Below are 121,896 nucleotides of genomic sequence, written 5' to 3' on the forward strand. Positions count from 1 at the left end.
CTGTACATATTATCAGTAATTGAAAAATATCAAATATTTATCGTGTTATTGTGTTATTGTAATTGCTTGGAAAGCTGGACTACAGCAAAAAATTTTATTGAATTAGTCTAATTTTACTTTGCGGCTTCTTCAATTTTCAAATAATTAGCAGATACCTATCAGATTTTCTAAATCATGGGTTCTAAACTTAGAAAACAAATATAATCAATGTACTCTGATCAAATTTGTACAATTAACTTTTACATATCTACATTTAAAATACTTACCCTGTTGTGGTTAACCTGCCTATGGGTTATTTTAAATAAATAGTTTTGTTAGGTGGGTTGTAGCCTCCAGGGCTCCAGAATTTTAACCTTAGTAGCGCCTATGCTTCCATGTCTTAATGAATCTATTGATATAACTTTTATTCAAATCGGTCCAGTTGTTTTTGAGATTAGGGAGTTCAAACACACAAACTCTTTAGCTTTATAAATAAATTATGATATCAGTAGGTATTACATTCAAATTTGTAAAAAAAAATATTTTATTTAAACATACCGTAAATAATGACAGTAATAATTTAACGTTATACTAGTTAGGTAGGTACTAATATAACAAATTATTTTTTACTAATGTAGGTAGGTACTAGGTATATTAACATTAATTAACAATAATAATATTAATTATTTTTGCATTTTAAAGAGGGACTCATACAGGGATTTGTTGGCTCGCGGAAAAGAAAATTTTTTTCTCTGTATATAGGGTTGCCATTATACGGTACGTACTTACTATAGGAACAGACATACTTATAGCCTAAAGGGTAAGTAATAAAACATACCTGTTACATTAATGTTAATTGATATATTGTGAAATAATATCAAGACTTATTTTTTAACAAAAAAAAAGCTATGCATAGGCTGATTTTAATTTTATGTGTGTGTGGATAAAATGCCTGTGATGCAATGGGTAGATAACTCGCACAGTCGTACCTATATTAACATCCGACTATATCGGAGTCCTACGTTAATTATACACAAGAATAGCTAATCAAAGTGGCGTATGTATATTGTATATATATTGTATATCTATATAACTATATAAGAACTTCATTAATTTAAAATGGGCTGCCTAAAATACGTATAGGTTATCATATATAAGTATATAACTTACAGCAAAATCCTATGTGAGCCCATCTTAAAATTTTAAAAATCCCTTCTTATTGCACATTTAGAGCATTAGAGGAACCACTATTCCAAATTTCAAGTTCATACGATATATATTTTGTCGTTGTTGAGAAATAGCGATGAGCGTGAGTATAGCGATGAGCATGGCGTATAGCCGTATATAATAGTTACTGATATTTATCTATGATTAGTGCTTCAGTGGATAGTACTAAATACCATAGGGCATAGTAATTATTAGTAGGTTGTAGTTATTAGCAGGTATAATACCTATAATGTAAGAACTAGTAGTAAAGAAAATGTCTAATATTATGGGGACCATTTTTTTTATACCTACTTAATGTTTATCATTCAAATATTTACTTTATACAATATATAATAATATAGGTTTAAACAAAAATTAATATTATTCATTTTTATCAAATTCTCATTATTTATATGTAGGTATAGGAGATAAATTAAAATATTTTGATGACTAATTTATTATTCTGATCATTGTATAATAGTGTGTAAAATATATAGTGTGACAACAAACTAATATTTATTATGTCACACTGTCACCACAATAACACCATACCACCATTACTACTAATTAATGCTTTCATTAAAAATGTACGTCAATATAGCAGGAAAAATCCCGTTGTTAAATGATATTATTTTAATTACAAAATGATTCACAAAAACAAAATAATGATTAATAACTATACCGATCAAACTGGTGTAGTTTTGTCTCAATTTATCTTAACAATAATATTTTTGTGACCAGTCGATTGACCGTGACATTTTGAATTGTCTGACATATTATTCTACGCTTAAAACTTAAAAGTAAATCAACATTTTTATATTTTCTGTAATTATTTTATTTTTACTTAAAATGCATGTATCTATATTACTATATGTACTTATACTTATTTATTAATATATTATTACCTATATTATAATATAATTAAATATTTAAATGTATAATGTACAAGGCTGGGCATTAACGAGTTAAAGCGTTAAAGTTAAGTTAAAAAGTTAATTTTATTTTAACTTTTTAACTTAACTAGTTACTTTTGGCTTTTAACTTAACTGTTAAATTACTAAATTTCTTTCTTAATTAACGTGAAATTAACGAGTTAATTTTTCATTTTAAGAAGTAAGTTAAGTTAATTTATTTTGTTTTTAATTTTATAATATTTCACTATTTCAGTCTATTTCGTTTTCATGTCAACAAATATGTATCGTAAATTGTTTAAAGTTAAAAATTTATATCATTCGAATCTAACTTATATGGAAATACTGTATGAAGTATTAACATTATATCCTAAAATTTAGTTTTGGGTTGGAAAAAAATTAAGTACGCTAGCGTTGTATAAACAATTAACTTTTTTTTAACTTAATAAAAAGCTAATAAAAAGTGTGGATTAACTTTTAACTTAACTGAGTTAACCTATAGTTAAATTAACTTTTACCTTTTAACTTTTTGTTATTGATGCATATTAACTTAACTTAACCAAGTTAAAAAAAATCATTAACTTGCCCAGCCTTGATAATGTATAGCGGTATAGGGCTAAGGCATAGGTGTAAGGTGCTGGTAATTAGACTTTACAGTATAGACCGAATAGTTTATAGTACCAACAACCTACTAATATTATAAATTATAATATATCTACGTCCTATTACTTTTCTTGAATTTCTAGTTGATAATTTGTTTCTGCCAAATAATGTATTATATTATTATTATAGGAAGGTAGAAAAATACTATAAGGTAGGTAGATGGGTGCCCAGTGCCCGTACAAGTATATTGTACCACGAACATTTAATACAAATTAAAATATTAAATGCCCGTAAATGTAAATTTAAATTTTTATATGAATGACCTTCTTTAAAAAAATGTTTAACAAGAAATTGAATATAGTTAGGTATATTTAAAAGTTTTTATTTTTATTTCAAAGAATCGAGGACATGAAATTATACAAATTTGTGCCTATATATTTTGCCTTTAAAAATATTTGGAGATGGTCTTATGGGTACAACAGCGAGAGTAAAGGGGGGTTCACACTTACACCGTGTCGTGTCGAGTCGTGTGAAAAATTTTCTCTAATTGGCTGAACCGCGTGGTTCTATTGAGGTTTACCATATGGTGTATCATAATTGTATCACACGATACCACAGTAACCAAACGATACCACATAGTTGAATATATTCAACTTTTGGCCGTGTGGTTACAGATTAAGTACAGAAAAATAATAACTAAAAAAATAATAACATTTACTGGAATTGATAATAATGTTTGTATCGTTGGTATTGTATTTTGGTATAAAACCCACGAAACGATGATTATCGTGATAAATATGATCACACGATCATAAAAACTAGATACAACACGACATGACACGACACGGTGTAAGTGTGAACCCCCCTTAATGGTCTAGTGCACAGGTGTGGTAAGTGACATTTATCAAATTGTTCAGGACAAGCATTTGAAAGTTTACACATCAATAAGAATCTGAAATTCCCAATTTTTGGTTGAATTCAATAGAGTTTTATAGTAGTTATATAGTCTTTACTATAATTATGTCTTATTACAATTTATAACATGAGTACCTACTATGAGTACCAATGTACCATAAGTACTATTATATTCACAGATCAAATTTTTTCGTAGAAAACTTCATTTTTTTTTAAACTTACGCGTGGTTACGATTTTAACAAGTCAAGAATGTTGGTGAAATATTCAGAATTTGTAGCTCAGACTTGTCAAACTACAACTACTAGTTAAGTCACCATTTCGCTTAGCTATTAATCATTATGTTATAGCTTATAAGTCTACACTCATCCTTTTTTCTATGCATAATGCATCCAGCTCTCCTTAATACATTCCTCCGTCCTCGCACGTTATTCTTACAGCAATAATTTTTTAAAGGATATCTATGAATTTAAAATATTGACGAAATCCCTTAACATTGTGTTTATTTGGTTGAAATATTATAATAGACTAACGAGTGACGACCGTTCCACTAAGAATCGTTTTCATCGTGGGTACCTATACCTAGCACTATATAGGTACAACGATTTATTATTGAATTCAAATTTAACACCTTTGTTTATCACGTCTTAATATGTTATTTATGGGAATAGCCGAATAGGAGTATAGGACGTGCTACGTGCAGTTATGATTTAAAAAGGTGGGTGAGTGGATGTCGCTCTGCTGTACAGTAGGTTACAAGTGAGTCACTGTAATGGATGGTATTAAATTTGAATTCAATGATATAATATCATTGTATAAGAAAAACGATTCTGAGCGAATACGGTCAGTCAGCCTATGATATTATTGTGAATAAAGTAATTTATATATAACCTATTTACGTGGAGCCTTGTTTTCAATTTTCAATCCTTAGCTATAAAAGTTGAACATTTTATACATTTTTAACTACAAAATAATTATTAAATTATAAATTTGATACATTTTGTCATAATTTGAACTTTAAATGCTTATAAAAAAAAATTGTACCCATGTATTTTTAATATTTTTCAACTGCTTTTGTAACAATATATCAGGAGCCTTGCTTTTAATTTTCACGCTTTTATACCCAACAAATAAAATTTTATTCATATTTATAGAAAAAAAAACTAAAAAAATTGAAAACTGACAATGTCCGTGAACAGCTCAAAAAGAGTCGGATTATTTTCAAAATTTTACGTGTATAGAAAATACTAGTACAAACATTCAGTGAAATTTTCAAGTATCTACAGTCATACGTTTTTTAATTACAACAAAATAAGAAAATCGTTACATGAGAAATCGAGTGAATATCAAATGTTGTAAAAATATGAATTTCAAACGCTCATAAAAATTTAATTTGAATTTCTTGTAGATATTTTTTTTTTGATAAAGGTAGACAAACTTATGAGTAATCTTATATTACATTTTCAAATCTTAGATTTAAAAAGAAAAATTGTTATGAATTCTCAACTCAAAATGATTTGCTAATTTTCATGATTTTTCCGTATTTTGTCAAAATTTGAACTTTAAATGCTTATAAATAAAAACTGTGACTAAGGATTTTTAATTTTTTTCATCTGCCTTTGAAACAATAACCTAGGAGCCTTCTATTAAATTTTCAAGCTTTTTTACTCAACAGATAAATTTATAGAAAAAAAAACTAAAAAAAATTGAAACTGAAAATGTCCCTAAACAGCTCAAAATAAGTCAAAATATCTGGAAAATGTTATGGTGTATAGAAAATGCTAATATAAACATTCAGTCAACATTTCATGTACCTCTGCTCATTTGTTTTATAGTTGCACCAAAAACCAAAATCGATTTTCTCGAAAACAGATTTTGCGTAAAAATTCCAGTTTTCCATTAATTTTTCTTTTGTTTTTCACGTCGCGTTTGAAAACTACTGAGAAAATTTTACTTTTGACTCCCCAAAGTACCAACTAGATTCACTTTTCTATCAGAAAAGTTACTGTTGAAGAAAATCCAAGCACTTTTACTGTCCTAAAAGGTGATGACTGACACAAAAAAAAAAAAAAAACACACATCATTGTAAAATCAATACATTCATCACTTCGCTCAGAATCTACAATTAAAATTTATAGGTACCTATTAAACATAGATCATGGACTTATTATAATTTGATTTAAGTTCCAAGAATATAACTATAAAATCTAGGAATACCTACATAATGAATTTATTTATTTCGAAAACAGTAAATTAATACATAATATCAACAGCTGCTTTTTTAATATCACATTGAATGTTTATTGATAATAGTCAAACGCATGCTTTAATAGTGATAACACTTTTTAAGCTAAGGCTGACTGAGTTTTGAACTTTCCTTGGGAATTTTTTTTTAATGCTACTTATTTAATTATAATTATAGTATCATATAAGAAACATAAAATAAATAGGTATTAAATATATTAGTTAGTACTTATTTAAATCACTGACGTCAAATTTTAAATTTTATAAACTCAAATCTATCTGGACACCTGGTAAAAATCTATTGGTCAAGAAATGTTTTATTACGATGACAACGATTTAATATTCACAACATCATGGAAATCATTGTCTGTTAATTCAAAATTTGATGAATCTTTAAAAAGTCTATGGAGAGAAAAGGAAGATGAAGGGCTATTTAGGTACAAATATAAAGAAGAAAATGTAATCATGTTGCCTGGAAAGTATGGGTTTCTCGCAGTTGTAAGTTTATTAGATTATCTATATTATCTATCCTGGGATTGGCAAGTATTTTTTTTATTGGAGTCTGAATGAATAAATAATAAAATAAATAAGGTCTAGAAAAATGCATTTTGTTATAATAGGTAGTAGGTAACTAATGCTTTTTTTTTGTATCCAAATCATAAAAATGAACTATTAAATTTGTTCCATATATGTATCAACAAGGTTTACTGTGAATAACGTCAATTGGCGTCATGTAGATACCTTGTTATTAAATGCATTAAAATTTGGCCAACGTTACAATAATTAATCTATTTGCTTATGTAAGCATCTTCTATAAGTATTATTTCATGAGTACATGAAAGTTGTACATTTATATTTTAATTTTTCAATTTTTAAGAATTTTTTTCAAATCTTTATTTTTCCAGTATTGACAAGTATATCTACTTAAATATGATTTGTAAGCTACAGCAAACTTGTTGATAAAGTTACTATAGGTATTGAATTGTCAACGGTGTTGACTGTTGCAGGCATGTTATTTCAAATGAATAATAACTACCAGAGTACCATAAATTAATTAAAATATACAATTATTTTTCACTATTAATTTATATGAAAATAATTTTAAATTAAAATATAGAAATTGACTGTCCAGTTTTCTACCTTTCTCACTCCAGTTTTGGACTGTAGTCCATTTGCCACCCTTTGCTCTATACTATAAATATAAATTGTAATTTCACCTACTTATTAATAACTAAGTTCTAATAAATTATTATTTCATTAAATATTGTTATTATAGTTGAACGTCGATAGAGGTACCAAACGTCGTAAACCAAATATATTTGCTAGTGTGTTAGAACCGTTTAACGATGATTTGTTCAATTTTACAAAAGTTAATGCTGGAGAATATTTATTCAAATTTAGTTATGGATCAAGTATTTCTTCTAGTAAGTTTAACCGCTTATTTTAAATATATCATCAATCAGTTTACTAATAGCGAATAATTATTTCAATCATTAGAAAATAAATTTAAAAAAAGTACCTAGATTACTAGATTAATAAAAGGCTTTAGCTAAAAAATGTTTTATACTTTTAACATTTTTTAACATTTTCCTATAACTATTCAAGACTTTGAAATGTGATAGGTCATTGATTAAATATACAATTGTATATTTAATAAATGGTTAGGTACTATTATTGTTATTACCTATTTTATAAATATCATATAGAATCATCAATGCATTTTAAATCATGGGATACTTATTTCAAGTAAAGATATAGAATTTTATATAAAAGATCCTTTTTTTTTTTAACTAAATAGGTAAATAATAATAAAAAAAAAAATATTATGAATGCAAAAGTACTTTAAGAATGGTTAATTAATAATTATAAATATTGTATGATTTATTTAGATACAGATGATGCCTTGGCAATCAATACAAGTCCTTTAGGAGACTTTCATTCTTTAATTTTACCAAAAATCAATAGTAAACTACCGCAAGTTATAGATGAATACAGTTTGATTATTGCAATTCAATTGTTACTCCTAAGTGAATCTCCGTAAGTTGCCATTATTATCTTATAACAATTGTATTAAACTATAATATACCTTTAACATTTATAGGGCAATACGCGTTGGTTTCAATAGTTTATGTGCTTTTGCTTCAGTGAACCATCTTCATTTGCACTTGTATTATTTACAATATAAAATGTACCTTGAGTATTGTGTAAGTTAAAAAAAATCTTATATAAATATTAAATATGTACCTAAATAATAATATTATGTAATTGCTTAATATTTTTCAGGATATAGAACAATTTAGTGGTCCTTGTCATAAGATTATAGATTATCCTTCCAAAGGATTTGTATTTGTACTGAAAAGCAGTGACTTGTTGTCCAATTTTGTCAAGTAAATTCAATATTTGAAGTGTAGTGCTTGTATTAAAATTAATTAATAAATTATAATTTGTAATAAATAATAACATTATTTATGTATTTTAGGACAGTTTATATCATGATTAATTACCTCCAACAAAAAAATATTCCTCATAATATTTTTATTACTCGAGGACTAGTTAAAGATTTAAATGTCAACGATTTTAATAATTCAAGGAATTGTGTAAGAGTTTTTATTTGGGCAAGAATTTCATCAGGTAAATTGTATATACATAAGGCACTCATTTGTATGTTTTACTTATTATCTACAAGTTTAAATAATAATTATCTTGAACTGATAAATTATAATACTTGTCATACAATTTATTAAATATTTTTAATTATTTTTAATCCTTGAGTTAGGATTCAATGATTAAGAAAACACTTTTTTTAAATTTTAACTAAGGTATGTTTCTCATACTTCTATCAGTTCTATCCTTCTAAATATATATATATATAAATTTATAAATAATATTGTTATATTAGTATGTGCCATATTTAATACTTAATAGAAATATAAGCAACTTGTTTAATTGTTAAAGAATTATCATTTATTTTTTAGTTATTTTTTTTTTTAAATGTTTCAACATGATTTTAAATGTTATTACAAGTTTGGAAATTGGTATACATACAATGCCATAAATTAAATTTTGACACCCCTAAAATAGTTTAGCTCATAATAAATATAGGTCACTTTTTTTCGCCCTTAGTAAAGTGCTGCTCCAGGTCGGTGCCTAGTTTGCCTATACCTTAAGCTGCCCCTGTGTACATATTTATAATATTAAATAATTAACAATTTGAAAATTTAAATTTTTTTAAACCTAGTATTTTCATATGAATACTTTTTGAGTTATTTTATTTATTTAAAATAGTAAAATGTAAATATATATTTTCTAGGAGATAAACGTATGGATAAGTTTTCTCCGGCGACTTGTGAATTGTTCGGCCACTTAGTATTTAAAGGTAATATAAAACATATTAATTATAAGTTTAGTACTTGTTTATTTACTGTTATATCTAAACTGTTAAAATATATTTGACTCTTATATCATAACTATAGCCCATAGAGTTAGATACAACTTAATCATAGAACTAAAAAGTTATGTTATAAGAAATCATTTATATTTTTAACATTTTTTATGGAGACTCCTGTTATAATCAACATTAATAAATGTTATGGAACTAGTTAATAATGGTATTACTACTATTATTACTCCGTATCAAAATTAACCTATTGATCATTGATAAATGGTTTCAGCTGAAAACCTCTTCCGGAAAACATTTACTATAATATTATTAGAATTACAAGAATCTAAAGGTTGATCTAATGCTATCAGTCATAATATAAGTTATATTTTGTTTCAGATAAATCTGAGTTTTCAGAAGTCACAGAAAGCAGTGTGGCCAAAATTCTTACAGATGTTACAGAATCTTCATTTTTATTAATTGAAAATGACATAAAAAATTTGTACTTAACAATATGAAGTAAGTTAAAAATTTAAAAATAAATGTTTTGTTGAAGTACCAATTTGTTTTACATTTTTGTTAAAATCATGTTTATTATAATTTATAATACTTGTACAACGGTTGTTCACAGTAAAATAAGGGATACATTTTCCCTTCTTACCATGTATGTTTACAATTTTATACCCATGGCAACCACTTAATGTAGTCATAACTTACATTATCATTTATCAGTAAACTAATCTTCTAAAAATGTTTTCAAAGTATAATGCTATAATATTATAATACATCAAACATGGAGCTTTATAGAGTAGATTACACATTGTTAGGCATGGTTTCTTCTAATTGCATGAAGGTTTTGCCGATTTCTCAAAGTGATGAAGCTGAAAAGAAGACACAAAAAGTAACATGCTATCAAAACAAAATATAATTTATTTTTACCATTCATTTTTACATTAAACATAGATTATTGTTGGCGATCAAGAAGGAATTGTACAAATGTTTCAAATTCGAAAAGGGAAAATTAACATGTTATTCAAAACACTACCTTTAGAAAAAATAACTGAAGTTTGTTTAGGAGGAGCTCTTGGTATCTAATCAATTTATTAGTCTTATTGATTTTCATGTTTATTAATCAAGGTATTAATACCTTAAAAGGTACTGTTCAAGATAAAATATTTTTGTCGATGGGTACATCTGTTCGTGGCTATACTAAAAAGGGTCGAATGTTTCTTAGTTTTGATACTGGATTATTGGAATCGATTAAATGCATGTGAGTGGATTTAAAAAAAAATTGTTGTATAATTTGTTTACTGTGATCAAATTAATTGTAAGTAAATGGTTATAATATTAATTGTGTTATGAATTATACTCCATAAAATATATTTGTTGGTACTTTTCAAATTAATCATCACCAGCATTAATAACTGTAATGAATTTAATATTTGTAAAAATATTTTTGTCAGGTATGTGACTGGAAATGAACTTTTGGTATCGGGAAAACATATATTTAGTCACTTTAATGATTGCAAAGACATTAGCACTTATTTATGCCCAGAATTAATTAATAGCATTATAACATTAGATGTAATAAAGGTATATAAAACTAAAACTATCATTATTACTTTTTTAAATTGATTGTTGTCTAAGTAGGTGTATACATATTTATTTAGATGCAAGGTATAATGCCTATTCTAGCATGTGCAGATTTATGTATTAGAATACTTGAAGGTTCAACTGTAAAAGAAACATTTTATTTATCATCAGAGCCAATTAGTTTGCATTTAATGAAAAACAATGGAGGTTCATATGGAAATGAAGTATTAGTGGGACTGCAAAGTGGTCATATTGTACTTCTTAAAATAGAAAAGTATATTTTAATTTTAAATACTGTAATATTATTATATTATAATAGTTCTAAAACTTGAATTAATTTATAATTTACATATTAGAAATGCTTCTACTAGTATTCTTTGGGAACTGGTAACTCAATCAAAACAAGGAGCCATAACATGTATTGACTGTTACGAATTTAATGGAGAGGATCATCTTTTAATCGGTCGCCAAAGTGGTTCAGTTGAGGTTTATTCATTAGAATCACATTCTGTGCCTATTGAAAAATATAAATATGTAATTTTAATAGATTTTATAACTTTAGGCCACTGACAATGTGTTATTTATAAATGTTAATATTATTTTAGAGTTGTTCAGAGAGTATAACTTCAATACAAGGTGGAGCTATAAGAAGTTTTGGTATTCCAGAAATTGTTGTTACAACTTTTACAGGTTAAGTTAAATTAACTACCCAATATATTATTTTACTCAAATAATGATTATTGTATACATTTTGTAGGTTGGCTTTTTGGATTAACTTTTGTTGATCAGCATATTGATAAAGAAATTGTATTGGATTCATCAAATATAATTTTGAATGATGAAAAACAAAAAATATTAGATATAAGGTAAACATATTATGTTCTAGTATCTTACAACATTGTACTTTAGTATTAAATACACATCATTTATAGTTAAGTTATAAGTACTATTCAGTGTCGTCCTGGCACACCTAAGGTCCATGGATCAGTTTTTTAAGGGGCTCAATAATAAAATAAATAAATAATTTACATGCCATTTTGTTGAAAAAACGCATTTTAATAAAATACTTTCATAAATATACTTTAAATTTTTACCAATATGGATTATAATATGAAATGTATATTTTAAACATCAATCAACTGTTGTATAATTCCAACCAAACAATAATCGACAACACCCAACTACAGCAGTCTGATGTTAAATCATAGCTGAGTATTAGCTGTTGGAAATATCTTTATAAACAACTATGGCCGATGGGTTGCGAGAAAAACATTATTTATAAATAATAACTTTATGTCATAATATACAGGATGATCTTATAAACATTCTCACCCCCATTTTGTCCTTTAATAATACATTTATTCAATTTCTGATTTTTAGTATTTTTAAGTATACCTAAAGACCATACTTCAAATTCCTGATAATATGTTTTGTACTACTTAAGGAATGTGCCGTGGCGATATAGACTTCTATTTTTCAAATGAAAACCTCCCTTATTTAGCGGGTGATGTTGTTACATTTTTTATGTATCTAAATCAAAATTCTAATAAGTAGTTTCTAAGGATAATAATCCTTAAATATGGTTTTACAAAAATATAATTTTTATGTATTAGGTATATGTAGTATTCAGTATACTTGGATCATGTTTACAAATTATTTGTATTGATAAATCAATAGTAATCACTAATTACTAACATTATGTCATTATTTAAACCCCAAATCTACTTAACTCATTTATCATTACCATTGACTTATTATCCTTAGTACACAAAGTTAGATAACTCAAAAATAACTCGAATGAATTTTGATTTAGATACAATCTAAATTCTCAAAAAAAAAAAAAAATATCTGCTGAATAATTAAAAGTGAAAAAGGGGGTTCCTATTGGAAAAACAGAAGTTGTCCTATTGTTACAGAATCATCCTTAAGTGGCACAAAAAATCTTAAAGTGTATTTAAAAATTCCAAAAATCAAAATTTGAATATAATATGTATAATTTAACCATAAAAATAGAATTAGCATTGAGCATGCTTATAAAATCAACTTGTATAATATTAATGCAAAGCCTAACTCAGGGAATCATTTGTTTAATAATAAACTATGAAACTATTGAAACATTTTGAAATTTTAAATAATAAATAATACTTATTAATTACATAGAAACAAAATTATAATTCTATTATATTATTATAACTTTGAAGACAAATCCATAAGCTATAAGCATAATATTATTTAAATAAACTTTCAAAAGTAAATATCATATATCTATATTTTATATATATAAAGGTTAACACTTATAGTGTTGTACATCATAAATATTTTTGTATGCAATGTTTGCATAATCACTGAATTTAACAGTGGGGGCCTCATCCAAACCTATTGTTTTTAATAATAGAGATAAACCTAACTTAACCTGCAATACCTCAATTATGTTTTAATATAAAAATTAACATAACATTGGGGCCTCGGCTGGATTCGCAACATAGAGTAATAGTGACTCTATGGTTCGCAGCCCGCCAAAATTGGTACTATTATTAATGCTTGTACATTTATTAGAATTTAGTATTTTAATTTGTTATTCTTATAATGTTGACCATTTAAACTGGAATTAATATTTAGTTATTATTTAATTTGAATCTAATTAAGAATGTTTTGTAGAACTGAAGTAAGTGATCTGGAAAGACAAGTTGCTATAGAAAGAAACAAATATTTGGAGTTCACCCAAAAAAGTTCAAGACCTTCTGTTTTACCTTATTTAGCTATTAAGAATTCTGTGAGAATAATATATCATTTTTAAAAATAAGTTAAGTTAATATAGTAGTTATATAAATGAAAAATGTTTCACTTTTTTTTCACAGATGTTTTTGGATTCAGAAAACTTAATTTATCATTTAATCATTGAACTTGAAGCCACTATTGATAATGTTTTATTGCAATGCAATTGTTTAATTAATTTGATTAATGTTGAAAACAATAATAATGCTGTAGTAAGCAAGAGTAAATGTAAAGAAGAGGTATAGTAGCTTATATTATTTATTTAATGATGTTACCCCACATAAAAACATTTTCTTCAACCAACCTTAACTCCCACGATAATCTAATGGCCATAATTTCCAAAGCTCAAAGAACAAAAAAAGTTTTCATACTGATAGATCAATGTATATGTTTATTGTTTATCAAATATTCAAATGTCCAAATATTTTGATTTTGACTTGCAATAAACTATGTATTCAATTACAATTGAGTGATTTTTAATTTTTTTATACGTACTAAATAAAAAAAAAAACCGTTTCATTTTGCTATTGCCTTCATTGGCTTCATTACCTATTTAATTAAAAAAATGTGTAATTATAGATTTTCAACAAATTTAATAAGTTTTTAATAATAATTTTAATGTGACCTTGAAGTTGATTGCCTACTATCTATCAGGGCCAGGTTGACACTGTATAGAGTTGAGGCTAAGCCTCACATTTTATTAATGAAACACCTCATTAGTAAATTGTAATATGTTACCATGGATATTTATTTTTTCCATGATAAAATATTATGTGCAAAATATCATATATGTAATTTATACGTGTACACTGTATTTTCCAATCAAAATTAAAAACTAAATTAAACATTAAAAAATGTTAACTAAATATAATATGATAAAATGATAATTAATGAATACTAAAATGTTAAACATTTTTATTTAACCTGACTAGTTTATTTTGTCAAAAATAAATATAGTTATTACTTATTATTATATTTTATATTCATATAAAATTTATTTTTTCAGGATAATAATAAATTATTGATTACGTACAGATGTCAGTTAAACACTACAAAATTAGAATTAAAAATGTGGTCACATGAGGGTGATCATGGAATTTTAACTCTTTATATTACACCTTTACTACAACCTAAATGTTGTCAAGTTTGTAAATTTCCTATTAAGCCACTTTTATATCATCAAAGAACTAAAAAAAATATAGTGTAAGTTGTACTATAAGTATTAGTCATTAGGTACCCATATTTTTAATAAGAACATTTTGAATTTTAAACACTTCTTTTGTAAGGTGGTACGCTTTTAAGATTATAATTATTAATGTTGTTAAGTTAAATGTTAAAAAAAAGTGATAAAATACGATTGGTATAATACTGATCCCATTCAAATTTTAAATACTTACATAAAAAAATTCTTTTTAGCTATCAGCCTCAGAGTTTTATGACATTGTCTGGTGGGTTTAGTCTTTCTGAAGCTCATTTGTGGATTTCAAACTGCTTGCCAGGGTTCCCCGAGAAACCAGCTTCTCAAGAAAACTTGGAGTATTCTTTTGAATCGATAATATTAGATACAGTTTTATTATGTGCTTATAGGTAGTTTATTTAATCATGTTTCGGTGCCATTAACCTAGATTAAAATATAATCTTACTCTTATGTCATTATTTTAGTCGGGGATCAATAAACATAAAGACTGACAATATTACTGCGATTTCAATCCTCAAGGACAACTTCAGTAGAGATGCTACTAGGAAAAATATTAAATTGGACATGACTTATGGTTTGTATATTGGATTGCCTGACATAATTTATAGTTCATTGAAAACATATGTTTATTGTATACAGAAATATCAGAAGGTAGTTTAATATTGATGATTGATGCAATTGTTTCTAAATTGAAAACTGACATAAAAAATGTCAAAACATTGAAGCTTATTAATGCTATAAAACAACTATCAGTCAATCCTAATACAAATGGAGAATCACTTACAAAAGAGTATTTATTGATGATTTCAAATGAAGATAAATTGAAACAAGAAGTATTTCAGAGACCATCACGCATGCAGCGTTTACAAGGTGTGATAATTAAATTAGTTTTTAAATTAAAATTTTTTGGGTATCTATTATTTATTTTAATTTTTACTGAATTAGCTATTATGTTGGCATTATTTGATGATTGGCACAAATTGAAAGGGTTAAATGTGAAGCCTAACTCACGAGAGGATTTACAAGAAGCTCTACAGACAAGCAATACACTGGACTCATTAATCAGCATGTTTGAACTTTAAATGTTACCTAAGTAATTTAATAAAGTACCTATTGCATAAATTCTATATTATACATACATTTCTGTATATATAAAAGAAGATATCTGATTTTGTTGACAATTTGTTTATGTATCTACCTAAAGATATACGATAGACATATCTCATATCTGTATTCTTACATAGTAAGTATAGGTAGATTGTAAAAAATGCATGTTAGTAGACTACATGTGCTACAGCCTACAGTTTTATTGTTCAGAAATATAGGCAAATGCTGATTATTAGGACATAAGTCTACCTACTTTAGAGATTGGAAGGTATGATTTTCTGACTTTGTCCAACACACGTGGAACATAGGAATTTAGACTAGTTTTCATTCCAACGTACCAATTGATCTTGTAAACCAATAAGAATTCTAAAAACCAATTTAAATTGGACATCAAGTCTACTTGAGATCGACTTTAAAGATGTTTAATGTTTTGATTATAACTTCTCCAAAAATTTTAATACTCCATTTCCTTTATTAGAAAGAATTGTTTAGGATTTCGTTGGATATAAAATTAGAGTAAATTAGAGTTCCAAACCGGGGAGGTGCTCAAATAGGGATTTTTAGATTTTCGAGGAAATGTTTGTTTGTAAATGGTTGCTATTGGTTTTAATAATTATTATTTTTTATTTATCAACGCATAATATGACGTTTTCAGCTTATCAGTAATACAGGTAAAAATAATAATTACAAAATAGAATAGTGAGTAAATGAATAAATAAAACACTTAACATCCATACAATAGTCATAATAATTAAAAAATAAATCAGTAAAAGTAGTGATAATAATAATAACAACATTAACAGCGGTAATTATGGTAAGTGGATATCAACTATCAAGTAAGGGATTATCACAGACGTATATACCTAGTGAGTCAGTGTTCGTCGCACCATTTAGCGGCTGCAGGGCTGCCCTCGTGCAACTTGACCAACCCTCCTTCAAAGTTCATGTTAGGACATGACTGGACTATGTGGTGGATAGACTGTATGTCTCCGCATTCGCATAGTGGAGAGTGGAGAATAATTAATACCTATATATAATATTATTAAATTATACACTTGAGTACGTACAAACCACACGGGATCCGAGATCTACTCATATAGTTAGATGGATACCTACTCTATGGATTTACTGCAGGTAGATCGCCCACCTATAAATATACTGCTGCCAATCTCGCTGACAACGCCAGTCGGGATGGATATAAATTAAAATACAATATCATTTACACTTAAAAAGATATTGCTTCCACAGCGTGTTACACCCAAAAGAGTTGAACAATCAGAATTTTTTTCCGCGTAATAATTCAGACCAAATGAAAATCAAGTAACGAACACAATATTTGATGATGCTAATTTACCTACCTCATAAAGTAATAATACAATTATTATGAAATCAATATATTAATTATTAATTATTAGATTTAGTCGGTGGGCTGCGATTCAAGATCGTATATAATAGGGTGCTATAATAATATTATGTACTATTTAGTATTTGTGTATGCACCTACTTACCTATTACAATACATTAATACCTAGTTCTACTGTTCTAGTATTAAACGGTTATAACACTTATAACCTATTGGTACCGAAGACCTAATAAGTGAATTTATACTTATTCAAATGTTGTTTTTAATAACACCATACCTAATTATACTTTGCGTTTATAGTATTCGCATAATCCGTTAAGTACCTACTATAGGTTGTAACTTGTGAAGACAGGTATAGGTAGTTCATTATTACAGAGGTTAGGTTAGGTTGTTATCATACTCTAGTTTTGAAAAGCACCATAGGTGGAAATCCTTAAACATTTCAGTGGGGGCCTACATTATTAACATAAATGTGAGTGGAGGGGATTTGATCCCACACAGCTAAAAAGTAGGGGTATTGACGGACTTTTGGAGGGGCTAAGCCCCCCCCCCCCAAGATCTCCGACTATTAAAATCACATTCAGTATTCTTGAGAGGTTGAAAGCAGCATATTTATTTCATGATTTAGACCTAAATGCCTAAAAAAATTACACTTACTTATAGTACAGGTACTAGAATTTTAATTCAGTAAATAGGTTTGACTTGATTGACATAATTTCTATAGATTATTTTGGTATGTTCGTTGTTCATTAGGCCAATGGCGATTGGGTTCAAATTAAGTTTTACTAGGTGTCTAGGTATACCTACCGATAATATCTTCCAGGAAGATGAGAACGTTAGCACATTCCGCCCATTTCCGTATCTAATAGGTGGTAGGTTGGTACCATACTTTTTTTATCTTTTTCTGTGGATACATTTGCAATTGCTTGAAACATTAAAGTATTAGATGATATATCAACAAGTGCAGTTTTAATCGGATTCCACTTTGACTTATGATTTATTAATGCGACAAATTTGATATGGAATAATATATAGCTATAATGCCTAATAGCATTGGTTAGTATTTATAATCAATTCTAATATAGTGAGATGATTGTCCAATAACTCGAATTTGTATCAGAGTAGGTATTTTTTAATCTGATATCCATAATTTTTAGCCAATTAGTCGTTCTGATAATTTAGGTAGAAATAGGTTTTTTTTTGTTATAGTTATTATAAAAGTATCCATAAATAACTGTTTTTGGACCATGCGTGTGTTTACTGCAATGTAAACTTTTAACCAGATACATGTTGTAGTCTACAAATACGCATTTTTATTTTTTAATCCATTGAGCGAACTCGTGAGTGTATACATAGTATATATTTACTACTTGTCTATACTTACATATAATTATATGTAAATAAGTCGGGAGCGAGTCGTGTGTCTTATTAAATATAATATTATACATTACGTACCTACATATATAGATTATAGGCATTGGGCATGATTTGATTTAGGCTAGTTATTCTGGTTCCTGTTTCTGTGGACTACTGGTCCTTAAGAAAATAAAATAATCCATAATTCAAATTGAACATTGACAATTGTGCGCCTAGTCCTCACTCCCACTGACTTGAAATTTGAAACTAGAACTGCCCGTCGTAGGCTTACATATATATATATTATATGTATCATATTATACGACTGTACCCATATACGTCTTATATAATACCTAAACTTATAATCTGACACGTCACGCGTGTGATAAAGCCGCGAGCCGCAGTGTGTAAGCACAAAAATACAGGTAGGTACCTACCTAATCTTGTTAGACTACTAATATGTTCTAATATGTTTATATATTATACACTATACAGCATCTTGATTTATGCCGAAAACATTTAAGTAGATGCCTACACACAATAGCCAATACCTAGCTGTGTATCAACATAATATTATATATTACACAATATATTTATATAGGTATCTGGGTACTTTTAAACGATTATCTTAATATCAATATATCATATCATTGTGGGAGTACATACATATATAGGTATATAAAGTGTATTGATACCTATTTTTTTATTTATCATATGGTAATTCTAACCTATTTAATATACATATTATTATAAGCGGATAAACAAATCCTTGATATGGTGCTATGCATTGTTTTCTGACAATCATTTTTATACTGGTGTAAATATAGTTGCCTATATCGTGATAAAACGATAGCATTTGTTTTTCCATTGCTGTAATAATTTGATTTCACACCAATTAGTTTAACATTTAACAATATTTTAGCCTACAGATAAACACGAAGTTGTACTACCAATACTAATACTGCTGATTTTAGAAATTAAAACTAATAATAGAAACATTAGGTATAATATATTATATAGAATGAGACCGAATATGTAAATTTGAAGAATTTAATGTATTACCTACCTACTAAAGAGGATATATTGCCTAAAGAAATTATTGGTAGTTAAAACAGAAATGATAGATATGCAGGATAATATAGAGTACTTATACAGTTATACTTATTCTAAATCCTAATATTGCATAAATAATAAGAATATCATTAAGCAAAAATAATTTTGCCATTGAGCGCGCTCATACACATACGCCGCCGATGGTTAAACTTTTTTAACGATTGGTTAAAGATTTTGCCTCTGAGCATTTATTATTACTACCTACTACTATCTCCAATCTCAGAATAAAAAGTTTAAGATAAAGTGCAACTGCGCTGCTCGGTAACCATCACCGTCTTAAAATAAAAAAAGATGACATTTATTAACATAATAATATTGCTTTAAACTCATATTTGAGTGTACACAATACACATGATACACACTGATTGATGTAAACAGTCAATTAGGTATTTTTAGAAATATTTCTGCTGTATATAACGAATAGCTTGCCCCCTCTTTTCAGATATGTTTAGAGTTTTACCTGTTCTGTAGCGAATAACAATATCTCTTTTTGGATTCTTAAATTTAGAAAAAAAGCTCCAAGGGGGCTATTCACATAGGTACCCATCGTTTCGATAACGGCCACCACATATTATAATACATTATTATTCAGCAGTTATTAAGATGGGCGACGAGAGAAAGAAGAGAGAGAGAGAGAGAGAGAAGGAAAGATAAAAAGAGATAGAAAATATTAAAAATAATCAACAACAATTCATCACGTGCATAGACCTAGTCACTTCAATCATGATTAACCTCGCTGAATATTAATGTATTTTTTTTTGTTCGACAGCAACACAGGGTTGGACCTTAACAATGGATCGTTATTCTGAATACCATAGTATTATAATGTGTATACTAAATAATATAAATGTATATAAAGTATATACAAGTATATAATATGTACATATATAAAATAATATCTTGCGGCTCAAAGGATTCACCTAATACGCGTTTTTAATCAGATGAATTATTATTATATAATACTTTTACACGAAATTAAACGTTAGTATTGTCCACCGGGAAGAAGATTGATGGTGCGATGTTATTATTTAATATTTTGTATCGTTTCATAATAACAATGCAATATTCTTGTTGAAAAAAATTAGTATCATGCGATAGCGAGCGTGTGACGTTGACTCAAACTTGGCAGGACTCTAATAAAAACAAGACCAATTCGGCTGGAAATATATATACGCATGTTTATATAATATATATATTACAGATAAAATTGTAAATTTCTAAGACGCGTTTTAATGTGATATGTTGTGGTACACTCGAACCAATACGTACCTATACGTAGGCACTGCGAGTTTTTTTTAACAGCATATGCAGGATGCAATTGTTAGATACTTTATTTTACCTTTTGTCAAAAACTTTTATCACTCAATGCCAATATATTAATATTATATTATATATAATCATACAAAGGTAGTTACGCGTTTCGGGTTCGATGAACACTGAACAGCCGACATTCTACTTAAAATGTTGCAAATTTCTATTGTTGATTTTGCTGAACGATGTGACGGATAAATATTCTGATCGGAATCGTCAATAACGATATTTTAGATTGAATACATTATATATATATAACATGTTGATTAAAAAATTACGAAAATGCATAATATGATTTTTAGGTAATAATAATAATCAGTATTTTACGATATTTTTGGCCTTCTTTATCGTTATCCATAATGTCGGACGTCAGTAGATATGAAATAAATAGGCCCTTCGGAATGCTGCTGACTACGGAATAGTATATAGGACCAAAAGGCCATAATATACAAAGATGAATTTATTTTGCAAAATGGGTTGTAAACTTGTAAAAGTAGGTAAACGATGTGTTTAGAAAAAAATAATGCCCTATAAAGTGGCAATATAACACATCCAGTTGTACCACTAAATAAAATAAATTTGATTTGTGTGCTTACCTATAGCCAAAGTTGTTTATATTATAAATATATTTGATTTACATTAGATACATTATTTGCTTAAGCCTAGTTTAGCCATTGACGTTATTGTATATCGATGTTATTGTCTTGGCACTTACGTTATTACCAAAATTACATCATTGACGTTAAGTGGTAACATATTAACACATACGCACACGCACACAATTACAATATATTATTATTTATTATATACTTTAAAATACATTTTATTTTGTTAATATATATTGCAACCAGATTCGACTCGGTAAAATGTTTGGACTTTTTGTCGTACACATAACATCTATTCATTGCATTATATTGATTCGTTTTTAAATTATTTACACATTATAGGTAGGTGGTTATAGGCAGGTACAAATAATATATAATACAGGCCATCGTCGTACAATATGCGTTCGCACTTGGGTTATTATTTCGGAGTATACGATATATTATTATTATTGTAATCATCGATTATTTTTTTAAACCACCCTATCCCGTCATAACTATGAATTAATTATTAATTGACTAGTTAATAAATATTAGGCTAATATTGATTTACATTAAATTTGTGTTTAGTTTGTTTGGATTAGATTGTAAATAAGACAAGCGTATGGTTGAAGAAGTCCAGTAGATTTTTGGTGGATGTGATGGGGTCCGGGAAAAGTGATTTTGTGAGGGTTGGAGGAATTTTGAATATGCAGTTCTGGCTTCTATAGATACATATTTTCAGTCAGTCGTAAATTAATTACAATAATAAATTTCTCATTTATTTCATATTATTCGTAAAATCTCACTGGTAGGTGTAATTGTGTTAATAATATAATAATGGCCACGGCTAGTCTTTTAGATTTTTATCCCAATTAATAGGGAATTATGATGGATATAATCGACCAGTAAATAATATAACTCGAGATGTATATTATACAATTAAACATTTAAAACAAGTACAACAGTAAAGCTTATAATATTCATAATAATCCATAATAATATATTTTTGGTGTCGTATGTGAACACTGAACACAGAGCATAGTTTTGTGGCTTACGATTATTTATATTTATATATTATAGAGCAGTGTATATATTATAGATACCTTAAGTTTCTTAAAAAAAATCCGTATAACGGGACACCTGATCCAACAAGAATTATCTTCATATTTACGGTTTTTATGAAGTATTATAATCATAAATTATAATTAATTTCATCTTCATTTGATTTAATTTTTTTCTTTACCAATATGGGAAATTGTATTAATATTAAACATGAAAAACATTAATAATTTATTTTTAATATTGTTGATTTATTTGTAATATAAATTATAATGTATTAATGTGTATTATGTATAATAATTAATAGGTAATATAAATTATGTATAGGTACGATATAAAAAACAAATTTCTATAATTATCAAAGACTATGTTTAAACTTTAAACCTTTAATTTTTGCAAACCACCCAACAAATGGGTCCAGGGACGCTTCTGCAGGGGCGCAGGGTTGTGTGTGATGTTCATATTGTCTTTACATAGTCTGACGGTTAAGTGCTGAGTATATCGCTTTTTAAAAAATCCTATGTGCACCTGCACAAAATTCGATTTGGCTGTGACATGATCAAAGGCCGCGTAAAAAGTGCTATGTAAAAACACCAGTGCAGCGCAGCAAGTTATAGCTAATATATAGGTAGGTGCTATACTTGGTGCTCAGCTCTCTTGTATAGTCTCGTCTCTTAGGCGGAATTCCACAATTACGCTGTGAAAACACGGGTTTCCGTTACCTACTTTAACAGTTTAATTAAAATCACACCGTCGAAAACTCACACACACACACGCACGCGCGCGCGTCTATGAACATGCCTTAATTATTTTGCTTACCCGTTGTGCGTATATGATGCTCGACTTGATCGTATTGTTTAACTTGTCAGTTTAATATTTCATCACGCGACGTGTGTTACATATATAATATATATATATATATATATATATATATATATATATAATACATACATACATCATGGATATAACGCACAGTATATCGGTATAGGTAGGTTAGTACCGTATACCATATTATGTCTATATGCTGTACAAGGTGTTACGTACCTACCGCATATTTTCCTATACTTATCGCGTGCACGCCAGCCCACCATATAAAATAGTATGCATTTAATGCATCACCTGCCTCCAGCCTAAACCCTAAATTACTTGGAATGTAACATGTTTCAAATTTAAAATATTTAAATTTGATTAGTTATTTATACTTTATTAGTTTTAAGCAATATCCTACCTTTTATTTTTTGACATTTATTTAAATATATACAATCTGTAATAATTTACAATGAACATATGGGATAGAAATATGGAATACAATTGGCTTTGACGATGTGAGGGGAGTAGCTACCCAGCAGTAACGCTCGACGGAATTTATTAGGTTATTTTACATATATACATTATACATACTTATGTTAATGATTTTTTTTTTTAAATTTTTTATCATTATATAATTATTTAAGTAACAAATTTAGCTAGCTAAATAGCGACACCAGTGCCTCTTTAATCTTCTCGGTGGATTGCCAGGAATGTTTGCGGAATTGAGGGCGAGAATAAGTGGATTGGGGTGGTTTGTAAGGCGAGAGCGGTACCGCTTGTAGGAGGATGTAGCCACATCGGCTACAGTTGGTAGTCCAAGATCTGAGTGTAGACTATGGTTTGTAACATAGAAGGAAGCGTTGATAATTATACGAAGTAATATTGATTGGAACGTTTGCATTTTGTAAATGTTCGACTTTTTAGCAGTTCCCCATAATTGAATACCTCCTAATACTTAAGAATATTTTAAGAGACACGATACACAACTTTCATTATTTTTATTTTGTGTGGTAAGCCAACTATAATACATTTTATGATACAATATAATATTATAGGTACCTATTTATTATAGCCACAGTAATCTTTTCCGAAACTTCATTTCAAAAATATTTAGTAGGTAAAAGAAATGTTATTGACGCCTTGACGGTGAAGCACCCAGGCACCCAGCATATACCCGCACACTTCGAGATCCTTCAACGTGCATTAATAATAATATAGTCTGTAATTTTTCATTTTATATCTATAATATATTGTTCCGATTGCTCTCCTGCAGCTATGGTTAGTTTTATTTTATTTTACAGCAACAACATTTTTTTTAAAAAGCCTTTTAAATATATTTTAACGTTGGAGAAATTATTAAAACTTGAAAAAATCATTTTTTTTCTCATATATAGACGACATTGAAAAAAAATATATAAAACAAAATCATTATAATTGCTGTACTTTATTAAAAAACGTTCGTAAAAATATAAATATATAATACATTTGAATGAGTTGTACCTTCACTTTTTCTGATAAGTGCTTAACGAGAGTGGATAAAACTATTATCCGTATAAAAGGAATAAAATATACATTTTGCATATGCTTTATATGAATATACTTATATAAGTACGTGATATGTTCATCCACGTGATAACTAAAATACATATTTAATATCCTATTTTAGGTACATTCTAACGTATATAATATTATTTTTTATTAATCTCTTATATAATATTCGTCTACAATTTATATTTATTAAAACATTTAGAGTCTTCAACTTTTATCAATTTCGTATGCAACTTCTGTTGTTTTGTTCATTTAAAATAAAATAGGCTTAATGTTTTGTCATCACTTAGAATAGTATTTTTTTGATTATAAAGTTCATTCAAGTTCAATTGTACGGAAAGTATACATACATATTTTAATTGCTTGAAGATTATACATAATCATAATTCATAAGTAAATAAAATAGATTTATTAATTATAATAAAATTAAAACACATTTGTATAGCCGTATAGGCACTATAATATTTACTATATTAATTGTCGATTACTAAGGAATATAAACAGTATAGTCTAATGTGCCAATATTTCAAGAGACTTATATTGAAATCAAACTAATTTTATTTGTCAGCAGAGTTTACCCTTTTGCTAAATTATTTGGACAAATCATAAAAATGAGTATCAAATATAAAACGTAAAGGTTGGAAAAAATAATCTCAATATACTGCTGAAATGAATAATCTATTGATTTCAGAATTATTTTGTTTTAAATTTTAATACCTGTCAATTAATAATTTTTCTGGTAAAAAAGAGCACAAATTAAAACCTCCTAAAACAAAAACATTTCGGATAGTAAGTATGCTTCGATTTTTGAGATCAGCATCTTTTCTTATAGACAAGTGAAGCTAGTTGGTACTTTTGGGAGGTCAAAATTGAAAACTCCAAGTAGTTTTAGAAAGCGTCGAGAAAAACTACCGACCAATTACGAAAAATAAAAATGGGATTTTAATTTCTAATGATTTGATTATCATAATAGCAACGAATAAAAAATAATAATATTATAAGGACTACGCTAACCGCTCAGTATCGTTTTTCGTTTACAATGATTTAAATTTATATAATATATTTATATTTATCATTGTATTCAAATATAACACATCCATTATAACTACTGTACAGTAGAGTGGTACCCACGTATCCACTTTTTTTAAATTAAAAACGATTTGGTATATATTAAACCAAAAACTATGATAACCAAACATAAATAATAGAATCAATTTTAATTTAAAAAAAAAATGTAGATTTGTACATTTACACTTCAAGACGTAAATAATTGTGGTCTACCTAACAAACAAAAAGAGTTATGTATCAATACAAATATTATTACAAGCTTATCTAACAAATTAAGTAATATTATAACTTCAGTTAGTGTAACTTAACCTTCAAACCTGTTCATTTAAACGTACGACACCATAGGTACTTATTCACAAAATACCATTTTCGAATTTATTTATACTCAAATTTTATATGATATATTATAACTATGTGGTAAATTATTGACGTGTACTTAATTGATACAGTGATTAATTGACAGGGATGAATTTTGACGTAGGTACGATAAATTTACCATACGATTTACAACTTATATACACATTAATAATTTGAAATACATAAAATATTCGTTAGTTCAAGCTTGAAAAATACAATACTTAAAACTAATGGTAGATCTGTTAGACACTGAAGTCACATAAACAAAGATGACAATTTAAACTAATTTGTTTTGGACACATTTTTGTAGTACCTACCTACGTAGGTGTTATTTTAAAAACAATACATTTCATTTTTTTTTTAGTCATCTTTTTTTAAAAACAAATTATTTAAAGCTGATGTTTTTAGAAGGACGTACCTATTTATAAATGAAATGCAATTGAGGCGGATATATTATTGAACGTTTATTATTAATAATGTATTGCATTTATTTAGGACACTATTTTGTGCTAAATAGTGTACCTATAGGTCGGTACTGACTACAGGTATCTATCGACTATACCAAGAGTCAACTTGTCCAACTTAACTTATGCTCCAGTAAAATAATCTCTATACACTATATTTGACAAGTCATAACGAACATGGATTTAATGCAATCGAATTAAGAATTTCAATTAATGGAACAAATTTTTGAAGTTTTGTGCAAGGACAGCAACATGATACTTTCACAAGATTTATCTCCTAGTAGGTATATGGTCACAGACCTAAAATACGCTCCTATAACGTCTGTACTCTGTAAATGTAGAGCGATAAGCATATATGAGACAATACCATCGAATAAACTTCATTTCAGACATTTTGGAAAAGTGTAGTATTGTAAATTCTTCAATACCTAACATTTTGTACCCATATCTCATTATTTTTTGGTGTTATTTAGAAATTATAACCTTTACAGCATGATATATTAATTTTGTTTAATTTAATAAAATATTTTAAATATTAATTTTTTTTTTGATATTGATGTATCTATATTTTATTGCATGTGTCATTAATTTTGAATACATTTAATAAAAATTAGAGGTTATATTATAGTGATTATATTATTATTAGTATTTATTACTTTATATTTGATTGTTAGTTACTAATAAATATTAATGATTGAGATTTTTAAAAATTGTTTTTTAAATTAAAATAATTTATCTTTGTGAGAATATTTTGGGAATAGTTCATACATTTTTGTTGCATATAAACGTAATATTTTAATATTTTAACAGAATATAAATCTGGACACTAATTTATTATTATACAATAGTTTATGAATTATTAAAATCCCGACGGTAAAAAGCATAATATTCTAAATATTACGCTTAATTCACATTTCCAATTTACTCAGTGTAGTCATAACGTTTTTATTTAATACTTATTAACAACTGCTGAAGTCTTGAAAAATACTTCTATTTTTATTGTATTCTATTTTGTACTTAGTATAGTAACCTATATAAACCGAGTAACACGCGTGTACAATGTATTAAAAATATATAAACTTATTTTAGTTATACGAATAGATTGATGGCTTAAGCCTTAAGATAAAACTAAAAGTATATAACAATAGTTTTCCAGTACTTACACGAATCTTTAATTACCGATTACGTCGTTTACGGTATGACAAAAGTATAAAACCATAAGTTTTTTTCTACAGTTATATAATAATATCTGTGTTACTAATATATTTTTCATTTAACATAATTGATATTATTAATTTAAAAAAAAAACTGCTGTAAGAGTTAAGGAGTAGAGTTGATAATTAAAAAAAAACAAAAACAATAATTGAACCACATTTAATTTTGTAAAATGTTATTATTAGATTGGACGTAATAACAACTTGAAACCATACTTAACAACATTTAAAATTTAAATGAAATACTTTTTTTGTAATTAGAATTTTTTTCATATTTATCATTTATCACCATAGAAACGAATAAAAAATAATAATATTATAATATTAATTCAACTTGCAGGCTATAATAATTATAATAGCAATATAAAATGTCAAGACTGACAAACCGTCTCCGCTCAGAATCGTTTTTCTTAATATGCAATGGATATTATATCATTGAATTCAAGTTTAATATAATCCATTATACATTGACGATTGACCCACTGGTAACCTACTGTACAGCAGAGCGACATCCACCTTCCCGCTTTTTATTACCTAATATTTCTATGCTTGTAGTTGGTATTATAAATATTTTTCTTTTATATTTTACACATTTCTCTGTAAAAAAGCAATGTCTTGTAAGCAAAAAAAGTAATTTTTAGATAAGTAGATATTAATCACTACCTACTAAAATACATGAACATTTTCAAAAAAAAATCTGAAATATTTAAATAATATCAAGGGATACGTAGGTACGTACACCCAATTGTTTCCAAAAGAGATACAAACTTTAAAGTGATTTAATGTAAATAAACATTTTATACGGGAATATCACCTATAGTTATAACATCAAGTAAATTGTAAATATTGTGTAAATCGGTTATCAAAGCTTTGACAGAAATATCACATGTTCCCATATAGTGATATTTTCGACTTGTATTATTATAATACTATTTTACATATTTTTACAATACCTACATTCATGTGTCTCCTGAAAAATGTATACGCGTTTTTAGTAATTTATTTGAATAGGTAGCGTTTTTTTTTTAAAATAACAACCAATTTACTTTGAAATCAATTCAACGCATTTTTCGAATCCCATCCACGCTTTTTTGTTGTTATTAGATTAAAAGAAATTTTAATGAAGCATACATTGTGTTTATAATATATATATACTATTTATACCCACGTACGATCATGTGTATGTACGTTCATGGGTACCTCAGTACTTGTGTTATTCACAGACGAAATTGTTTCTGCGCTTCTTTGTACGCGATTAAAGGTCTAGTTCCATCGAAAGTCTACACACGCATGTCCTCATCACCATAACACACGTCTACAATATATTATATTATACTGCACCGTTCGTATTTAATATTATTATCTCGGAGTAGATATTATATAGATCCGATTCGACGATATTATTGTATTCTGTGCGATTCGGCGGCATTACTAAGTACTTATAAAACCAAACTCCTACTTCCTATAGATAGGCTAGATAATATAATATGTAGGTAATAGCGAGTGTAAATGCTTAGGTGTACACAAAATGAAAAATCTTTGTAAACATTAAGTTATAACTTATAACACAATTATTATATCTAGTTTGTTTAATTTTCTTAGTTCGACTAAAAATTGATTAATTGTTTGTTAAATTAAATAATATATGTGTTGGAATTACTAATTAACTTCCTGTTCTATAAAAATCGGTTCCGCTCAAACTTCAAATAGCCACCAGATTTATTTTGTGTTAGTATTATTTTTTGTGTTATTTGTATTATTATTTGTCTTATTGTTTTACCTATATTACTTTATTATAGGTACTACAGATTATCAAGATTTTTAATCATATATTTTATTTTTATATAATTCCAATACATTTAATATATTACCCAGGGGTGATCTATTTGTGTATTTTTTTAGTTTGTAAAACATATAGTTTTTTTTTTATTGAACAAAGTCCGGCGACTATAGCCATCATCTAAAATTAGAATTAAATATAAATATATATATAAATAAATATAATAAATTAAATATACGAATATAATATCTATTATACATTTATACCTATATCTTCTAATATATAAAATTGTTTAGTTGTTCGTCCTCTATAGACTCAACAACTATTGGACTGTTTTCAATCAGCTATGTTAGTCAATTTCTCGAAATTGAAGGTGGGTTTGTAGCTTCGATTTTCAACACATGTATGTCGCTAATTAGGTGGCTCACACGTGCATTTTGCTTCAGCTTTAGCAAATCGATTGTTTTATCTATTCAAATGGTTTCCATTGGTTACAGATAATAAAATAGTTATCATTATAGTTTTTACTTTTTGGTCATCGCTCATAGTCGACCGTGAGATTTTGCCTCACTATAAATCGTTTCAGTCGATCAATAAATCAATCGCCCAAAAATGACGTAATTTAATTTTGTATTTTTTTTTTGTAAGTCTATTTTTTTCATTTTTATACCGCCAGAATTGGTAGATCTAACTTTGGAGCATGAAACAAAAAGCGATTTCGAGTTTCTCAAATAAGTGAGAAACAATAGCACGCAACGAAGCAGATTGTTTACAAGTCGATAAATTGCGTGAATTTGAGTCGGAAGACCAACGATCAGTAAGAACCAAAGTAGAACGAATAAGAACTACACTATCCCGACGAATTGTGTATTTTGACCTGTAGCTTGGCGCATTTTGGTACAATGTTAATAAATTACGACTACAGTCTGCATACAAGTGTATACATCAGCAAAATGGATAAGATATGGGCTTTACGGCGCACGGAAGTTGAACAATGAAACACCAAGAAAGTGATGAGCAAATGGCAAAATTAAACTTCCGACTATTTCTTTATACAAAAATATGAAAATACAATTTGTCGTTTCAAATGATACATTCTTTGGAACCAATAATGTATTCTATGAACAATATATGCCAACTTTCAAAGCAGATGACTTCTGACAGACAAAAACCACGAAATCCACGAATAACTTCCAGGCGAGTCTGTCACATATAAATCGGTTGATAGTGTCATGAATGCGGAAGAGATTTTAAATTATAAAATTGAACTTTTAAATTTTTTGGACCTATCTTGTGTAGTTGTGTGCCACCGCACAAATTGTCACTCAAAATCGGTACACCCGTACACCAATAATTATTTTGCGAAACATTAGATTCCCATCATTCCAAACGATCGCGACATGCCGTTCGATTTCAAATGACCGAAGTTCACCGTTCGCATTGCATTCTCAATGACCATCAACAAGGCACAAGGTCAATCGCTTCAAGTGTGTGGATTAAATCTAGAATATCCGTCACACATGGTCAATTATAATATTTCCTGTGCTCATGAATTGGACAGACAAAAAATGTATTTGTTTATGCAAAAGACGGAAAGATAAAAAAAATTGTATATCCAAAAGCACTTGAATACAATTTTTCAAATTTAAGCTAATGCACAAAAAAATTATTGTCTTACATTTGTTTTGTGTAAATATTAAATAAATCTAATACAAAAATCTATTATAATACTTAAAATATTTTCCATTTAATACTGTGACGACAAAGCATTATACAGGGTGTTTCAAAAGTCTTCATCCTAATCGAACTGACATGGTTCGGCAACGGTTAATCACACGTTAGCAACCCATGTATTAATGCTTGACTGATTAATAAAACTTACCTATTTTACTTTATTTCACCCTTATATCTTCATTTTTAAAATAAATATAAATTTTTGAAATCGGATGAAGACTTTTGATACACTCTGTATACTTATAGTAATTATATTACATTATACATTTACACAGTATATATTATACTGAAATCTATCAACAGCGAAGCGTTGCTTGGTAAACGCTATAGTCTTATTATATATAAAAATGAATACTCATTTGTTTGTTTGTTCGTTCGTCCTTCGTCCTCTATAAATTCAAAAACTACTGAACCGTTTTCAATAAAAGTTATATCAATAGATTCCTTGAGACTTGGGGAAGATTTGTAGGTTCGCTTTTTAACCCATATAGGTCGCTATATGATGGCTCACACATGTATTTTGTTTCGGCTCTAAAAGATCGAATATTTTTTTGTTTATTTATTATAATAAATTATAGGGTTACAATAATTGGTTACAGATAATAAAATAGTTGGAAAAATTACTTATTAGTTATTAATATCCGCCGCAGGTGGATTGCCAACTACAGATTCATTTATCCCGGACAACGCCTAGTATTATTTATATTCATGTACGCTGAGCTGTAGCTGGCCATGGGTAGTTAGAAATTGTAAAATTTTAAAATTCTTAGGGACTGAGCTCACTCTTGGGCGCCGGTGGTCTCCTCATAGCTTAGGGTTTCAACTTGGAAACTACCTACTCGTACCGATTTCCGTCTATGTCGTCTCATATTATTTTTCGCGGAGTACTGCTGCAGTGTACAGCCAGACAAGTTGCACTGTACAGACACTATAGCATGACGTGCACTACGTATACTCCACCACATATTATGCGCCATAGCCCATAATATTATTATTAATTATTATACGATGCAAATACGCGCGTGTCGGAGCTGTGCAATAATAATATCGCTTATAACGTCGTACACGACGCGAGCCCAAGTGCACAATATTATAATTATAATATTATGAGTACTACGACCGGATGTTGGTCGCCGTGAATCGTATTACCACCGTTCCGGAAGAAATGAGAATATCGAAGAATAACGACGCCATCATCGATGGAAATAAAATTGGAAACGGTCGGCGGCGGCGGCGGCATCGAAGGCGAAGTAATTGCGACAGGATGGTTGGCGGGGGGTGGGTGCGGGGGTGGAGGTGACAGGGAAAATATAAAATAGAAATGATAGCAACATTATATATCTGCCCGTCTGCCTGCCGCTTTCGTTGCGTTTGTATGCACGTATATATACAATTGCGGCTCGTCGTCGTCCGTAAGCTCGCGTATTATTACATTGTTGTGCCGGCTGTTATCGATCGCGAGAAAAGCTCGAGAGCGCGTGCGGCGCGGGCCGACGGTATTGCGCGCGCGGACGATATTCTACTCCGCCGCCGCCGCCGCCGCCGCCGTGCCACCTCGTGCGCCGGTCTCGCTGCGATAGCATAACACTAGCTGGCGTACGCACACTACTACAACCATTACAACTAATACCACCACCATCAGCACCACCACCAACACCACCGCCTACGGTACTATACTTACGCTACACTACCACTACTGCTACCACCACCGCCGCCACCACTGCTACACTGTCGCACGGTCGCGTAGTGTGTCGCGAGGGTTGCGCCGGACTCTGTGCGGGTATGTCTGGAGGCTCTCATGGAGGCTACGAGCTCGTCGTCGTCTTCGTCGTCGTCGGTGCCGCTTAGCCCTCCGTCGGTCAGCACCATCAGGTAAGTCCGCGAGACTGCACGCTCACATTTTATATGTTATACAGATGGTCCTTCGTATAATATTGTGTAGGCGCCCCTAAGGCCCCACTTGATAGTAATAATAGTATAGAATGTAAACGCGCACGTATTTCAGTACCCACTAATAATATTATGATTTTATGTCATGTGCGATGTGTCTGAAACGTGAGGTGTGCAGTGGTGTAATTTGTGGGTCGCAGTGGACAGTGGACGTACGTTTGAATTCCATACAAAATAATTATTTTTTTATAATAAACTGATATTTAAAATGTATATACACACAATACAATTCGTAATTTCGATAGCAAACAGTGATCGGTTTCCATTCATTTATCTAGTTTTTAGGCTTATTCACGTCTTATGTGAGTATGTATGTGATATGACACGTGATACGCCAAAGATAATTTATATGAAGAGGGGGTTATAAAGTGTTAACACTAATATTGGTGGTCATTAATACTATAGAAGTTAAAAATATAAATAAATTTCGAATGTAAAATATAAGATACTCGTGAGCCTAATCTGAAGGGAGAGGGGGTGCTGACTTAGGTACCCTATACATCACTTGGTGTGAGTGTATTTTATAGTGTAATGGTTGTGAAATAAAAACATTTTTTGTTCAACCAATGGTTAAACTTTCAACCCTTCACGCACATATGTATAATGCGTATTATAGGTACCTATTAGCTATTGCCAATATTATCTATTATCTTTAGTATAATATCATCATTGCAATGTGTTATGTTATAAATTATAATACGATAATATTATTATATATAGGTACCTACTCCAGCTAGATGTAATATATGTATCGCGTGGCAGGAGAGCTCGCGATATGATTTGATTTGTGTATATTGTACCAAATAGATAGATGTTTTCCGCTCTCTGTCGATATCGCAATGCACACGATTTTAATTTGGCTATTCTATATTTGTTATTATTACAGCATCAAGAAAGAACCCACGTCCTTACCATCGAGTCCTACGGGCAAGCTGATCGATTCGGTGATCATAAGGAACCCAGGTAAACCTTGTTGATAATAATGATGATGATGATGATGATAATACCTAATAATAATAGTACTAGTATATTATAATATGTATAGGTAGTAATAAGTAACAACTAATAATAAGACTGCTAGATATACTAGCTGAGCTAGGTGAGTCCGTGGTGATTCTATACATAATAATTATTATATGGAACATGATTATCGACTTTTTCTTCAGTCTTCACCGTCAAAACCGCGTGTGTACTTATATATATATGTATACCTTTTCCTATATAACTAATGTGCAAAACAGCGAAACGCAATATTATTCGCGCAAACACCGTAAATACCATATACACGTATATACCTGTATACTATATACGTATATACCAGTATACTATATACGTATATACAAGTATACTATATATTATATATGTATAAATAAAATGTATATGATTTGATTACACGTTAACGCGCGCGAGTTAGATTGATGATCGGCCGCGTATTATAGACGGTACGTATCGCGCGATAATACTCGCAATATACTAACAATATTATATTATAATCATTTCTGGTTTTTTCTTCCGCGGCTTTTTTCTCTTCTCTTTAGCAGTGTGTAATTTTTTACCCCCCCCCCCCCCCCCCCACACTTTACAATCTATAGGCCACTCTGCACCTATTTTGGCGTTTGTTCATCTCGTGCGTGGCCGGTAATCACCGAGCTGCGGCGGCAGATCATCAAGTACGCATTATCCGCGCAGCCACGGGCGGATCGTATAATAATTTTTGGCAAGGTGAACGCACTTTGCCGCAGCAGCGTCTGTCATCGTCGTCGTATTATAGTCATCAACATCGTCGCCATCACAATTCGTCGTAATAATAATAACATATACAACCTATACGCCTCCCTCGTGCATTACAAACTCGCGGCCGATAATAATATACGTCTTACATACATTACAATGCAATAATAAATTGTTACTCGCGCCCGGTGGACGATATTATTCTATAAACGTGTATGTATAATTGTATGCACGTAAGGCGTATCTGGAAAAATTATGAAAATCTTAAATGCAATAATTACACTATTTCAGTGCTAAATTTATTGTGCGAATCCTTTACAGATACACTCCTATTTATTATACTGCACAGACAGTCGTGCCGATTGTCTGTCGATTGTCGTCCGTTAGGCGTATTAATATACGTATAGAGATTTTAGTTTGCGTGAGTCGTCGGCAAATTTACGCGGCACAAACATCGGCAAACATCATTTGCGTAATCAGTGGCATAAAGTTTTCGCTCGTCCACCCGCCGCCACCGATAGGCCTATTCAGACGCACGAACACGCGCGAAAACGTCGTCTTCCTGGTCCCTGGCATTTGTTCTGCCGCCGTACCGTTCCCGCGATAATATGAACATGTTTGGTACCCCTGCGGGTATTTCCAATACAAACGCCATAAAGTGCAGCACACTGCATAAGTATGCCTAGGTGTAATATGCCCCTTGTGACGCCAGACGTGTTTTTTTTCGAATTTGAATTCGCCATTCTGTGTGATTGACCGCTGAAACAGCAATTCGCACCCCACACATATTTTATGATGTACCTATATAACATGACGATGACGCGTCCTTGTAACAATATGAATATGCGTTATATATATATATATATATTATGCAGCATCACTGTGATCAACATGATACTCATCCGCACTCGACTATAATGAATAATTATATGAACAGTCATTTAAATGTTTGTGGGATGCACTATATTAGATGTTTCCGAAAGATTTGATGTAAATATCAAGAAATGAAAAACTTTTGAAAATATTTTACTTAAAAGACAGTGGAAGATAGTGCTTACATATATACTTCTACAACTGGAACGGATAGTATTGATGCGCGCGTACCTAAGTGTATAGTATAAAGTGATCTATAAAACTCTAATGTATCAAAAAATTCAAAAAATTGGTCAACTGAAACCGTGGTTCAAACTTGATACATTCTGTATTGAAATACATAGGCTTATCGCATTAGTAATAATAATTATTCTTATTAAAACCAATAGCAACCATTTATAAGCAAAAATAATAATAATAATAATAATAATCTCAAAATCCTTGTTTGAGAACATCCCTGGGCTGGACCTCTTATTTATCTTTTTTTGCTACAAAATGTAGGTAACCTAACTCCTTCCTCAGAGTCTAATCTATCTCTGTACCACATTTCATTGCATTTGGATTGGATAAACGGTTTACGAATGCATAAAGGACACAGTCAGTCAGTCACAAATATTTTTTGTCTCTTATATAATATATAGATAGAAAAATTATCAAACATTGCTTAATATTAGCTCCAAATTATTAAAAGCAAAAATTATGGTAGCAAAAATTGTTTATTATAAGAAACATGGAACATAATGAACTATTGAACTAATAAAAGTTTGAAATGAATCAGTATTACTAAATTTAAGAAAAATAAAAAAGAAGCGTTTATATTCACCGTTATTACAGTTACTTGTGATTTGTGAACGATCTTCCTGGATATGATCGTCTATGGAGCAAAATCTTTTTGGTAACTTGAATTTATCAAACATTAAACAATACATTCTAAAAGATTTAAATAAAGAAATAATACTTGATACATTTTCTAACAAAACCTAGAAAATTAAGGTTATGAAAAAAATTGTATTATTATTATTTTTATAAATTTAACATAATATTATATTTAGCACCTATTTAATGAATCGATTGTATTTTAGTATTTAAATGACAAATAATAATTAACAAAATATATTGTTATTTATTAAAAATTAATTATTTTTATATTATCATCCTATTCTGTAAATTTAAGGTATGCAATATTTCTTGGGCTATAGGCAATAGTCTCCTGTGTATTAAACCTTTAAATACGCCCCTGATAATGCTGCAGACCGATTGAAACTGTTTTTAAATGTCAAAAGTTACAAGTCTGAAGTTCAATATATATATTATACATATATTGCACCGTAAAATCAATACGTTTACGTGTGGTACTGAGGTGCAAGTACCTACATAATAATATATACGAGTATAAACCGATTATAAGATGTGTTGCAGTATTAATATCATAATGTTAACCCGTTGCTAAGTAGTTCGCACGTCAAAATAGGTCGCTTATTCGGTTTCCAAACGCGCTGAACAACAGCTAGGTAATGATTAAGATTCACTTTATAATTTAACAAATACTTTACAATTTTAAAATGTTTATAACTTGCTTCAATATAGTCCTAATAGGATACTATTCTAGCGTTTAAATTTGATAATAGATCAAACCACTCTCATATTAAAATTAACAAAGTTTAATTGATTATTATGTTTATCTATCGTCTCTCAATTTCTTAAGTACCTACCTATCTGCAGAGAAGTTGACATATTTTGCCATATTATGAGAAATTATCTCATAGGACAATAATTTTAGATTTTTATATTTTTGTTTTTATTATGTTCATGGTACTTCAAGTGTCTACTAGTCGTTTTCAAGCGTAATTTTATAAATTATCAAAATCATATTATTTTTTTTTTCAAGTTGATGAATATGTTATATAATATGTTTATTGTATACATTCTTAAAGTATGTACCTATTATATAATTATGGTAATTTTAAAATAATTTTAAACTCGTTTCAATAAAAGCATTTTAACATAATTACTTTACAATTTACATTAGTTTTGAGAAAGTTCACTTTATATTTTCAAAAATATATAATTATAATTTTTCAGATATCTTAATAATTACAAATAGTACATTAACTATAAAGTAAAATAATATAATAACTTTTGTTGATTAAATTTTTTTAAATTAGAATCTTGTTTTCATTGCTGAGTACCTAACTGTTTAAAATATTAATTCATATAAAAATAAATAAATTAGTTTATTGACGGAGAAATATAATACATTTTCAATAATTGCGACAATAAAATTGTATGGCAAACGTCATATTATGAATAAAACATTTTGTATTCAATTTGATCAATAATTCACATTTCATAATATACGACTTTTGTGAACGAATGCGTGTAATATTATAGAAAATTCAATTCCCCGGATTCTTTTGTTAGTTCTACATAATAATATAACAAGTAGATACCTAATTTAAATTGTATAAAAAATAAAAATTTGCGCATAAAAGCAATTCTTCTTTTAACTTTAAAAAAAAAAACTGAAATCATTAAATTTGTTACCGACGGTTAAAAATAATAAATTATTTTTGAGTAATTAAGATAGTTTATGTGGCTTTTGCTTGTCTAAGTGAATATATAATATTATTCCGGGTACGAATACGTCGCTGTAAAATATTGGTTATTTAATATTCTAATTAAATGATAATTTATACAAGAAAATGTAGGTACCTAGTGAAAACAAATTACTAAGTATTTTATGAAAACAACATTTTGAGTTTCCGGACGGGTGACTAGAGTTTCGCATTGTAAAACATAATATAATAGGGCCGCAAACAGTTTCGCGGTTGTTAAAATATAATACTAAAATTCGGGAATGAATTAGTTTGTACATATAGGTGCATTACATATGCATATACCCGCTGATGCTTACATAGTACCAGTACCACACACACACACTGTATGATTAGACAATTTTTATTCTTCGTTGATTATGAAGTTGTAGCAACGTGGGAGAGATTCTGTTGAAAGCCAAGTTATTGTAGTTACACGACTTTAAATAATAATGGTCTTGGAGGTGTGGTGAATCAAATGCATTGTTTCGGAAATTGTATATATTATATACCTGGCATGGATCATAATGATTATATATTTTAAAACGTCTGTTTTATTCGAAATACTTTCATGCTTATAAATGATTACAGTTTTAAAATAAAAATATATAAACCTAAAGTCATGATTGAAAATTGTGTGCGTTTTTTTGTATGTTTATCTATTATACGTAATAAAAATAGTACCAAAGTCGTGTGATATTATGTAACTAGCAACTCGTTTATGTTTAACATTGATACAAATATACGATTACCGTATTTAAATATTTTAAATGCAATCATACAATTTAGTTTGTTTAAAAAATCACGCAAAAATACTAAATATAAATAGTGTACCTACCTATAGGTATAGTTATAACTATATGGGATTCTTTGTATTTTTGTAATTTAAATAACGGGATGAGACACTAACATACAAATGAAAAGCAATTTTTAAGTAATATATTTTTCATGCTCGATCGCGTGAACGTTTCGCTTTATCATATTAAAATAAAATAATGGAAACATTCAACTCAAAAATTAAAATTCCCATTCTCGAAATAATAATTTACGATTGCACGATTTAATATTTATTAAATCGAATTTTCAGAATTCAATGGTTTCATTGAGCAAACTAACAATGTCAATTTTACGTAATATAATTTAATATGCTAGTTGATTTAATATTAATAATATTATTTGAGTAGTATTCACAATTCACTTGTTAGTTTGATACAATTCAATATATTGTTCATTTTATAAAACAATTATTCAAACGTAAATAAGCAGTATCTATTTAACTATATTTATTTAAGTAATTATAATTCAAAAATACTATATTTGGATATATTTATTTAATTATTTAATGATTAAAATTTAATCTATTATAATATACCTATTGGCTATACCTACTATATGAGCTCCTCTGAAACCCCGCATGGACTTCGTACATATATTTTTTTTAAACATATTCTTAGTAAAACTAGATGTGTAGAATTACATTAATATTAGGGACTATTTAATATTTATAATCATCAATACATGTCACGATGGTTTAAAATTCTAAAAGCACTATCATACAATACATATCAGTTTAGATTTATGCGGACTTTGTGCCTCAAATCATTCGAAGAACACCCAGAAATCAAAATCTATTCAAACTTATTGGTTCTTACTTATCATATTATACTAACGTACTTATGTGTGAAATTATTTAAATATGCTTTATTTTAAAGCCATATTTTTTTAACCTCAAATTTTATAATTTTATATTTTTTAAATAACGTTCAAAATTTAATACTTTTTAATGTACACAAAATTACATAAATATTTTATACAAGATCAATATTCAATATTATAATAATACGCCGATAATATTATAGATTACTAATATGGTTTATACCTAATCAGAATTATAACAACGTCAAACGTCAATATCATTTTTGCATTACCTACCTATACCATTTCCTTTAATATTCATGCATCACTGAATTCACGTAATCATTTCAAGCAGGCTTATCTCATTATTAGCACTTACTTGGGTTCCTACTATTAACTTTTCTCTTAACACATAATCTATTGTGTAAAATATATACACATAAATTATACATATTATCTTAAAATTATTATAAATTAAAACTAAAAGCAATATACCTTTGTAGCTACTACCTACGTTGTATAATTTGAGGACGAAACATCTAAAGTCATAAAACATTTAATAGGTAGGTACCTACAGTTAATTAATTTTAATAATCCCATAATTGATTAATTTGATTATATTAGTTAACTGACTTGAAGTCTTCGTGCACACATTTAAGTACCGTTTGTATACATGACTGCTGACAAAAATGTTTTAGAATTTCATTTAGAAAACATCGAACTTTGAAAAGTAGTATATATCTGTGTGACTGTGTGTATTTTTATCGCTGTTGGATTACTTGCATTTGGGAATTTGGAAATCCATTCATGGCATATTTTATGTCGTGTAATAATTGGTTAAAAAGTGTACTAGATATTAAACTTATACCAACATTTTAGTTATTTTATCTTACTAAATATATCGTATTTTAAAGAGAAATAAGATGATTTCAAAATAAAATATCGTTATTCAAAAAAACAACCACAAAGGAGAAGAGTTTTGAAAATGTTGTATGTTTTCATACATTTAAAACTTTTATGATTATTTATAATCCTCAGATTATTTTGTAAGTATATAATTAAAAATAATTGATAAAGTATATTTAGGAAGCAGTTTGTTGTAAACATTTACTAAACACGATAAATAAATAAAGTATATACTTTCACTGACAGTATATAATATAAAAAAAAATATATAATAATTATATTTAAATAGTATTTTGTATTGGTGAAAAATAAAATGAAAGTTTATTATTAAAATCACATATTAATTATAATTTATTTTATAATTGCAATTCGTACCATATATTAACAGCCGAAGTTATTTTGTAAATTGAATGCGAGTAATTATGTGCTGGCAGAGTTGAGGGGTTGAATAATATTGACGAGCTACAAAGTATGTCAATATTAAACGTTATTCCGAATGAGATTCAAAAATTACCGAGAAACTAATAAAATGGGTTGTAATGAAAATCATATTAATTTGATTTCTATGTAAAATATATAGTGTTTAATATTTATAATGTACTACCTGTATACACGACTCAAGAAAAAATGAACAAACATAAAACATGGTGCTATTTTGGTGCAGTATCTTGGTTTTAGTGTACCTACCTACCACATTTCATGGGAAATCGGCATCATTGTACCTCGGTATGTGAACTAATTCGTCCGAAATGGGCAATTCACCTGTAGTGGGATTGGATATAGCACTTAGTATATTTTCAAACATGGTTTAAATTACTCTAAACTTTTCTGATATCTTCAAGAACAATCTCTGAAACTTTCGTCAAAATCGGTAGAGTAGTTGTTGTGTACATAAGTAACAAATATAAAGATATTACCTTTTGTTGCACATTTGAATAAAAAACAATACATTTAATATTATTTATTATTTTATTAAATTATTAAATTTTCGTGATCAAAAATGAAATTAATGTAGAGATAGCAGCCTGTAGAGGTTGAAAAAAGAAGCTAAAAACACCCTTCAAGTCTCAAGGAATACCTACTGAAATAACTTTAATTGAAATCGGTCCTTTACTTTGTAGGTTCCGAGATAATCTGTTAATAAAAAACTAATTTCACATTTATGTGTACAGAAAAATATATTATGTATTATCTATTCAATTTTGAAACAATCGTTTGCATAATTGCATATATATAAATTGTATTACGAATAAGATTAAAACTGTAATTCTAACTAATCTTAAACATATTTTATGTGGGTACTTGAAACGTAGTATTTTGAATAATTTGGTTTCATGTATTATAGAATTTAAAATATATTCAAGATATTGATATTGGTGAATTGAAAATATTAGTATTTCATGAATTTATAAGTCTGTTCAAACTTTTCAGAGATAGATAAAAGGTCTTGCTGACCATTTCCGCTGTTTTACGGCTGGTGTATTGGAGGTGTTAATGGTTAAAGCTTAGGTTCACCATATGATGTGATTAGCGCTATTAACTATAATACATTTCTAGTTGGTAGGTGTTATGGGGGGGAGTAATTTCCTCTGAAATATGGGCGTATTTTAACATTTAATATTGTAATTTATTAATCTCTCGGTGTTAAATACATTTTTCCTCCCTTTAAAATGTTAGTACCTAGATTTTTGTCCATTGATTTTCACAATATATTTATTATTATTTTAATAGTGATGTTCGACTTTTATAGTAATATGGGGCATGTGTCTATGTTATATGTAATTTCTTGTCAATCATTTTTTTTCATTTGAGTTTTGTATTTAAGTTTGTTGTTATGACAGGAGTAGTAAAAAATATGAGAGTTGGACGTAGTGTTGTGATATTTAGTACACATGCAAGTTTTGCAACATTTTCTGTATTTAATTTCGTTTAATTTGGCAATGGTTCGAAATTCATATATAATTTAAGTTATTTAAGGTCATTTGTTTTCATTTTTACTTAAAATAACGGTTGGATAATATTGTGTATATAATTTTATGACGTATATCGGTGGTGAAAATACAGTAAAATTGATTTAATTATTATGAAATTGTATTTAAAGAAATATTCTTTATAAAATAATTTTATCAATAAATAATATTATGCTAAAGTTTTATACAAATATATATTTTGTATGTATGATTTACATTGTTTTAAAAAGAAAGAAAAATACAAAAATATTAATCATATAGTAGGAACTAAAAAAAAAGTTATTTTATCTTCTTTTTTAAATTATTAAACAAACCTAAACTTCCTATGTTTTTAAAATGTATGAAAAGAAATCCCGTTACTATATTGTTCATAATTTTCATTTTTCCAAAGCTGTACATTTTGCATTATTATTTTTAAGTTTTTGTAAACTTTGTTAATAGAATGCCTGATATACGCGTAGTATTATAGTATCTGCAGTCGCTGCTTTCATTTCCATAGTTACCAATATCATTGTCAATTTTATATGAATATTATTCAACAATAATACATTTATTTTTTCAGGCTTTAACACGAGTTTAAAGCCATAAAGGTATTATTTTGGTTCAATATTTTGGATAATAAATAAATTAAATCTTCATGGTAGGTACATTATGTTATATCGCAGTCAACTATATTCAACTATTTATAATATTGTTATTCAATATGTATACAGGATACCAGCCGTTCAGTATAGTATTATTACAGGCACAAATCCATTACAATTTTGGGGGGCTAACATTATTAACATCAATGTGAGTGAGGGAGGGGGGTTGATCCTACAACTAAAAAATGAGGGGGCTTGACATTAAAATAGTATTTAAAATATTATTTTTTAATTTAATAACAATGATATCAATGAAATATGGTGAAAAACTGATAAAACAAAAAATAAATTATACGTCGTCAATGTTGTTAGGCACTACAGGCCATGCATATACATTAGATAACAGTTAAAATAATTAGATTTTTTCTAGTTTGGACAAATCTTGAGAAAAATAACTAAGTATAAAATATATTGGTAGGTAGTGCAAGAAAAAAATTTTTTAGAAAATATTAAATATACAATATAAAAACATAAAAATTAAGAAATATTGACTCTTTTCTGAAATTGACAAAATATTCAAAAATACATTTTTCAATTTTATTTTTTTTCCCGTTATTATTAAATATTCATAATAGATATCTAGCTTGGTTTTCAATAAATCGAAAGCATATAGAATAATGTGCCCCTTCTACAACAGACTCCTGAGTCGTAAGTGATAACGATCACGATGTTATTAATGTGATACTACAGATGTTATTGATAATATAGCTTTTGGCGTCAATACAAAATAATACTTATCAAGTTTCCATTATTATTAAAATTATTTTTTTATAAACCATCTCCATTTTTTTTGAGGATTTCTATAATACTATAATTTTATTCAAACAACCATAATATTATTATTGTTACACTACCTATAGGAATATAGTGAAATTTGTATAATATTTCCGTAGGTTCAGAGTTTTGATGATTCTGTGCAATACTTACAAATCTGAATCATGGTAAAAACGTAATGCATAGATGGATGCTACCGCGGGTACTTCCACAGTTCCACCGATGCAGCCTAGCAGACTGTAGCCATTCGAAATAAGTAGACAATGTGCAAATAACATGCAGACTCCCCACAATAGACTTTTTTTAAAATACTTAGTACGTTGTACGTAATTAATATCGATGCACCATGGACTGCACGTTCGTCGCTCTGTTACGGCCACTGTAAGTATGAGAAAAATACATTCGTGTGGCATAACATGATATTATAATTTTTAACCACCCTAAGATGCTAAATTAAACGCCCTGCTATTACAAGTCGTATTAAAAATCGACTGTGGGAGCAGTGGACACGCGTACGTCGTCGGCGGTTGTTGGCTCGTTGTTCGACTTTCAGACTGTTACCGTTCCGCCGTAATTCAATGCCACTGCATCGAGCTGGACTAGATCGTCCGCCGACTGATATTTGACACACAACACGATATAGCCTATTACAATGTATTTGTCCACAGCCAAAATCTATAAAGATTCACGGCGGTCATTGACCCAGACCGAAGGGATCCTTTTTTATTTGGACGTGGCACAGCTGGGCCCTGCAGTTTTGCAGCTACCCACGTGAGACGACGTCGTGCACGTTTCCGGTTTCTCGAACTTTTCTTTGGTTCGACGACCGCCGTTTTGAAGCAGAGGTGATGCAGTCACTGCAGTAAGGCCTAATGTCCGGTTTCGCGAACGGCTGTCTGCATCGTCGGTGTCACGGCGGTCGGCGGTACCCGAGGTACAGGACTTCTCGGTCTTGTGATTTTCAATCACTTTATATATCCACGCGCTTACTTTATCGATTAAACACGCAGCAGTTCCTTGTACTATGGAAATTTGTCATCACATCTGGCCTGTCTAAAACGACGGGTGAAAGCCTTTCACTCGCTTCAACGATTTTACACTCTGCAGTAGTGTAGATCCGTTGTGGTTCTGCGTTTACATACCATTAAGCGTTTACCAATTGCAGGTTGCATATTAATTATTAGTGATTGGCATAATAGTTGAATATTTTATATTATTTTTAAATTTGGCTGTTGAAATGATTTGTTTAATTATACAGTCATACAGATTAATATTTACACTGTTATGTAACATGTAACGAAAAAGTATTTCAAAATTTTATGGAAGTTTGTTTTTAATATAACTATGTTTAACTTTATATAATATGTCATGATATAAATTAAAAAAGCATTTTTCCTATAGTATCTAATTTCGGTTTTTTTCTGGTTTTGTACAGTTTTGTTGTTGAAATTATTATTTATAAATGATTAATTTTGTATCATAAGACCAGTATAAGACGTTAAATAAACACTAGGTAGGTACTACCTATTCTATAATATTATATAAAAAACATTTGAATATTGTTTAATGATAGTTGAAATATTAAATGATAAAGAAGAGCAAACATTATGGACATATTATTACGTGTATTATATATTATAAAGTATATTTATACACTCATACAATTATATATTATAATATAAAATTAGTATCCTGAATTTATTACATAATCGAGCTTTTCAGAATGTTATATTGAATAGTTATAAAAATACGTTCGTAATTTTATTGAGTTTATATAGTTCTACCGTTATGAGTTCTATTATACTACTATAATAGTATATGATATACAGTACTACAGTAGGCATAGCTAATGCAATTCAGTAATAATTGGATAACATTAAAATTTTAAAAATTAATTAATAACAAATAATTCAAAACATAAGATTTTTTGAATATTTGTCACTCTTAATTTGTACAAAATACCAAGTTTATTGAAAAAGTCACTGAATACCTAACTCGTTTCAGCTATAATTACATTATTTAACACATCTGTTTTAAATAGTTATGTAAATTTTTATAATACATAATATAAACACTGCACTTTTTACTTGGATATTCGTGTGTACTTGCTAGGAGAAATGAGTGGAAGGTACCAAAAATATTTTCTTTCGGAACCAAAACTGGTTTATTATTTAAGTTTAAAAAATATCATACCAGTATACGAGTTTGTTTTCCAGACACAACCGGTTTACGGAATAACCATTAATAAAAAAAACATAATTTATTTCATTTTCATTATTTTAATTCGTCTTGAACTCTTTTGACCTTTTTTCATTGGTCGTTTTTCGGAGTTGCTTATTTCGTGACGGTCCATACGGCATTATTATTTCGCTGCACATACCACGTATACCTCGATGACTATTGTACAGTACCTACCTGGTACCTAATAATATCGATACCGCTGTTTAACTAATATGGCTTGTAAAGTGCAGCGGGTGCGCACACAGAAGGTTAGGAAAAAGATGACCGAACATAAGCGCACAAAATAATATTTTCGTGATTTCTACAGTCAGTATGTGTCATGTGTGTCTAAGAGTTGAAAAATTTAGAGATATGGCAGATTTCGTCGGAACATTTTTTTCATAATTATTATGATTATTACAAATATGAGAACAATCAACGATGAACTACAATATAATGTGTTAGGATAGAAAATTGCAAAACTAGATGAAAAATAAAAATACAATCATTACACTTTTGAAATTTACAGGGAGCATATAAATTTCAATTTTTTGTTTATATTAAGCAGTTAGTTACTTACTTATTTGGTATCGAAAAATTGACATTAAACACTGTAAAATGTGTTTCAAGGTGCGCATGGCTTACACGGTAATTAGCTCATTGAAAATACAATTTAAATTATTATACCCCTGCAGTACGCCTGTACGCCACTACGGTCGATACTCCATATTATACCTACTGGTATTTCGCATTGAAAGGTTCCTATAGCCTTGCCGACTTAGCATCTCGTTCGTTGGGCACACGCGAGGCTTGTTATATACTTATATGCATATACTTAATAATATATTATAATACATTATAATATCAACTATGCGTATAACGAAGCGGTTTACACCATGACTATAGTTTAATATATTATTTATAGATACTATTTATAGCTGAGAGGTGAAAAGACCAATAACTACGCGCGACTAGTCGTTAGATAATCATAATTCGTATATATTAGAACATTCTTCAGAGTACCACCGCGGGGAGAGATGACCGGTGTGGCGGTGTGTATAATATTTCGTTACATCGTTGCTGCATCGCATCACTGAAAGCATCAGCTATAGTCGTACACACTACAACCAAAAGCGTATCATAAATTAATCGGATACCTATGAACTTGTTATATTTTTCTTTTAATACCAAAAACGCTCGACACCGTATGATGTTTAGTGGGAGGAAAAATATGCCAAAATGGCCTCAGTGGTACCTATGATACCTATATACGAACGTTTTTATAAATGGTAAGACGCCAAGACATGCACTTTTGTACCTACTGCATGACGCCGTGCCGTGCTGTATTTTTTTCGTTCGACGCTATTGTTTTTGATCTGCATTCTAAACAAAAGATCCATTGATTTGGTAGACTTAAATAATTGACGTTTGTGTTGAATAGGTTTTTTTTTTACAAATTAGTCGAACTTGTTCGTGTCGGATATAATTTTATGTCAACAGCTGTGGCGCTGAGGCTAATTTCGGATAACCTGTGTATAGTGTGTAGGTATAGTGTATCCCTCTAGACAAAACTGCAATATAATATACAATATACATGACTGCAGTCACGCGTAAGAGTGCCTATAATTTGTATTATTTTCATGGTGAAGTCATATTATAAGGCAAACCGTTTTGTGGAATTTACCACAAGTACAATACAATAATAATAATTTATAACTCAGCTGTAGTCTACTCGTGCAGTGAGTACATCAATATTTTACAGTATATATATAATATATATATGCATAGCCATAATATAACCATATAGGTTGGTATCTATTATAGACAGTACTAAATAGTAAATACATTAATTTTCATTGCAATGGATGTATTATATATGTATGTACCCATCCTTTTCAATTATTTAAATTTCTTATGTACCTACTATTCGTTTCGTTTTAAGTGTAAATGTACTGCTGTATTTTGAAAAGTATTAAAACCTACAGCTTCATATCTTTTTATAATAACAATATGCCATATACATATTATGTTAGACAAAAAAAATTACCCACTAATTATACATAACATATAAGCCACGTTTAAAAGCCCGTGTTTAAATTTATGCTTATCCTAATTTAACTTTGATGTACTTTACGAATTAAACATTATAAATTATATTATGAAGGATTTTGATGAGCCACTGTGGTTACATTAACTTTTAATTAAACATAAAACACGTTATTATCGCATATATACTGCATGCCAAAAGTACTTTACAGGAAATATACGTATTCTTAATTATAAACAAATAGGTACCGCCAAGTCGCTTGAAAAGTTCTTTCGAGTGATACCCGTCCATTCCATCCGACGCAGTGTATATTGTATAATATTATGTAGGTATATAATGTTTTTATTTTATGTCATCAAACGCAGCTACCATAGAAATAAACATAAAATACCAAAACGATAAATGTTTAAATGAACAACTAGATTTTTTTTATTCAATAATAAACTTAGCAAAGTGTGTTTCGACGTAATATATATTGGAAAATTGATTATGTTACCGATATTTTCGAATATATTAAAAATTTAAATTCAAAAATGTAGTTTTTATTTTACGACATTTGGTTGTCAGAAATTCTCGTTTTAAATATTTTAATAAAAATATCTTCTTACATGTATATAATATTATAGGCATATTGTATAAATTATTATGGAACCTATTAGGAATTTATAAACAATATTTTAATTCGTTAAAGTTTTACCTGCATTTCAAACACGTAGACTATTTCTATAAAACTGTTTTTTTCATTAATTATTATGATTATCAAGTTCTACATTTTATACATCACTCTCATCATAGCCTCTGCAGTCTGCAGTACCTACACGTTTTGTCATATTTATAATATAATTTATGGACTTGGTGTGCTCTGCATGTAATTATTTGTAAGGAGCCAATAAACTGCGAAGAAAAACTGGTTTTCCGGTATAGACAGTATTATCGGTGGCATTTGCGCGTAACATTTGCAAGTTTGGCATAACTGTATAAGATAACGCGAAGAATTGCGGCTAATTTAACTCTTTATCTCTCATAGATAAGAAAACATATCATATAAAATAAATTATTACACTACTATTAATCAACAATCAATACAATTAACATGATTCCCCAAAAGATTTAAGATCTATTGTATTGTTTACGTTTTGTAAATGGAAATAGTAAACGTGTCGCAATATTGTATTTTAAATTTGTAATGTGAATCAATGAAACTTAACCAAAATTTACGAATTTTTCAATACCTATACATTATTGACAATCACTGAGTTAATTAAATCGTGTTCAAGAACATAAAAATGTATCCACATATATATATACTAGTCATGTATGCTAATATGCTATATTATATTACGCAGAGATATTTGAAACGATTATGAGATGGTGATAATGAAACTATATAATTTATCTGTATTTACACAAACAATAATCATACTTATGATCTTTTAAAATCTTATTAGGATAATAGGTAATGATATTAAAGTGTGGTCATTAAGTTTTCGTTGAAAGATTTTGAAACCGGTTTTGTATAATTAGTAATTTTGTGTAAATTAAAAATATAATATAATATGCTTCTTCAAAACGTAATGATTTAAATATCTTATTTGTCAGCATTCAATGCTCAAAAGTGATGGTATAAGAATATTATATAGACTGGCATTGTACATTGCTCTATTTGACAATAGAACAAAAAAATGCCTTTAAGATAAAACAAATGAAAAATACAAATCTTTTAAATAAATCACTAACGTAAATATGACTGAAACAGTAAACAAAAATTAATATATTTTATTTACACGATATTTTATCTGGACAATTGTATCGAAAAATTGAGTTTTAAAATACATATTTTATTCAGATTTGATGTACAATATATTTAAAAAAAAAAAAAAAACAATAATGTTAGACATGCAATATTATCTTTTGGACGTAAATATGACTGATTGAAACATTTTTCAATATGCAAGGTAAAAAAAAAACAATGTAACCATAAAATAAACTTGTTTTAAAAAGAAAAACTGAATTGTCTTTATTATGTTTGATTTCCCACAAAAATAAGAATATAAAAAAAGACTGATGCTTATCAACTGATCAGTATTTTTGTATTTATCATAAAAAAGTGTACTGCAACTGTTATGAATTTATCTTTGCAGATACTGCATTTTTGATAGTAAATATGCTCTACAGCAGTCCGCATTTTAAGATTAAGTAAACATTAAGACGATTGTAAGGCTAAAATTTATCAGCATAGCGCTGGCTCGGTGTTTCACTAAAAAGAAAGGTCCCCCGCAAACTATAAATTAACGTCGTTTAATATTGTTCTTCGCAACTCGTATTTTTCGTTGGAAACAATCCGAAAAAGAATTTTTCGAAACTACGGTCCATAAGTCGTGTTGTCACAATTTCCTTTTTTTTTTTTTTAACAATTGCAGCTTTCTACATTATACTTTAGCAAACACTCGTGCTGTGCACAATTTATATACCCTAATTGATTTATACGAAAGTCTCGAGAGCCAAAAATACCGAATTTCTAAAAGTGTTTTTTTCATCAACGATTAATGATTATACATTTGAACATTTCTACTTTACGGTGACGATGGAGGAGAATCTGTAACGATAAGTAATAATACATGCGTTACTACGTCGTTTCGCCGAATGGAACAATTAAAATAATAACATCGGTGAAATATGGATAAGCGCATCGAATAAATCATACATGAATGGTGAAAAATCGGTTGTTTAATATTTTTATTAGGTACGAGACAAAAACCGAGAAGTCAACTCCAAATAAATTCTAAAGTGGGGTTTCGGTATAAACTTTTCGGCAGCGCGCGTGTAGGTGACTTCACATGTAACCATGATAACGAGATCCACGGTTACTGGCAAAAACTCTTTTGTTTGATTTATGGTAATTTTTATAATGTGATCTGAATGGTAAGTGGTAACTAGTTTAACATATAGGTGGGTTTCCATTAGATACGTGTACGAGTAGGTGCATAAAAATACTTTTCTGTGATTGGTTGATACATGGTAAGCTTTTGGTATACCAGAGTGTTATACGTTCTTACCACAGGCTTGACCATGATACCATGAAGTTGGATCCAGTTCAACTTTTCACGTGTACACGGCTCTATATTGATAACAATATTGATAACATAAGAATATATGAGGTAACTAATATGTTACCAATCCTAACCTATCTAACCCATATTGACCGATGGGAAACGTTTGTGAGACCGTTCATAGCGAACGTATCCGGTTAATATATGCACGTAAACGTACACGTATTTGGTGGAAATCCACCTTATGACTAGAGTAGGATTGGTTCTATTTTCAGGTGTATGGTATTTACTTATAAACATTAGGTATACCGGCATACCACACATACTAACTCCAAGATTAAAGCCGGGTATACACCACACCGTAAAGGGGGGTTCACACTTACACCGTGTCGTGTCGATTCGTGTGAAAAATTTTCTCTGATTGGCTGAATCGTGTGGTTCTATTGAGGTTTACCATATGGTATATCATAATTTTATCACACGATACCACAGTAACCAAACGATACCGCATAGTTGAATATATTCAACTTTTGGCCGTGTGGTTCCAGATTAAGTGCAGAAAAATGATAACTAAAAAAATAATAACTTTTAATCACTGGAATTGATAACAATTTTGGTATCGTTGGTATTGTATTTTGGTATAAAACCCACGAAACGATGATGATCTTGATAAATGTGATCACACGTTCATAAAAACTAGATACAACACGACACGACATGACACGGTGTAAGTGTGAACCCCCCTTCGAGTAAAATAATCACAGATACCATAGTTACCAAACGATAGGTACCGCATAGTTGAATACCTATATTTATTATTCAACTTTTTACCGTGTGGTTAATGTAGTGATAACTAAAATAAAATAATATTATGTTATCACCAGGTCCAATATTCATATCATTGATATTGCGTTTTGGTATAAACATAAAAATACGAAATCACACGACACGGTGTAGTGTGAACCCGGCTTAAGCCAATCATAGTGTCAATATTTTTTTTTTGGGAAATCGCCGTTTAACTTTTCTTGGATATTAAAACTATTGCTTACTAGGTTATGACTTATCACAGTATAGTGTAACGTTTCCTTGAATCTACATTGAGTGCAAAACTCTACAAGGGTCTAAATTCATGGAACGCAAACGACCGTGGTTTAAGGCTTACCCAATTATACGCAACTATACGCGATTATCGTTCCCCGTATACCGCGTAATGGAATACCGCGAGACACCCTCCAGCGCACAACCTCGATATTGTCTGTCCCTCAGACAATCGTAAAAAAAATTCAGACGTGAACATTTTAGTCGCTGACCGTTTTCTTCGTGTATCCTCAAGCCGTTCGATTATTGATATCAAGCCATTCTCGCGTCACTCTCCGTGAGTGCTAATAAGTCATAGTAGTTGTGTGCAACCATGGATGAACATTCCAGTAAAGCGAGCCCCTGCACCATCACCTTCGACAGTTTCCGAATAAGACTACAGGTCAAGCATCTCATCAAGATTCAAGGGGTAAGGTGCGCATAATTTCATCGTTCACCGATATTAATCACAGGTGACCGTTTTTGAAAATTAATTGTAGATACGTTTAATTTGTGTGTGTACCTACACATGTTTATATAGGCAGTATATAGCCGTGTAGGGTTTTAAAATCCAAGTAACACTCCTTGGTAAAATACAGACTACAGACGCCGACGACTAACAAATAAGACGATTTTTAGTACCTATATAATATAACGTATACGGTATACAATATAATAAGAACTATAAACTATTATTGTGATTTATTATTTTTGTTTCGTATAATATGCTAGATTTGCATTTTGCAGCGGTATAGGTATTATAGTCGGTATAACCATGTTATTTGGTAGGGTGCGAAAGACATAAGTGTCGCGTTACATTCATCATAAAAACGAAGCGTTTAAAATTTTAATATTTATTATTTATTACTCTATGGATTACACGCTTAACGTCAAAAGTTCGACTCTCTTTAAATGTGGTAACTTTAACCGCAGTTTCTATACAGAAACTAAAATTTTACTAAAAAAGCGTAAAAGATATTTTAATAATAATTGACTTAAAAAAGTGCATACTTAAATAGTTTAATATATTTAAACTAGAGAAGTACCTATATTGACTGTTGGTATAAGCAAACAATAAGGTACACTTCGGAACTTATTACTTATACTCAAAATAAGAAACACAGTCGGTGGCGACCAGTTTTCGTCGGCTGAGGTCAGGTAACATCCATTTGTCACCCCCCCCCCCCCCACCTATACCCTGCCGTGTAGTTTTGCCACGCTCCTGCGCACAAGTTGGCCGCAGACTGTGTTTCTTATTTTGAACAGAGTATAGTAAATAGTAAATAATGAATGTATCAAACTTATTTAAACAGTCATATAATATATTAAGAATCCAAAGAAAGAAATATGAAGAAATATGTAGGAAGCTATTTCACCGGCCTCCCACAAGCCCTCGGTAGTATATTCTTTTCGAAAAATAATAAGAGATACCGACGGAAGTGCGCTCCCTACCAATCCTCGCCACCCTGCACCGACATTTGGTCTAGGCGTTCCAAGTGGATCGGCGAACTTGAAAACCGGAAAACCGGAAGAAAACTCTGAGACCGAGCGAAATACCCTTTCGGTCACACGCTTGCCGTAGCATATTTTATTATTCGGATATGTACGACGACGACCAGAGAGCGCACTTAGAGCGAATCATGCGGCGGTGGAGGATCCGCGGGGCACTCCCACTAAACCCCGAGCGCCGCTTATGTGTACGTGCACCGCCGCCGTATACTACCGTCGTCGCCGCCGCCACCTGCATAGCTGCCGCCACCACTTCATCTGACAACCTGCGACGGCGGCGGCGGCAGCGTCGTCGTCGTCGGTCACTGAACTATCAACAGCACTCGCACGCACGAACGCACGCACGCACACGCTTACACGGCGGCCGGATCGTAGTCGTATTATATAGTGTTTGTTGTAGTAGTATCTCTGTATCTAGTAGTATTAGTATTATTATTATTATTATTATTATTAGTAGTAGTAGTAGTAGTAGTAGTAGTAGTAGTAGTAGTAGTAGTAGTAGTAGTAGTAGTAGTCGTCGTCGTCGTCGTCGTAGTAGCTTACCTGCCGCGGTCGTCGTCGTCGTCTTCTGCGTGCGTACCATCGCCGGCCGGCCGACGTGTCCGTGTGAGACATCTGTGGTGCTCCAGTGCAGTCATCGTGTGTACGCGCACGTGCACAGAACGCATACATAATAAATATATTAATTATAATATATATTATTATTACAACGATAGTAATTTATGTATATATTATATTTATAAAGAGTCGAGTCGGGCGCGCGTTCGATCGGTCTACATTATTCTATACTGTATGTACGCGCGTTTTTTCAAAATAGTATTTTCCTATCGTCGGGGAGTTAGAGAGATAAGTTTTAAAAATCGCACGTGAATTATCGTCGTGCTTTCCATCTGAAAATGCGTCTCGTCAATTTGCGCCCTGAAAATCCCACCGCGGTATAACGGTGGCGGTGGCTATGCACCACCACCTACCGGAGCAGCATCACCACCGACATGTTCCACCGTCGCAGTGCCGTCACTTGACGACCGCCGACCCTCGTCGGACACCGGCCGCACTTGAACCACCACCGCCGCCACCTCCGTCGTCGTTACAAACATCTATAATTGGAGTCATCTGTTTTCGTGAACGCTCTACGACATAATATCATACGACATACGACGACACATAAACATATATAATCGTCAAAACATGGACGTGTTCAAGCTCGATCAATCGTTAGCGGTGGGGCTGGGCGGCGCACCGTCCGCCGACAAGCTAACGGCTGACGTGTCGTTTGGCGCCGGCACCACGGAAGAGTTCAACTTGAGCTTTTTTGATGACACGACCACAGATACGGCCGGCTCGGAGAGCCACGACCCGCCGACCCAGGGATTTGGCGACGAGCCCTGCACCACTGTGCCCATGGACACGTCCACGCCTGCGGCCGCTTTCCGCGACGTCCGCGTCCAATCTCCGTGCACCAGTTCCACGTACCGGCAGCCCACCGCGTACGCTGGCCGCGTGGCTGCCTCTCAACCACCTCCCCCGCCGCCGACGGCTGCCGTCACCAACTCTACGCCATCCTCGTCCACCACCGCACCAGGTCAGTGTTCGAACCGAGCGCGATTTGCTATTTTCCCGGTCGACTCCTATACCACACGCCATGACTGCTATGTTATTATTCGTCCCAATACAGTTATACTATACCTAGGTAGTAGATAGATTACGTATAGCCACTGTGCATGAGTTATTTATTTTTACATTTTTATATAGAGCCATGCATATAACACAAACGCGTTTAATAACCGCGGTTATTTTACGAACTTTCTGATACCAGATGAATGGCAACATGTATCATGCCATTTCAGTATATATAACAACTTTTATCGAGTTAATTTATATTTACGGATAGCCGTTTAGACTTTACTTGAATCTCCATGATTTATATTATACTCCTAATAATATGGGGATTATCAAAATATTATCATACCCATCAGCCGCGCGTCGTCGTACTTAAATTAGCCAATTTTTATACGACATTATTTCCATTTGCAACTTTTTATATGCAGTATCGGGTATAGCACGAGATATTACATTCAAACGTAAACGTGAATTTATGAATGCCAAGTCCTTGGCAGGTTGAATAACCTGTAGCCACTATAGACAAAATATCTAGTGAACAAGTGTTGAGTCAATAATCAAGTATTTCAGTGGTAATGATTTCATTGTTAGTATCAATTTTTGTCGTGCCATTCAGCCATTCATATACCTACTGCATTATTAGTAGTATTTAGTTGTATGAAACAAAATATTTTATACCTATTACACGCATTTTATCCTGTACGAACGTGGGTGAACGATTTCACGGGACCGGAGTTTAAATACAAATGTTTTTCACCAAAACTAATATATTTTCTAAACGACGTTGAAGTCAACTGTAGAGTTACAAACTTTTGGGTAAATGATTGAATCCATTTTTTTTTGAATTCGGGATCTGCTTATCTATCAACGGGCCCGGATGTATTTCAGTTTTATAGTGGTGTCCTCGGGGCCCGGGTTCTCACGCCCCTCGCTCTACGTTTAATTTTGACCCTGCAATATACCTATATGAATGGACTACGTGCGCTTACTTCCGATGACCGTGTGCGATACGTTTAGAAATACCTACGTGCGATATAGGTATAATAAATAATAATAATGTGCTTAAAATATATCGTTTATACGATTTACGAGGAAATATTATTTAGGTATAATAGATCATTCGGTATTTATAATATATTATTATGTAATATATATAAGTATGTAACTTTCATGTACAGTGAAAGTATACGAAAATAATCAATCTTTTACAACTAGTATATTACCTACATATAGCCCGTAGGATGTGATTTTATTTTAATATATTATAGGTGCATATATTCTAGTAGGTACATATATAATAATATGTGCGTGTGTGTGTCTATATAATATAATATTACTTGCATAGTCGCATTACGTTAAAATATTTATATTTCTTTTATTAAACCTGTACCTACGCTTTTGATTTGCATCTGACACAAGCGTTATTTTGTTTGGATACTAATATTTGTTTTATTGCTTATGTATTATATTATTTTTTTTTTTTATTTAGTTTATCAATCCGATGATTGGTTTTTAAGAAATTTTCACAGTTATAATAATGTCTTCTCCATCTTTCTCTATCATTCGCTATATTTTTGAACTCCTTGTAGGGAGTGACTCCTTGTAGGAAGTGACTCCTGCATCCTGCATTATTTGGCTTATGTATCTCGTCCTAGGTCTTCCTCTTGATATTGTGCCTTCTATCATTCCTTCAATTATTAAACTATGTAATAATTCATCTCCATGTCTCAACTTGTGTCCTATCATCTGCCATCTTCTTTTCTTTATAGTGTCTATCAACGTTCGTTTTTCATATATTCTCCTCAAGATGTCTTCATTTGATCTTCTCTATCAGTCCAGCTTATTCTCTCCGTCTTTCTCCAACACCACATATCCACATCTCCAGAGCTTCTAACATATCTTTCTCTTTTTTATTAATTGTCCGGGTCTCACTTCCGTATAATGCCACACTTCAGATGTATGTTTTTATGAGCTGTTTTTTCGTTACTATGTTCATATTTTTTTCTTTTCTTGTGTATTATAAATAATAATTATTGTATCCTATGGTAGGTATAGGTATCTATACCAGACTTTACTATTAGTTATTACTAAATACAAGTAGTTTATTAATATTATTTACGCGTCTTTTGACATCAAAACTATGTTTTACATTTTTTGTCTGTAAGTTATAGTTTATTCTCTATTCTGTAATTGTATATTATATTCAATTTTTGAGTTCAATGATGATACAACGCAAGTCCCTGTTATTTATTGATTTATAATAAATGGATGATAAATATGTACAATTAACTAGGTATAATAATAATACAGGTGTATTCACCTATACTCTCAACGAATATGAAATAAAAATGTATGCAAATATAAATTTATGATTCAAAAAACCTCCCGCTTATCTCAGGGATATTCATCGGGCTTATATATTTTATACGAGCACCGAAGTTCGAGGAGTAAATGTTCAAGCCGATTTGTTCATCAGACCTTGCTAAAGATGCGTCTGTCGAAACTTTTCATCAAGCACTTTCCGGAATTCATCGTAATTAGTTCGTATATATAGTTATATACAAAGAGGATTAAAAGTTTTCACTAAAAAGACTCTGCAAGAAGTTGCACAAAACGTCGTTGGAACTTTTGTAAGACTTCATCGACCGCATAAAATGCAACGTACGCGATTATAACGAAAATCGATTTTTTTTCCCACCCTAAAAACAACTTTCCAGCTAGAAATCATCGTCGGTGATAGAAGAAAAAATAATTTATTGCGATCGAAATCTACCGCGGAAAATAAGTACGAAACACACAAGGTCACGTATATAGCATGTAAACTATGCGTGTATGTAATATATATACAAGACATACGTATAGGAAAATCGGATATTATATATATATATATATATAATATATATATGTAGGTACACCGTTCGTATATGATTATCTCGTGCCTGCGCATATACATGCACGTATCGATTATGCGGTTATTTTTTACCATGCACATTCAGCCATCCTCTATACCTATTATATTCTGTTGATCGATCATCGACTTGCGATTGGTCAATGTTGTTGATGTTGAAGATCATTCACTTTGCTCGTGTACCGTTACCATGACTAACGCTTATGAATATACGTACATTCATATACACACACACACACACGCACACACACACACACACACACAAACACACACACACACACACACACATTATATATATATTAGTTATTCGCCATGAGAGCACTATCCGCACCTATGCCATTGGTTACCAAAACCGTTCACCGTTGGTCTCGTGCCAAAAAATTTTAAGCTTACGTAATTTAATAACATACCTACCTACCTACCTAGTTTATTTATTCATTTTTTTTCCCAGCCTTCCGGGTAAATTTCTTTCAGATATAACATTAAATATAGAGATATTCAGATATACTATAGGTAATAGGTACCTATACATATTATATTCCCTACAATTTTTTTCAATTAGAATATGTACATATTTCGTATCTATATTTTATATTATTTTTTTATTTCTATTAAATAAAACCTCGGCGACTATGGCCATTGGCTGGTATCTCTATTGTATGCAATATGCATATTATGTACATAAATAAACCAATTTCAATGTTAGGATACTATCAAGATAATTTCGCTAAATAATTAAATAAATATTGTGTATGCAATCGTACGAAAGCATATATTACAACATAATATTATTAGGTACGTACTATGTAGACATTTAGTAGGAATAGTATTCCAATGCCTACATAACGGTTTAAAATTCATCCGAATTCAATTCGTCTAATAATATTATTACACATGCTATATATACGAAAATAATATAATAATTTGACATTCGAAACACGCTCACGCCTAGGTACGTACGTGTCTACGTACGTGACTACTGTATTAATGTATATAATATATAAATATATATATATTATAAGCGCTGCATTATTAAATTGAGGATAATAAAAATTAATTTAAATGAAAATCGCAATTTTTTATATTAAAATGATGCATAGGATATTATTATAAATATTGCTCGATTTTTATTTTTAGGTAGGTAATTCTCTTATAGGTACCGTATGAATGATAATAATAATAAATATTATTCATGGGATTTTGGAATCAAAAAAAATCAAATCATATGCACATCGCTGGAGTTATATTTATACCCACGCATTGTATTTACTATTTATTAATATAAATTTGTATATTATTGTTTGACGTATATTATGTTTTTTGTATGATGTTCAATACATTTTGTTGTACTACACGCGAATAATATTTTTTTAAACGGGAACAATAATAATAATAATAATAATATTATACCATCGGCGCAAGTCCAGACAAAAGTATTTAATTTTTCAACAGAACGAAATAATATGTAGCTATACCTATACATTTCAACCGTGCGCCGCGCCGGTCGCCGGCTCACCGCTTACAAATCAATATCAAATATAATATAATAACGCCATCCATGAATCGTGATACTAATAAATAATAATAATATTATATTCTATACACTACAGCAGTGATAATAATATCGTATATGTATATGCGCAGTATTTGAACTTATATAATATTATTTTTTTCAAATTTTATGATATTACATTAATGATCGTATGCAATAATATAAAATTTATATTGAGCGTTTCTGACAATATTGTTGTCGTAGATCGGCTGTGAAATTGCAGTATATACTGTTTAGTTAGGTATATGAAATAAATAAATATTTATACAGAGTGGTTCACCAAGAATGTTCTTCCCCCTTATATCTTTTGATAACGTATTCATTAAAATTCGGTTTATGGAGTTTTGAAGTAAGTGCCTATACTTAAAGACCATGATTTTTATGTTTGAATTTTGTATTTAATTTAATGGGTGTCCGCCATAGTTTAGTACAGATTAATTTTTCCTGAACAAAACCACAATGTTTACCGTAAATTTTTTTATAAACAATTTTAATGTATCTAAATCAAAATTCAAACGAGTAATTTCTGAGACTCTAAGCGCAATTAAACTATAATATGTTTTAATTATTGTGATTTTACATATAATTCAGATAAATAAATAATAGAAGTAATATTTAGACTAGTGCTTATTGTACTAGGATAATTTGTACAAATTACAAAATGTTAATAGATTAATATTAATTACAGTAATTATTTTTGAATTATCAAACCTCTCGTATATTTTAAACCTTGGTAGACTATTATCAATAATAACTAAAACTTAATAACGTATATAGACTATAGATGCTGCTCATTTGAATAGCGATTTATATATATTATGTAAGTACATCAACATTTAAAAAAAAACCACCTAGCTACACAGTTCACAGCAAAAAATGTAGGTTTTAAAGGTTTTGAATAAAACATTTGTACCGCCATAGGACTCCTTATATATAAACAAAATTAAACAATTAATAATTATGTACAGGTGCCCTTACGCATTTGTATTACAAATTTAGCAAGGTCCTAGTCTAACGAAGTCTTTTTCGGAAGTTTTGCATTTTTAGTATTTTACATTTTATTTCGGGGTAAGGAAAGCAATAAAAAAGTTCAAAAAGTCTCTCGCGGCACCTATATTGGAAACAGATGATATTTTGCGGCATATACTTCAAAAAGGTTACCTATTTTTCAATTTTACCCGTTTTTTTTTTTGCCTCATGGAAACTAATATAAAATAAGCAGTATGAAGAATATACTTTCTACGAAGTCTTGAACGTTTTTTCATACATAATATGATAATGTAATATATCCTAACTCCCGACAAAAATATTTTTTTAGATGCAATAACTGACAAATGGTTTTCATTAATTTTGTTTTCGTCAATAATAATTAATAAGTAAATATAAAATATATATATGAACAAGTTCTGCAGGTGTTATCTGTAATGACATTACTACAGGTAATTTTGATTCAATTAATCGAACAGTTCTATATACAATTTTTTAAGCATACGTCATAATATATAAAAAAAAATATGATTTGGTTCATGTTTTACAAAAATTATTTAAATAAATGGTTGATTATTATTGTTTTAACCAGTGATTAAATTACTAGCTGTAATGACTATATATTATTATTATTGCATGTACTATGTGTGGTTGAAAAATATACTTTTCCGTTTAAAGTTTTTAAAATTAAATATTTAATTGCAGTTATCACGTAATATTCGTTTATCTGTATACAGTAATATTATTCCTGATTATGAACAAGTTGTACATAGGGTTTTAAATATTTATGCTCCGAAAAGTTAGAGCAAAGTAAAACTAACAATCATAATTAACCATAGTTTTGCAAGTGGTAGAATTCTCTGAAACGACCGAAGAAAGCTCACGTAATTTGGGCGGTGTTAATTTATCAAGTATTAGCTTTGCGGGCAAGACAGCGAATTACTATTAGGGATCTATACAAAGAGCTAGTATTATTCAACCATTTATTACGTTTTAACAATGAACGTTCATTAATTCAAAAAGTTTTTTTTGACCTTTTTACTCTGGAGAATTTAAGATACTTTCATTCTTACATTTTATATCACTTTTATTTCGTTCACCTACCCTTATTTTATATAGTTTTGAAAGTTCAAAACCTATATCAATTTTAAATTATCAAAATGGAAATATAAAATATAAATTCGAAAATCTGAAGCACAATTTTTTATGAACATTTCTAAATATCAAATATTGAAGTCGAGTTTTATTCATAAGGGTTTAAATTTTAGATTAAAAGGAATAAAGTTGTAATGCATATCTATATTATATAATGCTCGTCTTCGCATCAAAGTTTTAAATAATGATAATCTTTTAGACCAACGTTCAAACAACAATTAATTTATAAAAGTATTCAAATAAAAATATTTTTAATTAAGAAAAGTAATTTTTAAAATTATTAGTAGTTTTACCGGCAATACTTTTAAAAATAATAATTAAAATAATAATCAATAATATTTTCACATAACAAGTTAATAAATTATGGTTTATAATATATCTGCCCACATAACATAATTTGAATCCTTATAATGATATAATAACTAATAGGGCTACTATTGCAAATGTAGAATAATTGCTTGTCGTTACTTAAAAAGCAACACCGCTTATCTCAGTTTTTGTAACTTTACAGAAGATCCAAAAAATCTATTTCTATCTTCTGAGTGGTTGATAATGTCTCTTATAAAGTTATAAAAAACATACAGTTTTTCTTAACTGTGAGATAAGTAGTGTTGTCTCTTAATTTGACGATAATTTAGTGTTTCGGAGAGTTATTTTGTATCTAAATGTGCACGTAGAAAATATTACAATATAGTGGTTGAAAGTCATGAATCATGATGTAGTGCGCTACCACAACATAATAAAATGAAAGTTTGCTACAATCATCGCTACTGTTATGCAAATGTAAGGTACTTCATTACATGCTACTTTTTTTAGTCGAAGAAATAATACCTAGGGATATAATAATAACAGGGCGATTTATAAGCATGCTCATCCTCATTTTTCCATTAAATAGTACATTTATTCGAATTCTGATTTTTAGAATTTTTAAGTTTGCTTAAAGACCATATTTTTTGTACCACTTAAAAAGTGTCTTGTGGTGGTACAAACTTCTATTTTTGAAATAAGAACCCAGTGGGGTTTTACTGAAAATTATTTTGCGGACGATTTTATTGGACATTTTGATGTGTCTAAATCAATATTCTAATAAGTAACTTCTCAGTTGTTAAAACGTTTATACTAAGGATAATAATCCTAAATAATGGTTTTACAAAAATATAAACTTTATGTAATATTAGATGTCATTTTTATTATACTGGAATGGAATTTTTTTATATTGATAATTCAATAGTCTCTATGGTATCATCTAAGCACCCATTTATATTTAACCCATCGCCATAGACAAATTATCTTTAGGACCGTTCTTACAATGTCTGGTTAAAGTTAACCGACACTTAACCGGCCAGATTCTGCCAATAATAAAAATCTGTTTTCAGTAGGTTAGCATTAACCGACACTTTAGTACTTTACCGGCCCTAAGTGTACAAAGTTATATAACTCAAAAACTACTCGTTTGAATTTAAATTTAGATATATCAAAATTCTTAAAAAAAAATTCCTTCTGAATAATTGGCAGAGATTTAGGTGAGTTCCTATTTTAAAAACAGAAGTTGTGTCACAGTGTCATTCTTAAGTGGTATTAAAAATTCCAAAAATCAGAATTTGAAACCTATATGCATAATTTAAGCATTCAAATAGGACGAGCATGATTAAAATATCACTTTTTGAATGGACCCTGCAGGTTGGAAACTTGGAAATGAAAAATTCAAGTAAATCTGTTGAATCTCCCAGTTTCCACGAAAACTTAATTTTCACGAGTTGCACTTTTTTTAAAGTATTTAGTGATGTAATTTCAGTATTTTGTTAGGACGTGTGTAATCAGTTTTTTAATTTAGAATGATTTTATTATTTATTTTAATTTGTGTTATAATAATTATATTTAATGAAAAAGGAAATGAGCTTATAGCTAGCAAAGAGTTCAGATTAACGATATTTGGGTTATTTACAGTGGAAAATCATAGTGTCACTATTTATAAACGTTATACTTTATTATACCCAAACAAGACAGTAATACGCTGCCTTGTTCAATAATAAGTAGTTTGCTCGGTACTGTATAGCGTCACTTCAAAAAACGTTCTGCTAATCCAACCACTGATATATTATTATACATAATATATTTTTTATTATCGGTGTGTATACATTTTTAGTAGACGAGTCGATAATAATAATATGTACCTAGTCCTTCGCCATAATGTCGTAACGCCTACACTCATATTATGTTGGATAATATTTTAAAACCATATACAATTATTAATCGTTTCATCGTTTTTATATTATACCGATACGTCATAGTATAAACGTCGGACGAAAATTAAATTCGTATTTTTTGTCAAATACAATGCATGTAAACGCGATGATATTATTTGATAATTACTATAATACATATCTGTCCTATCTATACAATATGCAAAATCGATCAAAACTAATATAATTTTTAGAAACCTGTAAAGCCACCGTCAATAACTTTTATAATTTATACAAAAAAATACAAGGATTCGTTTATGAAGACATTACTTTGTCATGGATTTCAAACATAAACACGACAAGAAAACTCTATCAATATTGAACTTGTCCCTGCAGTACAGTGCCTATATATATATATATTATACACACAATATGTCAGGGCTAACGGTTATATAGATAGTACGCACGCGACAAAAACAATAAAGTCCATATTTTGTACACGGAACAATATTATAATACTCATATTATGCCCAATATTCACTGGTAGTACAAATTATAAATCCTGTACATATACAGTTACATTACACAATTTAAAATAAACTTAAGAATAATAAATAATAATCAATGATTATTGTATTTTTGAAATAGTACATTATAATATAAGGTATAATACGTGAACAACACAACTAGGCATTGAATTTTAACAAATAATATTTACTGTATTTAAGCGTTCATTAGTAGATATATACAAATGATAATATTACAATTTATAATCAAGGTATAAATAACATGTTATCAGCAAGCATCATTCACAGTTCACAGATTAAGATTATTTTGACATTTTATAATGGGACTTGTTTATAAATTAAGTACTTACGCCTATAGTGGAAATATACTGAGACAATTCTATAAGAATGTCAGCACTTGCTAGTCGCTAATACGTGTTTAGGGTTCCATCGAAATTGGATATCTCTACAAGTATGTACGTTTAATATTTTTTAGTCAAACACTCGTATTTTCACGAAACAAAACAGAACAAAATACCAACCGTAGAGTAATATGTATTATAAGACGAGTTAAATAAATAATTATCATCGAGTTGAGTTTTTCAAACTGGATTATATGCAATTGTATGTAAAAACTTAAATATAATAGAAAAAAACATAATACTATATTAGTACTTAGTAGCTTTGGCGTTAAGTTACTAAAATTAATGAAATTTTAACTGTGAACAGTTTATAAGTAAATAACTAACATAATATTGTGATATGATTTTAGTGGATAAATCAACGCGTTTTCAATGTCGTTTAAATCCCAATCATTAAAATAGTGAAAACTCTATTAGAAGAGATTTAACACTTACACGATTAATAAAAACACTTTTCGTTTTTCGGGTCGTCTGCAGTCGACATAATAATAGCTAAAAGAGTGTCTTTTTTACTACTTTTACCACTTATATTAAATATGTACATGATACGTATAGTGTACACACTATATAGAGTACTATAAAGTATAATTCAAGAGCGTATGTAGTCTGCGCATAGTATTCTAGTTACTTTCTTTCCGAGAAAGGGAAACGCGCCGGTTGTGTATTTTTTCTACTTAACTTCCTCCACGCCGTCAGCCATCTGAGCTTTAGGTATTTCATTCCGAATGTGCATTAGGTGAATATTTTACCTTAACATTTTTCTCGCATCTCAAAAATAATATAGCTTATAGTATTATGTTTGGGCCGCACAAGTTGAGTGGGGCACATTATTTTCTTGAAGAATAAGTAATAATAAAAAAATATTTAAATAATTTTGCATTGTAACTTATACTAACTGTATCAGTTCGACTTTTACAAACACAATTTAATTGAAATCAGACATCAGTATAAAATAATAATATGCAGGTATATATGATATAATAATACATATAGATTGTTGTCTCGCAGGTCGTAGACGCTGGTGTATAAAATAATAATTATTTCATAATTACAAATATAAGTGTATAATACGTATTGGTAATTTTATAATTTTATAATAAACGTTTCATTTTACGAAAAATTACTATATCATAACTACCAAAGATTTCAAATAGAAATATCGTAAATCACGGCGGACCACACAATTTACCGTACGGGTCACAGAAACATTTTTTAACTGTAACCTTATTACTCGAAGGAAATAAACGGGCTGCGCGATATCACGGAAAACTTATAGCCAATATATTACTTTAACATAATATTGTGACCCACCGAACTGCTGCAGTCCCGTTTTTAGGCCAATCGGACGAATAACGAAACCCAGCGGGATTTAAACAATTTTACCAGTTTTTATCGATCGGACGCGACTCCGATTTATTTTGTTTCGTGTATATTAAACTACCGGATGATCACAAGATTTTTTTAAATACCTATGTATATCTTTCAAAATATAATAATTCTGAACGTCTTTAAGATTTTTTAAAAGTGAAGTACTGCTTAATGACTGCAATAATGTGCAAAAATAATAATTCGCTTCAAATCCATAATACCATTATCTACCAACTGCAGTTTCAGGTCACCTTTGAATACTGTAGTAACCGTAAATTTACCCATTGCGTGTATTTCCACGGCGGTCGTGTTATATAATGCATGTGCCACGTAGTATATAATATATACTAAGGGTTTAACCTAACTACGCCCGGGGAAAAAATGGAGAAACACAGAATACACCTCTATATATCGATGTATCTCGTTTGTGGTGTACCTCATTTCTCGGAAAAATCGGCATCAGTGTACCTATCGCTATGTGAACTAATTCGACCGAGTTGTGCAATCCACCTTTGGGGCATTGGATATAGCACTTGGTAGTTAGAATATTTTTAACTTGGTTTAAACTACTTTCTAAACTTTTCCGATATCTCTTAGAACAATCTCTGAAACTTTCGTCAACATTGGTTGAGTAGTTTTTGAGTCTATAAACTCCGCAAATATAAAGGCATTGCCTTTTGCTGTACATTTGAGTAACAAACAATAAGTTAAATATAATTTTTTTCAATATGAAAAATAATACCGCAGGAGTGCTTGGCGAATCGGCTAGTCTAAAAATAAAAATAATATTTTTTGTCTGTAATCAATGCTAACTCTATATCCAAAACTAAATTAATGTGTAAACCTGATAGCAACCTATAGGGGTTGACAAAAGAAACTAAAAACACTAAACGAATCTCAAGGAATCTATTGATATAACTTTTATTGAAATCGGCCCATAGTTCCTGAGATTAGCACGTTAAAACATAATATACCTACTAACTCTTCTTCAGCTTTATAACATTATTGTATAAAATATAATATATATATATATTATATAGATTTGTGACAATAAAATTATTTTACATCTTGCAGGATCTCCGGAATGTGATCCACAAAACATCTAGTTGTCGAAGTTTAGAGTTATCGGGTGTTGGTTGGTGTAAAATCATGCATTATTTTACTTTGTTTCCTTAGTTAACTTATTATAAATTCAAAAATGTAATACGTAATACATAATACACACAGTATATTTTATAATGACGTTTGAATAGCGGATGTTCGTTAACTTTTTTTACGAACTTTAAAACTTGTATTTTATGTTTCAAAATTTCAAAATTTATTCAAGCCCCACCCTGAAATGGTCATATTAGTATGTTACTTGATAGGAGTGATGTGAGATAATAAAACCACACATCCATATTATGAGTATCGCAGAGAAATAATATAACAATTTAATAGTTAACATTTTTGTTGGTATACCTTTATAAATAATACATATTATTTACGTATAACATATTATTATGAATTGTAATTAAGGTCATATCTGTAAAGAGGGAGTGGAGATAAATTTCCCTCAAAATGTTACAAATTATTAGAAAAAAATTTGACGCCATTCCGCCAACATAAATATTTCGTCATAAATGGTCGTAATGATTAATGAATGTTGTTATTTTCATATTTTTAACCAAATTTCAAAACTTAAATTTAGTGCTGACTAAAATTACAATATAGTTTACAGTGAAACCTCTGAATACCGAAATTGGGAGGTGCCCGCTATTAAAAGGGTTCAGATTATAGAAGGTTGATAGTTTGGTTCTCAAGAAAACATCCGCTATTTGGAGGTTCCGTTAAGGGAGGGTATACATATTTTTGAAATCCCCTCTGAAAAAATGGTTTGATACACGGTATAGGTTATGATAATAAAGACAATTCTAGTGACGCTATGTGGCCATACTATTAATGTGTAATATAAATATCTGCAGGTTATCACGGAGTTTTCGAACATTATGAAAATTCGAGATGGCGCAACTCGGCCGACATTTCGTCGTATCGTTGCAGAATGCGAGTTGCTCATCACATTATAGTATCATATACAATAATAATATTATTGTAACAGCTCTGCTCGATGGGTGGACGGCCGTGACTCCGGAGTAAAATACAGTGCCGCGAATATACAAAATCGCGCGGACTTTATATATGCGGCGGCGGCGGACGTTCGGCCGCAATGATAATACTTTTATATTATAATAATAATAATATCGGTACACAGGTACGCGTACGTCGGTCCAGTCGCGCGCGCGTCTTGCATACTCGCCGCATGTACGCATATTATATTGCAGCAGTGCGCGCGGTGCGTGCGTTTAACTTCCTATACATAATATGTGTACCTCTATATACGTACCATAAGCCGTGTACGTGCATGTGTATACGGTGTACTGAGCGTACAATAATATATAATACCACCGAGCGCGCGCGCGCGCGTGTGTGTGTGTGTGTGTGTACGCACAGGAAGGACGGAAAAACGCGTGGCGAGACGGAGACGGGACGAGAGAGAGAGGCGATTAATAATTATTTATCGTCGTCGGAACTGGTTTTGTGTTTTAAGTTTTGGTACGGACGAGCCCCGGCAGCGCGCGTGTGCGGGAGAAGTGAGGCTGCGGGTAGAGAAAAAAAAAATTATAAAAAAGAGTTGGCAAACTGGTTATGCCGCGCGCGCGCACACACCACCGTACCATAGCCCGAATGCACACGCACGCCGTCTTTCGCGTTCGTATAGATGTTTATAGTACATGGGTGTGTGTGTGTGTGTGTTTCTGAAAGCACTCAAGGTTATTGAACTGTCCGGCGACGGAATCCTTTGCTGCTATCGTATGTTGCCTCCACACTCTCCGTCGCTGTACGTATAATAATATAATATGTGCGAGTGTGCGTAAATGTAATATAATAATATACATTTATACATTTTATATATTGTTGTGTCTCGCTGTTTCTTTTTGATTTTTTCGTTCTGTTGTGTTTCGTTTTTTTTTTTTATTTTTTAACTTTTTTACTTTTTTTTGTCATCCGTGTATTTTAAGAGAAAAAAATAACACAAATTCCAATTATTATGTTTCGTGTGTCTCCGAGATTTTCCGTTTTACGGAGACGCTGTATTTTATTAAATTATTATACATTACATTATGACATTTCCTATACGTATATATAGGTATATTATATTATGATACCTATATACATATTTATTGTTTATTATTTTTTTAACTTATATTTTATTATTTTCGCTTTACGAACAGTCGGTTACGCAACGTATCTCGGTCGCGTAACTCGGTGTGCTAAAATGACGTACCTACATATGATATCGGTTCAGACATCTGGATCGTGCGTAGTTTATTGTTATATAGAATTCCTTCCGACTTCCAACTCAAATGTTTGGGACAGTACGATTTCGTTAAAAAAATATTTTGATTTTCGAGTCTAGTTCATTAAACGCAGTATGAATATTATATTAGGCACCTATACCTTTTTCAATTCATTCGTTTTTAGATGAAACTTCTTAGATTGATCAATATTATTGTGTCCGACCAAAATTATTACCTAAAAATATTAATATTCGACTTTCAACTTAAAAATAATAATTATTGCGCTTCGCATAATAATAATTGCACCATGATTTTTATATAATTTCCAGCCTTTTAATGTATTTACTTAAATATATTATAATATGTAAAAATGGAACAGGAATAACTAAAAATATAATTAACTTTATGTAATTATTAAAGAGCGTAGAATTTCAATAACCATTTTAAATGTATTATGTTTAAGAATTTGATAACATATACTTAATTTTATATTTCAGACTTATGTCCAAGATATTTCGTGATCTTTTAATTATTTCAAAATATACTATAAAGTATTTAGGAATATTATGAAAACTCCACAATTTCTATGGGTACACTTCAAAAATAAACTCAGAAATCATCAACCACTCTGTGTATATACTATATATATTATATATATTATTCATATTTATCGAATCTTTTCAACGAACAATGCGGTCGTACAAATAAAGTAAATATATATACGCTGAGGGGAGACACAATAATAAAATAGCTGAATCCTCGGGCTGGGCATCTATATAAACAAAAAAAAATAACGACTCTATGAAAACAAATATCGTATATATATATATACACCGTCCAAATACAAGGAGTAAACTTAGACATATATATTTTATGTCATATAATGTGTATACGACCATTAGTGATGAATATATACTTGGATTTTATGCGATGTTTTTTCCATTCTTCTTCTTCTTCTACTTCTTCTTTGACAACGAAAGCAATGTCATATATGAAATTCGACGTTGGCATCGCGTCGTTAAAACGCCATGCCACCGCCGACCGCGTGTCCACACGGAGTCAAAATATCTACACGGAGTAAGGCGTGGTATTATTGTGTATATAATATTATAATAATATGTATAAGCGCGTGCATAGAGAATATTTGTCTTGTCGCATAATGATCGATGGCGGTGTCTGTCAATGATCAACGTCGGACATGGGTGTTTAAATAAGATTTCTATTGTCTTCTGGATTGAAATGATTCCCGACTTTTTCGGAGATGTTTAGAGTTTAGATAATGGTTTTTTTCTGAAGTAAAAAATGATTTTCCTATACAATTTGATAGGTACCTCACATACCTATTACAAATTGATATCGATAGAATATTTTTAAACCCCTTTCATGTATAAATATATAGAAACTGAAATTTGCATTCAAATTAAGTACCAGGAAATTTGGCCACCATCTTACGCATTAAAACTATTCAATTCGAAAAAATAATAATTCAAAAAATTGTATCAATCGTTTCCGTCACAATTACAAAATTTTTTTTATTCATCGACCTGGCTGAATATTTGTCATAATATAAAATTATATGAGTGCTGCATTTTCCGTTCGAAATCTGTGTGATCGGTAGCAAATACAATCTTTTAATCGTGGAAGGGTTCTTATTTATCGAAGACTGGTCAGTGGTCACATGTAAAGACCAAATTCGATAGGGTTTTAAGCTAAAGAGCCAATAAACAGGGCGCTTGAAATTACGTTCAGGTGAGTGGTTGTACTCTGCGATACGCCACTGGATACAATAGCATATAGGTATCTGAGTTTATTATAATATAAAACATATTAATATGTATTATATTCTCATATGAATGACTCGGCGATGGGATCACATATAGAAGCGCGTGCGTGTAAACGAAAATTAATAAGACGTGGGGTCGTATAGTCGATTACCAATAATATTATATTTATAAGGTATGTATACAGCATGGATATAGTATGCGTGTAATACAAGGCGACGACGGTACAGCCGTACAGGTGATAATATAATATTATTCGAGTATACGACCGGAGTACCGGTTATGCTCGCGTACCTATATATATAATATAATATATACATATTGTAGAGCCTAGCCCACCTATAATATAATACCTATAGCTGTCGAGTATTAAACATATATACTGGAGACTGTAAAAAACAGCCGTCAACTCGGCCGCAGAGTACCTAAGTATATTATACTGCCGCAGTGATTTTTTTGGAAAACATTATTTTTTTTGTTTATAGAAGTATACTTGACTTTTTTTTTTGGTACGGACCGCGAACACTATCTAGTATTTAGGTATATACCGATCGCGTGAGTCCTAAACATTACACTATGTTATACCTACCCGCTGCGGCATCATAATATTATATTATATAAACGACGTTTTATTTTGACGTCTAAACGCGCGCGCGACCGTACCTATAAAGTAATTCGTTTCGTTCTCTGGTCGTTTTAATTTTATCATAGTACGAACAAAATCGTTTATGCGCGATATCGCTCGGAAAAAGTTTTTTTATTTTTGTTGTTTTATTGTTTGTATACAATTATTATCATATATTAACGACTTGTTTGGAAATTGAGCCCGTAATGATTATCCCGCTTTTATAATATTATCGTGCCCGTATACAAATTTCTCTCCATAATCCAAGCTGCAAGTTTTCCTATACCACCCCATTTGCTCATAAAAGATTATTTTTTGTTTCAAATCGCAGATTATATTTTCTACTTTTCTATTTATAAATATACTGTTAACATTGAACTATCATAGCATCATAATATTATTTATAATTTTTGCTGTAGTGTTACATATTTGCAAAAAAAACTACAGTATATACGTATTATAGTAGTGTATATACCAGTATAATAGTAGGTATAGATGAATATTTTTACAATACATTTATGCATGCTTATAAATTAAAATGCACACCAAAATAGACTTGCAGGTCGCTACTTTATTTACTATACGTCTCTATACTTACATATAATTATGGATTAATGGTTATGAATTTGAAAGAAAAATTACTTTCCGGCAGGTGTTTGATGGTGAGGTAAGGTTAATTAAGTTAGGTTTATAAATAAAATTTTTAAATTGCAAATTAAATTGTTCACTTTTAATTTATATATACTATAGCAGCTGTAAAACACGACTTTGCCCGGGAAAAATGAGCAAATTTAAAATACAGCGCTATATAGGTGTATTTCGGTTTAAGTGTACCTCAGCTCACGGGCAAATTGGTGTCAGTGTACCTAGCTTTATGAAATAATTCGACCTAGATGGGCAACCGCAAGTCGCGAATTGGATTTGGTACTTCGTATATTTTTTTAATGTAGGTAGTTTAAAGTTTAAACTACCTACCTTCATTACATTTAAACATTTTAAACTTTAAACTATTCTCCAAGCTTTTCTGATATTTCTAGACAAAAACTTAGATATTTTCATCAACATCAATCGAGTAGTTTTTGAATATATAAGCTACAAACATACATTTTGTTTTAATATATATAGTTTCATTAATTGAGGCCATGTAAACACGAAAATTTGATGTACCTATGATTTTACCTCATCTGCCCTTGTAACCATTTATGTACAAAAAAATACTATTTTCTTGTATTACTATTATAATCTACAACAAACGTCAACTTTAATAAAAAATAGTTTCATTTCCATTGTGAATCTCTAGATCCGTGCTCTTTAAATGCAAATTTCGGAAAACCCTTTCTTAGTGGGTCTTTACATCATAAAACAAAACTACTGACCAAATTTCATACTCATCACTTCGGCGATTCTGGTCAGGCGATGATGAATCGGTCAAGAAAAGTACTTGTATATACATATATATATATAATAACTGTTGGAAAATAATTTAGGCTCGTATTAAATATTTAAATATACTTTATTCATAAGTTCATAACTAATAAGAAGTCAAAGTTAAATAACAATATATTCTCACTTATCTATCCAATAAACGTACACGATGTTACTACATTATATGTTAAAATTGCTATATACAAACTATAAGACTAACTACATACTACGTAGAATTCATAAAAACCTCACAAACATTTAGGGGGATAGATCAACTCCCTTCGTTATACCTATAATTATTGAGAATACTATAGCGGTTTTTTTTCATTTTATCATGAATTCATATTATAATATTAAAATAGACAGAACAACTAAATTGAATGTTAAATTGTAAAAATTGAAATTGTTTTTTTTTTGTGCATATGTCAAAATTAAAATATATATATAAGTACCAATACGCTTTTGGTTTAAATTTGTTACACAGCGATTGCGTGTCCTGCACTCGCTATTCTCTGCTGTATATTATATATATTATACGAAAGAGAAGATAATAATCGTTTTTCATCGTAATGTATAATATAACGTGTAATCGTGATGTTCTCTATATAGACACAGCAGTAGACCGCGCAGATACACACGACTGTCGACTGCTATTATACTAATATTATATATATATAGTATAAAACGTATTCACTGGACCAGCAGCAGATAGTTCTTTTTCTATATTATATTATTATTTCTATTATATTTTTACTCCTCGCCCGGTTACTATTATAATACCATGCCAGTGTATACCTATACACCACATCAGTGCTGTAGTGCACCTACCATGTTATTATTATTATTATTATGACGGAATACACCCACCACCACCGCCGCCTTGGCATTCAAATCTCAACACGTGCGTCACTCTCATATTACAATAATATCGCGTACAGATGTAAGTACGTATGGGAAACATTTGTAACGATCATATTTTTTTCCGCCTTGTATATTGTTATTGCACGGCCTCCAGGATATTGTTAAAGTTCACTTCTTGGCCGCGCGAATCTCAGCCGTTTTTTCTTGGCGTCGGTGTGTATAATTGTATGCGCGATTTGTCAGACATTCACTGTAATATATTGTAATTGTATCATTCCACGTATAATAATAATTATACATTCTAGGATACAGCTAAGAAATTGTAATGAATTTGATTTTCATCCCTAAAAAATAAACAATTGTTTACAAATCTACATTTTTGCGTTCCTATGAGATTGGCATGTATATTATATATATTGTATACCTATCATAATATTATACTTAGGAACATTTTATTTTCATCTCATTTCCTTTTGCATATTATAATAAAAAAATCGACGGACAATCGGATTATTACTCACTGATCTTATTAAAATGTATTTATTCACGAATATACTACTCCATAGTCTATATTATGTATGTATAATATTATAACAATTGCGATTATAATAACTAATTAAGTACCTACCTACCTAAACACCATCACGCGTTGGTGTTAAAATCAGTTTGATGAACTGATCAAGTATATTAAACGTATGTTGACCCCTCTTAATATAATATTGTTATGATCTTTGTATATTTATGGTATTCGAGTTGATCAACATTAAATAATATTCAATAGTAGTACATAGTGAAGTACAAATACAGCCATAGAACGAGTACATATTATAAGTACCTATAATAAGTATAGTAAGTATAGTATTCATGAGGGTTGCAAGGATATTTAAATCACCAATGTTTACAGACATTTAAATTACCGATGTTTTACGGATATTATAATATATGTGTGAATAAATCCTCTCTGAAATTTATTTTAGTATTTTTTTATTTATTCTATTAGTCATACATATACAATAGTCAATACACATACACGATTTGTCTTCTTAATAAATATGACAACGTCCAAATAATGAGTGATCGATATCATATAGTCAAAACTCAAAGTCCTCTGCGCATAAGTTACTTTGGTTCGTTTTCCGTTTTATACTTACAATATACGCAGTATTATATAAAATATGTATATATAGACGAAAAATCAAGAAATACTCATAGAGTTGTTTTTTCTGTAATGATTGAAATGGCTACATGATTTATTGTCGACGGGTGAAAAAAAAATATATATAATGTATATATTACGGGGTTGGTGTTGTATATATATAGGTATACACTGCAGTGTCTACATGTATATCGTGAGGGTGCCATGAAATGTAGGGCGTGACAGGTCTGGTGACCTAGTTTCATGGATTCCCTGCCGAGGCCCCGTATATATACAATATACAATTGTATATATATTATATACAGTGCCGGGTGGCGGATCGATGTCGGTAGTTTTTGGCAAAACGATATTGCCGTTTTCCTCTGAGCGCAGAAAATATAATGAACGCTTATACTTAGGTACGATTTAAAAGCTCCTTAATCGCGTATAGATACTAAAAATAAAATGTGTGTATTATGTATGCCTAATCTATTTTATTAAAACACGAAGATCGAAAGCGATATCTTTTACAAGTAACTAGTGAAAAGTATCATTGTCAACGATTCCAAAACTCAAATAAAGTAGTGTAAAAAATTTTTTGACACTACGATGACCAACCGACAACTAACAAATAAAATATTTCTCTGTCTATTATTTGTAATATTTTTATTCTAACATTGTAAAAGCATTGAATATGTCGACACAATTAATTAAACAATAAAAAAAAACAACAATTGTTTACCTTTTAAATAAAATTTTAAGTAATATTATTTTGTTGCGATTTTCAATCCCTGTCAATACTCAATATACGTTTTGTTTACAGATCAACACTTTGCGGCAGCAGACTCGAACACTACACCGGCCAAATCGTTCGTACCGTGTCGTGTGTGCGGCGACAAAGCGTCTGGGTACCATTATGGCGTTACGTCGTGCGAAGGATGCAAGGTATACCTAAAACAGCTATAACGCTGCATAATATATAAAAATATATTAAGTTTATTACAGTATAATATTTAATACGATGGTATAACTTAGTGAGATTACGCGCGTTTTGGATGTGATTTTATTATTATTTATTTATTTAGTCGTTATTGAATATTTGATATATACATACAAGACTCATATTAGTCACATTATAATAATTGTACATCATCTTCTATGGGGAGTTATAGACAAGAATAATAGACTGCACGCAATGTGAATGTCGAGATAACAGCTCACAGAAAAAAAATTCATACCATATCAATGTAGTCGTATTTTGTATAATAATCAAACGACATGATATTATATAATATTATTATAATTACACTAAGTTTTGATTTACGTTTATCTTTACCAGTTACCATACATAAAATAATAATGAAATATAATATCTACTTTCCCTCAAAAGTCTAATTAATATTTTAGATCCTCAGCGAAATTATTAGAATTTTGACAAAATTCATCAAATTTACAAAAATTGGCGAACATTATTTGCAAATTATTTAGTAACTAACTCATAAACATTTTTCTTTTCATACCTAAGAATTAAAAATGTAATACAAGATTCCTCATACGTTTTTATACCGATAAGAAAAAGAAGTTAACCGGAACGTCAAATTAATTTTTTATGACCGTTTGAAGTTCAAATTTTTTGACATTGGATTTGTCTTTAATCAATTTTCGATTATTTGTTGTAATTTAAAAACAAAAACCGTAGGTACTTGACATGTTAACCTAATTTTTATATAATCATTTTCTATACATTTTAACATTTTCAATATTTTTTATTTCTTGTTGTGCTATTTATAGACATTTTTAATTTTCAATTTTTTTTAGTTTTTTACTAAAAATCTCAATAAAAAATATTACGCTGGCTCAAAAATCTTGTTAATTGAAAATACAAAGTTGCTTATAACTCATAAGTTGTTATTATAGTAATTTAAAATTGCCGTTAATGATACATAATATACACGATTATTTTTAATAAGCATGTGAAGTTAAAATTTTGACAAAATTCGTCAAAATCACGAATATTTGCAAACTATTTCACAGTTAAAATTTCTAAAATTATTTATTTGTATTGCTAAAGGTTGAACATATAATACAAAGTTTCTCTAAGTAGTTTATTTCGGAACCAATAAATCTGTAAAATAAACAAGTACGTCATTTTTTTTTACAGATAAGTATACCTATATTCTAAATTCAAATTTGGATGTTATTAGATATTTAAACAAAGAATAACGATTTCGATTATTTTTCTATAATATAAAATATTATTCCAGGGTACTTGAAGATGTTTAAGTAAATTATTATTATTTATACATGATGAAATTTTTTAATACAATGTATTCGGAAATAATTAATTCAACCTACTGCAGTATTAGGTACTATAATAGTAAAATAAATTACTTCAATAGCAATACATACATAAAAATACATTCTATAATTATTACTTATCCTAAGTATATTATAGGGTGACGGACCATCTTCGCTCAGTATCGTTTTTCGTATGCAATGATTTATCATTGAATTCAAATTTAACACATCCGTTACAGTGACCCACTCGATACCTATTGTAGAGTAGAGGAGTACCCAGTTACTCACCTTTTTTGAACATGATTTTGCGAATTTAATTCTGGATTAGAGAGCATATTATATTGTAATAGTTTATAAAATATTTATGTTTACCTAAACTCAAAATAATAAAATTAAAATGCTTGTATTTGTGTTACTTAAAAATCTGATATTGCTAATTTATGTAAATCTTTTAAAAGTTGTTCATTTCCATTAAGAATCTAAGTATAGTTATGCAAGTTTTAAAGTTTTGGCAGGTGGTGGTTATAAACTTATAGTTGGTGGGTCGGTATTTGCAAAACAACCGTTATGAGATATCCTGTAAATATATACCTAGTTTATGGAAAAATGAGTTTAAGGTTTTAATTTTTAAACGTATACTAGTATACGCGATATTTTCATAAAACGCGTTTCAGATTCCAGAGCTCCACTCAAAACCTTTTTTGATATTATCACTAGTTTTAATTTCACATTAAAAAATTAATTAAAACCAACATATTTATATACCACTAGTCACTACCTTGTGTTGAGGTAATAGCTATAACAGATACGAGTACCCAACACTCAGTATATAATATGTAATCTGTAACCTGTCTGGTTTCTCTCTCTTTTTTTTGTAAGCCTCGTGACAGCATCCCCAACCCCCTCTATTCTAATAAATAGTACGGACGGAGCCCCAAGTTTAAATTGATTTCATGGATACCCAATCCCCATACATCGTCCCAATAGTCAGAAGTATTTTTTTTATTTAAGTAAAACTCACGTACCTTCTATAAACCATACACGACGTTCCTAGTTGAACTCTACAATTTAATTTCGATTCCATTTTGTCGGACTTTAAAAAATAATATTATCAAAGACTTTGAATTTTCAACAATTATTTATTAAAATACATGCATAAAGACAACAATTAATTTAAAAAAAATATATTATTTTTAAATATAAAATTAGTTACGATTAACAAAAAATAAAAGCAACTACCTAATCGTACTTATTATACTATTCTAAAAATCAGTGTACCTATTTATTTATTTATTAATACGGACAAAAGTCCAGTTCACAATATATTTGTATAGATAACAATAATATAATATAATTTAAAATAATAAGATATAACATAATAAAAGATAAAAAGATTATTAAAGTATATGTATACAAATGTAGATACCAAAATTAACTAAATATATTTTTTTATGTTAGTACTGAACCCTAGTAGTTAAGTATAACATAACATTTATAATTGTGCCTATTTATTTATGAAAAAAGTATTTGTAAAATTAAATATTCTATTAATAGTAATTTTAAGGGAGAATAATATGTTTTTGTATCACATTCATTGGGGCCTCAGCCTTCAAAAGTTGTGTTTTTTCTAAACTACTGAACACCCGTGTTGACCAATATTAACCCGAATAATAACGGTTATTAAAACCCGAACGTTTGCTTAAATTTTTTGTTCCGGTGTTTGAACACCCGAATACATTCAGTACCCGAACACCCGGAACCTGAGACCTGAATAAATGATTCGGGTGCTAATCAACGATAAGCTGTGAAACCAATATCGAGCTCCTAACCATGTACTTATTAGAATAACATATTATTTCAATATTATAAAATCGTGACTGATGGCGATTGGGTGAAATAATTATATAAGCAGACCGTTCTATGTTTGCCATACGTACCAGGTACCTGTATTATTATACGCACATACAGATGTCAGATTTTTCTACGACGTTCTGGGGATATTATATATTATTATGTACCTATCTATGCAGCTTACCGGACTTAACTATAATATACATAGACACACTGTAATTCTGTACAGTACACTATATAAGTATGTTATATTATGTATAGTTTCAATATTAAGTGTGACTAATTAATTTGGCCGGACGATAGTAATTAATGAGAACTGTTCGGACAGTGCGTTGTCTACACGCACGCGCTATATACAATTCGTCCGTAGTACTCTGTGCCTAATATATTGAAAAAGACTTTGACATACAATATACTGTACCTACAGCGTTCATATAATATATAAATATTATTTACTTTTACATATTACTCATAAGTAATTATATAATATTATAGCCAAATAGGTATGCACCGTTTTAATGTGGAAGCAAATATTGTTGTCCTTCCGCTTTGATGTTTATGTATATAATTTTTCATGAATATATTTTTATTCTTAATAATCTACCAAATACGCTGACGTGTGTTGGAAAAACTAAATTATAAAGTAGAAAAGAAATTACCCGGATCATTTCGTTTTTTTTTCCAGTCCATTATTACGCACGATTGAAAAATTTTATTATAATTATTATTTCACGGTAATAAATACTGTGTCCGTTCGTTGCACAATAGCAAAAAAAAAGTAATAAAAAACAATAACGATCATAAATCTGGTTGAAATTATAAAATTTTAAAATTACGTATACTTATTGTTGTTTATTTTCTCGTTTTATTTACAAGTACCTATATGTATTATGTATTATTATTATATCAGTCATCAGACGTTGTAGATGGAAAAAAATGTAAACAGGCGGATAATGCGGTACCGTTGGACTATCCGGTTCCTTGACCTTCGACGGGTTTTTTTTCTGTCATTATAACATTCATATAACGGCGATACATAAGGAAAAATTTTCTTTTCACTATTTCGCCAGTAAATTGCATAGCTCAACGATCCTGATTTTTTTCAACGAAGCGCGATGCATTGAGACAAATTCAAATATAATAATTACTATATAATATAATAATATGATTTGAAAAATTGTTGTTGCAGGGGTTCTTCAGACGGAGTATACAAAAACAAATCGAATATCGGTGTCTGAGGGACGGTAAATGTTTGGTGATCAGATTAAACAGAAATCGATGTCAGTACTGCCGATTCAAGAAATGTCTGACGGTTGGCATGTCCAGGGATTGTGAGTACAATTTTTTATGTAATGTGTTATCGTGCAACTTAAAAACTAATACGCTGGGTGAATATAATATGCATACTGCATAGGGTTGTATTAGAGAAATAAACGTTTAGAAAAATATTGTAAAACTAATTTAAAAATTGCTGAATGTATTATATGTGAACTTACTCGCCGTTAAATTTCAAGAACAAACTATTTATTTTAACTATGATATTTAAATACAACACTGGTTTTTTATCAAGAGCAAAAATGTATCTGCTCTATAACGTTTTAATGGATTGAATAAGTACAGTAATGTTTATGATTTTCTTTTTATCAAAGTAAATCGAGTAATCATTTTAAAAGCGCACGTTTTATAATAATCTGCCAAGAGCACAAAGGAAAACGGTTTATTCTTGTGGAAAATACACTAAAATGTGCTATTATTTTACAAATGATTTGAATGTATTTTTTTCGTTTTTATACAATACTATTTCAACATAGCATGTTGCAGAATAATAATATATGATTAAAGGTCTGCGTTTATATTTAAATAGTGTTTTAAATAATGTATGTACTTACTTTTTTTAATTCAATAATCATATTTTTTTTCTTTTTTTGCCATACCCAACACCCATACATATTATTAGCACATAATGGCAGTATTGACTATTGCACCTATTAACAATATTGGTGTTGGCGTTAAACTTCTATATTCTATTGTATTTATGTTTCAATGTTGTAAAACTCAATAAACATATTTCTAAGTACATCACATAATATAATATTATATTCTATTGTAAACAGCCGTGCGTGTTATAAAAATTGCATAATTAATTAATGTTATTAAGTCCATATGATATTATTTGTTCATAATATAGTCCAGCATACAATGTACTATTATTCCTATTATTTCGTATTAACTCTGTAGTTTTTAAATAATAATAATGATGTTATTATAATCACCCACTCAATGAGAAAGAAGTAAGACCCGTTGCCGATTATGTCCAATAATATTTACCCAGTGTTAAGGATAGAATATATAAAAATATTACAATTTTTGTTTTCAACCAGCCTATTATACCTATATCGAGCTATATGGTTACTTAATTACGGCCGAAGTAAATCTAAATCATAAAACCGAACAAATCTATAATATAACAATAATAATATGACATCGCATAATATCATAAACATGATAAAATTGATACGAGCAAGACTTAAACATAGGTACTGTCGCAACAAATAATAATAATATAATTTATTATAAAATATTTTGGGGGTGTGACACTTGATCAAGGGGACTCGCGAGACTATCCCCTCTCCCCTCTCCACACACCAACACACTAAATACATGCCGGCTTAGTCAACACGCCCGCGGGCTATATGGCTGGTTACAAACACTTTTGACACCGGATTCGAGTTCAGTGGCCGAACGTCCACATTCAAAACGAATCTACATATTTTAGACATCGCTGCACCGGTCGTCCAAACGGCTCGAAAACACCTACGGCCACGTACCTATACCTTTTATTGCCAGTAGCAATAGTATATTATTATATTCATGCATGCCAAATGTCATGTACCTATACTCATGTGATTCCAGTTACAAAGTATAATAAATATAGGTAGGTATAATATGTAGATTGTTTGTACGTATTTATTATTAGTTATTAATTTTGAATATAATATATTAATATTTAATATACCAGCTGGTATCAGCGTTTTATTCGAATCCTCCCTAGGAAAAATTAATAAATATAAAATACGGCACTCAGTGTAGGTATTTCGGTAGAGTGTACACCAGTTCATGAGCAAGTCGGTTTACTTGATAATGGTTTATATGGTGAAGTGGGGGGGGGGGGGGGGGTCATAACCACATCTCCACATATGTCTTCCTTCATAAAAATATATTTCTAGTATCCCTCCACTAGTACCGGTACCTTTAGCATGTAATTTCGGGAAAATAATTATTAGCATATATAGGTAACCCCTCAACAAAAATCCTGCGTGTGCTACCACTATTAATATTATAGTATCTGGCACATGGATTTGTGGAAAAATACAAATATTAAAAAGATGCACAACCAGGCAACCCTCCACCAACGACGGGATGGAATTTCATCACTTGGCGTATTTCGGTTTAAGTGTAATATCTAACCTCATGAAAAAAATTGGTTCAAATATATCTCTGCCCATGAAAAAATAAACAAAAAAATGCAAACAACGGATTTTTAATATAGTTGCGTAAATGGTTCCATAAACATTTTTTTTTTTTAAAGTCGTAAGAATCGGACATATAGCGCCATGAATGTATTCCAATTTTGTCGTTCAATTGTCTAGGGACGGGAGTTGGGTCAATGAAACTGTACCTACGTAAGACCTTTTCCATAAAGTGATCTATAAATTTAAAAAAACCACATGACGTTTGGATAAGTTGTTATATGGAGAATCAACTTTTTACAAAACTAACAGTTATATAGTCTTATATATATTGTACATGTGTGTGTTTTTTTGCACTATTCGACCGGTTCGAGTCTAGCGCATATACATATTTTATAATTAAAATCATGACAGTTAACAATTATAAGTAGGTATTCTCAATTTTGTAATATTACCAGTATCCGCGGGTAATATGAACACGTGATAAAAATCCCCTTTTTTACTGTAATATTATATTTGTTTTTATTATTATTATGTGAACATATTGTTAGTAGGATTATAATAATATTATAATGGAAAAAAAAATATATATATACTATATGCTTGTAGTATTAAAAACAATAAACTCCTCGTACATTTCTTTTATCAAATAATATAATAAATTATGAATAGAGCTCTTTTCTTTCTTTGTTTCACTATTGAAAGCCCTATTCTCATTTTTTTGGATAAATAATGAAATATTATGTTATTATTTATTTTTTATCTCTTAAACTTATAATATAAATCCGAATTCGAGAAAAAATAATTCTATGTAATATTTTGAAATAGATGAATGATAATTCAATAGATGGTCATTTTTATTAAATAAAATGAATTTTTATGTCGACCCATAAACTGTAAGAGATTATTTCATCTTTGTTCATTATTATTATATTATGCACAATGCCCTTGGCTCTCAAATATAATATTATAATTGAATTCCCAGGTTTACTACCTATACTATGATTTATATTAATTATTAGAAGACATTTTTAGGTGCCAATTTTAAAAAGAAATAAATTAAACATACTACATAGTACATAGTAAGCAAAATAAAAGTCTAACTAAACATTATATGACTATCACTATATCTACCATAACGTCTTTATACGTAAAACCGTTAAAAATCCTTAAATCCCTGATATTTTTTGTATTCCAGCAGATAGCATGCGCCTAATTATATTTTTATGAGCAAATATATTGATATAATATTTAACGAGAAAATAACCAATTCAGCAATAATTTGAACTTTTATGTTATAATTATTAAAATCAAAATTTTATGGATCGTATCCGATATTTTTATTAATTATAAATTATAACCGATGGTCGTTAGTGCATAAAAACTGATGCAGGTTCAGAAAAAACACTATAAAGAAAACAACCATATAGTTATGTATAACCGTACATAGGTATAATCTAAAAATAAGCGTTATTCAAAACTTATATTCGTCTTTTAGAAAAACTATATGAAGGGTACGCGTTGAAAATGTAAGTATAATAAATTATATATTTTCAAGTACCTACTTGGTCCACTCCTACGACAACACCACCCTTCACAAAATAAACCACTACTATATTATAAATTCACAGTAATGCATAAAAAAAACATACACAAACGCATGCGACAGTAACATATTATTATGACGTATATCTATTGCACTGCGCTGCACCATCATCTCGATATTCTCGGCGATTATTGCGTCTTTCGTTTAATCAACCGTATCGGATATACACGTTTGAGTAGTAAAAGTGTATAATATTATATTATACCTATACCTACAACTGTCGATGACAACTCTGAAAAAGTGTACACACAAGTAATCGCAAAAGAGAATATACACAGAAAAATATATTTACGGAGAATATATAAATATAGTGTATACTATTGTCATTGAGAAACGTTCACATATATTATATTACTCTACATGCCCCTATATATAACACGTCATCGACGTCTCTTTACAGAAATTCAATATCCTTCGTTGTCCATATTATTATTATTTTATCACATCATTCGTTCGTTCCAAAAGAATTTTTTTTCAAAACTACATCTTCAGCTGTACGAATATCGGGATATATAGTATATGCGTCCACTATTATAATAATACCGAACGTTGTAAATAATTATATATTTAGGTACAGTGGCAGATTTAAGGGGGGACAGAGGGCCTCCATTGGCCTACCATCTAAGTTGATAAGTTGGGCCGGTTTTAAGTATTTAAATCTTTAAAAAAAAACAATGTCCCCACTCCCCTCAAAAAAAAATTCTCGATCTGCTACTGTTTAGGTATATAGTGTATACTTATTAGTTATTAGTTACCAGTTAGTAGTTACTATTTGTTATACTCTTCTGGCGGCGCCAACCGATCGATATAGGAAATAAAATGCACACGTTAGGTTATTAGGTCTCTCGTTCCAATTTGTTTCCTCACCAAGGATTGCTGATGCAGTGTGGTTTGCACGATAATACATTATCACGGACTAATGTATACCTTAGTACACATATATACCCGTGTACATCATAAATCATTTTATTATTAAAACTCATTTACTCATTAGTATATTGTTATTATCATTAGCATTGTTATGATAATCATTATCATTTTTATTATAAATAATTCACGACCACGAAGACGAAATTATTAATACGCCTGCGCAGAAACAAACCTACACAGCTTCGCCAAGCACCAAATCGAGTGGCACAGATTCAAAACGTAGAACAATATTTTACTAAGGTTGATGGGGAAAAATATCTTGTTTTAGTGAACGATTTAAAATGTATTATAGATTAACAAAAGTTAAATATTTCAAACAAATTTATGAAAACGTATAAGATTTTTAAAGTTTTGACCAAAAAATGGCCTACAAAAAAATACACCTGACAAGACACAATAAGCAGCTTATAGAGGAGTGGTACGTCATACGTGATAGCGAAGTGTCCACTGGTGACCTCTATACGTTTTCACGACCGGTCACACGGGCGGACGAGTGTATTCGATGCAGGGTTTTGCTCATGGATGACAACCATCGTGACGGAGGGCAAGACCTGACCGCGACGGGGAGGTTGACAGCGAGCGACTAGTACGCGAATACGACGTGCAAGTGCTGTAGACGAGACTGTTGTGACGACGTTAACGGTGATCAAAAACACTTAGCGAGCGAAGACAACCATTGGTACTTGTGGAATCGGTAAACCGCATCACAACGCACCGTTGTCCTAGTACTCTCTGTGATTTTCACCCCCAACTCTACCACGTCTGCGTCTTCCGTTGCCGCGCCGAGGAGTCGAAAAAGGGAGAGAATCCGCACCGCAACGCATCGCGGTCCTGATACTTTCCCTGGTTTTCGTCCCGACAACCTGACTCCGGCGCGTCTGCATCCGTTGCCGCGTCAAGGAAACGTTAAAAAATATGTCCGTGGGTCCAACGACGCTGACGTTTGTGTTCATAGCTCCTAGCTCACCCGTCGTGCTTTGTCATCTCCGTCGCCGCCGTCGTTACGAGTCGCCTTCGTGCACTCAGTCATCGTCGCATTGCTCTGGTACCGTCGCATGTCGGCAAACGTCCTGCAGAGAACGCATAGAGTGACTTACCACCCCGGACACAGTGCGTGCTCTTTCACGTACCCCTCCCCAGGTCACCGCCGTCTTGTCTGGTGTTCTTCGTCCGAGGAATGAGGGACGGGAGTCTGCTGGCCGGTATTCCCATCGGCAACAACAGCAATGGCAACTTCCACGTCATGGAGACGTGCCTGTTATCTGCGTTTTCGTCTGAACAGTATAGATGTCTGACAGATCAGACCTTTCATTTCTCCGCACTCTTCCGATTTCTCGGCCGCATCCCAACATCCAAGTCTTTGGCCACTACCGCGTCGCCGGTAATATCTGGTGCAGCCCTGCGAATCGTCCGAACTGCCGCGTGGACGGGCCGCACCATAGATGACCGGCGACGTGGTAGTAGCTGAATACTTGGACGTCGGGATGTGACTAGCCATTCGGTTAAATCGGAAGAGTGCCCAGGAGACTGCAGCGCCGAACAATTCCACCAAAAAGTCGCCCGTTTTGTAATTGATGACGTCTTCGTTCTTGTATATTGGTATCATGGGTTAATCTTATCCGTATAGTTGGTCTGCTGCTGACATAAATGCATGATGGTGACGTTAAATTATTGCTGCATTGTTTCATCGTATTGGTCTGCCATCATGATTTTCTCAGTATGGATGATATAGTTCACGTTTGGACTAGGATTTGCAAATAATGAACACAAAATTATAATATGTCCTAAGCTGTCACCAAAAAATTCAAATATTTCCCAGACGACGGGAATAACTTAGTTTAAAATAAAATTAAAATAATAACAATATAATTTACAATAAAAAAAAGTGGTTTGCATTTGAAAAAAATATGTTAAATGGGATAAAAAATACATGTATTTGAAAATATGGTGTTGAAGACGTTTAAGTATTGTATACTTAACAATTCTAAAAGTCAGAATTTGAATAAATATTTTATTCAAGGAAAAATGGTGGTGTGTATGATTGGTGAATCACTCTGTACCTATAGTAAATAGTATAAAGGCGTTTTCCATTACCACACAAACACCACCTGACATCGTACAAAATAGAAAGACCGATATCACATACAAAAATGGCACAATATTGCTCAAATCAATCATACATCGTAGCCTATTGCCGTATACACTACATACTATTATATACATAGTGTGATATTATGTATAGTATACTCTGTATAAATACATCTTCCATAACACTTTACACTACTATCCTGCTGGCTGCTATACAATTTTGCGTGAACTGTATAAACTATAAACGGTAAACTCCGAGTGAAGCGTGTAAGCCGGTTAGAGAAACTGGCAATGACAATAATTATTGCTTATATTATTATTAAAATGTATTTTTTGAGTGATAAAAATATTCCTCACTCAACAATGGCATAGGCAATATCTAGACATCGCCGCACGTTGTGTGCTGTATACGTTCAGGAGAAATCGCAGGGAACCCATATTATGATATTATTATTAATATTACTAAGAGTCATATTTTTTTTTTTTTTAAATTTGGCTTTTATTAGAAGAATTACAATCTATACAAGGTACAATAAGTAAAAGTAATAACAATTAACAGACAAATAACAAGAATAATTACATGAGGAGGGAGTCACACATTTGTAACACCTCTAATAGAGTCGTATTTATTGTAAAAAATAACAATGTATATTATAATCATCGTGTTGTAAAATGTTTAAAACTATAAATAAAAATAATTGAACAGAGCTTTGATTTTTTTACACCGTTTAAAAATAAAATGTTACTAAAAATATCAATTTTTGCAAAAAGAAAGCACTACTCCGTCAAACTCACGAAAAATAAATATGTTAATATTGTCAAATTCTTTTTAATAAATTATAATTAAAATGTCATTCAAGTATAACCATACAATATACATATTAATATAATATTACTTAACTTAGGTTATATAAGAATATCTCTAATTTAATAATAAATAAGAATGCAAGTTGGCTTGTTGCATAATTCTTAGTACCTACTCAAAACAAAATTTCATACTCGTACATTATCTACATAGAAATTAGAAATATATTAATTAATTTGTAACTGTTGTTACGTCTTGGTACTTATCACTATACAGATGATAAGTGATAAATTTAAATACATCTATACACTTAATATTTCAAAAAGTTTTAACTGATGCCATTGTAAAACAACATTTTTGAAAAAATTCAATTTTTTACAAGTTGTTTATTGTTATAACTTTTCAAGTTCTTACATTTTTAAATGACAACATATAATTTTAATTTCATATTCCAAAACAGAATATTTTTCAGAGTACTTCAATATACATAAAAATTGAATTTCAAACCAGAAGTTAATTAGGTAGTCACAAGTATTTAATATTCAGATGAGCGGCTTATTGGATCGATATTTAATATACCATTTACTTATAGTGATGTGTGTGTTTTTTTTTTCAGCCGTTCGGTACGGAAGAGTGCCGAAGAGGTCTCGTGAACAACTCGAGTCGGAGTCGAAGACCGTGTCAGCCGCCGATTCGATGGCGGCGGCGGCCGTTCAGGTGACCACTACGACGGCGACCACGACGACAGTCGCTGCGAACGCGGCCGCAGCCGTAGCGGCCGCAGTGGCCATAGGGATCGGCGGCAGTGCACCGGTCACGGCTGACCCTATCATGACCGGCACCGGACCGGCCGCAGTGATCGAGACCAACGGTGGCAGCGTGTCCATATCGTACGACGTGATCGCAGCCATATCGCAAGCGCACCTGACCAACTGCGATTACACGGACGAGCTGACCAGGACACTGCTCCGGAAACCCGTGGCATCTCCTGTAATTATTTCTTACGATACATAATTATTATTATTCGTGAATTTATGAAAACCGAGAGACCCTCTCCTTAAAAATAATGATAATTAAGTTTAAAGAGTGGCAAATATATCATTTTAAGTACATATTTTCAGTAATTTATTTGCATAATTAATATAGGTACATAAATCATAATACTAGGGTTAAAATTATTTTGAACAATGTTTCCTAAAAAATCTTTGAATAGGTAACAAAGTTATGTATATTGTACAGTGTTGGTAAAAAATATTCTATATTATGATTAACTAATGGTTAAAATTTGAGAATAATGATTAGGTATGTTTTATAACATTTCAAATAATACTTAATAAAGTTTTGTATTTGAATTCTTTGTGTATATTTTGTCGGCCTGAGGCCTGAGCTGATGAAACCGGAGCTGGGAATTTTTTCTGCCGGGGGAGGCAAAGTATAACATTATAATGTATCAAATCTTACGAATTGTCAATAATGTCAATGATCATCAAACAAGATTAGTTCCAGAATGATTTGACATCGAATTCACCGTTTTTTCCCACAAATTCCAGAAAACCAACTCTGAGAGCACAAAAACAATCTGTATCCAATTATTTCTCGACTTTATTGCGGGGCTGTAAGAAACTTTTGTAACTCCATATGCTCCTAATAGTGAATATACAATTATTATACTTATTGGAAAAAAAATAATAACAAACATCATTATAATTTATAAAGCCAATGTAGTTTCGTCGCTCCTGTGGAAATAGTAGCCCTCCCCCTTCCTACCAATACATAGCATCTGAAGTTGTTCCGAACAATGAAGTATGTAATATTTTTATCATTCGTTCCGACTTCTTATAATTCCCAGAAATAATGGCTATCCTAAGGATTATAACATACTAGCATAAGTATACGTAATACGTTAAGATGGACTATTATTGGAATCTAGACGTGTTCTTAAAGGCTGAACGATGTGCATGTGCGAGAATAATCGCATCTGTGCCATGTCTATCATCACATAATTTGTTTTTTTTCACAAAGAATCCATTTACACACTTTTTGAATTTTTTTTCGAATTTTTCTGGTTTGCATTTAAATTATACTGATGTACCAGATAACACAATGATATTGTATCGCATTGAAACAGGCGTATAGATTTTAATTTTCAATAATCATCAGAGCGTATATTTGTTTTTAGATTTTTGAAAGCGAAGGACATATTTATTTTGAATTTAAATTGGACGAATACAAGAAATTAAAACAGTTTATCATATTTTGCCAAACATTTTCTGATGCGTAGTACCTATATATTAGTTCCATATCCTTAAATCGAGTTTTAATGCAAGTAAAACATAAGAAATAATTTCACTCGAGTATCAATAATCTTTTATTATATTTTATATTATTATTTTCCAAGATAATATCATAAAATAAAGATTATTATTATAATTATATGAAATTAAAATCGTTATTGTTTACTTATCTTTATTAAATAGTTTTTTAAGTGTTTTTCCAAATACAACTATGTGATTATAAAGGGAAGTTGTAAAATATAAAATTAAATAAAATGTTTTGCCTACGCGCAATATAGTGATTTATAATAAAATAAGCAGAATTCATAAAATGTTGAATTCAGAATAGAAGATATGAAGGTCACATAACATGATGTGATTATTTTAATTAAAAATCGTGGAACATTATCTTTTTTTTGTGTCCTCATGTTGTAGTATGTAATTAAATTAGTGAAGAATTTTTTTGTTGAGATAAAAGGGAAAATATTATTTAATATAAAATAAATATAGTCATGATAACTGTTTGCTGCCGCATCGTAGCCGCGTCGTAAAGGCATTTAATTAATGCCTTTAATGAAAATAAGTAGAACCTATTTACGTTGTACAGTTTTAATAATGAATATTCTGTAAACATTATACTATTTAACCGATCTTATAATAAAATATATCGTTTTATTGATTTCCTTTCAAACATTAATTGTTTCTTTCGTTTTTTCAATCAAATTTACTGTAACACGAATATTTTGTTATATTTTACGTAAGAAATGAAATGTAATAAAGTAAAGGCAAATATTGTAGGTTTATAGTTTTATTATAATATTATGTAAATTATGGCTGTTGTATGTATTGACTAATTATTTCGTAATTGTTTTGCATGTGAAGCCCGCCCAGGGATGCTCCAGCCCAGAGGTGGCATCATCAACAGCAGACAGCGAGGAACAGCAAAAAATATGGCTGTGGCAACAATTGGCCGCACACATTACGCCCACCGTGCAGAGGGTAGTGGAGTTCGCAAAAAGAGTGCCGGGTAAGAAAATATTATTTTCCTTTAGTAACTTCCTTACGTGTGTGTCTCATCAAAGATTTTATTAGGCGTTCTCATCAAAGCGACTTACAACTGTAACTGCGTGTACTAACTAATGTCATGTTCTCAGTGGTTAGGTTCAACGTGACTGAAAAGAGATTCAACTTTTATGAAACTTATATTTGCAACCGATTGAAAGCAACTTAAGGAGAGGATAATACATTAATACAACCGTTTCAACCGTACCAACCGTTCCAACCTCACCGTACAAACCCTACCAATCGTCTGCAGGCTAATGATCTCAGTCACTGAAGATATAACCTAATAAAAAAAATAAAAAATACCTTATATTCCTGAATACAGAGTCTAGAGAAAAAACAACTGTCAAATGTAATTAATTAACTATCTAAAACAAATTTTATTTTAATTTTTGTTATGGTTGATAACATATTTTGTGAGTTCATTCTGTTATACCGTGTATACTGACATATTGTCTCTGTCCATCTAACGGGCACTGTATTAAAATACTACTATATACAATTTTAAAATTGTGGCATCTAGGTCAATATTAGGTAGGTATTACTTTATTAGAGTTCAAATACCTATATAACTTATAAGTTATTACCAAATTTTAAGCGAAGAAAATTTTCGAGATTATAGCATTTACTTTAAGTAAAATAATATCTAAATATAAAAAGATAATTAGTTATAATTTAATATATAGATTATAGGTACACACGATGCTTATAATAACTTGAACTTGAACTATGAACTTGTATTTTATACCTACGAGCTCGTTCCTGCCGGCATGAGTACTAATCATACGCCGTTTGTGTTTGACTGTTCGTTTTTAGGTTTCGTAGACCTCAGCCAAGACGATCAGCTAATTCTCATTAAAGTGGGATTTTTCGAACTATGGCTGTGCTACGTGTCCAGGTTGGCCACGGACCTTTCGCTCACCTTCTACGACGGCACATTCATCACACGACAGCAGCTGGAACTCATTTACGACGTAAGCATTTTAGTTGACATTATAATATTATGTACCTACATCCACTGTCAAGATCGCGGGGAAACCGTCTACTCACCGATGATGCTTTTCTGTCTCCCAAGTGTTTCCCCGTATATAATATTTAACTATATACGATATAATATGTGTTAAATATTATAATTTTTTAAGATTATAAGCATATTATACGTATACGTTTAATCTATGATCTCGTCGAATGTCCCATGTATGTTTCATTGAACAACATTCAAGTATACGTATAAAACAAACCTATTTTCTGGTTATATATTTCAAAATACAAAATGCTAAAAAAATCCCTAGGTCGTATACTTTTGCTAAATTCTATGGGAATTTGTCTGTTGGCATTGACTCCACTCAAATAAAAAATACTATCGTATGTAAATATTTATGTACCAAAATAAGTTTAACTGGACAAATTCTGGTCTTGAGAAGCTCTCAAGCTCTCTTCAAGTAGGTACTTAAAGGTGTTTGAAATATATTTGATATTTAAATTCATATTTGAAATACATTTTGAAAGTATTTTTAACAAGTACCTATACTTAAATATTTACGGATGTCTCAAACATAGATATTTACATGGAAGTTTAGAGCCTTTGACGATGATGTTGTGAGCACAGTGCACTCGTATAATGTTTTAGATTTCATTTTACAACGAATATATTATATAGATCTATGTAAACGGTAGTATTAAATTTGGTGTATATTCAAATGGAATTGGGTGCACCATTTGGGTATAATGACAAACACATTTTTACACAAAATGCATAATATTATAATTTCCATTTTCCGATCGTATCCATTTTTGTTAAGTATCTATAGTCTATATTATATTGGCGATATAATATATCTTTATACTAAACTAGCTTATAAAAAGTTTATGATTATTTAGTGATAAGGGCGACAACATAAAATCTCCTGTTAGCAAGCACTCTCGCAAACACCTTCAAACCGAACATATAGAACCTATATTATAGGTATACCAATAAATTAAACTATCGATTTTATTTCTTTGAATATTGTGATTTTCATTTGAAATGTTTTTATAATTATTCAATAATTATCATATGCAACGAGACTAGTGATAGGTTTGTTTTCCCCCCACAAGATGTCTACAAACAGAAATACCTACTTACTGATAATATAATACACGTCACACATGCGTATATCTGATTAATTAATGTTGCCAATTAATTCTACAAACGTACTAGGGTTAACGTACTAACCTAACCTACAGAATACTACTGAATTGTTTTTTTTGCACTAAAATTAATATGAATAAATTCGTGGACAATATGTACTATATTATATGACAAAACATCGCGTTTTTAAAAGAATTCACATTTCATTATTCTATTCTTTATAGTAAAGACTAAGCTATACTACATATAGCTGTTCTCGAAACTTTTGTGTTTAAACTTAGTTCAAAGTTACAACAATGTATTATGAATAAGATGCATTTAAAAATATTTTAACCAGCGTGAATTTACGCATCAGAAACCTCAAGGAAATAATAGATTTATATTACGAGGTCGATGGGGTGGGAGAGACAAACTTTTAAAAAAAAAAAGTCTGTGCTATAATAGGTATAATTTTGGGGCTCACACCAAAATATCTGAATAGGAGAAAATCATGTTAATTTTTTCACTTAAATCTGGACATGTACATTTTCGTAATGCTATTCAATTGGAAAGTGTGAAGTATTTTAATAAAACAACAAAATAAATGTTCTAAAGGTTAATTTATTAGCCAAAAAAAAAAATGCACTCATTCACAACAGCGACGGAATTTGTGTTGCAGACATTCGACAATAATCAACAATACTACTACGCTAAGAGCACCAGTACCCGTAATTGTGTTATAGTGGATTCGTATTGCTTGAATTAAATTATTTATGTTGATCTACTTAAAAATGTCAAGTTCATAACGATTTATCAAAATAATTTCGGGGAAATATAATAAATGTACCTACGCACAAACTATTATCTTCTTTGAACACTAATTATCTGGATTCTGGGTCTATTCTATATCAGCCTGATTAGTACTTTGAATGGAATCGTAATTGCATTTCAGGACATAAAATACATTCATGTGATAACCATACAGACACGAAAAAATACTAAATACATAGTATCAATAATTTTATGATTTATTTTTATGACGAAATCATTAACACTTTTATAGCTTGGAAACCGAATACACCTCAGCTATTATTTCGGGTATTTTAAATTATCACCATTCAAAAACAATAATGATCGAAATAGTGTTATCAGATCCACGCGTAGTTTGCTATAAAAGTATATATAGCCTAAAATATCGACGTCGGAAAATGTTGAAACACGAAATTCATCTTCATGTCACAATCGGTTAGACAACACCAATTTAAAATATTTAATAAAAATTTTTATTTTTAAAAATTTTCAGTTTTTCTGACCAATTGTTTTATTAAATACCTACTTACCTACTTAACCAAGATAAAAGTCAAAACATAAACAGAATTTTCTAACATAACACAGAAATCATCAAAACTATTACCATTTGTGCGCCATTTTTAAAGCCAATAAATTCTCTCCATTTTCGTTGAGAGTTTTGACAGGAGTGATTGAAACAGTAATTTATTATCAAATCCTCACCATCATGCAACGTATTGTTTGTATTTACTGAGATCATTGTATTATCTGTAGGTGGACTTCGCCACAGACGTGTTCCAGTTGGTGACATCTTTCAACGGTTTATCGCTGACGGATACCGAAGTCGGTCTATTCGCCGCCATCGTGCTGCTAACGCCAGACAGGCCAGGCGTATCTGACGTAAAAACCGTACAGCACAGTCAGGACCGAATCGTTGAAGCATTCAAGCTACAAGTGAGTCGTCGCCAACGTCCCATGGTGGTCCCATGGGAACAATGGGGAAGAAAATGTCATGTCATAAGTGAACATCACTCTTCCACCCATGGACTTATTTTTATTCCTAACTCCTCGGCCAGTGTACCTGTAGCCTGTAGGTATCGTAAATGTTCAATAAAAGACACCAACTATCATCGATTTTTTCCAAAATCAACTTTTCCATATCATATGAGATTGATAATAATATATCCATAGTATTATTTTTAAAATGGCAGCTCAATTTCAATAACTTATTTACATTGATAAAAAGTGGTACAATTTTTTTTTTTTGCTATTTTGTAATTTGTAAAATGTAAGAAAACTATCAAGTAACTTGGTGTCCATGGATACGGAGAACTTTTTTAATCTGAACCAGGAGTATATGATTTATCGCCACAATACCCAAACTTTATTGGGTATACAGGTGGTCACTGTTGGAATTAAGTACTAGCTAGTCGCTAGCAATATCTCAATAGTCGATACCTGCAATTTTAATTCAGCGTTTCTTAAATTGTATACCTACATATTACAGGCCACAGGGTATAATGTACGCAAATGTAACGTATCGATTTTACCCCCTCCCTCCTACCAGAAAAATTATGGAAGTAACGAAAAGCGTGGGCATTAAATATTTAACTTGGAGGTCGAAGCTCCTATCACTTATCAATAATGTCTACCACAACGCAAAAAAAAATTCACGACGCATTGATCATAGTCATACTTAAATATTTGTATATATTAAAATATTAGCCCTCCCTAGTCCCCCACACTAATTGTAGATACTCGATATTCACCTATGGTTAGGTCTTAGGTGGATTATGTACAGCCATACAGTAAAATGGTACACCCCGCATGTTACACTGCTGCTTGACATGGTAACAAGTATAAATTCGATGACAATATTAATTATTAGTATTATACGGAAATAATTGATACTAATTGTCTTATATCGCAGACCACTGTTCCAACCACCGCCCCAAACGATAAAGAAGCTTGAAGGAAGATATATAAATATATAATATACCTAATATTATTATGTTTTCAAATTTTTAGCTAAGCAAAGGTCACGGAGGAGATAAAAATTTGGCTCAAACGGTGCTGTCGAAACTGCCCGAACTACGAACCATTGGTGCCCGACACGTTTCGTACCTCGAGTGGTTCAGGTTAAATTGGCACATGCTGAAGTTGCCACCGTTATTCGCCGAAATATTCGACATACCCAAGTGCGAAGAGGACTTGCATCAAGGCTGAATTATTATCTTTCTATTTTATTGTTACAGGTTTTTTTTTATATATACTTATAAAGTTTCGTTTTTTTTATTTGAAACGAATCGAATACTTCCTAAACGAACAAAACGTGTTTACAATCAAAAACAGAAAAAAAATGTATTAATAATAATAATAATTTTTTAACAATATCTTCGTTAAGATAATCTTGAAATTTACGATGAATAACGTACTTCAGCCGCCCCTGTCGAAACCTGCTTGCGCCTCCCAAATATTCGTCCGGTCGGCGCGGGAGTACTTACAACATATAATCATTGACGTCAAGTCGATCAAAGATATAACATAATATATACCTATATATTATTATACTACACTATTGAGCAATAAAATACAAAAAAAAAAAAAAAACACTATATCGTCTGATATTAGAATAATTCTATGTAAATCGAAATAAACATTTTATAAATATTATATATATAATAAAACATTATGACATAGGGTACATGTACAACGAAACAATCTTGTATGATAAGTGTGTTCTTTTTAGTTATTGTATAGTTATAGAAATTCAATGACGATCAAAATTTCATCTTACACATAGTACCTAACGAATAATATACGCGTTCTCGTTTCTTGTTAGGATTCTTGCAATAATATTAATCATTTTCATATCATGCATTTTTTTTTTTTAATCACATACCTAATGTGTTCATGGCTTAGTGGAGTGCGGATATAATATCATCATTTTCATATAATATAATAGTATTATGATATAATCGGTTTTATTAAATAATATTATATATTATTTAATATTTATATATACATCGTAATAGAACTCCATTTATCTTTCTATATATTACGTACCAACGATGTATTTGGCCTGAAAATGTTTTTTTTTTTGTCTTTGTACTGTGTTCATCATTGACAATCTTGAAATCGTTTAAAAAGACAAAAAAAAATCTAAGCAATATTTTGTAATATTTAATTACTGTATGGTAAAAATAACTAAAAATCAATTTTGTTTTTTTTATGGAAAGTTATTAATATTATTATTATTATTATTATTATGATTATTATTATTATTATTGTATTATGATTTGATTTTCTTCGTACATTTTCTCTTTTTTTATAATTTCACTAGTCAACTGAAGCAATTTGGTCCAGCAACTAAGCAAACAAAAACGCTTTTATGTGATATATTTTTTTTTAGTTGAATTTTGTGTTATTTTATCTTTTTACATTCCATAGGTACTTTTTATATTTTATTTGTAGGCAATAAGTTTTAAAATTATACTACATTTTCGCAATCTATTTATTATAGCTCTTACGCTGTTGTTGTTATTGTTGTTGTTAATCATTTTTTACTAGTTTTTACAAGTTAACTAACAGTGTACGACCGTTGTGTAATATGAAAAGTGCAATTTAAATGGGAACCACTGTATGACCCGGGTTTTCTGTCAATATTTCAGTTTCTCTTTTTCTCTATACTTCTCACTATATAAACACAAACATGTATGACAAATCATAAAAGTATAAAACACAGACTCACACACGCCCACACACACACAAACACACAGACACACATACACAGACACACATACACACACACACACACACTTCATACATACCTTAAATGCCACACTTCAACACTTATGTATTCACAGGGTAGATTAGTTACTTCAAATCGTTTATGATAAAGACAAAATTACAAAAATGTTTAGTATTCCTTTTTTTTGGATAATATTATATATCATATCTTTAAGATTTTTTTAGAGTAATTTTTGAACACCAAGGTAGTAAATCGAATGTGTATTATAAGAAAATAATTTTAAATTTAAAATAAAATGTTATAAGAGACAATCACAGATATACTGAAATGGACTCACCTTTACCTTTCGCAATAATTAGGATAATGTTATATATTTTTTTTTAGCTCATAAAATAATTCAACATCGAGCAAAAGCAAGTAAATTGACTTTTGTTTTTGTTTATGCTGTTTGTATAAAGTTTTCTTAATTCGTTATATTATAGTTTATAATTTTCTTTTTACTAATTTGTTTTGTTATTAATAATTGCATTTTAATTAATATAATATACAATTGTTAAACATTTTTAGACAAATTTTTATTCTATTTATTTTAGAAAATAGGTCATGATTTGAGTAGATGTGGTCCTCTATTTGTATTTCAATCTGATTAATTAGCCAATGCTATCGCTAATAGACAAATGTTGTGCATTAGATAAATGTCTTTTTTCTACTTTTTTATTGAACGGAATTCAACTAGTGTTATTTTGAGTATTTAGTGTTAATTAGTATTTTTATATATATATATATATATATAATATATATATACATATAAAACCGAAATATTTACATATAACATGTTTACCTCGTTTTAAAAAGTTAAATTTGTATATTGACATATTGTAATATGTAGATGGAAATGTCGAAAATCGGAAGAAACAGTAAATACAAACTTAAATCATTATTGTAATATTAAAAAATACTTTATGTATATCTGTAGCATATAGATTATTTGATTATTGTTTAGATTGTTGTATAAAAACACCATTTTTATTAGATCTTATTATTATTATTTTTTATTTAAATTTTATTGTTTTGTTCTAAAAATTTAAATTTAAAACCAGAATAGTTAAATCTTGTCAAAATAATACGTAGGCGTGTAGTAGTGATTCTGCGTAAAGCTTACATATTTTACTTACTATTATTTATTGTATAGTATTTAAGTATGATATTTTCTTATGTTTTTTTTTTCGAGCTCGGTATTATTACCATATTATTAAATTTTAAATTATATGTCGTTGATGTTTATAGATAGATAGACTAATACTTATTATAATTACTTTTATATATTATTATAAATGTAATTTATAAATTATTATAATAACAACGAAGTCGTAGCTATAAATATTATACTTTGACAATGAAATTACGTATAGGTTCGTATTTATTGTTTATCAGTATATATATACTATTATACACGTATCTATGTACCTACGTATTTTGCTTGTTATACTGTATTATTATGTTCGATTTTTATTATTATTTTTTTATTTATATATTTTATTTAGAATAGGAACCCATTAGTACAGAAAATAAACCGATGATCGAAAAACTTCTTGAAAACATGTGTTATTCCATTACCTTGTGCTCTTTCAAACGATTTACTACGGATTACATTATTAGAGGGACAATATATTTTAGTAACGAATATTACAGGCGACTATTATAGCTTTAGTTGTCAGTTATTATTGGTTATTGTTGCCACATGTTTGCGGTTTCAATTTAAATAATTTAAATAATGAGCAAGAAACAATCGTACATTCGTACCTATACCACTGTGGCCTGTGGGTACGAAGTATCAAATCGAAGAAGACCTATTATTGAAGACCTATTATTTTCGTGACGGTCTAGAAATCGATTTTCCGGATATCTGGTGATTAGTTATTCCGAGTGCAATTTGTAGAACCGCATCAATATTTATGTCAAAAATAAAAAAAGTAAAGTAGGTAGGTATATATTTTGTTAAAAAATTACTATTTTCCGAACAAATTATAAGAAAGAAAAAACCGAAAATAATATTATACACATTCATTATTAAATTACAGTTATTAATAAGTTGTACCTATATTGTGATCCCAAAATCGTAAAAGAATGTTAAAACTTGAAAATAAATTAAAACTTAAATTTTTTTAGCCAAAATAATATATTTAATTTAAAAAAAACTACCGGTTTGGTATACCGTACCTATAGCTATTAGTGAATTTTCAATAACTGATTTAAAATTTTCTAATTATTATCAAATCATGTTGATATAACATTTTTAAAAAAAGGCACTAAATTATAAATCAAAATTCATAATTTAAACAGGCTAATTATTTAACTATAAGTATTGAGTACAAATTAAGAATTTATATATTCTTTTAACGTTTATAACATTTGTTTAAAGTATTTTTAATTATAATCAGTCTATTGAACGAACTGTTTTAAGTGGGTAAACCTGTTCTCGATATTAAGGGCATCTTGATTTTTGAAAATCGGTTTACACTTTATTACGGTTATTTCCGCCTAATATTATGTTCTTTGAGCACCACCCAGTTTAAACATCACGAGCAGCCACTGGCCCCCGGGTGCAACACTTCCTAGATCCGGCTCGATTTCTGTAGTATATAATACTATTGTCTATTAGTACCTGGTTACCTATTATAATTGTATATATAGAATGCACTTTAAAACGATCGTCATGCATGGAAATGATTTACATTAATTGTATGTATATTATATATTTATATCATACTAACTATAATAAACGTATAAGAAATACGTTGAATAATTGTAATATTTTATTATAACGCATTATTGGAGTGATAGGTTTTTAGAATCACATCTTTATCTTCCAAAACACAACCGCGTTACCCAGTAAAAACGATGTATTATTTTTCTAATTTAAATTTTTATCTCTCGTTATATATTTTACCGTAACATATAATATTTTCTACGAATTTTTATCTATAAGTCAATCAATATAATGTGTATCAAATATATCAATTATTGGTTAGGCTCGTTTTTAAAAATATTACAGACGCAATGAAATAATATTGTACCTAATATCGTTCGAATGTATTGTTTATTATAATAATATATTAATGTAGTTTATTGTGCTTGTATAGCTGTATCATTGGTATCAACGATGGACTGGAGCGATAAAATAAACTCGTTTTAGACGTATTTTCTACAACACTGGCGCCAGTAATCGCCGTCATATAAATTAATTATTGTTTAATAGATCTCATTAAACAACAAAAAAATATGCCTCTGGGAAAAGATGTAATTATGACGACGAAAGTCTCGAAACTATATGCAATTATTTACGTAATACGCAAAGCTGAAATGTTCATGCGATATCGAGCAACATAAATTCTTAAATATTTGTCAAAAATTTCAGAATATGCAATTTAGCAATATAATATTCTAACTAATTTAGTGGTCATAAATTTGTTAACATTATCGGCCAAAATTATGGCACGTTCGTTTGGTACGCGTACTATTAGATAAGCCATGTATTAAATATTAATACAATGTACTCGGGCCTAAGATGCACGTAATTCTCTTTTATCACAGGTATCTGTAGGATGAAAATCAAGGTTATATGGTATACGTCTTGTTGAAGGAGGCGTAGACAATAATTACGGCAACGATAACATTTTTAAATATAAATCAACGCAAGCATAAAAGAATTTGTGCTTTTGTTTTTAATTTTACATACGAAGACATCATGATTCACAAATATACTTTTTACATGACTACCTACTTGTAATGTGCGTTATCGAAAATCAGTAATAATAATACTTTTTAAGCAGGTAAATATTTATATAAAAAGTCAATTAAGTAGATTAAAATTAATATTATATTATTATTGTTTCTCTTACGCACTTATAATCGTATCTTGTTTTTTAATTTAATATTTAGTGGTTTTATTTTTAACAATAAAGATTTAATTCATTTTCAGTTCGAATGCATGTTTCACTTTTAAAAATACAGACTACAATACTCTCCATGTAGATTCAAATACATCTTCTATAAACGACAAATTCTGGCATTAAAATACTGTGCCAATCACGATCTGTTGGAGCTAGATGGGTACGATGGGTACGTCTAACAATCTATTATCTATACCAGTGGTTTTGAAACTGGGTGCCGCGGTCTTTCGGAAAGTTCAATTATTCATCCAAGAATAAAATTATAAAAATATAATTAATAAATAGCCCACCAAGCACACATTTCTAATTAAATGTACTCATATAATTATAAATCAGAGAAATTTTGTTCATCTAATTATTTAATGCAAAAAAAAAGGTCAGTGTGCAGTGAAATTTTTTTGAGGAACACGGTGTGCCGCGTTCAATAAATTTCTAAAACCACTGATCTATACTTTAGTACAATAAATAACTATGGGCTTATTTTTTTTTAATATGCCAACAAATTTGTATTGAGTGATCATACATTTTATGTATAAGTACCAACTTATTGTGTAACGCCGTATTCTTTTTATATGATTAGGGAATTTTTGATTAGGTTGCACCCCCCCCCCCCTAAACCAATCATATCACAATGATGTGAATATGCGGTTTTTACTTCTCACGTCCTACGATATTTAAATCCACTCGATTTCAGATGTCACAGGAATAAATAACTAGGATAATTCGTCTGTAAAATTTCATGCGCACGCTGGACTAAGCGCAACACAAATTGATGTAACCGTGCTCGTAAAAGCTTAATAACAGTGTATAACAAAAAGGTTTCATACACGAGTCCGTTTAAAATTGCTTAGATATTCCGTTTTGTACAAGTTGTCGAGTTATATACGCACAAGTTGTACGTTTTACCCGCTCCTGCAGTAAATTGCAGTTAAATATACAACATTTTAGTATAATACGCAATAGCAGTTCTTTTTTAGTTTAATAGGTACATAATCGGAATGTCGTAAAAAAAAAAAAACTGAAACAAATCGACGTCATCACTTTGATTATAGAATGTATAATACGTAATTATCATGGTAACGCATGTTACATGAATCGTATAATAATAATATTAAAAATAGCACAATATATTATTCACTATATATAGGTACAACGCGTTACAAATACGCGTAGGTAGGTAAAAATTTATAACTTGTACATATAAGTTACACTTTATAAATGATTGTTACGGACACAAAGTGGACAAATGTTTACATTGCCCGATTTTAGTGGTCAATGTAGTTAAACATTATGACTGTATACAGTCTGTATGATATAGATAGCTGATAAGACGTTTCCCCTGTTACCATTATGGTTTCCCCTGTTACCATTATGGATATTGGACGGTATCGTCCGTCGTCTTAACGTGCGGTTTGTGGCCTCGTGCAGGGTAGTATTCAGGGCGTCTTCTAAAGTTAATAATATAAATCATACTTATATTCTAAAATCTAAAATAAACCCTATAAGGTACCGTCATCTACCTGGTACCTAAACATGAACAACATAAAAAAAAAATTATTAAATGTTTTGTTTTGTATCATAATCTGATTGCGCCAATATGATATATAGAGGTATATCGTATATTATGTGTATTTGTATTGTCACGCACTCACGTGGGTCCTAATAAACTTTTTAACTAATTTCTTTGGTATACCTATATACTTATGAAACGTCAAATTAGTGAAAATATAACAACCTGCAGCTAGTAGCGCGTCATGTACAAATTTAAATATTTTAGAAATTATAATAACTTCGTTATGTGTGCGTGCCATTTCACTATCGACCTGTCATTTACATGTATGGTGGTTTTCTCAACATGGTGACGATAAATAATAATTTTTTATTTTTATTTTTATAAATGAACGCCAAGTGTCTTTTACAAAGATAGAAACAAAATAAAATTATATAACAAAATATTTACAAGATAAGTATTAATGTAACATATAGGAGCGATATAACTGCAGTGATGACAATATAGATAAATAGCCTAGGTACGAATTTGTCATAAACAGTATAAGAATCGTATATGCGCATCATTCTAGGGAGGGGTGCGTTTGCGGCAAAGTCAGATCGACTTGTTGGTATATAAAAAGTGCCCTATAATCCGAGTGTTGCCGGGTATTATAATCTATATTTGAACGGAGCCCGGTTTTTGTAAGCAGTTTTCAAGTTTTAATATCACCAAAAATAAGATAAAGACGATTTTTGACGTTTTCCAATACCTACAGAACGAAACATTATGCTGATGCAATCGACCAAAAATGACGGAGTTCTATCCGAAGAATTCTCAACTGTTTTAAAAATAAAATAAAATAAATCGGCGCGTGTGCGAAACTTTGATATCTTTATTGCGTCGCGCAGGGTTACAATAACACGTATTACCAAGGAGTAAATACCATTAGTAAGTAAATTAATTATCTTTATATGCACAATTGCATGTATTATACAGCATAAATCCAGTGTCAGCATAAACAAAACCTACCCTTATGCATGATAATAATTATAATATATATAGTTACTTGACCTCGTTATACCTAATAACCAAATGCTAAACTTAACTTTTACGTCTTCGGTGCATATAGCTTTTACATTTACCAATTTTGATACTATAAACGGGGTACCTATCATGAGTAAAGATCGATAGTTCTAAGTGTTACATATTATTCTATTTATGTTCTCGATTTATATAGTAGACCAATACACCCAAACAAGAAATCAATTTTCTACACTTACTAGTATAAAAACGAAAACTTAAAATATGCATAGGAATGAATTTTTGCATATAGCATAATATCTGATACTCATACTTTTTAAAAAATGTGCTTATTTATTAATTGTTTAACATATATTTTTTGCATATTCATTGTTTTTGAAAAAAAATTGCGTGGTATTTCTTTTTTTTTTAGAGTTATTTATTTTATACTCCATTATTTAACGCTTAAGTATTTTCATTTTCTAAAGATTTGTTCGAATTAAGAAGCAAAATGCCAATATTTTTGATAAACTTTTTGATAATCCCATGTTTTTGTTATGACCTGACACATATATTATTGTTATTTAACTATAACATTTATATCATAGTTATATTTTTATAAAAGTAAATATGTATTAATATAGGTAGTGTACAGTCGTACATAGTATATACGTATAATGGTAAGTACATGTATATAATATACCTACTAATATAATATTATGTAACTAATAAACAATAATTAGGGCTAGAAAGTTGTAGAAATTGTACATTTTTCTATAGGCTCTCTCGATTTAAAGCAGACTAAGCTATTTAGTATAGGATAGGTATTTACATAGGATGAAGAAATTTAAAAATGTTCAATTTAAAAATGTATAATTTGCATATTTCTTCAACGTTGTGCATATTTAATATATAAAAATAATGTTGAATTAATTATTGTATGATTTATGTAATTTAGTATTTGACTTTACAAGTATTGAAAATTATACAGATAATTAGATTTTCATTAATACTAGGTATTTGCCAATAATATATTTAAAGTTCAATAATTAACATCACCATCGGCAAGTATAGTTTTCCACATATCAAAATATCAGATCATTCTTTTTTATCTTTCATTTATTTTATAAAACAATTTATAATATACTATAATAGGTTAATACAAAAATATTAACAAATGAGATGGTTAAAAAATGTATACATTTTTTTTTGAAAAAATGAAAAAAAAAATTTGCATATTTAATATTTTTATTAGCCAATACCCAGAATATTTTAAATTTAAGTGTGCATATTTGTATGCGTGTTTCGTCTATTTTAACTCTGATAAACTCGCCTTGCATACAACTAATCGGGAATAATTAATTTAAATTACAATTTTTTTTAAGATCTTAAGTATCAGCAACTATAGTTATAGGTATTAGCATTTTTTTTAGGGCGTTACGGTTGGTTGAAGGACACGTGTATAAGGGACGAATTGGTCACTAAAACCCCGGGTAACCACCAGTCCGGGAACTAGCGACGTCGGTCTATGCTTGACCTCAGAACACGTTAGTGACTGAGGCCAACCACCGAGCCACACCTGCAAGCCCCGCCGCAAATTTGATTGATTTTTACACATATAGTTCTATAACTTCCGATCTACAATCATGAGAATTCAACTGTTTCGCATTAAAAATACATAATTTGAATACGTGAAGCATCGGTACACCCTGTATTACGTATATTGTTTTATATTAAAAGTTACTAACACGTACAATTTATAAACAAAAAAAATTCTTGAATTTGGAATTTTTTCGGTGGATATAATTGTTGCAGATAAACATATTTTGCGGCATAAAATATAATTTGTCACCGAAACTATTTAAATTACCTAAATATATTGTTATATTATCTCTTTTTCTTGTCAGGGCTTAATATATGTGTATGATGCATAGCGTGTGTTATACATAGATCAGCATACCTATAGACGTTGTATACGTTGTATAATCCTTATCTGGGCCCATTTATAAATTCGCAATTAGACAGATCATAATATAGGTATAAACTATACTAAAGGTATTGCAAGACACCTCATACCTATTATACATTTCAAGACAACAAAATTATTTTACGTTTTTTTTTTATTTTTAGTATTATTGAATGCTGAACGACTGCGTAAGTTCATTTATTAATGCGTAGCATCTTTTCTTGGACATTTTTTTTTCGTTGTAATATATTAATTGCGTGTTCAGAACACAATCGTGTTTTGATAATTTCAAAATGTATTTCACCATAAAACAGTAAAGCAAATTAAATATGACCATAGTATAGCAGATAAATAAAAATCGTTTTTGTATATTATATTTTTTACTAATTAATATAAAAACTGCAATGAGTATCATTTAAAATAAAACCAAACGATCCGTTTGCTGTTCAATCAAGCAAATAACCATTAAATATTTTAATATCTATAAAAAAAATGTAATGGAATATATTTAATGAAACCGAAAAAAAATTGAAACTCATATAATATGTATTATTATACCTACTAAAATAGTATTATATTTATCTCATAATATTATTAGGTATAAGGGATATACCATTTAGCATTTTAGTATCAATCAAATCAAATTATCTTGTCGGTCAGTTTGTCAACTATCAACTACAAAATGAGACGGTGCATGGATGTTTAATTATTCCAGTAATTTTAGAGCTACAAAATTTAAAAAAATTAAATACTTACAGGTAATTCAAATCAATATTGAAGACAATTTATCGGAGCATTTTTTCCAAAAACAATACTTTCAGGTATTAAAAAAAAAAGCAAATAAATTTGCTAGAAAAAAACTACATAAAACTTATACTACATAAAAACATGAGTGGCCCATATATTACCACTTTGCTTATATACAGTAGGTGTCAAGTATGAGTAGTTCACTAAAATGGAGTATTATATTTGAATTCAATGATAAATAATTTAATCATTGCATACTTACAAAAAACGATTCTAGAGGAGACAGTTTGTGTCAGCATATTATATTACAATATTATTTCTATGGTCTATGAGTTTATTTTATTAATAATAATAAAATTATTTATTCTCGGAAAAAAATTATAATGATACATTATATAATATTATAATATTATTTATTATTTATTTATATTGCTATAATAGTTATTTATTTTACTGTTAATAATAAGGACATGAGGTAGGTTGAATTAATTTTTGGCGAAAACATGGCATTTTTTATGTTATTTTGCTATACTTTTATCATGTAATTCATTATAACTTAGATTAATGTCTAATATTTATTTTAATACTAAATTTATATTTATATTACATTTTGAGTAAAAAAAAACTTATGTGAACAATATGTTCGCGGTATATATAGAGTATAGACTTAAAATTAATCTAAATATTTTTTTTAAATGCCTTTATGTATTAGCACGATTATATTAGGTACATACCTACAAAATATAATAAATAACAATATACGTAAAAGTTTCAATATTTGTAAGTTTCATACTTTCGTAACGTTTGAATATTCAATATCAACATAATTTAAACAATTTCAACAAGGTACTAACAAGATTTAATTTCTACCAGAACCACTCTTTATTTTAAGATCGAAACATGTTTAATCTTCCAATGGGACGGTGACAGACACAAAAATTACTAAAAAAAAGCAAAACAAAATACATAATTGTACAATTATTTATTGTAAAATCAATACATTCATCGCTCCGCTCTTGAACTTTAAACTACTAAGTAGTACTGCAGGTTTTTCACAAAAACATAACAAATTTTTTTTTTAGAAATAAAGGTTACAAAATTATCAAATCAGTTGTTCTCTTTAATATTTATAAAAATATAAATAATAAATAATGGTGTTTTACCTCAAAAATCACTTTCTCAATAATTTATGTGTTATGACAGTCCTTTATGAACTTGTTTTTATTCAATGTTCCGTGCACACAAGGGACAGAATCACAGTCTAAAGAGATAACAAACCTTGGCAAGACATCCTCTTTCAAGACGTATTATAATATACAAGGTGATTCACCAAGTATGCTCAACCCCATTTTTTTTCTTTAATGACAAATTGATTCAAATTCTGGTTTTTGAAATTTTTGAATTAACTCATTACTCAAAGACCAATTTTTTCTAATTCTTGAATTTTTTTTACTACTTAAGGAGATACATATATCTGTTTTTCGAACAAGGGCCTCTTTTTCACTGTAAATCATTTAGTAAAAATTTTTTTTTGAACTACCTAATTCAAAATTCGAACGAGTAGTTTCTAAGTTATTAAAATAATAAAATGTTTATAATAAGTATAATAATCCTTAAAAATGGTTTTACATAACTACAAAATAAAATTAAATATTGGATATATATATTTATTATACTTGAATCATTCTTACAAATTATAAATGTTGAGAGATTAATATTAATCACCAAAATATTCAAATCAGCACAGCCCCCAGATCTTCCAAACCATTATCATGCGGAGCTAATTAATTTATAGTAAAATCGGGGGGCTCTCGTTTGAAAAATATAAATTTATGTCACAGCAGGACACTCCTTGTGCAATACAGAAAATAACTCAAGAATTTGAAAACACGAGATTTAAAAGTACATATATTTGAAAATTTCATAAATTATAATTTGAATAAATTCATTATTAAATGAAAAAATGGTGGTGAGCATGCTTGGTGAACCTACACCTTGTATCATACGATACGTGTGTTCAAAAAATGCGTGTTGTTGTCCCTCGTCGACGTTTGGCGACTTCAAGTCGCAGTAATACCACGGAATTATATATATATGTATTTTATTTATATTAAAAGTTTATCGATGAACTCAATCCGGTAGTGTGTAGGTATGTTGTGCATATAGATGAGGTATCTCGATAAGTGTACGCGTTTTTATGTTGTATTGCAGTATCGGTGAGACTATGAAACAGATGAGCAAATATAACGTAAATAAATAACAAATATATAGATACACCAGCTGCGCTCTATATCATTATATACGCATACCAATATATCATACATTTATATATCATGTCGGATCATTGCAGGATTATCAAATAATGTTACGCTTGACCTATATACGATATTATTCACCCCATGCATTTTCAGGTACACAATTGTAGAATTTTTATCGAAATAAACAACCAATATATTTCGTTATCATTATTCATTATAGTTATAAAAAGAGCTGCAGTGGTATTAAATAATAATCCGCAACAGTTGTCGGTATTACATCTGGTTCTGGCTGCCGACGACGACATAGAGGATAATTCAGTGAGTTGTCATATACATTTTTATTGTAATTATAACTTTATACAATATTTTTCCTAGCACCCCTATATTAAATTTTAATTGAAATGGCGTCTCCCATCCTATTCTATATCTTTTAAGCGAAATTAGATTTCATACTTGGGACAAATTATAATTACTACTAATAACTTATAATATTTATTTTTATAAATATTTAATTTAAATGGATATTACGTCTATAGTTTATAACCACACCTTACATATTACAGGCTGCAGATTCAATACCATTTTTGAAGCTGTCACTACACTAAGTGCACTATAATATTTTAAAGAATAATAATATCCTATATAGTATGTTAATATATTATATAATATTATAGTTATTACCATTATTACCCGTCCCTTAAACTTTAAAACCATCTTGATAAAAATTTAATTATCATGCCTTTCCTCAAAATCCTTACCATTTTCTTTTTCTAAGGTGCAGCAGTGGTTTTAAGTCCTAAAAATAATATATATTATATTTTAATAGTGTTTCCCTTGACGCCCGTCACTCAAGCTATATTAATATATTGTGTATACTTTTCCACATATGAATTATTATCATAAGATATGTTTTTTTTTATAGGATGTACATTGTACATATTCAACGAAAATTTAAAAAATATATTTATTATATGTTATAATGCTATAAGTGAAAAGTGTCAAAAATCGATACCATCTTTCAACACTATAAATTATGAATATATATATATATATATATATTTCAAGTGATAAGTTTGATATTTGAATATTGTTGTATAATTTATAATATTCACCTTAATTTATATCAAGCCACTTCGATAACATTCACTATTCAATACATAATATATTATAATTTATAACTGACCATTAAAACCTAGTACCCTCGGCAGTACTCTCGGCTACTGTTATAATAATATAACAAGACGTAACAATGAATAACAACGGTAATAGTAAACGAATATAACAAATGTATCCGTCCAAATGACGTGCTTACCTATATATTATGCTTCACCATGAACGTCCGTGGTTTGCCCTCCAGATAGTATTCACCCGTATAATATAAACGTGAAACGTCAAGACTTTACTCTCACTATATTACTCTCGCCGGTCTCATCGGTGGACACTTAAGAGGACGTCACACCCGCATGTGTTGTCTCCGTCTTACACAAGTATGACATGGACAAAACGCGTTTACGCAGTCTGAGTAAAACTCGCTCAATTTTGGTTTTAGAATAAAAATATTTATAATAAAATTGAATCGTGACAATATTTCTGAGGGTAAATCGTTGCTTTTCTTCCACTATACCCAATATAACGTTCATTATATCGTTTAGAAATAGAAAAAATTTCAACATTTTTAAAATACCTTTGACTTTTAAAAACTTAATTTTTTTTTAAAAAAACGAAACGACTTGCCTTCAGAAATATTGTTACACTTCAATTTTATAATAGGTAATTTTACTCTAGAAACAAAATTGAACGAGTTTTACGTAAACGCGTTTTGTCTAAAACAAATTAAGAGACATCACATGCGGGTGTGACGTCCTCTTAAAATTTTATTTTTATCAAGGGCCTAGTACCCATTATTATTGTTAGTGCCTATACTTACTTCATAATTTCACATCTCATACGGACGAATATACAATAGCTGACCAGTTGCATAACGCGTTTCCTCTGACACACTGGTATTTTTTTCTTGTACATTTTACCTGACCTCCGCCTGCCTAAACTTTAAAACGTATACTTACATAACTATTGGAAGACTTCATGGATATTAGTTATTTAAATGTTAAGGTAAAAGCATATTAACTCTAGGTATATAATTTAATAACATTATCTAGAGCTCACTAAAAACATAGAATTTACATGTTTATGATAATATAATTAAAATACCTAATTTCGACAACTGTGCGGATCTCTAATTGATTGATAATTTTCAGTACATATTCAAAATGTAAACATTACCCATTGACGGAGATTAGTCTGTTTATATGCATAATAATAAGGATACTATTGTATAGTGACCGTTTGTCCCCCACAGTTCAGAACTCTGGTTTTTGGGACAAATACCATACAATATAATATTATAATATTATTTTCAAGACAAGTTTCCTGAGTACGTTGGTGTCATCTTGGCGATGTCATATAGACACACCATTGTGTTGATTGCAATTTATTAAGTACGAACACCATCCTGGCAAATTAACATGATTCAAAATTCTTTTGAGAATAATTTTAAAAACACTTTGTTCAGTTACATAGTAAATTCGTAACGTTTATAAGTTTACTGTTTAGTTTTACTGTTTAGAGGTAGGTACCTATAGTATAACATTCATATTCTTGTTTACTTTTTTATCACATATATCATACTAAATGAATTAATAATATTATTGTCACTATCACGAAGTACGCCTGAACGGCTGAATTTAATCGTAATACGAATCATTTAATTAATTTATATTTATTGCTGTTGTGTTTGTTCTCGTTACATATTCCCATTTTCCGAGTGGATATTCTTGTTTTATTATATTATTATATATTCAATGGAGCTTTTTAATTCCATTACTAGTCAAAAATGATACCCAAGAGAAATTTCCTAGGACACATATATTTAAACACATTTTAATAATTAATTTTTAATTTTAACTTTCATTTCAAATTACTGTGAATGTCTTAATGCGCAAAATAAAGCGTTTAGGCGTATTCATTGTAAAAAATATTCTCTGACAGAAGTTACAGAACTACGATAAAGTTAAAATAAAATTATTTTGATCTACAACCAAACGACCCGTTTAACAGAGTCAACCGGACACAGTATTGATAGATATACTGATGAAAACTGAGAAGGTTCACTTAATAATATAATAATATCAACCAAGTAGAACTGCCATGGAAGTATGGGACCATTTACAATATTCGTGAAAAACATTAATTAAAAATTGAAACGTCACTTCCTAAAAATGCCCTACAACGAACTCTTTAAAATTGTTACCGATTCACCCTCTTAAGTAAAACCACTAGACTTATAAGTTATATTTTACACTAATACTTCATATAGCTTAAAAATAATATATTCCTATAATATAATACACTTAACCGTTCACGTCAAACATAACATTTCTAACACTTGACCATTCAAACACGTGGAGATGGCCTTCAGACATATCGTTTTTGGACTGGTAACCCTCAGAATTAATTGAATTCATTACAAATTGATATATAATACAACCTATGCGGTATTATACTTTTTAAGATTTTACAAAATATACTGTCGATAATAATTGTAAGTAAATTATGACTATCCGTCTAGGTCATATTCGACTTAATATTTATATAATATTAATTAATATAAATTATTATAGTAAACCTATTACCTACTCGTCCTACTCCCTACTAAACATTTGTGATTTGTATATATTAAACCGTTTGATTAGTTTCATTAATTACATTTTATCGACATAAATACATACCACGAATATCATACAATGCAAGTCAGATGAATATAATATTTAATGAATGACAAATTTGCTCTATATTTGTGATAACTCGTACACTTGAAACTTCAATGGGACTATTTCACATTTTAACCGTAAAAATGTTAAACATAATTTTTGGAAAATACTGATGAGTTGATCGTTTTGCATTGCTCAAGACAACGGACATTCACTTGCATTTATGCACTTACAATATTACTATTATTGCAGTGGAATCTAGATATATAGAATAAAATATGAAACTATTTTTAAGTACTAAAACACACTATTCATATTATTTGGTATATAATTTTAACCATTACATCATATTCTCTCTTATAGATACTTGATGGTATCAGCTATGTGTTTATAAATAGTCAAATTAGTTGTATCATCCAACTATTTTAAAATGTTTAATTAAAATTATCAAATTTTGATATATTTTACAAACATATATTTGGACGGGCAAACTATCTTGTGTGCGATTATATATTTTTAGAATACGACTATGCTGCTACAAGAGTATACCTACGACTATTGTTGTATAAATATATATTTTAGTGAATAACATTCAATTTTTAGATTAACAGATTATCGTCTACTTCGGACCTGGAAGTATAAACATTAATAATGCCTGCAGGCAGTGTACCTATATGTGGAGAATTATACTTCATTTTACATTATGTATACACCATCCAGTATCCTTGATATTATTATTATTATTCATTACACTAAAAATATAATATCGAGAACAAACACATTTATTCAAGAAACTCTATTTAGTAAATTAATACAATGAATTTGCTTCTCTAAATCACAGAAATGAGGTTTATTATATAAAATGTATGAAATACAAAAAAAAATTATCTGAAATCAAATATTTTAAATTATGACCACTAACTGCAAGTACTTATACTATTATAGTATCAAAAACCAAAAAAAAATAAATATTTTTATCGCTATTTGTACTTATATATACTATGCACCAGCCTCAATTTCTGAAGATATTTTATAATTTATTTATATTATTATAAGTAATATGAGTATTATCATATTTCTATTAGTACTTAGAACCTTTTTATGAACTTAAGTTTTTCAAAAGCATAACATATTATATTATATTAGTAACTGACAATTATTGTTATAATATTATATCATACATTATTATAATTATTAAAATGTAACAATAAATAATAGAATATTGCATATTGACTTGGATTGTTATCATCAGAAAGAAAATGGCTGCGTAAAGGATCAATTTTTCTTATCATCAAAAATACGCTGACAAAAGCTAACAAATTCAAAATGCCCACAATTCCACGCATATATACTTGATTATTATTAGCTCCGTTTGCGCTGTCAATTTTGTCTTTATCATAAAATATTTTATTGAGAAGATGTATATATGCAGTAACCTTGTATATTTCAACCATGTCAAACAGACTTTTATAAAAAAAAATCCATTCATTTGCAGATTATGGTTGGAATCGGAATATAATGACGATAATTAATGGTCGTGGTTTATTTTGTTTTTAAGTTTGAGCATTTTATTTTAGTTTTGTTAACGAGTTCTAGTTTCATTACTTATCTTGGATTTTTTGGGTGTTAAATATAAGTACGTTTTAAAATAGTTACGATTGCTCTAATTATTATATTAAATTCAATATTATAGTGCTAACGTATCCAGTCATCTAACTCCAGATGCTGCAATGATTAGTATTTAAAGGACGACTTAAAATAATTTTCGAAACCTCAGATAAGACAACTTTGCAAGATAAGGAGTTGACAACATTCCAAATAGTATTAATCGGTTGTGTGGAACTGGTAATGTGTTTTTAATGTTTGCAGTTTTGCGAACGTGCAGCATCCCTATACAATATTATATTTAAGATTACATTTTCATCATATAGTTCACCATAATCATTTCGGTTTTGCATATATTATAATATTGTTTATTTTAAACTGGGTATTAGCAAACGTATATACTACATACATAATATTAAGTAGGTAATTAATGGCTACGCCATAAAATGTACACAATTTAGCGCAGTAATTCGTTTCATCAGTGCACCCGCAAGCACACTGTAGATTGAACATCGCGTTATAAAGTTGTAGCTTGACTCGCTTGACTCGCTTGAGTCGGTCGAGAACACGTGGAAGCCACGCCGTGTCCCCCTTTAAAAGTTTATTTAAACAGTGCATGAACCCTAAAATCTATATAAAATGCGATAGCTGATAGTAACAACACTTATTATAGACATTAGACACGATCAACCACAGAATAGATGAAATTATCTATTCTGTGATTCGACATACAAACGTGTTTAAATTCAAATACACAGTTTTACTAGGTTACCGCAACTATATATTTTATTCTACCACTTTTTCATGAATAAAAAATATAAATAAAAGTATTCAGAATATGTATTTAAATAAATTAAAAGGTTGCCTAACACTTAAAAATATTATGTATTTTTATTATTATTATAAAAGAAAATGTATTTACAATCTGTATTCATGTAACACAATTAGCAAGTTAGATAAAATAGAAGAATAAGTAAAAGAACAGGCGGAGAGGGAAAGACACGCATTGGTGGTGATTTTAATTGTTTATAATCAATAGATAGATACTCTTTTTCAGGCATCTGGGTGGTTTTTAGGAATTTGAGTGGACGTGAGGCTATATTGATTAATGGATTGGTGTGGGTGTTTGTGGGTTTTGTTGTAGGTGAGAGAAGCAAGTTTGTTTAATGTTGGAATGCAAAGTTATTTATGCAGACAGTTGTTAATAATATACCAAGGAGCTCCTGGGATTAACTGTAGGCATATTGACTGGAATGCAATATTAGACGGTTTAGCTGAGCCCCATACTTGAATACCATAGAGCCATATTGGTTCATATGGTGGTGGCGTGGGCATAGGTTCTGTTGAGGCGGCTGTGAGTTGGAGCTGTTGTATAGGAAGATGGGGCTCCCTGTAGAATCTGTTGCTGGAGGTTAAAATTTGATTGCATTTGTGTAGGTCTTTGTATACTTGGCAGCCTTTGTAGTTGGCTGTTTGGGGTTCGTTGCATAGTGCACACTTTACCAGAGAGTCTTTGTTTTTTTATCAAACGTTTGAGAGGTGATCTTCACCACATTTTAAGCATCTCGGTTGGTGGTTGCAATAAACTTGAGTGTGGCAACGCGTACACTAAACTATACTACTGAACTATACTACGTCTAGGTCGGGGTTCTTCAATTTTGATTTTTAAGTAGTCGTGAGCATCAATTTTTAGCATATCTTTATTATTTGGGATGGACTCAAGGTCAAAAAAAAAGAGAAGAACAGGTGTTTTGGTTTGTCCATGGATAACGTTTGTGATATTTCGTTTGTGTTATAAAGTATAACGATTCTAATTCTACCTGTATGCAATCGACCTGAGTGGAGTGGTGGAGATAACCACGCGATGTGGTTTTTCCTCTTGATTTTGTATGTATGGAAGTTAGAATTCTTTTTTTTTAAGAATTTTATTGTTTTTTGATAAGCCCCGATTGTGTATGTAATTAGTCTTAGTCCATTGACGGACGATTTGCAGACAAGAATGTCTGGCAGGATTAGTGATTTGATTGATTCACAGACGATTTGATAGTTGATTTTATCAGCTTAAATGAAAATCGGCGATGGTGGCGGTGTTGGCTGGGTGGAAGAAGTGTTTACAAGTGTTGCCGTGGTAGAGTGGGAGGATGTATTTGTATCCATTGGATCATCATCGTTACTCATAGCAAGCGGGGAGTATTTGTTTATAGATACTGATTACTTCTTTTATTTGCTAGTTTATCTAAACTGGATGTAGACCAGCCGAAATAATTGTTGTCTTTATCAGAGATTATTGTGTTTGGTAATACTTTATTTGATTAATTATTTTTATTGGTGGAACTTGCAGTTGTTTTGACGATTTTGTTTTATCGGGCTGTCTCCGTGGTAAAGGTGACTTGTTATTGTTCATTGTGGGTGATTACGAAATTAAGTGTAGCTAATTAAAATGTTATTTTGTTTAATAGTCCTACAGATGAATTACCTACAGATACTTTATATATTTCATATAAATATAAAAAAAGCAATAATTTTTATATTTTAACACCTATATTGTTACGTGTCCTCATATTTTGGAGCATCAATAAAGCATATCAAATATGAGTGATATATAAGTGCAATCCAAAACAAATTAGACAGGAGAAATCCAAATTTTAGGTACTCAAATGACATTCCAAAAACATTACAAATTAATTAAGTCAATAATTGCTCAAGAGGGACTATACGATTTCGTAGTTAAGAGTGCTTAAAAGTGACAATAGGACACTGTATTTGCGTATAGAACAAATATGAATATGATATTATGAATTATGATGACCTCAGAAGTGGCATATCATTACCTACAAAAATAGATAGAAATACCTATATAGTATACATATACAAAATAAAGTTATACGTCAGCATCTGAATTGGTTTATATATTTTCATTCATTACCTATGCGATTTCAAATATAATACGTATACTTAACTGGCAAGTGATATTTAAAGTAAAATAAAAAAAGGTGGGCAATAATTTAGAATCTTGTATTAAATTTATTGTAAATTTGTTCATACATTTCTAAGTATAAAATCATTTTCACATCTTCACGATTTTGATGAATTTTGTCAACATTTAAACTTTAAACGCTTATAAAAAATACTGTAACTATGTATTTTTGATATTTTTAAATGGTAAATGAAAAACTATGCGAAACCTTGCATTAAACTTTCAAACTTTTTGACTGAGTAAAAACATTTTTATTAGCATTTAAAAAAGAAAAAAATTAATAAAAAATTTCAAATATCTTATTCATAAAAAGTTCGAAAATTGTAAAATATTTTGAAAATTTTATCATATTATGGTTACAAAATGCTAATATTTTAAACATTTTGAATATGTCAAGTATATATCTACCGTTATTGTTTTTTAGCTACACGGAAAAAACAATATGGAATTTGTCAAAAACAGGTTTTGTGTAAGAATTCCTATTTTTCTTTAATTTTGTTTTTTTGTTTTTCCTGATTATTATAAAAGTACTGGGAATCTTCAATGTTGTCCTTTTAAAAGTATCAACTAGATCCAAATCAAAATTGAATCATTTTTTTCACTATTTTTCGTGAATACAGACACAGAAAACAATACAAATTATCTAAATATACATGCTTCACTCAAAATCTTAAGACTAAAAGTAATCTAACTAAAATTAATTTAACGATAAATAAAAATAACGATAAAGATAATTATATTCTACTGAAAATGAATTGTAGATTAGTAATGATATAATATAAATTATTTAACGAAGACTTATAAAAATTACACTCAATATAATATATTTATAAACATTGAATTAATTTTTCCGAAAAAATGCATTTATACACATTTTAATCAGATAGCAGATCCCATAGGCACCAACACTACTGAAAACGCACTTTCCGCGCACGCAGGTACTATAAGTACTAAAGTTCATTCACATTCTAAAAACAGATTGTCAATTTGGATATGTTACTCACGAAGCAAAAAGTATTAACAAAATACCAAACAATTTTCAAGTACAAATAATTGTATTTATTTAATGGTTGAGGTTCTAGTGTAACTTTATACTAGCAACCATAATTTAAAACGCAGTTTTCCAAATAATAATTCAAATGTTTGTAACAATAATATAATATGACATAAATATACGCTAGGTATCATAAGAAAAATTGTTTTTTTTGGTTACAAATTGTTAGGTACACAATAAATAACGTAATGACAAACAACCTACAGGTCAACATTATGACCTTGGGGTGCCAGGGGAACACACCCCTAATATTACTAAATACATATTATTTACAATATAGTAATCTATTGGTGCTATAAACTTAGATATTAGGCGACTGATCAATGCATTTTGATGACGATATGAAAAATAAATACGTATACCTATATGCACATCGCGGATACCTACGGCCCTTTAAAAAGTCTTCGAGATACGCCACCGTTAGACTTTAATCATTATTTTTAATCGCATATGTCTTCTGCTGTGAATATATTGAAACTCGTATCAAATCATACAATATATTATGTACTTGATGTATGCGTGTGTACTGTATTTGTATTGCATATTTTATACAAATTACAAATACACAAAACTTGTCGGTATAATATTATATTGTGCATCACATTTCTACGCGTTACAACCATCGATTTATTTATAAGACGTTTGATTTATTGCGAGACTTGAAAACAATAATGGTCAAATCCATTCATCTATACAATGACACTATATTATATGTATTTAATATATTATGTATTATACATTTTATACATACTACATAGTATATACTATTATATTGTCCATGTATACAGATACCTATATATACTATTGTTATGTCCGTTTCAAATACCTAAATATAGAACATCGGAAATACTGTATATGATATGTATGCGTTTTGTATAATGTCATGTCATCGAACATAATATACCTACAGATATGATTTGCACGTTGTTAACACACCCTTGAATACATCGTATATAATATCTATATTATATACGAATGTATTGTGAACCGAAGATAAAATATTTTGAATTATAGGACAGTAGCTATATCGTGTGCTCGGCTATCGCAAGTGTCAGTAATACGTCCATGTACCTGTAACACCTACCTAATACACAAGTATAATAATTATATTATATTACCGCATGTACCGAAACGGCGTATTTTATATGGTGGGTAGTATGCGGTGAATGCGGTCATACTCAGACATTTCAAAAATAAAATCACGTGCCTGTTATTGACAGAGTAATGAAAATACGGCGTAGGTCAGTTCGTAAAAACAACAACAATAATTGGATATCTCTTACGAGTCTTACGTACTATTTAACATGCATATATATTAGTAGATACTTATAGGTAATATATATTATATACACGGACGACATGGCTGGTGAAGCGTGTACTTAGCGTGTGCATATTATTTAATACATGCCAATGAGGACGTCAGAATATTATTATCATCGCATTATGGGACACGTTATCATTCTATTATTGCGTATTAAATTTAAAAACGTTTTTATTTCTCGCGCA

The 121,896-nt window shown here is 29.9% G+C and overlaps 3 protein-coding genes across 5 annotated transcripts; all 3 read left to right on the plus strand.

The window, feature by feature from the left end:
* The first annotated feature begins 5,957 nt into the window (after window positions 1-5,957).
* LOC132941925 (GDP-D-glucose phosphorylase 1-like) lies at window positions 5,958-9,966 on the plus strand. Of its 2 annotated transcripts, XM_061010174.1 has the most exons (9): window positions 5,958-6,354; window positions 7,133-7,280; window positions 7,746-7,893; window positions 7,958-8,060; window positions 8,140-8,243; window positions 8,336-8,487; window positions 9,167-9,232; window positions 9,635-9,754; window positions 9,867-9,966. In XM_061010174.1, exons 1-8 carry the CDS (start codon window positions 6,169-6,171, stop codon window positions 9,751-9,753), a joined length of 1,026 nt encoding a protein of 341 aa, XP_060866157.1. In that variant the 5' UTR covers window positions 5,958-6,168; the 3' UTR covers window position 9,754; window positions 9,867-9,966. The 2 variants fall into 2 exon arrangements, with proteins under 2 accessions (XP_060866157.1, XP_060866156.1); XM_061010173.1 differs by lacking the exon at window positions 9,867-9,966 and having other exon boundaries at window positions 9,635-9,793.
* Window positions 9,967-9,998: 32 nt separating this feature from the next.
* Window positions 9,999-15,928, plus strand: LOC132941924 (Bardet-Biedl syndrome 7 protein homolog). Its single transcript, XM_061010171.1, has 15 exons — window positions 9,999-10,136; window positions 10,199-10,322; window positions 10,391-10,505; window positions 10,699-10,828; window positions 10,906-11,102; window positions 11,185-11,362; window positions 11,434-11,518; window positions 11,586-11,694; window positions 13,487-13,601; window positions 13,687-13,842; window positions 14,610-14,806; window positions 15,020-15,190; window positions 15,266-15,375; window positions 15,441-15,671; window positions 15,747-15,928. Exons 1-15 carry the CDS (start codon window positions 10,029-10,031, stop codon window positions 15,881-15,883), a joined length of 2,163 nt encoding a protein of 720 aa, XP_060866154.1. The 5' UTR covers window positions 9,999-10,028; the 3' UTR covers window positions 15,884-15,928.
* A 17,422-nt stretch (window positions 15,929-33,350) lies between these two features.
* LOC132940966 (ecdysone-induced protein 78C-like) lies at window positions 33,351-99,340 on the plus strand. 2 transcript variants are annotated; one of them, XM_061008792.1, is made up of 9 exons: window positions 33,351-33,541; window positions 34,506-34,582; window positions 77,339-77,460; window positions 81,854-81,995; window positions 90,180-90,553; window positions 92,719-92,863; window positions 93,715-93,872; window positions 96,572-96,751; window positions 97,826-99,340. In XM_061008792.1, exons 1-9 carry the CDS (start codon window positions 33,468-33,470, stop codon window positions 98,021-98,023), a joined length of 1,470 nt encoding a protein of 489 aa, XP_060864775.1. In that variant the 5' UTR covers window positions 33,351-33,467; the 3' UTR covers window positions 98,024-99,340. The 2 variants fall into 2 exon arrangements, with proteins under 2 accessions (XP_060864775.1, XP_060864774.1); XM_061008791.1 differs by lacking the exons at window positions 33,351-33,541; window positions 34,506-34,582 and adding an exon at window positions 55,173-56,231.
* Window positions 99,341-121,896: the final 22,556 nt, after the last annotated feature.

The sequence above is a fragment of the Metopolophium dirhodum genome, chromosome 3 (genome assembly GCF_019925205.1).
Source record: "Metopolophium dirhodum isolate CAU chromosome 3, ASM1992520v1, whole genome shotgun sequence".
Taxonomy (NCBI): domain Eukaryota; kingdom Metazoa; phylum Arthropoda; class Insecta; order Hemiptera; family Aphididae; genus Metopolophium; species Metopolophium dirhodum.

What these genes read in the sequence shown, in the direction of transcription:
- LOC132941925 (XM_061010174.1), top strand. Translation starts at nt 6,169, where the DNA reads ATGTTTTATTACGATGACAACGATTTAATATTCACAACATCATGGAAA. An exon ending in AAATGTACCTTGAGTATTGT is followed by an intron (nt 8,061 to 8,139) that starts GTAAGTTAAAAA and finishes AATATTTTTCAG; the next exon opens with GATATAGAACAATTTAGTGG. An exon ending in CGGCCACTTAGTATTTAAAG is followed by an intron (nt 9,233 to 9,634) that starts GTAATATAAAAC and finishes ATTTTGTTTCAG; the next exon opens with ATAAATCTGAGTTTTCAGAA.
- LOC132941924 (XM_061010171.1), top strand. Translation starts at nt 10,029, where the DNA reads ATGGAGCTTTATAGAGTAGATTACACATTGTTAGGCATGGTTTCTTCT. An exon ending in GTACTTCTTAAAATAGAAAA is followed by an intron (nt 11,103 to 11,184) that starts GTATATTTTAAT and finishes TTTACATATTAG; the next exon opens with AAATGCTTCTACTAGTATTC. An exon ending in AGAGTAAATGTAAAGAAGAG is followed by an intron (nt 13,843 to 14,609) that starts GTATAGTAGCTT and finishes TTATTTTTTCAG; the next exon opens with GATAATAATAAATTATTGAT.
- LOC132940966 (XM_061008791.1), top strand. Translation starts at nt 55,838, where the DNA reads ATGGACGTGTTCAAGCTCGATCAATCGTTAGCGGTGGGGCTGGGCGGC. An exon ending in CGTCGTGCGAAGGATGCAAG is followed by an intron (nt 77,461 to 81,853) that starts GTATACCTAAAA and finishes TTGTTGTTGCAG; the next exon opens with GGGTTCTTCAGACGGAGTAT. An exon ending in GGAAACCCGTGGCATCTCCT is followed by an intron (nt 90,554 to 92,718) that starts GTAATTATTTCT and finishes TTGCATGTGAAG; the next exon opens with CCCGCCCAGGGATGCTCCAG.